The sequence below is a fragment of the Sciurus vulgaris genome (genome assembly GCF_902686455.1).
Source record: "Sciurus vulgaris genome assembly, chromosome: 6".
In the NCBI taxonomy this organism is placed as follows: Eukaryota; Metazoa; Chordata; class Mammalia; order Rodentia; family Sciuridae; genus Sciurus; species Sciurus vulgaris.
In genome coordinates, this window is record NC_136466.1 from 70487941 (window position 1) to 70632119 (window position 144179).

General features: G+C 38.0%; 8 protein-coding genes and 1 pseudogene across 12 annotated transcripts; all 9 read right to left on the bottom strand.

Moving 5' to 3' along the window:
- Nucleotides 1-2211: 2211 nt before the first annotated feature.
- Nucleotides 2212-42136, bottom strand: LOC306664313 (uncharacterized protein). The gene is made up of 3 exons (XM_079145146.1): nucleotides 37883-42136; nucleotides 16861-19434; nucleotides 2212-5611 (listed from the first exon to the last, which is right to left on the bottom strand). Exons 1-3 carry the CDS (start codon nucleotides 40269-40271, stop codon nucleotides 5595-5597), a joined length of 4980 nt encoding a protein of 1659 aa, XP_079001272.1. The 5' UTR covers nucleotides 40272-42136; the 3' UTR covers nucleotides 2212-5594.
- Nucleotides 19451-24555, bottom strand: LOC306663812 (protocadherin beta-18-like). The gene has a single exon (XM_079144387.1). The coding sequence runs from the start codon at nucleotides 24181-24183 to the stop codon at nucleotides 21832-21834; it is 2352 nt and encodes a 783-aa protein (XP_079000513.1). The 5' UTR covers nucleotides 24184-24555; the 3' UTR covers nucleotides 19451-21831.
- On the bottom strand, nucleotides 30697-33268 carry LOC306663816 (DNA primase small subunit-like; annotated as a pseudogene). Its single transcript has one exon. The product of its transcript is annotated as a DNA primase small subunit-like (transcript).
- A 2983-nt stretch (nucleotides 42137-45119) lies between the features above and the next one.
- Nucleotides 45120-48577, bottom strand: LOC306663804 (protocadherin beta-12). Its single transcript, XM_079144380.1, has one exon. The coding sequence runs from the start codon at nucleotides 47773-47775 to the stop codon at nucleotides 45379-45381; it is 2397 nt and encodes a 798-aa protein (XP_079000506.1). The 5' UTR covers nucleotides 47776-48577; the 3' UTR covers nucleotides 45120-45378.
- Nucleotides 48578-52381: 3804 nt separating this feature from the next.
- On the bottom strand, nucleotides 52382-64372 carry LOC306664314 (uncharacterized protein). The gene is made up of 3 exons (XM_079145147.1): nucleotides 57997-64372; nucleotides 55711-55769; nucleotides 52382-55596 (listed from the first exon to the last, which is right to left on the bottom strand). The coding sequence occupies exons 1-3, from the start codon at nucleotides 60385-60387 to the stop codon at nucleotides 53145-53147; spliced, it is 4902 nt and encodes a 1633-aa protein (XP_079001273.1). The 5' UTR covers nucleotides 60388-64372; the 3' UTR covers nucleotides 52382-53144.
- A 154-nt stretch (nucleotides 64373-64526) lies between these two features.
- Nucleotides 64527-71486, bottom strand: LOC306663825 (protocadherin beta-8-like). Of its 4 annotated transcripts, none has more exons than XM_079144398.1 (2): nucleotides 66860-71486; nucleotides 64527-65408 (listed from the first exon to the last, which is right to left on the bottom strand). In XM_079144398.1, the coding sequence occupies exons 1-2, from the start codon at nucleotides 69028-69030 to the stop codon at nucleotides 65150-65152; spliced, it is 2430 nt and encodes an 809-aa protein (XP_079000524.1). In that variant the 5' UTR covers nucleotides 69031-71486; the 3' UTR covers nucleotides 64527-65149. The 4 variants fall into 4 exon arrangements, with proteins under 4 accessions (XP_079000524.1, XP_079000523.1, XP_079000525.1 ...); XM_079144397.1 differs by having other exon boundaries at nucleotides 64527-65365; nucleotides 66853-71486; XM_079144399.1 differs by having other exon boundaries at nucleotides 64527-65340; nucleotides 66813-71486.
- A 153-nt stretch (nucleotides 71487-71639) lies between these two features.
- Nucleotides 71640-97778, bottom strand: LOC306664315 (uncharacterized protein). The gene is given in 7 exon segments (XM_079145148.1): nucleotides 71640-74582; nucleotides 91585-91886; nucleotides 92928-93203; nucleotides 93206-93361; nucleotides 93364-94144; nucleotides 94146-94171; nucleotides 94174-97778. Coding segments are annotated over 7 exon segments (5073 nt in total). The 5' UTR covers nucleotides 95312-97778; the 3' UTR covers nucleotides 71640-72188.
- Nucleotides 97779-97921: 143 nt separating this feature from the next.
- On the bottom strand, nucleotides 97922-101052 carry LOC306663806 (protocadherin beta-7-like). Its single transcript, XM_079144382.1, has one exon. It carries the CDS (start codon nucleotides 100859-100861, stop codon nucleotides 98471-98473), a length of 2391 nt encoding a protein of 796 aa, XP_079000508.1. The 5' UTR covers nucleotides 100862-101052; the 3' UTR covers nucleotides 97922-98470.
- A 13226-nt stretch (nucleotides 101053-114278) lies between these two features.
- LOC306664316 (uncharacterized protein) lies at nucleotides 114279-124044 on the bottom strand. The gene is given in 4 exon segments (XM_079145149.1): nucleotides 114279-117065; nucleotides 117067-117073; nucleotides 119356-119449; nucleotides 119453-124044. Coding segments are annotated over 4 exon segments (4830 nt in total). The 5' UTR covers nucleotides 121781-124044; the 3' UTR covers nucleotides 114279-114664.
- Between the last annotated feature and the right edge of the window lie 20135 nt (nucleotides 124045-144179).

The following is a 144179-nucleotide window of genomic DNA, read 5'->3' on the forward strand; positions in this document are numbered from 1 at the left end:
AGACAATGGATATCAATAGAATTCTTAGGAGTAACAGTAACACTGGGAAACCCTTTAATTTTAATCTTTTACAAATTTTGTGGTTGGTTGCTACCTTGAAACATCAATGATACAGTGGATTTAATATGTGGCACATGTAATTGAGTGGTAAAGGAGATGAACTATAGCAGATGTTACTGACCCTACCCATAGCCTTTGGCCTACCTCAAAGATCAATTTTATTTCTGCTATATTTATAGACTTTTGATAGTTTTATATTGCCAAACCTTGCTTCTCTCTCTCTCTCTTTGTAGACATTTTTGGTGCCACAAAGATTTGCTCAGTTTAAAAGTAGGGAATTTCAAAAGTTTAATAGGTCAAATACCCTTTGGGTAAATTCACAACTGATCAGTCATTGGGAAATTTTACACTCAGTGGTCATTCAGCCACAAAAGGGTGTAGTTGGATTGCTCTTATTTTGGTGAGGCCCCTGTGTTGCTTCCATAGTCTCTATCAAAAATCACTTGCTAAGTCATGAATCAAGGATGTTAGTCAAAGTCTTCCCAGAATTTACTATTTTTATTCAGGATAAGCAACTATAGCCTCCACACATATTTGAAACTAAAATTAGCTTGTTTTCCTATATTTCTATATTATTTAGTATATTATCAAGGAACATATATTATTATGTTATAATTTTGTTTTAAAATACTTTGAAAATTATATTTTGAAATAATTTATTTGGTAACCCTATACTTTTTATGATATTTACTTTAAAACAATTTATGAAAGGATCCATAGGTTGCCAAAAAGTGTAAGCCCTTATGACTTTTATATCTAAATAGTGGTTATCATCCCAAATGACATCTTGAGGGAAAATTAAGACATCTTTCTTTTCCAGGTAATTGTACTGCTTAAATATGTAATAATAGGTGGGCGAGACCCTATATATCTTAAGCCTAATTTAAAATACTTGGACCCAAAATGTAAAAGAATACAGTCAGCACACAATTTTCATCTGTATTCTACCTATACAAAACTTTGTTTTTCTTCACACATAAAGTCAAGTGGCAAACTAACAAAAATATTGTAGTTAATAGATCTTAAATAAAACACATTTTAACATTTAAAAACACAATAATGGGAACTTAGTTTCCCAGAGTATATCATAGTATGTTAAAATTAATAAGACAATGTTTAGATGACAGAAAAACAGATTTAAAAAGATAAAGAAAATTTTAAGGATATACACACACAAAAAATGACTTTTTAAATTTAGAGAAAAATTGGGGTAATTTAAATGGTACATCTTAATACATGCATTTATTCATTCTATTTGGGATATAAACTTGAATTCAACTGGTATTTATTTTCAAAATTAAAGATCAAGTGTTTTGAATGTTAACCTATGAAAAGATTCTAATAATATTGCTAGATTGTCCATTCTTTTTTTTTTTATACTGGGTATTGAATCTGGGGGTACTTCACTGAGCCACAGTCCCAGCCCTTTTTTATATTTTATTTAGAGGCAGGGTCTTCTCAAAATGCTTAGGGCCTCACTAAGTTTCTGAGGTTGGCTTCGAACTCATAGTCCTCTTGCCTCAGCCTCCTGAGTTGCTGAGATTACAGACATGTGCCACCATGCCTGGTGAGATTTTCCATTCTTATATGTTGTGAAATAATGAATGCTTTTACCTAGTAAGAACTGTCTTATGGGTGAGACTGCTTCTGGATGAATGAAATTCCTATATATGACTTTAGACAACAAATTGCTTATGTTTTACACTTATAATATGGTCTGGTACAGCTGACTTTTATCCTCCATTACCTAAACACTGATAAGAATTAATAGCAAGAATTAATTGCAGAATTAATGGTAAGAATTAATAGCAGATATTTGTCACACAAATGTGAACAGTGAACTAAAATTCTAAGAACTTTAAAATAAAGTTAAATTTAAGATTGCACTAGGGCTGGGGATATAGCTCTTTTGGTAGGGTGCTGGCCTCACATGCACAAGGCCCTGGGTTCAATCCCCAGCACCACAAAAAAAAGATTGCACTAAAGTATATATAAAGATAAATTTTAAATAATTTTAAAAGAAAAATTAAAATTTTGGTATAATGAACAATACCCTGTATGCCTCCTGGTTGACTTTTTATCATTTGTAAGATATACTCAGAAGATGTCACAAAAGAAGAATTATAATGTTAAATATTTGCTGCTGAGTCAGGAATGTATAATTAGTTTAAGTAGTTTTGACAAGGACTTAATTTTAATATATTTAAACCACTAATTAAATAATTAGGTTGATTTTTCATTAATATTTTCAATGAATAACGTTTATTACATTATAATTCAAAAGATGTATTTCCTTTTTAAGTATATACATTAATATCAGAACAATGTGAAAAATTAATATAAACACACAGCTTTAAAATATGTATTGACTACATTTGTTCAATAAATTTATTTAAAACTCATCACCTCATAAAATGAGTCTGATACGTATCATCTAGTGCCAGGATTTTGTTCTCTAACATCTTTATTTAATGGAAATAAACAAGGGAATTATGTAAGGATAGTTCAATGTATAAATGAATCAGCTAAATAAATATAGTACTTTTGTGATCTCTTGTTATTGCAAAACTGAGGATGCTTTCAGAATTATGGGTTGGATCAAAAAACCAAAGGAGCTAGTTAGAAGGATTTTCTGGTGGCCAAGTTATAAGAAATTTATCAGCAAAAATGGACCAAAGTGTATGCTTAAAGCAAGTCCATAAATGCCATGAGTATATAGTACAAAAAATTAGTATTTCCCCTTCAAATTATTATATTATATTATAATAATTTGATTTTTAGTTTACTTATTGATAGCTGTGCAAGACTTCACTGTCTTAACTATTGCAAATATTCAGTATGTCCCACAGATATATCTCTTCTTCATTTCTACATTCCAAATCTGAGGTCCCTTTTTGGTTCAACTCTAACCTATATACAATAAGGAGGATTCTTGAAAATACAGTTCTAAACTTCATATAACACAAGCCAGAGGAACAATTATTATCCCTAGCTTTCATTCTTATGACTGCAAGTTCTCTCTTTTCAATGTGAAATGCGTCCAACTTATAGCAGAATACAAAAGGATACTTGACTGTCAGATGAAACTTCCCCTGTTTATAACTATACATTTTAAAATCTATCAACTACCAATTGACTAAAACATTTAGTTGTATACTGCACTAGCTATGATAATACTGAAGACATATCTTTCAATGGCAAATATCGATAACCTGAAAAATTCCAAGTTCTCTTACCAAGGAAGAAGGGAAGAATAGATATCAGGTAGGAAAAACTCAGATTCCACCATAGTAAGCAAGGAAAAATTCCAACAAGTATCAAAGTCAATTATAATATGATCACATGAATTGACAATAATGGAAATTAATTAAAAACAATAACAAAACTAATTTCAAAAACATTTATTTGCAAGTTAAAATAGGCTTTAAGTTAGCCATAAGTCCAAGGGAACATCATAGGAACATTCAATCATTTATATGAGTGAACCATAATATATATCAAATGTTGTGTGATAGCTGAAAGGGTATTGGGAGCAATGGTCATTACCAAAGAGGTTAATAAAAAAGTTAAATTATGAGCTAGGGGTCCACTTGAAGAATGAGATACTGGCAAAACAATTCTATACTTTCATTTTAAATATTTCTCTTCCAAAATAAATTTCCTTATGCATAAATATGAAAGCCACCTAAAGGTTTTCCCACATTGGTTATATTTATTGGGTTTCATTCCATTGTGAGTTTTCACATGCCTTTGAAAGTATGAGTGAAAATTAAAGGATTTTCCACACTCTTTAGTCATACCTCCCAGTATGAGTTCTCACTTGCTGGCTAAGCAATGAGAAAGACTGGAAGTCTTATCTACAATTTTATATTTGTATGATTTCTCTTTAGTGTGTGTTTTCACATGCACTCTAAAGTGTTAGAAATTACACTGTATCACATTTCTTACATTTCTATGGCTTATCTATAATGTGAATTTTTGCATGCCTTTGAGAGAACAAGATACAAGTTGGGATTTTCCTATACTCCTTATAATAATAGGATTTCTCTCTAGTGAGAATTTTCATGTGTTACATGAGGAATGAGGAGCAACTGAAGAATGTATTAATCACAGTTCTCCAGAGAATCATATAGAAATAAATTAGAGAGAAAGATGGAGGGCGGAGGACAGAGACGAAGCAAGAAAAGGAATTGGCTCATATAATTATGGAGGCCATGAAGTTCCACAGTATGCATCTGCAAGCTGGAAAATCAGCTACCCTGGTGACAAAGCTCAGTCCAAGTCCAAAGACTTGAGAACGTGGGTTGCTGTTTGGGCAAGTCCTGGTTTCTAAAGGCTGAAGAAACTGGAGTTCTGACCTTCCAGGGTAGGAGAATATATTGACTTCTCAACTTCAGAAGACAGAGAAAATGCCTTTCCTGTGCCTTTTTCTTGTATCGGTTCCCCCAAGCAAATGGCTGGTGCCTGCTATTATTGGGTAAGTGTGGATCTCCCTTACTCAGTCCACTAATTCAAATATCAATCTCTTCCAGAAAAACCCTCACAGATACACTGAAAAAGAATGGTTATTAGCACCCTACACATATCCCTTAATCTAGTCAAATTGACATCCAAAATTTACCATTCCCATGTTTCCCTTCAAAGGGCAATGCACTGTAAATGTAAGAATGAATAAGGGATTCATCACATTGTTTTCAATCTTCAGGCCTTTCTCCAGTGTCAGTGCTCACATAGTTATTACAGGAGGAAGGGAAACTGTAGACTGCCTTACATTTCTTGTATGTATAGGATTCTTTATCAAGTTTTCTCACTTATATAGTAGTCTCAAGGAATAACTGAAGACTTTCCCACATTAGTTTTATTGTTGTCTTTTCTCCAATGGTAGTTCTAACATGTACATTAGGAAAGTGAAATATAAAGACTTTCTCTTGTTGTTTTATATTCATAGAATACAAATCCAATATGAGTTCTCACATATTGCCCTAAAGGATAAAGGGCAATGAAGGTTTTCCCACAATTTTTAGATTCATTGAGAATTTTCACAGGCATCAAAGAAAATGGAAGAATTCTTCACATTCTTTACATTTATAAGGCTTATCTTCACCATGAATTGCTAGTTGTACAGAAATGAATAAAGAAAAAATATAGTCGTTCTTACATTTTGCATACTCATAGTATTCTACCCCAATGTAAATTTCACATAAGACCTAAGATACAAGAGGCATTTGAAGTATTCCCTATATTCCTTACATTGATAGGATTTGTGCCCAGCATGTGATCTCATATGTGACTTAACCATCAATGAGTGCTTTCTCACATTCACTGAATTTATGTAATTCCTCTCCAGCATGAGTTCTCTAGTGCATATTTAGATTTGGAATTGGGCTGTGGTCCTTTCCCCACTAATTAATCTCATTATATTTCTCTCCATTTTGAAATACTTTTTACAGTGCAAATATTAAAATCTTTTTGAGAGATTTTCCAATTTGCTTACACAAAGAAGTTTTCTCCATATGAATTCTCAAATATCTCTTCTATGCCTTGTGCTGATCTGTGCCAAAGAAATAAAGATGAGCATTACAAAATTGGAACCACTTCAGATTTTAAGTGAAGTATCATAATGCTAATTTAAGGTAGAGCATGATAAGAAATGACTGTGTCTTGTTATGCTTAGAAGAAATATCCCTGAAAATGTCATAACTAAAAAGTCAAGGATATAAAATGAAATACCAAAACATACACAATGAAGCCAAAAGAAAACAGGAAATTAGGGGAAAAAATGAATGAAAACAGAGGATATGAATAAAAAATGAAGTAGATAGAACAAATAATTATATTACATATGAATCAAATAATCTTCTCAATTATTTTTTGGTAAGAGGGACTGAACCCAGGGACACTTAATCACTGAGCCACATCCCCAGTCCTTTTTCATATTTTCTTTAGAGACAGGGTCTCACTAAGCTGCTGAGGCTGGCTTTAACTCATAATCTTCCTGCCTCAGCCTTCTATGCTGGAATTACAGGCACATGTCATTGTGCCTAGCTGAGTTTTTTCACTTTGAAAGCAAAAATAACAACACTGGATAAGAAAGCAAAATCTAATTCTATGCTATTTACAAAAATATGTGCTTTAAGTATAAAGACAGGCTGAAAGTAAATGATGAAGAAACATATATCCTGGAAACCCTAAGCATAACAAGAATGGGATGACTATTAATATTAATATTAATATCAGACACAGAGTAACGAGGGACTAAAAGTAACATTTCATAATTGTGACTATCATTCACCCAGAAAATAAAGAAATCCTACTCAAATGTGCATCTAAAAAAATACATGAGGCACATGAAAGGAGAAATAGACAAATTTAAACACATATTTAAAAAAATTAACACTCTTCTAGTAATTATAGAATATGTAGTAAAAAAATAAAGAAAAATTATAGAACAATATTAAGCAACTTAATTTAATTGATATTTGTAAAACCCCATACCTAACAATTACAGAACACACATTTCTACACCTGGGAAGCACACCAAGAAAACTCATGTCCAATTTAAAAAAAAAAATGCAATACATTTCAAAGGATTTAAAACATACAGAGCTTGTTTTCAGACAAAAACAGAGTTATTTTGGGTACCAAAATAATATTCTTGCACATTTGTAAATTAAGTAATACACTTCTACTTGACCTTTGAGTCAAAGAAGAAAACCAATTGATAAGTAAACTCAAACTGAACAGTAATGAAAACACAACATAGCAAAATTCATGAAATGCAGCTTAAGTAATGTCTATAGAGAAACTGACACTTTTCATTTATATTTTTATATATTTTAATTTATATTAGAAAAGTAGGGGACTTAAAGTTATCAATCTAAGCTTCTGGAGAAGTTAGAAAAAGAAGAAAAAACTAACACAAAGAAGATAAGAGAAAGTAAAACATAATAGTAGAAATCAATGAAATGGAATATGAAGTTAATAGTCAAAGTAATAAAGTTAAGGGTTGGTTTTTTTTTTTTCAGTATTGGGGATTGAACCCAGGCCTTGTGCTTGTGAGGCAAGCCCTCTACCAACTGAGCTATATCCCTAGCCCCTGTTTTTTAAAAAATTAATAAAATTGGTACTCTCACATCAATAGTGATACAGACAAAAGAATGAAAATATATCACCAACATCTTTAATGAAAGAGGAGCATCACTATAGACCCTAAGTACATTGACAGGATAAGTCATAAGTAACTCCATGCCAAGAAATTCAACTTTAGAGATAGAATGAAAACATTTTCAAAAACATGTTACTAACTGACAGAGGAGAAAACAAAATTGGAATTGCATATCTAAGAAATTAAATTTGCCATTCGAGATCTTTCCAAACATTATAAAGTTTATTCATGGATGGCTTCAGTGGTAAATTCTATCAAATACATAAAGTAAAAATTAGTAAATGCTTGACACAAAATCTTTCATATCATAGGGGAAGAGTAAACAATTGTCATCTCATTTTATGAGACCTGTAGATTCCTGAAACTAAAGCTTGACAAGGGCATTAAAAGAAAAAAAATTGTAGACACACATCCCTCATGAAATAGGTAAACAAAATCAATGGATGAAATAGATGCAAAAATTCTCAAAGAATTTGTGCACAGAATCTATCTCATAGCTAAAATTTTTCACACTGCTACACATGTCATACAGAAGAAAAAGATGAACAATTCATCCGGTAAATCATGGTCATACAGGTGCAGTTCTATTCCAAGTCTGCAAGACTTTAGCTCAACAGCTCAGTTTCATACCCTTGTATTCTTCACCATTGCTCCTGTTATTCCATATTCAGAATATCAAAGGATCTGTTTCAGATTTTCCTACTTAAATTCCACCTATGACTGCCATCAGTACCTCAGAGATGACCCATTGAACTTGCATCTTGAAATCAATCAATAACCAGAACAAGTTTGAGACAAATGTCTAAGACAAAAATTTTTTTTACTATGCAGATATATTTTCTGACATAGATTTTCAGGAGTCTTTGAGTTTATCAAATAGTAGAGTATTTTCTTTCTTTTTTTACTTTTTAAAATTCATTCTAATTGGTTCAGACACAAATTTTAAGGGATCACTCAAAAACTTAGTAGCATAGATAAGTATCACTTAATGTAATAGTCTTTAAAAACCTGCTAATGCAAAATTCCATTAACAAAAAGAGTACATTTTTAAATAAAGACAGGAACCACACTGCACTTACACATATTGGCTTTACTGATGTCAACTTAATCCCAACCCTAATTGATCTTACTGTCAACTTTACTTTTTCCTGATCTCATTGAGGAAAATGTGACCGTTTCTGCTTTATAATTTCCTCTTCTGGGGTGCTCCTTCAAGGCCAAAAGGTTACCAAAATTGTAGATTCAATAATGTTGGGATTATTAAATTCACAAAGAAAAGTTCCTTTAGTTTGCAAAGGTGATCTCTTCTATATTTTTTGCCAATGCCAACTTTATTACATTTATTCAGGCATTAACAGAAACAAAAAGTTATGGAAAAACAATTTTACTCTGACCTGTATCTGTGCATACAGTGCCTCTTCACTTCCTACTAAGCCACTCTTGGACCGAGCCCCCTGCCACATATTTACCCACATACAGGCATGCACACAAACACACAACAAACAAATGCTTTGAGTGCAACTGTGGAGTTCTAATACTGTTTGAGGCATTACCATTCATGTATTATGATAAAGTTTAATTTTTAAAATTATTCTGATAACTGGAAAATGTTCAAGATATTTCAGATCAATGTAAGAAAGATAAAAGTAATACTGGTTTAGAGATGATTTGCATTCTATACTTTACAGTTAAAGTATTTGTGAAGTAAGAAAGGAGTAGTACAAACATGTTTGGAAACATGGGTCTATTTAATTAATTAATTTATTTTTATGTTTTGGTACCAGGACTGCCTAACCACCGAGCCCCAGCCCCAGCCCATTTTTTTTTTAAAGTTTTTTTCCCCTCCACCCCCCACCCTCATGTGAGGGTCTGGGGATTCGAACCACAGCCCTTGCATATGCTAGGCAAGCACTCTCCAATATGAGCTATTTCATCAGCTCCCCCAGCCCATTTTTAAAGATTTTTTATTTTGAGACAGCATCTCACAAAGTTGCTTAGGGTCTACTAAGTTCTGAGGCTGACTTTGAACTTGTAATCTTCCTTCCTCAGCCTCCCAAGCCACTGGGATTATAGGTATGCCCCACTATACCTGGCTGGATTTATTTTAACACATTTTAGTGTGTGAGAAGTTTAGGATTAATCCAACTATGTTGTTAGGAAAAAATTAAGAGAAAGACCAAATCTAAAAATACTAGTAGTAAACTTCTTTCTCTGACTTGGTATTCAAATTAATATTATCTTGAAATTGGCTTGTGACAGTCACCTAGAGGAGATGGTATTTGCTGTTCTTCAGCCCATTAACAGAAATAATGGAGACTATAAGTATGGGACCAAATTCTGAAAGTGCTAGAACTCACCAAACATTTTAAACACCCCTTAACCATAACACTTTTATTATATCATAACATTTTTATCATATAATATCTGACAAAAGTGATCACTGCAGTCAGAAACAGAAACAACAAATCCACTTAATTAGTTCATTTCTTCCTTTGGTAAATTACTAAGGGGGAACAGCTAGGTGTGTGAGGAGAAAATCCACTAAAAACACGCAAAAGCCAGGTGTATAAGGTAAAATGAATGTACCATGGGAGATTTGAAAGAGATATAGATGCTACAGGCCTTTCTGATCCCATTCTATAAGGAAGCCCCATCAATGACCAGCACTCCAGGTAGTCTGCTTTGCCTCTGCAGGAAGTTTACAGAAATTCAGCATCAATATTGAGTTACCATTGTTACCTAATACCAATTCATAGACAAATGCCTGTCAGTTCAAAGGATTTGAGCTAATCTGTTGTTATAATTGTGAAATAAAATTTCTTTAAATTTTGTGGACACAAAATAATAGAAGAATTACAAAAGAAAACTGATTCTCTTGCCTTCAAATGACTGGTATTGATGAATATTGACATCCACAGACATTTATTTGCCTATATTTATTCTGTGGAGGGCATCCATCTCCTACCCCAATTACAAGCATGTGAAACAAATGAGAACAGTCATATTACTAAACACACACACACACACACACCACTGATGACTCCCACTTCCTGGTCCAAATTTAGAGCTGATATAAGTTCACCAATATTTTTGAATTTTGGGCTAGAAAAGGCATGAGCAGTAATAGAAATAACTGAATTATAGGAGGGCATTTTTCCCCATGTGGAAGAAGCTGGCCTTCAGTAAAAGAAAATGAAACCAGCAGATAGAATAAAAGAGAAAAGAACAGACAGGAGAGAGCACACACTTTTTCAAGTCCTATTTCTAATTGTTTTTAAGGCTTTACTCTTTAAACAGTTTGATTGTCATATATATCTCAAATTGAACTATATATTCAAATATTATCTCAATAAGTTGTTCCCCCATCCCTGGAGCTAGTTTGAATTGGGTTTCCATTGATTGCAAACAAGAAAATTTAGACTTTAATACAGAGGTATTAAGTTTGAAAGAGATCTTTCTGGTTAGTACATTTTCTGCAACTATAAAATTCTAAAAGTTGTGTTTAAAGCAGAATGTGTAGAAGAACATACTGTTTTCAAACATGACTCTGGATGTTGAAAGCAGTAGAGACAATTTGGGGAGAAATATATGGGGACAAGCTAGTTAAGTTAAAAGTTCCTTCAAGAAGTTATGCTCAGGAACATCTTTAAACTCCCTTATTTGCGTCTGGAGGAGATAGAACAAGAAGAAAAAACTAAACACAAAGAAGATAGGAGAAAGTAAAACATAATAGTAGAAATCAATGAAATGGAAATCTGAAGTTAATAGGCAAAGTAATAAAGTTAAGGGTTGGTTTGTTTTTAAAAAATTAATAAAATTGGTACTCTCACATCAATAGTGATACAGACAGAAGAATAAAACATATCACCAACATCTTGAATGAAAGAGGAGCATCACTATAGACCCTAAGTACATTGACAGGATGTTATAGGTAACTCCATGCCAAGAAATTCAACATTAGAGATAGAATGAAAACATTTTCAAAAACATGTTACTAACTGACAGAGGAAAAAACAAAATTGGAATTGTAGCATATCTAAGAAATTAAATTTGCCATTCGAGATCTTCCCACACATTATAAAGTTTATTCATTTATTAGGTCAGGGTTTTAATTACTGTCAAATAAAAACTTTATAATCAGAAAGAGACAGAACTTGTCCAAAAATTTCATTTTTTAAATTTCATGTTGAAAACTTTTTTGGTACCAGGAGCTTAATTTAAAGGTGCCCTACCATTGAGCTGCATCCCCAACCCTTTTTTCATTTCTGAGTATTTGAGACAGAATTTCATTAAGTTACCCAGGCTGGCCTTGAACTTCCAATTCTCTGCCTCAGTCTTCTGAGTATTCAGGATTATAGGCATGTGCTTCATGTCAAATATAATGTCCAAACAATGTTGAAATATTTCCTGAACTATCCATTTGTGCATTTACAATCATTTAAATAATCATGGTTTTTGGTTTGGGATATGTCCCAGTGGTAGAGTAAGTGCCTGCAATGTGTGAAGCCCTAGATTCAATATTTCAGCACCACTATCAATCAATCAATCAATCAATCAATCAATCAATCAATCAATCAATATCTCTAGTTCTTGAACTGCTCATTCATGTTTTACAGCACATGACACAGAGGATGCCTATAGCCTGTGGTAAACCTTCTACAGTAAATTCCAGGCTGCTGATCCAGCAATGGAAAAAATAGTCTAATTATTTTTTGTTATGTTTCTTAGTTCAAAAGCTGAAGGGTATTGCCTAGATTCGATTTCTGAACGTGAATTATTTCAACTAGGACTTCAGCCAAGTAAAGTGATCTCTCCTCAATGTTATTTTGCTGTGTTTGGGGAAAAACATACAAGTTTCTCTCTAAATAGAGAGGGAATACTAATCCCTTTGAATTGAAGCTGGCAAGGTCCCCACTGGTATAACATTCACAAAAAACTTGTGCATCTCCTGTGTATGTCACAGGGATTCACTTTATTAGGTAAAAGACTCCTTCCACAGTTCTTTCCTAAATAGTTCCATCTATATTCCTGTCTAATTCCTCTCATATTTTTCCTTTCACATTTTACTAGAAGTAGCAAGAAGAAATCAGGCTGCACTATTAACATTTTGTTGGGAAATCTCAGCTAACTGTACAATTTCATTGTTTATGAGTTCTTCTTTCCACATAACTTCAGATCACAAGTCAGTTAACTTTCCTGCTAGTATATAAATATATTCACTTTTCTCTAGTCTACAGTAACATTTTCCTCATTTCTGAGCCCTCACTAGCAGTAATTTTTAACATCCATACATCTTCCTGAAATCTGCTTAAAATGTATTGCATATTATATGAAGCAATATGTGTTTTCCCACCATACTCCTACCCCTATCTGAATCCTCATTAGTAGAGTTATTAATACATTTCTAACAGTCCGCTCAAAGCAATCTAGGCTTTTTCTATCATGCGTCTAAAAATTCTTTCAGCCTTTGCTCATTGCCCAATTCAAAAGTCAATTTCATATTTTTAGGTATTTATTATAGCAACACCCCATTCCAGGTACTAAAATCTGTACCAATCAAGATTTGACCAGAGCTGGGCATGGTGGTGCATGCCTGTAATCCCAGTGGCCTGGAGGTTGAGGCAGAAGGATTGTGAGTTCAAACCAGTCTCACCAAATTAGCAAGGCACTCAGTAACTCAGTGAAACCCTGTCTGTAATAAAATATAAATAAAGGGCTGGGGATGTGCTCAGTGGTTGAGCATGCTTGGGTTCAATCCCCAGTACAAAAAAAAAAAAAAATTTGACCAGAGAAACAGAATAAGCAGAGCAGTATGTGTATGTGTATGTGTGTGTGTGTGTGTGTGTGTGTTTATGTGTGTGTGTATATATATATATATATATATATATATATATATATTCAGAGATATTTCATAAGTGAATTATGTGATAGTGGGAGCTGGCTAGACAAGTCTAAAGTCTGTATGGCAGTTAGTTAGGAATTGTAGGTTGAAATACTAAGAGAGAAGATGAATCTCCTTTGCTTGGGTGGAATTTCTGTACAACATGGAAGACTCAACTCTGCTTTTAACGTCTAACAACTGGTTGAATCATGTCCACCTAGGTTATCTCTGATATTCTTGCTATTTTAAATTTAATTGATGATCTACTTTAATTATATGTGCACATTAATTCTACTTGGCAATGTAACATAAAATATTCATAGATACCAGGAATTAGAAATATTCATAGGTACCAGGAATTAGGATATGGATAAGTTTGAGGGACATTTTTCCAAATATTTTCTCCAAATCATTCAACTCCTTCATCAATATAGCCTTCAAAAATTTTGTTTGGTTAACAATTTTCATTCTGCAATGTATTTTTTTACAAATTCCTCTTCAATCAAAAAAATGTAATCATCCAAAGGCAAGTAAATACTGGGATGTTGTAGCCTCAGAAACTCCTCTATGCCCAGAAATTTGAGTTCATCTGAGAATTTCCCTGCCTGTTTTAATCAGCTTTAAAAAAAATACAGTGATCAAAAGACCTCACAAGAACAACATGGAAGAGGGAATGTTAATTTGTGGCTCACAGTTTTAGAGGTTTCAGTCTGTAGATGGCCAACTTCATAGTTCTGGGCCCAAGGTGAGTCAGAACATCATAGCAAAAGGGTTTGTTTGACAAAAGTGGATCAGGACATGGCAACAAGGAAGCAGAGAGAGAGTTCTGCTCACCAGGGACAAAATATATACCTCAAAGGCATGCCCCTAGTGACCTATTTCCTCCAGTCATATCCGACCTGCCTACAGCTACCACCCAATGAATCCAGTGGATTAATTGACTGATTAGGTTACAACTCTCATAATCTAACCATTTCACCTCTGAACCTTCTTGCTTTGTTTCACATGTGAGCATTTGGGGAATATCCCAAACCTAAACCATAACATTCCACCCCTGGTCCCTAAAAGCTTGTGTCAATCTCACAATGAAAAATATATTTAGTACATTTGTAAGGTCCCCTTAGTCTTAATAGTTCCAGCATTACCTAAAAAGTCCAAGTCTCAGTCCCCTCTGAATCTCAAGGAAAACCCTCAGCATGAACCCCTGTAAAAATCAAAAGCAAGTTACATTTATCCAATGTATAATGGCACAGAGTAAATATTTCTATTCCACAAAGGAGAAATAAGGGCATAGAAAAAAGGGATGGGTCCAAAGCAAGACTGAAATCCAGCTGGGCAAATAAGTTCTGAAGTTCCACATCCAGCATCTGGGGCATATGGCATCAAGATGTTATGTCTGAAGGCTCTGTTCCTATGGCCTTGCTGATTGCAGCCCACACAGCCTCTCTCTTGGCTTGTCTCTGCTCAATTCTTGCAGCTTTCCTTAGCACATGTTCCACATTACTGGCATCCCTTAATCAAAGCCACTGCAGCTTTGACTTCCTTCTCACATTCTCATGCACTACTCTTTCAGAGGTAACAACAGGGACTCTGACCTGCTACACTTTGCCTGACCACCCAAATATTCCTTTGAAATACCAGTGGTATCCTGTATGACCCCCTCATTCCAGTATCCTGCAATCCTGCAGAATCAGCACCACATGGTTGATGCTAAGGTATGCCACCATGCTGAGCAGCAGCCAGATCATGGATGTAGCAGCCTCTTAAAGCATGAGTGACCAAGCATAGTGAAACAACTCCCTGGGTCTCCCCAATGCAAGCATGGTTCCACAATGGTTTCTTCTTAAAGGAATTTTTACTTATACGCCCTTGAACCTAAGATAGGTGTGGTTTTGCCAATTCCAGAGAAGCCCTCAGTCATCTTTCCTATCATCTCTTTGTAAAGTACTTAGGATATCGTTAGTGTGCTAATGTATTTAACAACCAAAACTTTCTTGACCTCAGTTTTACTTACACTTTTCTGGCCAAACTTCAAGTATTTCAAGTCTTAATGCTCTCCTTTCTGCTTTCTGCTCCTGATTATCACAGCAAATTTGTTTAAAAGTCACCAACAATATCCTTACCACCCCCTGAATATTGTGCTGTCCTGAAATTTCCTCCACCAGATTAACTAGGACATCACCTTTAAATTCAGTCTCACAGAAAGTCTCAAGACATGGACAAAATATAGACAACTTTGTTGTCATAATGTAACATGAATGGCCTCTATTCCAGTTGCAAATAGAGTCTTCCTCCTTTGAAACCTCGTAAATCTAGTATTTACTGTCCAGAAGTCCTATCAGCATTCTGGTCGTCTGAGATCCCACTAGAATCATCCATTAAGCTTTGCTTAAAACATTCTAAAGCTTCTCCAGCTTGCATCTCTAACCTTCTCAAAATTCCTCCCCTTACAAACCAGATTAAAAGACTTGTGACCACATGGTCAGGTTAGTCCCAGCAACAACCCCACTTCTCTGTACCAATTTCTGTTTTAGTCAGTCTTTTCATCACTGTGACCAAAAAACCTGACAAGAACAGTATAGAAGAAGAAAAGTTTCTTTTGTATTCACAGTTTGAGAGATCTCAGTTCATAGATGGCTGGCTGACTTCATAGCTCAAGATGAGAACACCATGGTAGAAGGGCATGATGGAGGAAAGTAGATCAGGACATGGCAACCAGGAAGAAGAAAGAGCTCTGCTCACCAGGGACAATATATACTACAAAGGCATGGACACAGTGACCTACCTTCTCCAGTCACACTCTACCTGCCTACAGTTACCACCCACCTAATCTATATCAGTAAATTTATCCACCATTTAAGATACAACTCTCAAAAACTAACCATTCCACCTCTGAACCTCCTTTCATTTTCTCATACATGTTCTTTTAGGGTACATCTCATATTTGAACCATAATACTGCCCTAGTAAGGAACAACTGCAAAAATATGCATCACTTGATCCTAGAGTCTGTTTGTCTTATAAGAACATGTTAAAATGGTCAATCTGTGTATAAATACGACTATTAAATAATTTTATCAGGATCACAACTTCAGTTAGAGATGTCTATAGGTCTTCTCTGCATTAATTTCTATAAGAAAGAATAGGTGATACAATTGTATTTTATGAGCTAATATGCATTTGAGAGGGAAAGCCTAATGATTGTAAGTGTGAAATTAAAGTAAGTAACTTGAAATGACACATATGGCTGCCTATTTGACAGGAAAAATACGAACAGGGAGCTTGGGAAGAAAATGGACATTAATGAACATGAATTGATTACATACCAAATAGAAAAAGCATAATTGAAAAGTTATAACTGTGTAAATAATAAAAACTAAAAGACTTCCAGATATAAAAATAAAGTATAATAAAAGGAATCATACTTTTAATGTAGTATAATATAGTGAGAAATATAACTTTAAAATTTGAGTTAAGATTATTAGAGCAGGGTAACACTCATATGATTCTTTGGGAATAAGTACTAAGAATTTAATCAGGAATACAAACTTTCCTGATATAAAATAATTACTTATCATAGAAAAATTGAAAAAATAATTATACAGCTAACAGGGCAACAGAACAAAGAATAAAAATGCTAAAGACTACTAGAAAAAAGAAAAATAAGTAGAATTAAACATCACTATGGAGTCAAACAGGAAAATGAAAAGCAAAAGAAACAAAATTAATGTAGCCAGTAGAGAAATTTCAAATACCTAAATTATTCTGGAGGGTTGGAATATCCTCTGATTTCCTTCCACAGTGTTGGCTCAGAATATTGGGTAAGATAGGCTTCAAAAATTTGAACTCATTACTCTCAGAGTCTCTTCTCAGACACACCTCATACTGGTAGCTCTGGGACAAGGTCCCAGTGCCACTGACATCCACCAGGTGGCCAGGAAAGTGGCCCTCAGGCATAGAGCACACACCCAGCGGTGCCGCCCTGCTCCTCCTGCACAGCCTCACCGCCACAAACACCAGCACGGAAAAGAGGAAGAGCGACGACACCGAGGCCAGGGCGATGACCAAGTAGACTGTCAGCGAGTCGGCCTGCCCGAGCTCGGGCGCCACTTCCGGCAGCGGCAGGTAGGGCTGCGAGAAGCCATCCACCAGCAGCACGTGCAGCGTGACGCTAGCAGACAGCGGCGGCTCGCCATTGTCCTTGACCAGCACCACCAGCCTGTGCCTGGCCGCGTCGCGCTCGCTCAGCAGCCTGGCGGTGCGCACCTCGCCATTGTGCGCCCACACGCCAAACAGCCCGGGCTCCGTGGCCTTGAGCAGCTGGAACGACAGCCAGGCGTTCTGGCCCGAGTCTCCGTCCACCGCCACCACCTTGGTGACCAGGTAGCCCGGCTCTGCCGCCCTGGGCACCAGCTCGGTGCAGGGCGCAGAGGCGTTCTGCAGCGGGTAGAGCACGAAGGGCGAGTTGTCGTTGTCGTCCAGCACCACGACGCGCACCAGCGCCTGGCTGCTCAGCGCGGGCGAGCCTCGGTCTGTGGCGCCCACGCGGAACTCGAACGCCTGCAGGGCCTCGAAGTCCAGCGCCCTCAGCGCGAACAGCTGGCCGTTGTCGGCGTTGATGGAGACCAGCGAGGCGAGGGGCAGGTGCGGGTCGTGGGGCGGCAGCAGCGAGTAGGTCAGCTGGGCGTTGCTGCCTGAGTCTCTGTCTGTGGCGCTGACGCCGCCTATGTGCAGGGCGGGCTGGTTGTTCTCGCGCACCGACAGCGTGTAGGACGTCTGCGAGAAGGCAGGGGCGTTGTCGTTGACGTCGGAGACGAGGATTAGTATGCTGTGCTCGGTTTTCAGCCTTGGTGTCCCCAAGTCGGTGACGGTAATAGTGATATTATACTGAGCTCTTGTCTCTCTATCCAGCACTCCTTCTGTTACCAGCCTGTAGAAATTCTCAACTGAAGGTTTCAGCTTGAATGGAACATCATCTTGGATGGAGCAAACCATCCTTCCATTTTCCCCAGAATCTCGGTCCCGAATCCTAAACAGAGCCACTTCTGTCTCAGGGGAATTTTCAGGAATAGGGCTAGCAAATGATGAAATAGTTAGTTCTGGGGAGTTATCATTAACATCCAACACTTTAATAGAAACAGAGCATTTTCCAGAAAGTCCCCCGCCATCAGATGCCTCTATATCTAGTTCGTATGACGATATTGTCTCAAAATCTAGCATTTTAATTAGTCTAACTTCTCCTGAAAGGCTGCTTAGCTCAAAAGTTTTTCCTATCTCCTCTGAATTATAAAAAAGCGAGTATGTTATCTGTCCATTTGCTCCAGCATCTAAATCCCTAGCAGAGACCTTGACAACTAGGGAACCTAAAGGGCTATTTTCTGGGACCTGCACCTCATAGAGTGTCTGCTCAAACTGAGGGGCATTGTCATTGACGTCCAGGACCATGACACGAATCTGAGTGGTGCCAGATCGTGGTGGAGAGCCGCCATCCAGCGCTGTCAGGGTTAATCTGAACTCACTCTGCTCCTCATGATCCAGCTCTTTGTCCAGCACCAGCTCCGGGTATTTCCGGCCATCTCCCGGGTTGGGAGTGGAAATATGGAAGTAAGAATTGGGGCCAATATTGTAGTTTTGAATGTTGTTGTTGCCCACGTCCAAGTCCTGAGCTTTTTTCAGAGGAAACACAGTACCAGGAGGGCTACTCTCTAGGATTTTCAGGATCATTTCTCTTTCAGGAAACTCAGGAGAATGATCATTTACATCTCCCACCAGGAGCTCAGCCCGAAATACTTCCATTGGTTTTTTCAGTAACACTTGGAAATGCATTATACAGGGCTCGGTGGGGCCGCATAGCTGCTCTCGGTCTAATTTTTCATTTAATATCAACTTCCCGGTCTGCAGATCAAGCTGCAAACGTGCTTCGTTATCCTCAGAGACCACCCGGGCTTTCCGCGCAGCTAACTCCCCAATTCCTAGTCCTAGATCTTTGGCTAGGTCAGCCACAAAAGAACCGCTCTCAGTTTCCTCCATCACAAAATAGCGTCGGGGTCCCCAGTCTGCCTGAGCCACTCCCAGTAAGAGAAAGAAAATCAGGACTTGCCTTTGTTTGCGAACCCTTCCGGCCTCCATCTTTACTTCTGCCCACACCTTTGCAGGAGCTGGGGGCCAGCAGTACCTTAGGGAGCAATGGGACTGAAATATTGGTCGATCTTTCAGTTGATAATCTGTCTGGAAAGGTAGGTAAGCAGCATTCTCTGGAGACTTACTGGTCTGGCTCTGCTTACAGGCTTTTCTTTTATGGCTGGAGATCTGAAGTAGAGTTCTTAGCATTTATTGGCTTTTCTTTGTTTTGAAGCTTTAGCCTGCAGCGCCACCATGCGTTATTTTTGCTTCAAAATGAATCGCTCCAGTGGTTCCATTCTTTATCTGACTTTAAAAAGTTTGGAAATTGGGGGAGAGTATGTAAAAACTAAATCATGCAGTTATATTTCATTCCTTCATTCAAAGAAGTGTTATTGATCTCTATGTTCCTGCTTCTGAAAGACACGTCAGTAAACAGCCCAGACGTGACCCCTGTAGTCTGGGTAGGAGTGCTCTGAGGAAAACTGAGATGTGAAAGGAGTAATAATGATCATTCATCTTGTAAAATTAATGACACATAGGCATGTGATATTTTAAAGTCTCAGCAATATCCTTTGTCCTCGATTTTCTTTCAAATTCTAGGTGACCCATGTACCAATATTATGGTTCTTATTGGTTGAATTACATCAAGAAAAAAATCCACAAGTTTATTCCAGTTTATGATACCCTCTTCATATAAAGTGAGTTAAAATTTTATGAAATATTTCAACAATAGGAAAATGCATATGAAGGGACTTCCTATATATCTTGCTCTGTTTTTTCTCCATAGCATTTATTATATGTCATAGCATAGATGTACATATTTATTTCTTTCCTGTGTCACCAATGAGTGCTAGAACTTTATTTTATTCACCTGCATTGCCCAAGTAATCCCTGGCTCATAGTAGATGCTCAACAAATATTTGTCCAATGGACCAGTGGATAAATCACAATTAATTTTAAAATTCTAACAGATGGATTCTTCCCCTACATAGACATTCCTCCTTTTGCTGGGATCCCAGTCTATTAGATAAGCTGAATTAAACAAGACAGAACGTTCCCAAGTATCTATTTTCTATGAACTTTTGAAGAGTAATTTGAAATAATTCAGAGTGATATAAAATGTCTTGTCATTGAATGGTAAAATATCTTGGCCCTTTCTAACCAAAAAGATACATTGTAAAAAGAAATAATATAACAATAAGGTTTTGAATATCCTACAAATAAGGTATACATCTCTTTTAAATATACATTTTACATCGTCAATGGCATTTCACACAAACACTATGATACACAAACATTATGGCACTAATGATATTCAAAAGCTCTTTCTTGTATAGCAGAATTTTCTAAGAATTTCTATTAAACACTTGGGAAGCACATTGGAAATTCCTTCAGTTCTTCTTAAATTACAGATTTTAACAGAACTTGTACATATCCCTTCCACACTACTAATAGTCTACAACTCTTTTGATTGCAGATGATATTATGGTAATATAAAACTTTATAATGAAAACCTCAAATTAACAGCAAGGTCTAATTTGCCAATATATACAAGAATATCTAAACATGCTTTTTAACAAGAAAAAAACCCTCACTTAGCTATCTTAGAGGAAAGTTATTTTTAATAATACCAGGACATAAAACTGATTAGGAGAGAATGAAACATCTGTAACAGGAAAATCTACACCTACACCAAAGTTACTTTTTTGATATCTCCTTCTTGTCTCTCAGAGTATTGACTTTTTGTACTTATTTCACATATTTAGCCAAACATAATATCACATGCAATGCTTAAGATAATCTAATAATTATATGCTGAGGGTTGATATATAAAGAGTAGGAAAGACTTTAAGTTTGAGAGAAATTATAGTCTTTCCCATTTAATCCTCCTATAAAATAAAACCATGAACTTTGGCAGATATTTCTCCATTTAAATATGCTCCACATGAAAGCATATTATCAGGTTAAACAAAATATATACTAATAATTCATTACATTATGCTTGCTTCAAAACATCAAAAGTTTAGAAAAAATGACTGGAAAACAATGAAATAGAGAATGAGGCTGGGGTCATATTCCAATCAATACTATTTGATGTTGAAATGTTGATAAATAAGCTGGGTACAGTGGCCCATGCCCAGCAACTCCAGAGGCTGAGGCAGGAGGATCACATGTTCCAGGCCAGCTGAAGCAATTTAGCAAGGTCATAAGCAACTTAGAAAAATCCTGTCACAAAATAAAAAAATAAAAAGGTGCTGGGGATGTCCCTCAGTGTTAAAGCACCTATGGGTTCAATCCCTAACACTAAAAAATAATGCTGATAGAACAGATATACTTGCAACTTTACAGTAATGAGTAAAGTTGAAGGTTCATTATCATCAAGTAAAAATGATAAGGGAAAAGGAAACAATGGGAATACACTAGAGAAAAATTTCTTATTTTCTTAACTAGAAAAATCAATGAAAAACACTAGAAAAATTTACATGAACCAAAAATATAATGGAGACGTGTTATATTTAGAAAGAACTTTAACCTTCATTCCAAATGATCTCAAAACCAACAGACTACTAATTATATCCCAAACCATTTACAAAGCTAGAATTTTACTCTGTGTCATTCACAGTCCTTTGGTGGTTGTGCTTAATAGACTGCAGGAACTTGAAGTCGCTAGTCCCTGAGCCTTCCTTTAGACACACTTCATACTGGTAGCTCTGGGACAGAGTGCCAGTGCCACTGATGTCCACCAGGTGTCCAGGAAAGTGGCCCTCAGGCACAGAGCACACACCCAGCGGCGCTGCCCTGCTCCTCCTGCACAGCCTCACCGCCACAAACACCAGCACGGAAAAGAGGAAGAGCGACGACACCGAGGCCAGGGCGATGACCAAGTAGACTGTCAGCGAGTCGGCCTGCGCGCGCTCGGGCGCCACTTCCGGCAGCGGCAGGTAGGGCTGCGAGAAGCCATCCACCAGCAGCACGTGCAGCGTGACGCTGGCAGACAGCGGCGGCTCGCCATTGTCCTTGACCAGCACCACCAGCCTGTGCCTGGCCGCGTCGCGCTCGCTCAGCAGCCTGGCGGTGCGCACCTCGCCATTGTGCGCCCACACGCCAAACAGCCCGGGCTCCGTGGCCTTGAGCAGCTGGAACGACAGCCAGGCGTTCTGGCCCGAGTCTCCGTCCACCGCCACCACCTTGGTGACCAGGTAGCCCAGCTCTGCCGCCCTGGGCACCAGCTCGGTGCAGGGCGCAGAGGCGTTCTGCAGCGGGTAGAGCACGAAGGGCGAGTTGTCGTTGTCGTCCAGCACCACGACGCGCACCAGCGCCTGGCTGCTCAGCGCGGGCGAGCCTCGGTCTGTGGCGCCCACGCGGAACTCGAACGCCTGCAGGGCCTCGAAGTCCAGCGCCCTCAGCGCGAACAGCTGGCCGTTGTCGGCGTTGATGGAGACCAGCGAGGCGAGGGGCAGGTGCGGGTCGTGGGGCGGCAGCAGCGAGTAGGTCAGCTGGGCGTTGCTGCCTGAGTCTCTGTCTGTGGCGCTGACGCCGCCTATGTGCAGGGCGGGCTGGTTGTTCTCGCGCACCGACAGCGTGTAGGACGTCTGCGAGAAGGCAGGGGCGTTGTCGTTGACGTCAGAGATCTCTACTGTTATATTGTGTGTGGTTTTCAATCTGGGTGTTCCTAAATCTGTGATAGTGATGGTGAGAGTATATTCAGTTCTTATCTCTCTGTCTAGTGGGTGCTCTGTTACCAGCATGTAGAAATTCTTGAAAGTAGGCTTCAATAGAAAGGGGAGGTTGTCTTGAATTGAGCAAATCATTCTCCCATTGTCCCCTGAGTCTTTGTCTCGGATGCTGAAAACAGCAACCACCATCTCTGGTGAAGAGTTTTCTGGTATGAGGCCAGTAAGAGATGTCATAACTATTTCTGGTGGGTTGTCATTCACATCTTCAACCTGAACTATAATGACTGATTTTCCAGAAAGACCCCCACCATCAGTGGCCTGAATATTTATTGTATATGACTGAATAATCTCAAAATCAAGAATTGTTTTCAAATGGATATTACCAGAAATTGGGTGGATTTCAAATGTTTTCCGCACATCTCTAGAGATGTGGGAAAATGAATAGGCTAGTTCTCCATTTATTCCTGCATCTAAATCTGTAGCAGACACTGTGATTATCAAGGAGTCAACAAGGCTGTTCTCTGGGACCTGCACCTCATAGACTGGCCTCTCAAACTCTGGGGAATTGTCATTGATATCAAGAACCACAACTTGAATCAGTGCAGTCCCAGACCTGGGTGGGGACCCACCATCTAAAGCTGTCAGAGTTAAAATAAGTTCAGGCTCCTTTTCCCGATCCAGAGATTGGTCAATTACCAGCTCTGGGTATCTTCTGCCATCATCACTGTCTTGTATGCTGAGGTGGAAGTAAGGATTGGGACTTATTGTATAGGTTTGAACACTATTTCTTCCTACATCTAAGTCCTGAGCACTATCCATTTGAAATGAAGTTCCTGGTGTAGTACCTTCAGAGATTTTTAGGAGTATGTTTTCATCTAGGAACATGGGAATGTGATCATTTATATCTTCGATCAAAAGCTCAGCCCGAAAAAATTGCAAAGGATTTTCAAATAATACCTGGAAATGCAATATACAGGGCTCAGTGATATCACAAAGCGCCTCCCGGTCCAGTTGTTCATTTAAAAGCAAGTTTCCAGTCTGCTGATCCAATCTCAAGTAAGGTTTATAGTCGTCAAAGATGACTCTGGCCCTCCGTGCAGCCAGGTCTTCCACACTGGAATCCATATCTTTTATCACATTGGCTATAAAGGAGCCAATCTCCATTTCCTCAGCCACAGAATATCTCCAGGTCTCAGAACACACCAAAGACCCTCCCAACAAAACAAAGAAAAGCAGCACTTGCCTTATCTGCTGAGCAATCCTCTTTTGCAGATCCATGGCTTCTTAGGTGAACTCCTTTCTGTGGAAACGTTTCAACTTGATCTCTAGCAGCTCTGGGAGTTGCTCCTATAATGTGGACTTTTGGCAATCCATAGATTTGCAATCCGGTCTGGAGGATGTTGATGCCCTGTTTTACTTAGGAAAGCCTTCTTTTTCTTGTTTGCTCTAGCAGGCTTAGTTCCACTGATTAAGGGAAACCCGAGCAATCTGCTTTTATGAAAATTTCTGCATCTTATCCTGCAGCGCCACCATGTGACTCTGCAGATTTTCAGGTTTTAGACAAAGGCAAATAAGTTCGAGACAAAATATTATTTATGTGTTTGCTAATTTAAATTATATTTTCCTGTATTCCTATTTTCCTTTCTGAGTTGTGTTTTTATGACTTATGATTCTCTTATCATTCAGTCATTAACACAATAAACCACAATCTGCTAGAACTGTGGTAGATATAAAATCATATTTAAAATGTAGTCCCTTCCTCAAATAAGTTATGATCTCTTTGTGAAGACAATAAAGATAGTTAAAAGGACTCTTGCATACAGTTGACTTAGAAAGTAAGAGGTTCCCAGGAAAATAGGGAATAGGAATTTAGAGGTTTTATCTAGTTATTAGCAAATACTCCAGGAAGACAGTAAGAATGATGTTATGCACTTGAAAATGAACCTGGCATATTCAAATAGGTGTTTCTGGTAAGTTGGCCATTTTAGGCCAAATACCATTTACTTAGGGATACTCCATTGGAAACTTACCTGGCAGGATAAAATAACAAATGCTCAACAGTAAATAAAGTAAGATAATCTATATCCAGATCATGACATTAAAAGTTGAAAAAAAAATGAGACTTTAGTTTAGTTGTGAAACATCATTTTGTAGACCCAGAATTCCCAGGGGAACAATTCTAAAAATTTTATTTATTTATTCATTAATTTGTTCAGCAGGTAATTATTGAGCATATACTTTGTGCTAGGCATGACTACAAGTGTTAGGAATGGAAAGATAACCAAAGTTCCTACCATGAAAGAGACAGACAGAAAAATGATCAATTATTTAAAATAGAGCATAATGCCTGCTACAATAGGGAAAGTTCATATTACTATAAGAGGATAGATGAGGATCCCTTAGCCAAAATTTAGAAGTTCTGAAAAGATAGAAGTATATTATAAATCGATACATAAAAATTGAGTAGGAGTAATACAAACAAAAATTGTGTATGCGATAAAAATTTCCAGGCAAACTGAAAACACAATTATGCAAATCCAAAATGGAAGAATGGAGATAAGATCTATATGACTAAGGCACACAGCAAGATGAAAAAATGGCAAGAAGTGAATTTAGAAAGATAGAGTTTGTAAGGCATGTCAAGGCATTTGGACTTTACACTACTGCAAATGCAAGATTATTAAAGGGTTCCAAACAGAAAAGTGACATAATCATAGTTTTATTTTTTTAAAAGATCATCTTGTTTCAGAGTTGAGAGTAAATTAGAAAAGAGTAAGATTGAAAGAACAGAGACTGATTAGAATTGGTGGCAGTAATACAAGTAAGAGGTGATTTTGGCCTCGACTAGAAATGTAGCACTGTGATTGTATTATAATGATGAAACAATATGAGATGTGGTGGTAGATTACATGTACAGAAAGTGGGATAGGAAGGAGTTAAAAATAAATGTACTTTGTTTTCAACTTAGGGAACCGAGTGGTTGTTAGGGAACTGAGTGTGTTGTGCTATTATCTGAAATAGTAAACAGAAAGAGGAGAAGGGGAATGGGCACTGAGGTGGACAAGATAATTTTAGTTTGAGGAAAGGAAATTTTTAATTTAAAATGTGTTGAGTTTGATGTGCCATAGAGAATCTATATAGTTATTTAAATGATTTTTCATTACATAAACGAAGTTGAGGAAGGAGATTTGAACTGCAGAGACAAATTTGGGATTTATTGGTGTAAATGATGATTGAGAAGGCCCTTCAAGAAGGTCAATTACAAATTTTGCTTTCATAAATTTATGCAGCTCAGACTGAGTATAGCTCTGGTAGAACACTTGCCTAGCATGCTTGAGAAGTACTGGGTTCAATCCTCAAAAAATAAAAAAAAGCAGCTCTTCAATCCAGAATTGTGGCAAGGGATGGGCAAAGAGGAAAATCGTAAGAAGTTTTATTTGAGACGTAAAATGTCTTTATATCACTTCTTTCTTATGGTCTTTTAAACATTTGTTCTTTTTAGATATACATGACAGTAGAACGTATTTTGACATATTATACATACTTGGAGTATAACTTATTCTAATTAGAATTCCAGTCTTATGGTTATATATGATATGGAGTTTCACAGCTCATGTATTCATATATGAGCATAGGAAAGTTATGTCCTATTCATTCTACTGTCTTTCCTATTCCCATCTTCTCATCCTTTCCTTTCATTCTCCTTTGTCTAATCCAATGAACTTCTGTTCCTCCCTCCCTGCTTATTGTGTGTTCATATCCACCTATCAGAGAGAACATTTGGCCTTTGGTTTTTTGGGATTGACTCATTTCACTTAGCATGATAGTCTCCAGTTCCATTCACTTATCAGCAAATGCCATAATTTCATTCTTCTTTATGGCTGAGTAATATTTCATTGTGTTTATATGCCACAATGTCTTTATTCATTCATCTGTTGAAGGGAGCCTAGGTTGATAATAGCTTAACTATTATGGATGGAGCTGCTATAAATATGGATGTGTCTGTACCACTATAGTATGCTGATTTTAAGTTCTTTGGGTATACACCAAGGAGTGGGATAACTGGGTCAAATGGTGGTTCCATTCTAAGTTTTCTGAGGAATCTCCATAGTGCTTTTCATAGTGTTTGCACCAATTTGCAGTCCCACCAGCATTGTTTGAGTGAATCTTTCCCCCCACGTCCTCACCAACATTTATTGATGCTTGTTTTCTTGATAATTGCATTCTGACTGGAGTGAGATGGAATCTCAGTCTAATTTGTATTTCTCTAATTGCTATGGTCTTAATTTAAAACTAAACTATATCAAGTTGATATGATTTTATTATTGATGACTTATATACAAAGTCTGTTTAGGCAGGAAAGTTTACTAATTTCAGCACATTTAAGATATATCTTTCTTTCTTTTAATTTCCGTTGCTACTGTTGGAGCATAGGCATCAATCTATCATTGGTTTGAGTGATAGATGTCCTTTACTATGGCTCTTTAAAGAAAGACTTATGAAATTTTATTATAATGCTTCTATGGATGGATAGCTCTTTGGTTTATCCTGTTAGGTTTATTTAAATGTTTTGGGTCTATATATTGATGTTTTCATCAGTTCTGGAAACTTCCCAGTCATTATTTCTTCAAATATTTGTTCTAATTCAATCTTTCTCATTTCTAACTTTGGAATATGGTTGAATGTATGTTAAACCTTTTTACTCTGTCCTACATTTCTCATCATTTTTCATTTTATTAACTTTCTGAGATGCATGTTGAATGGATTAAATTCTAACCTATTTTTCACATCACTATTTTTTTGCATCTAATTTTTTAATCAAATCTTTTATTCCATTTTAATTTTTTTAAAATTTAGGGTATCAACTTTATTGTTATAACATAAAATAAGTTGTTTATATAAACAGTTACAAAGCAATCGTTTAAAAGACTTTAAAACAAGTACAAACCCCAATTTCTTTAAGTCTTAGTTTCCCTAAGTAATTAAACCTAACAGACACAAGGAAATCTTGATAAGAGCAGATCAGTGTTTCAGACTTATCAGCAAATGCCATAATTTCATTCTTCTTTATGGCTGAGTAATATTTCATTGTATTTATATGCCACAATGTTTTTATTCATTCATCTGTTGAAGGGAGCCTAGGTTGATAATAGCTTAACTATTATGGATGGAGTACATCAGTACATTAAAATTTGATTAACTTTGAGTATGATAATTATAGCCAGTTTAATCACATACACAAACTTTTTGAGATTTACCTTCCATCAACCTTCTACAACTTACTTAAACATTATACAACTTTTTTACAACCTTAATTTTGTCCTTTCTTTCATCTTGGGCTTTAGTGCAAGAATATTGCTTTACCATATTTATCATACAAAATATTTTATGGTCCAGAAACATTTCTTTTACCTTCTAATTTTCCATACTAAAATATATTTCCATACCTATAACTTTCTTGTATCTTTTTTACAGTTTCAGACCCTTTCTTAAATTCCTATTCTGAAACAATTCTTATGAATGCTATTTATGCATTTAATTTAAACACACAAAAAAATTCATCCCATGAGAGGGTCAGACAATCTGGCAAACATATGAACTGTGCCTTTGTTACCAAAAGCAGACCCCAATGCCAATCCAGTAAAGAGGACATGGGAAAAAGCAAAAAGAAGTTTTATTGCTTTGCTAGCAAAGGAGAAACACAGGGGACTCCTGTCCCAGAGGCTGTCATTTTGCCCATCAATCAGAGCAGGGGACTTCTTAAGAGGTAATTCCACATGTTCTGTCCGGAATTGATTTTGCTTGTTAATTTCTGAGAACTTCTGGTGCCATCACTAAGACCTAAATTACTTTGTTTTTGTGCTGAAGGACAGATGACTCTGCCGAGGTTGGGAAAGAAAGATAATCCTGTTTCCTGAGATTAGGGAAGAGGAGAGATTAGGGAGGAGCAGGGAAAGAGGAAGAGAAAGAAACATGTCCTTTGAAAAAATGAGTGAGTCACAGTGACAGAGCAGCAAGAGCTATATTTGAAACATAAAGTGAACCATTGTTACACATTAATCTTTTTTCTCCCAGGTTACATTTGAGGGGTTGGAACACAGGATATTTTTGGATCTGGCTGTCTCCCTTAACATTATCACAATGCCAACAACTTTAAGTGGATATCCCACTGTCAATTGTACCCCAAGTGTCCTGTTGGTCTTTTTCTTACAATAAGCATATTGATATTCAATGGAAGGGTCCTTTCCATCCTTATCTTTAGGCTTCCTTGAAGATCCCTTTGCAGAGGAAGATGGTGATGGGTATTGTGACTTTTTCTTCAAAGTAGACCGTGATGGAGCAACCTGTACCATTCAGGGCTACAATGCTGGAGATCCCCAAAGCAAAAAAAGCTTAGGCAGCTCTCCATTTTAAATTTTGTATTAGTATTTTTCATTTCTATTTGGTTCTGTTCTAATCTTTCATGTTTTATAATTTCTTATTCCCTGCATATCTTGAAGTTTAACTTTCATTCAATTAAAATGGTCAGGTATTATAGACTATCTGATAATTACAATATCTGAAGTGCTTATAAGTTAGCATCTATGTTCTTTTTTTACCTCTGGCTCTCACTCATGGTGTCGTGTTTCTTGTTTTTGTAGTTGTCTTTAACCATGTTCAAGTTAAGGAGATTAGAAATTTGAAGCTTATGATGAATAAGACATCTTTTGCAGAAGATCTGTATTTGAGTATATTAGAACCTTGGAACACTACTTGTTGATGATCACAAATCAAGTTTAAGGCTAAAAATCAAGTTCAAGGCTGAAATTTCTCACAAGAGCTCATCCACTTCCAGCTATTAGGGATCCATGCTTATTAATGGGAGTGTCTTCTGTAAACTTCTCACTTTGTTAGGCTTTGATTTCCCTCCTCATATAAACCATGGGAATGGAGTTTCAAATTTTCCAGGATTCCAAATATTCCCAGGGAAAAAGTAAGTTTTGTGCTCATTTGTCTTTCTGGGGTTTCTTTTAACATTAACTTTCACCTGATAATATATGAGTGTCTTAATAGCTAATTATTTTCAGTGAAAACATTGACCTACATAAATTATTCCATCCTTATGGAATAAGGTAAAGTCTCAGGCATGTTGCTACAGTTCCAAGTTACAAGTAAACTTTTAGCTTTTATGAGCAATTGATCTTTTTGAAAGGCGAGAGAAATGATATATATTGTTAATCAACTTCAACTGATCAATACCAAATCAACTCTATAAGGATGCAATCAAGTTAAACAACCTCTTGGGAGAAACAACTTCTATTATTTATATTGATATTAGTTTCTTTTTTTGTATAAAGTCTTTAATATTTTAAAAAGTAAATATTAAATATCTTAAAAAGAGAGGAAGAAATACAAAGTATCTCAGTTGACACCACTATAAGTGTTTTATATAAACCAAAAGAAAAAAAAAAGATTTTATGACTACACTGGAAACAATGTTAAAGGAAATGTAAAGAAATTTTCCTGACATTATAAGAAGCACCACCCTGACAGCTTGCTTCTCAATATTTCTTAGAAGACAGAATATAAGCTAAGACTATTGTGTAGGATTCCTTGTAAAATTAAGCAAGAGAAATCTGATACTTTAGAAACCATCACATAAAACATGAAAGAAAACTTAAATGTTAAGTACCTAGATATGTAAAAAGTCCATGTGTTTTGACAATCACAACAGATGTTTAAAATTTTTTTGGTAGTTGTAGATGGGACAGCACGCCTTTATTGTATTTGTTTATTTTTATGTGGTGTTAAGGATCAAAGCCAGTGCCTTGCACATGCTAGGCAAGCACTCTGCCACTGAGAGCTACAGCCCTAACCCACAACAGGTTTTTTTTTTTAAATTAAAAACAAAAAAGTTTTTTTCAGTTGTAGATGGACACAATACCTTTATTTTATTTATTTATGTGATCCCGAGGATTAAACCCTGTGCCTCACATGTGCCAGACAAGAGCTCTACCACTGAGCCACAACCCCAGCCCCCCAAAACAGGTTTTATTTATTATTTGGTACTAAGGATTGAACCCAGGAGCACTTACCCACTGAGCCACAACCCCCAGCCCTTTTTATTATTTTTTATTTTGAAACAGGGTCTTGCTGAGTTACTTAGGGGCTTGCTAAGTTGCCGAGGCTGGCCTTGAACTTGCAATCCTCCTGCCTCAGCCTCCCAAGTCCTTATGATTAGAGGCTTACACCACCATGGCCAGCTACAACAGGGTTTTATATTGGTGAAGTTAATTGTTCATTCTAATTTTGTTCTTTATGGTAGACTAATTGAATTGCTCTCTAAGGGGAAAAGTAGGAACTACAATTCCAATAGTTGTAGAAAATACTCTACTTGGCCCTAATAATTTTCATCTAATAACTCCTATCTTTTTTTTTTTTTTCCTTGCCATGCTAGGGATTGAGCCCAGGGCCTTGTGCTTGTGAGGCCAGCACTCTACCAACTGAGCTATATCCGCAGCCCTAACTCCTATCTTGTGAATTGAAGTTTTGGTGTGTTTAAATGCCCAGTTTAAGATAATTTTTAAAAAGGCAATATCAATAAAAATATAAATGAACAAAATTAGGAAGTGACTGAATATATATTCTAGGTATAATTAACAAGTATCTATCACTTAAGGACAAACCTGTCATTTACCCCAAAATACAGAGATAATATCCAGTAAGATGAAATGAAAGTTCAACATATATTACTTCTCACCCCTCCATTTGGCAACTGGTAGAACTGACTGTGCCAGAAGCTTTGGAATTATCTTTGTATAATAACTACATTTTACAAAATTATCTGCATTTCACTTATTCATTGCTTTCAGGAACTTTGACAGAAGTCTTTTTGGTGTCCTCAGGAAATCTTATCAACATAAATTATTTCTCAAGAAAAGGAAATTCTGTAAGCGTTAAGACACATATATGGTTCTGCCATATTTATTAAATGACTCTCGAAGTATTTGATCCTTGCGTGCAGATAGATGATATCCACATTTGTTTGAGGGGAGATGTTTTCTTCAGAAAGCTTTTTGTAAATCACTCTTCTTGAGAAGGTCTCCTTTTTGGGATTTATCCAGGTTTTCAAGAAACTGTTCAAATACTTTCACGTAAGGTGCTAGACTGGTCTTCTTATAATCTTTGGTTCTATGTTTGACATCAGATTCAGCATCAGTCTCCTCTTTTTCCTTTTCACTAGTGAAAATGACATCCAGTTCATGGCAGATGGAGCTTATGGTTGGAACAGTAAATGGATCAAACTGATCCACTTTCTGTAAATCGATAGGCACAGAAATACGACCTGTTTTAGGATGAACACTAAAAGGGCTCTTCAGTAAGTGATTGATTCCTTTGCTAACGTTGATATCCAGTCGTGGAAAACAGTACTGGAGCATAATCTCCCACTTCAGCCAGGGTCCACATTTGTCATTTTTGATATTCTGACTTGTGCTGGCTATTTTCTTCAAATACTCCTATCTCTGAAGTGAACTGTGACACTTTTGGAAGTTTTTTTGAAGATCTTCATGAATCGCCTCAGGAACAAGGGCTAAAATCTTATCCCAGCTTTCTTTATTTTCAAGAATATCTTGATCAACCAAGGCATATTCTTCAAAGTATTTTTTAATTATGTTTATAGATTTCCTGACAAAATCATTTTTTTCATTTAGATGAACTTTCTTTTTAACATCTTGACCGCCCTTTACAAGACTTAATACTCAACTATCCCAGAACGTACTGCAGAGGATAGCTTTCTAACTGATTCATCACAGATCCAACAATGAACACCTCTCCTTCCAGAATATACCCAGAGTCGATGCTTAAATCCAAAGTCCTCCTTTAATGCTCGGTCAATAATGTGGATGGCCATTGTCATGAGGGTCCAGCACTTAGAACATATGTCTGCAGAACTACAGCATCTCCGCACATCATCATAGTCTGTCATGTCAATGTCGAACACCAGTTCTTTTTCCTAAGCCTGGAAAGCTCCCAGCTTCACTGTATTGTGTTGTTGGGTCTGTGGGAATACACCGCGCCTATGTCAATCTTGTATGGATTCATTTTCTGCATCTCCTTTTCCAGATCACTCTGGTTGTTGAAGGATTGGTAACGAATGTAAATGTCGTCTTTCAATGTGAATGAAAATTCTCGGTGTTGAAAGTAATTCTTAATCACTCCGCCATAGTTCAGCCAGCGATAGTACTGGGAGTAGGGAAAGAGCCTCCGGTAATAAAGCTTGAGCAGCTCGGGCAACTCTGCTGGATCAAACGACGCCATGTCACACAGAACTCGACCCAAGTAGGAACGCCGCGGGAATTGGCGGGAACCGCACGGCCGGAGGTTCCGCCATTGCGCAGGCACGTTGACTATTGATATTAGTTTCTACTTCTCTTTGTAACCCTGCTTCCCTCAAATACCTGTATCTTATCTCCTATGTCCCACATATATATTCCCCTATTATCCCTTATATATTCTTTCCTATATCCATTCTTTCTTCTCTTCTTCCAATATGTGCATTTCTATATTTGTAAATTTCTATAAATAGAATATATTGTATATAGTATGGATATATTCATATCCTTGTCCTACTAATCTCAGTCTCTTTTTTCTGTATTTTTAATTGGTGTATTATAAGTTACACATAAAAGTGGAATACATTGTGATATATACATACATGCACATGACATAGTTGGGTAAATTTCATTCCGCTCTTCTTCCCCTTTCCCATCCCTCCTCCCTCCTCATTGTTACCCTTCCTCTACTCCATTGTTCTCACTTATATTTTCATAAGAACCCCTCTTTTATTCCTATTTCTCTCTAGCTTCCACATATAAAAGAAAGCATTTGACCTTTGAGTTTTTGAGTCTGGCTTATTTCTCTCAGTATGATGTACTCAAGTTCTATCCATTTGCCAAAAAATGACATACTTTGATTCTTCTTTATGGCTTATTCAAACTCCATTGTATATATATACCACATATTGTTCATCCAACCATCTAATAAGGGACACCTAGTTTTAACTATTGTGAATTGTGCTCCTCTAAGTAGCAATATGCACATATTACTATAATATGCTGATTTTAGTTCTTTTGAATTAATACCGAGGAATGGGATACCTGGGTCAGATGGTGGGTCCATTCCTAGTAATTTGGAGAATCTCTGTACCCCTATATTTGTTTTCCAAACTGGTTGTATTAATTTGCAGTTCCACCAATAATGTATTTCTCCCCACCACTCTTTTTTTTTTTCTTTAAAAACATCTGGGATTTGTCCATGGTCTTCTCTGTATATTTAGGTCACTTCTTTTCATCACTCCATAATGATCCTTCACAAACACATTCCAAATTTTATTTATGGATTGATTTACTGATGGATACATATATGGATGGATTCCTATGCTTTGCTTCTAAAAGATGAACACACTCATACTTATCATATTGTAAAGCTGCAAAAGAGTTGTCTGTCCTAAAGTAAAATTGTGGGATCATAGGGAATGTACATACTAAATTTCACTAAACTTTAATAGGAAACTCTGTAAATAGTGTGTACATGTAATTTCTAATTAATCCACATTATATCATTAAATTTTCATCTTTACTGTAGATGTAAATGTGTGTCCCACATTAGTGCATGCTTCAACTTTCCCTCCCTTTCAAATTTTCTCTCCCATTTGTCCTTTTTAAAACATCCTATTGGCTCTCCTGGTTTTGGGTGCCTTGCTTATTTTCAAGAGTTATTTGAATAACCTAAGTATTAATCCTTTTCAGTTAAAATATTGCAAATATCTTTTCCCTGTCATCTGCTTGCTTGTGCTATTCTTTAGTTTTGAGGTAGTAATATTCATTAATTTGCATTTTTATTGTTTGTACTTTAAAGCTTTGTAAAAAATCTAAACCAATGATAAGGTTATGAAGATATTTTACTTCTATTCATTTTCCTATTCAAATATTTCAAATTCACCTCTTGGATATATATGGAATTTATTTTCATATGACAAGAGATAAAAATTTTGTTTCTTTATATAATGATTCAGTGTTCCCAATAATATTGGATAAGTAATCACTCTCTTTTCTCACACTTCCCTAGTGATTTTGACACCTCCCCTAGTATGACCAAGTTTTTTTTTTAAATATAGAAGTATCTTATTCTATCTAGTAATCTCTGAGTCTGTTCCTGAATCATTCAAATATATTTATTTGCTTTATATTTTTCATATATACTAATACCTATAAAGTAAGACATTCCCCTATTTCCTTTTTAAACATTATTTTGGCTCTTCATGCAAGAGGAAAGCACTTTGTTCATGTCAATATTAGGAACAATTTATAGATCCTTATTCATTTGTCATAGACTTTGTAAAAATTGCATTGAATTTATAAATGATTTTTTTTTGGAGAACAGATATCCTTATGTTGTTGTTCTTTCAAAGAACAGATATCCTTATGTTGTTCTTTCAGGGAACTAGTATCTTTGTCAATTTCTTCAGGCAATTATTTCATTTATTATTTTATTGATATCATTTTTTTTTTTGCAGCGCTGGGGATTGAACCCAGGGCCTTGTGCTTGCAAGGTAAGCACTCTACCAACTGAGCTACATCCCTAGGTTGATATCATTCATTTTTAAGTTAAACTCTGTCTTCTTTGTTAGGCTAATACCTGGAAATATTCTAGTTTCATCAGTATTTTAAAATTTATTTTAAATTGGATATTGGTGGGGGTAAAGATACACTCCTCTTACTTCTTTTTCCATTTCACTTTTTTCTAACTTCTTATTCTATTCTTTAAATTCTCCTTCTATCCCCAACCATTTTTATTTTTTATTTTGAGACAGGGTCTTAGGCCCTAAGTTGCTTAGGGCGGGCCTCAAAATTTAGGTTCTCCTGCCTCAGCCTTCTGAGTCACTGGGATTACAGGCCTGTGACATCACACTGGGCTCCTTCCATTCTTTTGAACTAGACAAGCACTTTGCCACTGAGCCATATCTCTAACCCCTCAATGCTTCTTCCTTTCATCTGTTTATTATTAGACTTGCAAATGGCTTTCTTGGGCATAGTTTTAACTCTTAGGACTCTGAGGGATAAGGAGGGTCTAACCATTCTTTCCAGATGTTATTGCTTAAATGTCAAATTAAATGAAATTCATACAACTAATATATATTGCTGCAAAAAAGAACCCTAAAAATCAATTAAAATTGCTTGAAGCAGAGGAAAAATATGATTCCTAAGGAAATTAGATTTTTTTTACCTATTTCACAATGGCAAGTGAAATTCCACTTTACTACATCATTTAATCTGTTACTTCATTTTATGAGCAGTTACAGAAATGTATATGCACACTAGCACTATATCCATGCTACATTCTAGTTCAACATTTCTACCTATAATCCTTCATTGAACTGCTGCTTATAAGTTTGAGACATTATAATTTATAAAATGATGAGGCATCTATAAATCATAATACAGACCTATTGTTTCTTATGGATATATGAGAAAGGTCACACAGCATTAATGATATTTATTCTTTTATTTTTTTCATGCTGGGAATTGAACCCAGGGCCTCTTTCTTGCTACATAAGCACTCTATCACTGAGTTATGCTCACTACCCTTGTATTTACTCTTAATAATGATTAGGAAAGAAAACCCAGGTAATTTTCTTTAACAGTTTAAATCTTCATTCTGGTTTCTTCAAAAGTTTTTGTCTTTTATAATCTTCTGATTAAGATTATTTTACTCAGGGTGAGACTACAAACTCTTATGTTTTAGTAATAAATGACAACACAAAATTAAGCTAGTGCATTAAACATGGTGCATTTAAAGAAAACGAGATAGCAGAGAAAGAAATAGCAGATAAAGAAAGCTCAGAATATTTTAAGATTTTCTTCCACAGATTAATCAACAACAAAAAGGAAAAAATTACTTAGAACATCATTAATATGCAATGTGGTCACTTTATCTAAAATTAATCTCCTATGGTACTAGGGATTGAACCCAGGGGCACTATAACATTGACCTACATCCCCAGTGCTTTTTGAGATAGGGTTTGCCTAAATTGCAGAAGCTGGCCTTGAACTTGGGATCCTCCTGCCTCAGCCTCTGGAGTGTCTGGGATTTTAGTTGTACAACACAAAGCCCAGCTTAAAATGGGTCCTTGACAAACAATATATTTTTAAAAGTTCTCTAGTACTGAATATGGAGAGAGAGCATATTTTTACCTTTTATCATGAAAATTTTAGAGACCAGTAGAATTAATTTAATATAATTTCCACTCATATTCACCATTCTTAAATATTTTTGCTTTATTAGTATCTTGATGGTGTGCAGAAACAATTTACATATATTGTGACATTGCCCTTTTGTCATGGGGTGGGACCTGGGATTCAAACCTGGGGCCTCAGGAACATATGCACTATACCACTTAGGTACATCCCCAGTCCCATGACATTTGCTCTCAATATTTTAGTTTACATTTCCAAATGATTAATATTTTCTTGCTTAATAATACCACCGTGACAACAAATAAAAGTAACTCCATTAAGATGCGTGGCGGCACACACCTTTAATTCCAGTGGCTCAGGAAGGCTGAGACAGGAGGCTTAGGAGTTCAAAGTGAGCCTTAGGAGCAAAAGTGAAGCTAAGCAACTCTCTAAATAAAATACAGAATAGGGCTAGGGTTGTGGCTCAGTGGTTGAGTGCCCCTGAGTTCAATCCCCAGTACCACCCACAAATCTACATATAAAATTTTTTACAAAGAGCAGATTATATTTTATTATCATTATAGCAACCAAAAAATTTTTAAAGCAACCATCAGAAGACCATGAGAACTAATACATGCAAATAGAGTACAACCTAAAATCCATTGCCAATTAGGAATTAAAGTATCTGCAGGAATAAAAGTATCTACAGTTTGCCAAGTAAAACAAAAGATTAAAAGTTTTAAAGAAATTGTTTCATCGACCGCTGAATCCAAAGCTATTCCCAAAGTTCTCGTCGTCTCCCATATTCCTACCAGTATCATGGGCTTCAGGATTGGGAATATATGGCTTCAGGAAATTGAATTCCTTTATCCCAGTACCTCCCGTCAGACACACCTCATACTGGTAGCTCTGGGACAGGGTGCCAGTGCCACTGACATCCACCAGGTGGCCAGGAAAGTGGCCCTCAGGCACAGAGCACACACCCAGCGGCGCCGCCCTGCGCCGCCTGCACAGCCTCACCGCCACAAACACCAGCACCGAAAAGAGGAAGAGAGACGACACCGAGGCCAGGGCGATGACCAAGTAGACTGTCAGCGAGTCGGCCTGCGCGCGCTCGGGCGCCACTTCCGGCAGCGGCAGGTAGGCCTGCGAGAAGCCATCCACCAGCAGCACGTGCAGCGTGACGCTGGCAGACAGCGGCGGCTCGCCATTGTCCTTGACCAGCACCACCAGCCTGTGCCTGGCCGCGTCGCGCTCGCTCAGCAGCCTGGCGGTGCGCACCTCGCCATTGTGCGCCCACACGCCAAACAGCCCGGGCTCCGTGGCCTTGAGCAGCTGGAACGACAGCCAGGCGTTCTGGCCCGAGTCTCCGTCCACCGCCACCACCTTGGTGACCAGGTAGCCCGGCTCTGCCGCCCTGGGCACCAGCTCGGTGCAGGGCGCAGAGGCGTTCTGCAGCGGGTAGAGCACGAAGGGCGAGTTGTCGTTGTCGTCCAGCACCACGACGCGCACCAGCGCCTGGCTGCTCAGCGCGGGCGAGCCTCGGTCTGTGGCGCCCACGCGGAACTCGAACGCCTGCAGGGCCTCGAAGTCCAGCGCCCTCAGCGCGAACAGCTGGCCGTTGTCGGCGTTGATGGAGACCAGCGAGGCGAGGGGCAGGTGCGGGTCGTGGGGCGGCAGCAGCGAGTAGGTCAGCTGGGCGTTGCTGCCTGAGTCTCTGTCTGTGGCGCTGACGCCGCCTATGTGCAGGGCGGGGCTGTTGTTCTCGCGCACCGACAGCGTGTAGGACGTCTGCGAGAAGGCAGGGGCGTTGTCGTTGACGTCGGAGACGAGAATTAGTATGCTGTGCTCGGTTTTCAGCCTTGGTGTGCCAAAATCAGTGACCGTGATGGTGATGTTGTACTGGGCTCTGCTCTCTCTGTCCAGTGCTTTTTCAGAAACTAGAGTGAAAAAGTTCTTGAAGGTGGGTTTCAAGATAAAAGGGATGTCATCTTGAATAGAGCAAAGGATCCTTCCATTGTCCCCAGAGTCTTGATCTCGGACACTAAAAAGAGCCACCAGGGTCTCTGATGAATTTTCTGGGATTGTCTTTGTAATCGATGAAATTGTCATTTCGGGTGGGTTGTCATTTATATCTAATACTTTAACTAGAAGAGTGCATTTTTCGGAGAGACCCCCACCATCTGTTGCTTGAATATTTATTGAGTAGGACTGTATTATTTCAAAATCCAGTTGTGATCTCAAGTTAACTTCCCCAGATATCGAGTTGATTTCAAAGGTTTTACGAACATCTTCTGATGCATGGAAAAATGTGTACCATATTTTCCCATAATTTTCTGTATCTAAATCTTTGGCAGAGACGGTGATAATCGAGGAACCAATGGGTGTATCCTCTTGGACTTGCACTTCATAGAGACTCTGGACAAACTCAGGGACATTATCATTGATGTCCAAAACTTTGATGAGAACCAAAGTTGTCCCAGACCTGGGTGGAGATCCACCATCCAGTGCTGTGAGTGTCAATCTAAGTTCAGGTTCCTCTTCATGGTCTAATGCTGTATCTAGGACAAGTTCTGGGTATATCTTTCCATCTTCATTTTCTTGAATTTTAATAGAGAAATGAGAATTGGTGCTTATTGTGTAATTTTGGAGACTGTTGTTTCCTACATCCAAATCCTGAGCATTCTCTATTAAGAATGTGGTTCCAATAGTAGCACTTTCTGATATTTTAATAAGTATTTTCTTGTCCAGAAATGTAGGGGAGTGATCATTTATATCTCTGACATTCAACTCAGCCCGAAAAAATTGTAAGGGGTTTTCTAATACAACCTGAAAATGCAGCACACAGGGATCAGTAGAACCACACAGCTCTTCTCTGTCCAGTTTCTCATTTAGGAGTAAATCTCCTGTCCTCAAATCAAGATGCAAATGTTTTTCATTATCATCAGACACTACCCGAGCCTCCCGTGAAGACATCTCCTCTACCACTAACCCTAGGTCCTTTGCCAAATTAGTCACAAAAGAGCCAATTTCTCTTTCCTCTGCCACAGAATAGCGTGTGGACTGAGTATCTGCCTGCGACAACCCCAGCAAAACAAAGAAAAGGAGGACTTGCCTTTTCCGTAGAGTGCATGCTCCTCTGATCACCATGATTCCTTCAGACAACCTTTTTTGTGTAGAATAATATTAAGTTCAGTCCTAATTTTGGAAACTGAAGCCCTGCTAATTTGATAGGATACCCCTGGAAAATATGTAGCCTTCCAGCAGTTCTGTAACTGAAGCTCCTTTAATACCTCCCTTCTGAGTGGGTTGGATGGTCTCTGTTCTGAATAATGTACTAGCTGTGTACCATTTTAATCTTATCCTGTAGCGCCACCATGTGTCTCTAGAATTTTTTTCATTAAGAAATTTTTCTCTTTGAAAAAGAAGTTTGTGGATACATCTGGAGTATTCAAAATTCAATCCCAGATGTCACATATTTTCCCTTCCAAATACTTCGTTAAGTATCTCTAATAAAAAGGCCTTTTAAAAATATTACTACAAAACCACTATCACAATAAAAATTTTAGCAGTAATTCTTGGATACAATTTATACTTTGACTCTGATTTCCCCTGTTCTCACCAAAATGTCTTTTATTTTCGGTTTGAATCATAATCCAAACAAGGTCCATACTCTGAATTACATTATCACTGTTTTGAATGCTTCACACAATGAATCTCATAAAATGTCCTGAGCTGAAGAAATAACATTTTATTCAGGTCACATCTTAAGGAGTTACATATATATACTCTGTGCAATTCTTGTCACTATTTGTCAGGTTCAGTCAATTATAGTTAACACAAAATTTATTACATGCCCAAGGCATGGGAATGTAAGATTCTGAATTTTTATGTTTAACAAATACATGTAAGAACATGGAACAAATAAGATAATTTTTGTCTTTATGGAGCTCAAAGGCTAAAAACTTGGCAGATCAGTAATTAAAATGTGTTACAATGATGCAGGTAATAATAATAATATAGAAATACCTAGAAGGGTTATGTACTTATGTACCTTGGAAACTGTATGGGATTATGGTTGGAAACATGGGTTCTGGAACCAAAGTGTCAACATTAGAATTCTGGTTGTGCCATTTACTGTATGCAAACATGGGTCAATTTTCTGTTTTCTTATATGTAAAACAGGGCACTAATAGTATTTATCTCCTACTATTATCATAGGGATATAAAGAGTTAACATTTAGAGATTGGTCAGTATGTGCTGATTAAGTGTCTATTAAAAACAATCTCTTGGGTTGGGTGCAACTCAGTGGTGAGACATGTGCTTTGCATGCACACTGCAGTCCAGGGTTGAACCCAAGTACCCAAAAATAAAATAAAATAGAACAATTAAAATCTAAGCCTGTACACAGACTTCCCCCTAGCATTATTCTCTAAATGATAGAGTATAATAACTATTTACACAGCATTTATATTGTATTAGTTATTATAAATAATCTAGCAATGATTTAAAGTGTACAAAGGGATGTGAGTAGGTTATATGTAAATACTGCTCTTTGTGGATTTTGATCTCCATAGAATCCTAAAACCAATCTCCCACAGATACCTGGATGACTGTATATGGAGAATTCTAGGATAACCAAGCAAAAATGCCATGTGTCAAGTGTAAAATTGTCAAGTAAGAAAATAAAGAGCTTCACTCAGAACTCTGAGAAATCTCTTCATTTAGAGGAGAGAAGAAAAGAAGTATCTTAAATGATGGGAAGGCCCAGGGTTCAAAAATATGAAAATAAAAGCAAGGAAACGAGGAAGAGTAGCAGTAACAAATACTTCAGAAAAATCAAGAGAAAGGCAAATTTTAAAATTGCCTGTTGGATTTAAGATGATGATCATTGTGGAAGACTGACAGATGTCTGCTAAAATCTGTACTTTGTTTCTTCTATAGTAATAGAATTGCACAGAGATACATGGCCAGTCAGATATATTATCTGTCCATGCTTCCCTTGTAGTTAGCTATGGGCAAGTGAACTAAGTTCCTCACAGATGGACTGTGAGCACAATTATTTTTCACTTCCAGGTTTGAATGTGTCTCTCCCCTCCAAGCTAGTTGGAACATAAATGTGGTGGTAGTGACCAGCTACAGCCATGCAGGTTATGACATTCCCAAAGGGAATGTTGGAACGGTTACTTGGAAATAAATTGGATTCCTAAAGGACTGTTAGGAGCAAAGCTGCCACATATATCTATAATCATGTGGATTGGAACTGTCACATGAAAGAGGCAGATAGTTTTACGAGCTTTTGCATTGTTACATATCTTTGTTTCAACAGTATACCAACTTATGTGGAAATCTGTGGTAGCATTTATAATAGCATTTTCAGTAAAGTGGTTGCAGTGAAAGGTAGATTGCACTTGGTTGAAAAGTTTGAGAGTTGAGGAATCCAAAATGAGGGTAGATAAAACTTTTAAGAAAATTTTGGGTGGAAGAAAAAGCTTGGTAACTAGAGAATTTAACTTAATTATTTAAGATCAGAAAATGAACATATTTAAAATAATGTGTAACATTGGTAGAGAGGGAGAAAATTAAGATACAGAAGAGATAGTCAATATGAGGCCCCTAGAGGGTGGTTAAAGATGAGCTCTGGAGAATACAGGAAGGGATTAGACTTAGGTGGGAGGGAACTCAGTAGGACAATGGTATTGGTAAAGATGCTGTCAAAGGGGCAAAGTTGGGACAGGAAGTGGAGATATTTCCATTTGATGGAGTTTATTTTCTCTTTAAGGTATTAGGCAAGCTCATCTGTAAAAGAGGGTACATGAGTGGTAGAGTGAAAAGTTTAAAGTAAGACAAGTAGGTTTTAAGAGAAAGCTGATTAGGAAAATTATAAAAGGATTTATTGGTCTCAAAAGCCCAAATAACTTTGGATATTATATAGTGGCAATGGTATGGATAAATTTTGTCTTATAGAGTGCAGCGGCCCAGGTGTAAGAGGGGATGAAGGAGATGATTATATTCATCTAGAGTAAAGTTTCATCAAATGATTTTTGTGAAGAAAAATTTAATAACAGAATGGAGGATATAGGCATGAGAATGAATAGAAATGGCAAATGAGGGAATTGACTGGATAGAAAGGGAATTTAAAACCAGAGGAGGGTGATAGGTTGTAGCAGCATGCTGGAATGGAAGTCCTGAAAAAGTCAAAGACAAGACATGATAAGAATGGTAAGATAAGAGGATTAAAAGCATAGAAGATTCTCTTTTCAGGAAGATATCTGAAATGATTATATCATGGAAAAAACACTTCTTCCTGGTACAAAGTAGAGCATGTAGTTATGGCACTAATGACTAAGTGTATGTGAAGACCTAGGGCCAAGAGGCTATATTTTAGATTAACTAAGAGACTCAGAAATGTAGAACAAGGAGACCATGTCTGTAAGCTATAATATTTTTCTTCTAGTAATTTGGCTAATTCCAAACCTGCAATTTGGCTTTTATTGGTAATAAGCAATCACTTGATTCATCCTTACTTGTTTTCTATTTCCCTTGCTTGCTTTCTCACACACACACAAACACACCCTCACAGATTCTTTTTCTTCTCTTTATTAATCTACATTTTGTTCATCTATATTTTCATTACTCCACATACAGTCTTCGGAATTCTGATGAAATTCATGAGAAACCTCTTCAAAACATGGAGGATTTCCCCCCCTTTTCTGTTATGTAGTAAGATCATTAAAGGCAAGAATGTTTAGTTGGTCCCTAAATTAACATAAGACAAAACCAAAACTTCCTCCTACAATGGTTTGAATTTTTTTAAAATTGAAACCCACCCAGCAGCTTAGGAGACTGAGGCAGGAGGATCACAAGTAAAGTCTAGCCTCAGCAATTTAGTGAGACTCTAAACAACTTAGTGAGAATCTATCTCAAAATAAAAAAAAAATAAAAAAGCTTGGGGTGTGGTTCAGTGGTTAAGTGCCCCTGGGTTCAATCCCTGGTACCAAAAATAAATAAATGAATAAAATTTAAGCAAAATGACATTTAAACCCAAAGATTATCTTTTGATAATTCTCTATGTCCCACATGTATCACACATGTATTGTTTTTTGCAGTGCTGGGAATAGAATTCAGGGCCCCACATATTCTAACCAAGCTCTCTACCACTGAGCTATATCCCTAGCCCTGTATCACACTTTTATATCTCCAAGAAAAGTAGTCATCAAGCTCTGGATTGCTACCCCTTAGTAGGCCAATTTAGTGCATCATGACCACACCAAAAGTTTAAAACAATGCAACAGCACAGGCATTTCAGGTTGCATTACAAAAAGATGAAGAATTGTTTATAAAACATTTATTTGTAATATGCCTGAATGTTGATGACACATGCAACCTCATTTTACTATTGGTAGGGAAGAAATTGAAACTTAGTGCTCAGTATATGTACACTAAACTTAAAGAGAACACAGGCAAAAAAAACCCCAACTATATACATTAGCACAGAAGCCCACTTTATAATCTACAAATTATTATTCAGTTACCTGAGTTCAATTGGGTTGCATTCTGGCTTTGGAACATTAGTAAGACATCTAGAAAATTATAGCTTCATATTTGAAGCTAATATGAGTGGCCACAATATTAATGAATCTTCACAATCACTTTCCAGGATGAATAAGGCTTCTTCCTTCTTTTCCTCTTCCTCCTACTTATTTGATTTTGTTTTTTTCTGTGCTGGAAATCAAACCCAGGGCTGTACCACTGAGGTATACCCCCATCTCCTCCTCTTCTGGCCTTTTTAAACTAGATTTTTAGACTAAAATGTTCTATCATATGAAATGATTTTACAGTATATTTTAAATAGTAATAAAGATTTAAAAATGTTAACTAAAAATGGAAATGGATTTAATTTAAAAGACATATTTGTGACTAGAGATCATTTTTAAACCAAAAGAAAAACTACAAAAACAGTCTAATTCTTTAACTACTTCCAAAGTGATCTGGAGTGAAGGACATGGGCCAAAAGTAATTTTGTCTTAGGTAAAGAGGTTTAAAAATTAAGATCTCCTGGGTTAGGGAATAAATCTAATAAATCTAATTATGACTACATAAACATTCACATAAACACAAAAAAAGCAAAGGTGGGAGAACACAATCAAATAAAAAAGAACATTACTACTACTTAAAGTACATGCAAAGTGGGGGAAATAAACATTAGGAAGTGCCAAAAAGTAAAATGCATATGATATATAAAATCAATTATAGTCACTGAATATTGAACCCAAAGCTACTGTGGAAAGGAGGAGCTTCCTCTGTTTCTTTCCCGGAACACTGGGGTGAAAGGCTGGGGATAATTGGCTTTAGAAATTTAAACTCATTTGTTCCATTACCTCCCCTGAGACACACTTCATACTGGTAGCTCTGGGACAGGGTGCCAGTGCCACTGACATCTACCAGGTGACTAGGAAAGTGGCCCTCAGGCACAGAGCACACACTCAGCGGCGCCGCCCTGCGCCGCCTGCACAGCCTCACCGCCACAAACACCAGCACGGAAAAGAGGAAGAGCGACGACACCGAGGCCAGGGCGATGACCAAGTAGACTGTCAGCGAGTCGGCCTGCGCGCGCTCGGGCGCCACTTCCGGCAGCGGCAGGTAGGGCTGCGAGAAGCCATCCACCAGCAGCACGTGCAGCGTGACGCTGGCAGACAGCGGCGGCTCGCCATTGTCCTTGACCAGCACCACCAGCCTGTGCCTGGCCGCGTCGCGCTCGCTCAGCAGCCTGGCGGTGCGCACCTCGCCATTGTGCGCCCACACGCCAAACAGCCCGGGCTCCGTGGCCTTGAGCAGCTGGAACGACAGCCAGGCGTTCTGGCCCGAGTCTCCGTCCACCGCCACCACCTTGGTGACCAGGTAGCCCGGCTCTGCCGCCCTGGGCACCAGCTCGGTGCAGGGCGCAGAGGCGTTCTGCAGCGGGTAGAGCACGAAGGGCGAGTTGTCGTTGTCGTCCAGCACCACGACGCGCACCAGCGCCTGGCTGCTCAGCGCGGGCGAGCCTCGGTCTGTGGCGCCCACGCGGAACTCGAACGCCTGCAGGGCCTCGAAGTCCAGCGCCCTCAGTGCGAACAGCTGGCCGTTGTCGGCGTTGATGGAGACCAGCGAGGCGAGGGGCAGGTGCGGGTCGTGGGGCGGCAGCAGCGAGTAGGTCAGCTGGGCGTTGCTGCCTGAGTCTCTGTCTGTGGCGCTGACGCCGCCTATGTGCAGGGCGGGGCTGTTGTTCTCGCGCACCGACAGCGTGTAGGACGTCTGCGAGAAGGCAGGGGCGTTGTCGTTGACGTCGGAGACGAGAATTAGTATGCTGTGCTCGGTTTTCAGCCTTGGTGTGCCAAAATCAGTGACCGTGATGGTGATGTTGTACTGGGCCCTGTTCTCTCTGTCTAGTGTTTCCTCCGTTTCTAGGGTATAGTAATTCTCAAATGAAGATTTCAGTACGAATGGGAGGTCTTCTGGGATAGAACAAATCATTCTTCCATTGTCTCCAGAGTCTCTATCTCGGATACTGAAAACCATGACTGCAGTCTCTGGCGAATTTTCTGGGATTGGACTGGTAATTGATGACACAGCAATTTCAGGAACATTGTCATTCACATCCATCACCTGAATTCTGACTGTAGACTTTCCAAAAAGCCCTCCCCCATCTGTGGCTTGAATGATTATTGAGTATGATTCAACTGTTTCAAAATCCAAAGATGCTGTTAAACTAATTTCTCCAGACTTTTGATTTATTTTAAATGTCTTTTGAATATCTTCTGAGGCATGGGAAAAGGTATATGCTATTTCCCCATTTATTCCTGAGTCTAAATCCCATGCTTTGACAGTAATTACCAGTGAGCCAAGGATGCTATTCTCTGGAATCTTAACTTCATAAAATGGCTGCTCAAACTCAGGGGAGTTGTCATTAGTGTCTACAACTACCACCCGAACTAAGGCAGTCCCAGATCTGGGTGGAGAACCACCATCCAGAGCAGTGAGGATAAAACTGAGTTCTGGCTGCTCTTCATAATCCAGCGCCTTGTCCAGAACCAACTCTGGGTATTTCTTATTGTCTGGGTTGACTCTTATTTTAATGTGGAAGTGAGAGTTGGGGTTTATTGTGTAGCTTTTTACAGCATTCATTCCTACATCTAAATCCTTTGCACTTTCTAGTAAGAACACAGCACCAACAGGACTATTTTCTGGGATTTCTAGGAGCATTTCTTTTTCCAAGAAGATTGGAGAGTGGTCATTTACATCCCTGACTTGAAGCTCAATCCGTAAAAACTCCAAAGGATTTTTCATTAATACCTGGAAATGCAGCACACAGGGCTCGGTGAAGCCACAGAGCTCCTCCCGGTCTAATGTTTGGCTTAAAAGCAAATTTCCAGTATTTACGTCCAGCTGTAAAGATTGTTTGTTTTCATTAGAGACAACCTGAGCTCCTCGGGTGGACAGGTCACTCAACTCTAGTCCTAGGTTTTTTGCCAAATTGCCTACAAAACTTCCACTCTGCATTTCCTCTGCCACTGTAAAGCTCCCAGGCTCAGAGTATGCCTGAGATATTCCCAACAAAACAAAGAGAAGCAGGACTTGCCGTGACTGCAGAGTACGGTCCCCTCCATTCTCCATAGCTCTTGCCCGGAAAGCTTCCTGCAGAATTGATTCAGCTCCACTTTGCTGTTCTGGGAAATGTGCTTCTGAATTTGTCCACTTTGGAAGAATAAGATTTTAACCCCGTTGATGGTTTCTAGGTCACCCCTTGATAGCTCGTTCTGTCTTCTCTGTTCTCTGTGTGCACTGATTAAGTGTCCACAATGTCATCCAGTGGAATATATGTTCCCCCCGTAGATATTATCCTGCAGCGCCACCATGCGTCACCACAGATTTTCACAGTTTGATGAAAGCTACCTAAATTAAATTCTCATGAATGTCCCATGGAAACAAATGTTTATTTGTTGTTTGAATACAAATATAGTCTTTCATAATTGTTTTATGTACTTTATAATTTCTAATGTTATTATTATTTGTTTTAAAATATTTATCAGGTATCCCACTGTCCACACAACCTAATGCACTCAGTATTTTGGAAAACAGAAATAGAAGATATGGTTCCTGATCCTCAGGAGTTTGTAATCTTTTTGAGAAGGTTATAAACCTGAAACTAGGAGGGTAATATAACTGACTGTTGAACTGAACAAAATTCCATCACTATTTGGTCTTCCTAAGTACTAAAGGAAAGAGACAGTATCCATCGGTAATTTAAGTGTTCTCAGGGAGTATGAAATTGGATTAACAATGAAATGGTACCTATTTATATAGTTGCTATAGTACAAGAGAATATTTCTGTAGATTATATTTTCTTAATAGAATGAATTGTGAAATGAAGTAAGATATTGGGATAAAACACATGATATAAACCCACAATTTAGATCCACATTTTCATATTTTACAGAATTTATTAACTATACAAATGAAAACATGGTAGTGTCATTTAAAGCAGACTCTTACTCCTGAAACTGACTTCCTTCAGGTTCCCAAGATTTATCCCCACAACAACCATGGATAACTAATTTCTTTTTCATCCCAGGCAGAGAAAGTGGGAGAGATTCATTCTTCCAAGCAAAACAAAAACTTAACCTTTACTCTGATTAGATCAAGTATTTCTTCTACTGAAGCAGTCATTGTTTCAAGAGGTATAGATAGCATTATAGATGAAACTTTTAGTTTTGGCATTTGAAGATCTATGTTTGAACTTACTTTGCTTAACCCTGTTGGGAACCACCTCTAAGTTTGAGGTAGTTTCAGTTCTAGTCAAAGTGCATGGTTGCTACTTAAGGAAGGTGATTATTTGGAATAGGTGCTAGAAGTTTATTAGTAGTATCAACTATTAGGAAGTCTCAAAATTATACTAAGAATTGATGAAGAAAAGTCCTAAACACATGGCATTTTAAAAACATATAATTCAAATTATATTCTATAAAATGTAAGCTCTATGCATGGTTGGAAAATAGATACAAAAGTTTGCAAAATGAAAAGTAGCTTGATTGACTATTCACAGTTATCTTCCTTCCTTTAAAAATATCTGCTAACATGAAAAAAATTTAAAAGTAAACCCAAAAAGGCTAAAAATACACAAGGGAACATTCATTTTTTATGACAGAAATTAGATAGAAGAGCAGATCAACTCAGATGTTCCAAGAAATGGCTAATGTTTCTGCATTGAAGATACAAAAAAATAGTGAGATTGTCCCACACAATCTCATTTTAGAGGAATCAGGTGCATAAGAAGACTACAGTTACTTAGCAACTATATAAAGTTATTAATTTAAAATGTGTGTATAGGAAAGTTGAATTCTCTGTTCCTCTTACCATCCTACAGAGGCAGGAAAGCATTTCAGGGCCAGAGACTGGACAGTTTATTCTATGGAGAAATTAAATAAGACTTTTTCTAGTCTTGGAGACAGAGGCAGAATTAAACACAAGTGTAAGGTGTGAAACTAAAACTAGGAAAAGTAAGAAAAACTTTTCCTTTTGGACGATGAGACTTCTAGTAGCTTCCTAGGCAATGCTCCGAGGTTATAGGATACAAGGTAACCCTGACTCCCACACAGTGGATATTCTAAATTTCTAACTCGAGAATATGAAAATCCCAAATACTTACACATACTGATACTTCTGGGTCTCCCAAGGTAACAACCCTATCCTTGCATGGTTAGAGTGATGCCTTTCCCTCAACAGGATTTATTCACTTACAAAGTGTTGATTGCCAGCATTTTAATATAGTGTCCTTATATACAAGAGGAGAGCTAAGTACCATAACACATTTGAGGAAATGCCTATAGCATGAAGTAGAAAGGCAAAAACACCACACATAGGCTCATACCTATAATTCTAGTGACTCAGAAGGCTGAGACAGGAGGATCACAAGGTCGAGGCCAGCCTCAGCAACTTAATGAGACCCTCAGAAACTTAGCAAGATCCTCTCTCAAATTTTTAAAAAGGGCTGAGGATGTAGCTCAGTGATAAAGTGCCCTGGGTTAAATTTCCAGTACCCCTCCAAAAAAACAAAGTTAAAAAAGAGAAATACTTAAAAAGAGAGAGAGATAAAAATGCCTTTGAAAATGTCTAATTAGCTGGCTAGGGATGTAGCTCAATGTAGAGCACCTATCTAGCATGCACAAAGTCCTGGGTTCCACCACCAGAACTTAAGGAAATATAATAAGAGATTGTCTGATTAATATCCCCAGAGAATTAAAATCTAATAAAACTCAGTTTTTAGAAATTAGAACATGCTTCATGCTGCCCATTGTTCTAAGTGCTTCCTACGTTTCCCTACTTAATTTTTTGTGGTGTTTTTCAGTTTTTTGTTCATTTGTTTTTTTCTGCAATAGTGGGGATTGAACCTAGAATTTCTAGCATGATAGGAAAGTGCTCTACCATAGAATTATATTCCCAGTCCTACACATTTAAACTTAATAGCAATGTTGCAAAGTATACATTCCTGCTGTAAGATAAAGAACAGATTCAGACTTAAGTGTCTTTATCAGCTCAAATTATTATGTTGCCTGATTCATTATTATTATTAAATGGATATATAATAACAATATTACATAATGCACTTTTTGAATAATGTATTTTAGGGGTTAGATTAATTATAGATGAGAGAAGAAATTGCATGAATAAATTTATAACAAAATAACTATGAAAAGCTGGGCACACACCTGTAATACCAGTGGCTCAGGAGGTTGAGGCAGGAAGATAGACTGTTCAAAGCCAGACTCAGCCAAAGGGAGGCACTAAACAACTCCTTGAGACCCCGTCTCTAAATAAAATACAAATTAGGGCTGGGGATGTGGCTCAGTTGTTTAGTGCCCCTGAGTTCAATCCCTGGTAACAAAAACAAACAAACAAAAAACTATGAAAACCCCTCAGAGAACTAGCAAGAGCTTTTAAAAATATTTGTCAGACAAAAAGAAAAACTTTAAAAAGATTGAACCATTACATTAAAATGTAGGGTCAGGAAAAAAAATGTAGGGTCAGAGACAAATAAGATAGGAAATATGAAAGGAAAACAAGTCGAGGGTTTTACTTAATCAGTCAAGGAAGTCTAATATTTTAATGAGATTCTAGTTAAAGTGATAATGTAGATAACTCAGGGGAGAAATCATAGTTAAATGTAACAAAAAGTTTCTCAGATCTGAAACTGAATGTGTAAACATTAACAGAGTACACCCTATAACCATATTAATAAATAAAGCCTGTACTAAATTATTTTCAGAATATAAGGGGAAAGTTTTCTAATACTATCAGAAAGAAAGAAAGAGCTCTTATAAAAAGAGAAATCAGAATGGAATTAGTCTTCTGAACAATTTTATGTAACCAATAGAGGGAACACTGCTTTTGAAATCTAAGGGAAAATTATTTTCAACCTAGAATTTTATACCCACTGAAACTATCAATCAACTGAAAAAAAGGATGACTTCACAATTCAAGGTCTTAAATAATTATTTAACCTCTTCTGCATCTATTTTAATGAAGGTATTAAGAGATGCATCTTAGCCAAAAGAGAGTAAATTAAGAATCTTATAACAGGGGACCAAAACAGGAAAATATTAAAGGGGTAAAAGACTTAGGATGATAGCTTATATATCAGATAGTATAAATGAAGCAGAAATATAGGTAAAATATCTCCAGGAAATAAACATAATTGATAGATATCTGATATATTTGAATATTTTAAGAAGACTAGCTATTCAAGTGAAGGATACTGTGGAAAATCAATTGCAGTTAATGGAAAATAATGGAAGTGCAAGTGTTCTAGGAAGATTTTCAAGAAAGGAAATACCACACTAACAATATGGACACTAACTACTAGTTTAACTTATAAAAATATGTGACAATTCTATTAGGAGAATAAGAGAAAGGGAATGTGCAGTATTGTATTTATTGTTGGGATGTAAGAAAGTTAAATCCTTCATTTATTCTAGCAAAAAATGATTAAAATATAAACAATATTAAGATAAGGCATTTTAAACCTACTATTTAGAAATATTGAAATCAGTTTTAGAAGAAGCCACTGTGTAGAAGTTGTCTGGAAATGGAAGAAATTACTTTTCTTTGTAACATTTCATTATCTTGTTTTTAAACTTGAAAATATTAATTTACAAAATTTTAAACTGAAAAGTTAATATCTTTCTGATATTTCACGAAATACACACAAATTTTCAAATGTTTTTAAGATTTGTATTTATTATCATTCAGGTTATTACATTTTATTTGAATTATTAGACATGATGTTTTATGTATCAGCAAAAGTGAACATAAGAAAATATTGACTGAGTTAGAATAGTATATGTAAAGGAAATAAAATAATAGACGATTGTGGCAGTCCCATATCAATCCCAAAAAGATGTTTCATTTTGCCATGAACACAGAAAATAATTATTTCTTTCCAAATGCTGTGATTTAGAAGTAGGCATGATTTTTAAGATAAATAAATACAACATTAGAATTAGGTTGGAAGTGCAGATATGACTTCTTACGTGAAAGAAAAACAGCAGATGGGTAGTTAGTATTATGAGGGGTGCAGGCCCTAAAATATACCAGGTGAGGGAATTGGGTGTAACTCAGAAATGCAGTGCTTAGGATTACAAAGTGCTAGGTTCAATAGCCAGCACCAAACAAACAGAAGAAAAACCAAAAGCTCAATGCTCTAGAGAGAGAAATGGCAATATAAATATGTGTGCAATTGTAAAGGATTAAAATCTTAAAGGTATTATTCACAAGTGGATATGAATTCAAATTACACTAGATGTTAATGCAAAAAGAGATTGAAAAACATTGTAAAAAGCTAGATGTATAGTACCTGAAAGTTGAAAATCAGTTGGTTATATTGCATTACAACTAGCAGAAAACTAAACTTATTAGGGTTTATAATATTTCAAAAGGACATCACAATATAAACAGAAGTGATGCTGAAAACTAAATTTATAGCTGTTTCAAAAGATAGGATTTTCTTCACTATCCCTCCCAGGACCATGGAAGTGGATATTCGGATAAATTGGTTTCAAGAACTTGAATTCGCTTGTCCCAGAAGAACCTCCCGTCAGACACACTTCATACTGGCAGCTCTGGGACAGGGTGCCAGTGCCACTGACATCCACCAGGTGGCCAGGAAAGTGGCCCTCAGGCACAGAGCACACACCCAGCGGCGCCGCCCTGCTCCTCCTGCACAGCCTCACCGCCACAAACACCAGCACGGAAAAGAGGAAGAGCGACGACACCGAGGCCAGGGCGATGACCAAGTAGACTGTCAGCGAGTCGGCCTGCCCGAGCTCAGGCACCACTTCCGGCAGCGGCAGGTAGGGCTGCGAGAAGCCATCCACCAGCAGCACGTGCAGCGTGACGCTGGCAGACAGCGGCGGCTCGCCATTGTCCTTGACCAGCACCACCAGCCTGTGCCTGGCCGCGTCGCGCTCGCTCAGCAGCCTGGCGGTGCGCACCTCACCATTGTGCGCCCACACGCCAAACAGCCCGGGCTCCGTGGCCTTGAGCAGCTGGAACGACAGCCAGGCGTTCTGGCCCGAGTCTCCGTCCACCGCCACCACCTTGGTGACCAGGTAGCCCGGCTCTGCCGCCCTGGGCACCAGCTCGGTGCAGGGCGCAGAGGCGTTCTGCAGCGGGTAGAGCACGAAGGGCGAGTTGTCGTTGTCGTCCAGCACCACGACGCGCACCAGCGCCTGGCTGCTCAGCGCGGGCGAGCCTCGGTCTGTGGCGCCCACGCGGAACTCGAACGCCTGCAGGGCCTCGAAGTCCAGCGCCCTCAGTGCGAACAGCTGGCCGTTGTCGGCGTTGATGGAGACCAGCGAGGCGAGGGGCAGGTGCGGGTCGTGGGGCGGCAGCAGCGAGTAGGTCAGCTGGGCGTTGCTGCCTGAGTCTCTGTCTGTGGCGCTGACGCCGCCTATGTGCAGGGCGGGGCTGTTGTTCTCGCGCACCGACAGCGTGTAGGACGTCTGCGAGAAGGCAGGGGCGTTGTCGTTGACGTCGGAGACCAGGACGGTTATGCTGTGCTCGGTTTTCAGCCTGGGAGTCCCCAAGTCTGTGACTGTGATGGTGATATTGTACTGAGCTCTGCTCTCTCTGTCTAGTGCTTCTTCTGTCATTAGGATGTAAAAATTTTCCACAGAGGGTGTCAGACGGAAAGGCAGATTATCCTGTATGTAACAAATGGTCTTTCCGTTTTCTCCAGAGTCTCTGTCTTTAACCCTAAAAACTGCCAGTACTGTTTCAGGAGAGTTCTCATCAACGTAGTTGGAAAGTGATGATATGATCAGTTCAGGGGGATTGTCATTGGTGTCTAATACCTGGACCCAAACCACACATCTTGCAGAAAGGCCCCCACCATCAATTGCCTGTATGTTTATTTTGTGAGACTTTACTAGTTCATAGTCAAGCAATGCTCTGAGAATGATTTCCCCTGAAAAAGGATTGATTTGAAAGATTGTTTTAATATCTTCAGCAGCATCAAAAAATGAATAGGATACTTCTGCATTGACCCCTGAGTCTACATCTTCTGCAGAGACTTTAACAATAAGAGACCCTATGGGGCTATTTTCTGGAGCCTGAGTCTCATAAATCGACTTGGAAAATTTCGGGGCATTGTCATTGACATCCAGGACAAGGATGCGTACAGTGGTGGTCCCAGACCTGGGTGGTGATCCACCATCTAGTGCTGTGAGTGTTAAACTGAGCTCCTGCTGCCTTTCCCAGTCAAGAGCTTTGTCCAACACTAGCTCTGGATATATTGTGCCTTCATCACTGTCACTAATTGTAATATGAAAAAAAGAGTTGGGTTCAATTGTGTAGTTTTGGATACCATTAAGTCCTCCATCTAAATCCTGTGCTCTTTCTAGTCTAAATGTTGCCCCTTCTGCCATATTTTCTTGTATTTTTAAGACCATTTCTTTGTCCGGAAACACTGGTGAGTGATCATTTATATCTCTGACTTTCAGCTCAGCCCGGTAAATCTGAAAGGGGTTATCCATTAAAATTTGGAAATACAGCATACAGGGCTCTGTGGGGCCACACAGCTTCTCCCGGTCCAGTTTCTCATTTGTGAGTACATCTCCAGTTTGTGAATCCAGAAGCAAGTGTTGTTTGTTATCATCAGAAACCAACCTAGTTCTCCTGATAGCCAGCTCCTCCACCCCTAGTCCCAGCTCCTTTGCCAGATTGACCACAAAGGATCCTCTTTCTGTTTCCTCTGTCACAGAATAATGTCGAAACCCATTAGCTAAGGACACTCCCCAAAACAGAAAGAGAAATAGGACTTGCCTTTGTCTTGGGAAGCACAACCTTCTGGTCTCCATAACCTCTCCTTTCATCAATACCATTAATAAGTAGAGCTCCCAGCATAAACAGCAGTTGCAAGCCTCAGAGCTACACTGCGTACTAGCAGGGAGCTAAGATTTCTTTTTTCCTTTCCCAGTCTTGGGAAGCTACAGCTTTTCTTCCCAGCTCATCTGTCCGGGATCTTCCTTTTTTGTTAGTGACCTCGGTAGAAACCTCAGTTCAAAATTTCCCGTCTCTTTAGCCTGCAGCGCCACCGCGTGGCTTCCAAAACACTAAAATTTTAACATTTTTTGGCGTATTATTTATAAGTTTTCATTTATTGACTTTTTTGAATTTTTATTTTCTATTGATTTATGAAATATGTTGATATTGAGATCCATTCACATTGTTTATTCTTCATTACTCCATGGGAAAGTTTTTAAAAAGTGGGAAACAAAAAGGTTTATGGCAGTAACTTTGTTCACTTCACTGATAGGTTTAGCACCTGTACTAGTTCTTTCAATTCTGACACAACTCCTATGCAACCAAATGGAAAAATTTGGGTGCCTTATGGAACCACCAAATTAACTATTTTATTTTTCTAGAACCATTGGGCATAGGAACACAAAAACTGGCAAAGAAACCTGTTTCACATATTCTTCAAAAACCCCTTTGAAATCTCATTACAGTGCCTAAACAGAGTCATCACTCTATAATCAGAACCAAGCATTTAGGCTTTCCCTCTTCTGTGTTCCCATAAAGACTCATGCACATAACTATAACTATGATTACCTTATTAATAGTATTGCTCTTGTTTTATGCCAGCCTGTCCCTTCTTCAATATGTCATCTACTTGAGGACAGGAAATACATCTTAGTTATCTCTGGTTGGTAAATAAGTCGCTGGGAAAATTGTCATTGACACCCAGGACAAGGATGCATACAGTGGTGGTCCTAGACTGAGGTGTAGATCCACCATCCAGTGCTGTGAATGTTAAACTGAGCTCCTGCTGTCTTTCCCAATCAAGAGCTTTATCCAATACTAGCTCTTTGGTTGGCAAATGATTCACTCACTAATTCTGGTAATAAAGCAAACATAGATCAACTGTAGCAAATAGGACCTAAAACAATATTTAGTGCCTTTCACCTTACCCCCTTACCGTTTGAAAATTGTTTTCTTTCATTTACTCACACATGTTTTGCAATTTCTCTTCTCCCTGCTTTGTATTTGTTGTTGTTCTATAAAATTTTAAATAACTTGCAGAATTAAATAATGGTCTGACCTTTATTTCAAGGTTCCTTTTAATTGAAATTCAATGAGACTTAATTTATGTGTATCAAATAAAGGGAGGCAAAGAACATAACTAACACCTGACATTATGGAAAGTAAAAATAACATTAGGCCATTTGCTCACAGAGAATTTTATTTGAAGGACTAATACCTAGAAAGATAATCTTCTAGATATTATGGTTTCCCATAACAAGCAAGTGATATAAATTAAGTCCAGTGAAAGGAATGTTGCACACAGAAAAGGCTACATAATGCCAAGAAACAAAAACAAACAACAAAACCCCACTACTCTGCTAAATATAAAAGCCACATTATATAAACTAATTTTTTTTTCAGCTGAATGGAACTAGATGGCTAGCCAATAAAACTTAACAGGAACCTCTGATTTTTTCATACACAATTAAAAGTAATAAATTATTAAATAATTTCCATGTGATTCTGTAGAATGCCTGAAGTTTGCCTTTGTCTTCAAACTTAAGCACATTCACAAACACTCAATATCTTACAATGACTTTTCTTATTTTCAGGTTAGGCTGATTCAATATCATACCACTTACAACAGAAATATCTTAAATGCAGATACATCAACAGGGAAAAAACTTAAAAAAGTAATATAGTTTAAGAAATCTGTAATAATGAAAGGATGACAGAGCAAAAGAATACCAATTTAGAAAGGAAAATAGAATATCAAATAGTATATATGCATATCCCATGCAGTAGAATGTTTTAATAATTGCAGAAGTCTAGAAAAAGGAGAACCAACATGAAATATGTGGAGATAATAAAGCCAATAAAAAATATGTAGGAAAAGTTTTAAATGACGTCAGCTTTAAAGACTGGCTCATTAAGAGTCTATGAGAAACAATTGAGTACACATAAAGGAAAAGCTATGTAGTTAACTAATAATGAATTAAACTGAAAATTAAATAGTTCTTAATTATTCATGGTAATGGCATAAACAATTGAAACCAACCAAACAGTATTAAAACATTTATGACAGCCTGACATGTTGGCATATACTTGTAATCTCAGCTACTTCAAAGGCTGAAGCAGGCTGATACAGGTTGAAGTTTCGGTACAACCAGAACAATTCAGACAGGATCCATCTCAAAAACTAAAGATCTGGGCTTGAAGGGCAGTGTAGAGTGCTTGTCTAGCTTTTGAAGCCCTGTTTCAAACACCAGCACAGGGAGCGGGTGGGTAAATGCCTTTATTAAATGGATTCTATTAATAATTAAATCCAAAAGTATTGTGACAGATAGAATTTTCTTCTATTTCTTTCCCATGGCACTCGGGTGGGAGGATTGGTATAATGGGTTTCAAGAACTTAAACTCGCTGGTCACAGAACTTTCCTTCAGAGACACCTCATGCTGGTAGCTCTGGGACAGGGTGCCAGTGCCACTGACATCTACCAGGTGGCCAGGAAAGTGGCCCTCAGGCACGGAGCACACACTCAGAGACGCCGCCCTGCTCCTCCTGCACAGCCTCACCGCCACGAACACCAGCACGGAAAAGAGGAAGAGCGACGACACCGAGGCCAGGGCGATGACCAAGTAGACTGTCAGCGAGTCGGCCTGCGGGCGCTCGGGCGCCACTTCCGGCAGCGGCAGGTAGGGCTGCGAGAAGCCATCCACCAGCAGCACGTGCAGCGTGACGCTGGCAGACAGCGGCGGCTCGCCATTGTCCTTGACCAGCACCACCAGCCTGTGCCTGGCCGCGTCGCGCTCGCTCAGCAGCCTGGCGGTGCGCACCTCGCCATTGTGCGCCCACACGCCAAACAGCCCGGGCTCCGTGGCCTTGAGCAGCTGGAACGACAGCCAGGCGTTCTGGCCCGAGTCTCCGTCCACCGCCACCACCTTGGTGACCAGGTAGCCCGGCTCTGCCGCCCTGGGCACCAGCTCGGTGCAGGGCGCAGAGGCGTTCTGCAGCGGGTAGAGCACGAAGGGCGAGTTGTCGTTGTCGTCCAGCACCACGACGCGCACCAGCGCCTGGCTGCTCAGCGGGGGCGAGCCTCGGTCTGTGGCGCCCACGCGGAACTCGAACGCCTGCAGGGCCTCGAAGTCCAGCGCCCTCAGCGCGAACAGCTGGCCGTTGTCGGCGTTGATGGAGACCAGCGAGGCGAGGGGCAGGTGCGGGTCGTGGGGCGGCAGCAGCGAGTAGGTCAGCTGGGCGTTGCTGCCTGAGTCTCTGTCTGTGGCGCTGACGCCGCCTATGTGCAGGGCGGGGCTGTTGTTCTCGCGCACCGACAGCGTGTAGGACGTCTGCGAGAAGGCAGGGGCGTTGTCGTTGACGTCTGATACCTGCACTGTTATGTTAAGCTGAGTTTTTAACATGGGTGTCCCCATATCTGTGACAGTAATGGTCATGTTGTATTCGGCTCTTTCTTCTCTGTCTAGTGCTCTCTTTGTTTCCAAGGTGTAAAAGTTCTTGCCTGAAGGTTTTAGAAGAAAGGGCAGGTCTTCCGGAATGGAGGAAATCGTCCTTCCGTTGTTCCCAGAGTCAGGATCTGAAACTCTGAAAACAGCAACTACCATCTCCGGGGAGTTCTCAGGAATGGGACTGTTGAGTGCAGACATGGCCACTTCAGGGTGGTTATCATTTACATCCAACACCTGCAGGAGAAGAGTGCATTCTCCTGAAAGACCTCCTCCGTCTGTAGCCTTGATGTCCACTTCATAAAACAGGACTCTTTCAAAATCTACTTGTTTTCTAAGTCTAATTTCTCCTGTCATAGGATTTAGCCCCAAAGTTTCGCTAATATCTTCTGAAGGCTGAAAGAGTGTATATGTTATTTTCCCATTGATCCCGCTGTCTAAATCGCTGGCGGAGACAGTGACTACCAGAGAGCTTACCGGGCTGTTCTCAGGAATTTGCACCTTGTAGATTGACTGCTGAAACTCAGGGGCATTATCGTTGGTGTCCATCACTTCAATAAGGACCTCTGCTGTTCCAGACAGCGGTGGAGAGCCGCCATCCAGAGCTGTCAGGGTTAATCTTAATTCAGGCTGTTCCTCCCGATCCAGCTCTTTTTCCAAAACCAGTTGAGGGTATTTCTTGCCATTGCTGCGCTCGTGGGTAACAACGCGGAAATGGGAGTTGGGGCTGATTTTATAGTTCTGAACATTATTGCTTCCTACGTCCAAGTCCTGAGCATTATTCAGAGGGAACACATTTCCTAGGGGACTGTTTTCCGGTATTTTAAGAAGTATTTCTTTTTCAGGGAACACAGGAGAATGATCATTTACGTCTTTCACCCTTAGTTCAGCCTCAAATATCTTTAAGGGTTTTTCTATTAACACTTGGAAATTTAGTATGCAAGGCTCAGTGGGCCCACATAGCTCCTCTCGATCTAATTTGTTATTTATGAGCAAATCCCCCGTTTGAACTTTGAGCTGCAAATGCTCTTTGTCTCCTTGGGAAATGATCCGGGCCCTGCGGGTGGACATCTCTGTCAACTGCAGCCCCAGGTCTTTCACTAGATTTGCCACTAAGGAACCCCTCTCCGTTTCTTCCACTACCAAATATGGTCCCAACTCAGCGCCTGCCCCAGACAAGCTCAGCAAAACAAAGAAAAGTAAGACTTGCCTTTGTCTCCGATTTTGCAGCCATTCAATCTCCATTGCTCTTTCCTGGAAATTTTGGTTCAGGAGATTCACGTGTACCCAGGGTCTTGGTAGAGCTGTCCTGCAGTCCAGAACGCCAGAATCAGGAGGCTAAATGGAGTGTCTAAAAATATCACACTCGTTTTTGCTCTGGCGGAGAAAGCTTTTCTTTTGCTTCCAGGCGGCAGGAAACTGGCTGGCAAACTGGAGTTGCAGAAGCAATTGTTGTTTTCAATCTTCTTGGCCTATAGCGCCACCATGCGTTCACTGAGTCTTACATTTTTTGGTGGAACTGGAGACCAAATTCTCAAAACTGTAGAAATAGGCTACGTGATATAAAACACTTGAGTTCTATTTTCAAGTGGCTTTTGTATGTACAGAAAGAACTCTGTGGTGTTTCACGGGAAGGAGTACAAAGAGCAAATTATCAGTGATATTACTGACAGTTGCTATTGTTAAAGATTAAATGTTATAATATAGATTTAAACTGAGAAGAACATACATGTACAAGCAAAATGTTTCCAAAGTGACAGCACATATGTTTCATGGTACTCATTGTAGAAATATAAATGAATGTAAAATGCAAAATTACAATCAGTGGGGTTCTAAAGAATATAGTTAATCCCCAGGGCTTCTTGCATGGTAAGCAAGACCTTTACCACAAAAACACATCCAAGACCCTAACTAATGCTTTATTAAAGAATAAATAACTTCTTCCCAACACCTAAGCTTCAGAACTGAATTTTTACAATTTTCAAGTTGATGGAAAATAATTTTCTAAATAGGCAAATCTCAAGGTTGGCCCTGCCACACTTTGGGATTCTTTAAAAAAAAATACCATAACATTTTCTGTCTTATTCTTTTAAAAACAGCTTTGAGATATAACTCACATACCAAAAATTCAAAAGCATCTGATTGACTTTTAATATATTTGTGTTGTTGTGCATTCATAATCAGTCAATTTTAGAGTATTTCCATCACTTTAAGAAGAAACCCTGTGTCCTTTAACTGTAATCCCACTATTGTCCCATTTTCCTAGTTTCAACCCCAAGCGTTTATTAATCTACTTTTTATAGTTTCCTATCTTAAACTTTCACATGAAGAAAATAAGATATACAGACTTCTGTGACTAATTCCTTTCACAGAATAATGCTTTCAAGATTTTATTCAAGTTTTAGCATGTAGCAGCACTTCTTTTTATGACTGAATAATACTCTGTTGTGTAGATAGATCACATTTTGATGATCTATTCATGCACCAAAGGACATTTGAGTTGTTTACACCTTTTGGCTATTCTGAACAAGGCTGTTATGAACATTCTTATACCAGTTTTGGGGTGAACCTATAATTTTGTTTTGCTAGTCATGAAATTTCTGGGTCATAGGATATGTCTATGTTTGATTTTTTCCCTAAATGAAACATTTTACATCCTCAGCAGTGTATCAGGATTCCAATATTCCTACATCTTCCCAGTGCTTGTTATTATCTGACTTTTTTATTGTAGCTACCCCAGTGGTTATGAAATGGTGTCTCACTGTAATTTTGTATTTCCCTAATGACTAATGATATTGAGCATCTTTTCATGTGTTTATCAGCCATTGATCATGTTCCTTGGAAAAATGTCTATTCAGATGTTTGCCTGTTTTGTAAGTTGAATTATTATATAATTCAATTATGTGTCCTTTATATATTCTAGATGTAAGACCCTTATCAAATTTGGATTCTTTTGTTCGTGTTTTCCATTTTATAATTTGAATTGAATTCCAGTAGAGATTCATGGATGGGATGGGGGTATACCCAGTGGTAGAGTTGTCTAGCATGCATGAGACCTGGATTTGAGTCCCAGAACCATAAAACAGTTCATGATCTTTATCAATTCAGTGCTCTTGTGCATGAGTTTAAGAACTTTGTTAATTACCTTGTCTTAAGTTCAAGCATCAAATCAATGAGGCCTAAACTTCTGCTCTAAAGACTTTCATATGCCCTCCTTTGACCACAGGTGGGTGGTACTGTTAAGATGGAGAATTTTCTTCCAAGTCATCAACCTGTGATAGAATAATGGCTACTCAAAGATGTCCCAAAATCTGTAAATGTGTTACCTTACATGGCAAAAAATTATTTGCAAATCTGTTTAAATTTAAGATCTTGTGATGGGATGATCATTCTGTATTATTTAGATAAGACAGGCTCTTCCCTGGCTACAGTCAGAGGGAGATGTAACCAGTAAAGAATGACCAGAGTAGCAATGTTTCTGGCTTTGAAGATGGATGAAACAGTCATGAGACAAGTAATATAGGTAGCGCCTAGAATCTGGAAAGACAAACGGGTTCTACTCTAGAGTCACTGAAATGCAAAACATCACTATTGATTTGGTATTTTAGCTCAGTAAGACTCATACAGATTTCTTGTATAAAAAACTGTAAGATTATACATTTTAATTGTTTTAAGAAACTAACTTTGTGATTTGTTCAAGCAACAATAGAAAACTAACACATTCACATAAATATGGATTCACATGCACATAGCAGTTGAATCAACAAAAAGTTATAATTTCTACAAGAATAGTACTATAACAAATGCTGAAAAATTGTTTCAGCTCTGGTGGGTCATTCTTTCCAAACAGTCATTTATGACACATGCATAGTTTTTTTTTTCAGCTTAATTTTAAAGAGGAATGTCAAAGACATTGTTAATCTTAACAGAAAATAACTGGAGCCCATCATAATTTTTCTACTGAATTTCCAGATCTCTGAATTATTTAGTGAAGAAAACTCCTCCACAATATTGCCTGTAGTTTTCTAAAATTAGGTTTTGATTACAACTAGTACTAGAATAGCAACTGCTTTCAAAATATGATTTACCAAAATGAATATATTTAATTTTAATAAGGGACTTATACAAATGTATGTAATAAAGCAATTTTCAACTTTCCAAACAAAACAAATATAAATACATTACAGTTGATAAAGAAAGACTGAAGAAAAAAGCATAAAAAAATTCAAGAAATGCAACCAGAGAGTAACTACTCTTTTTCAGTGCAACCATTTCTGCAATAACGAATGTGACATGCTAAGAACACCACTAATACTATCAGACTGATTCAGATCAATTGTGGTATATGACCCAGCTTACTTAGAACAGGAATTCTCCAAGAACCTTGGTTTTATTTATCTACAGAACTTGTATAGAAATAAATACAAACTATGGGCTAAAAGTTTTATTTTCACATAGGAATTTAATTCATGGAGTTTAGAACTAATAATTAAGTTTACTTCTTTGGAAAACAATGCACCCAGTTAATGCCTGCCAATAGAGCATACTGGTTAAGAACTGAGGAATTAAATTTAGGTAAACTTAGATTTATATTTCAAATTTACTCAGAATCATGAGTAAGTTACTTCATTTTCCTAAATCTCCAATTTCCTCATATGTAAAAATGGAAATAATATGCTGGCTCCCTTAGGATTTTGGAAAAGATTAAAAAGATAATGAATGTAAAACACTATACAATACTTTTAGATAAATTAGAAATCAAGAAACACAAATGTCAAAAAGATCAGTTATATCATACTGTTTACCTAAGATTTGTGCATTTTAACTGTGTATTACTGTTAAATAGATTCCACTAGAGGTAGCATAAAAACTGAAATAGTGGTGGGTTACATAAGATAGATGTTCCCTTATTACTTAAGTAAAAAATGTTTAGAAGGAGGATGACATGATGACTCAATGTCATCACACTGTCCCCATCCATTGTTTCTACCATCAGAATCCGACATGGCTATTTGTTTATGACCCATTCCATACACATTTAAAGCACCACAAAGCAGTGTTTTTGGAGAAGGAAAAAAATGCAACACCCTTCCAGATGAAGTATCTACCTCTAAAAGTTCTTCCCGGGGTTAGGGGGTGAAACTCAGTGGTAAAGTCTGCCTAGCAAGTGAAAGGACCAGAACCAAAAAATTATTGGGAGTTACCTGGAAGTTTTGTGCATACATCTTAGACTATAACATTGTAATGTGTCCAATTCCAACTGCCAAGAAGCATTTGAAAATATATTCTTTTGATCAAGCACCCTAATTCCCTAAACTTGGGGTCTGATACTAAAGAAGAAAAGATGAATGAACATTGGTCACTGTACTTTCTGTTTCAGATGGTTAATGTTTTTCAAAGCAGAAAAGCCAATTTCACTACCATGCTACTTCATCTCACAAGATAAATATGGCACAACATTTCCCTTCCTTTAACATCAATGAAAGTAAGTGAAAAGCAGTTTAAAATAATTATGTTAAAAACTTTTATGTGATAAAAGAAGTACAATTATATAGCATTTTAAGAAAAAATATCAAAGATTAGTACTATCTGGAGAAAATAAAGCATGACCCAAATATTCTCACTGTACAGTTACCTTCCTTCCTGATTAGACAGAGTATTAGTACATTACTTCTCTGTAGATAGAGCCATGCTTTAACAACTAAGAAAATATACAAGGAATTGCAATTGAGTATGTAGAATTAATTTTCCAGTCTTCCTCCCCATTCCTAAACTATTGCAGAACAAATATTTCTATGACCATTGACATCAGCAGTGTTTGAAAGGCAAGATTTAGTATCACTCATTTTATAAACATAGAGAAAAGATAAGAAACCAATATTTTAAACCAGTGAAAACCTAAATACTTCAGGCTAGTTTAGTGTGATTTAAAAATTCATAACACTCTGACATAAAAAGCATCACTTTGAATTTGCCACGAAATTAAAATGCCATATATTAAAAATGATTATTTTAACTGAATATTGAAGCCTAAGTCATTTCTATAGTTGCAGTTTTCTTCCATTTCTGACCCAAGGGAACGGACTTGGAAATTAGGTAAAACTGGCTTCAGAAACTTGAATTCACTGGTCCCTGAGCCTCCTGTCAAGCACACCTCATACTGGTAGCTCTGGGACAGGGTGCCAGTGCCACTGACATCTACCAGGTGTCCAGGAAAGTGGCCCTCAGGCACAGAGCACACACCCAGTGATGCCTCCCGGTGTCTCCTGCACAGCCTCACCGCCACGAACACCAGCACGGAAAAGAGGAAGAGCGACAACACCGAGGCCAGGGCGATGACCAAGTAGACTGTCAGCGAGTCGGCCTGCGCGCGCTCGGGCGCCACTTCCGGCAGCGGCAGGTAGGGCTGCGAGAAGCCATCCACCAGCAGCACGGTTCATACAATTGTAACTTTGGTCTCATTGAAAAATTAAATTTAAAAAACATTAAAGAATAAAACAAGATAATGAAACATTAAAAAGTCATTATATTGTTGATAAAGACTGTTCACATCTACAAAGAGCAAAATCTTTGATCAGCCAAAAAGAAATAAACAGTATAGCCAAAATACAGATGAAGTTTCCTAAATTTTGAAACTGCAGAAAGACCAAAAGAAATATACACAGTAAATTACACTTGGTTACCTATTTATGAAGCAAAAGGACAAGGAAATATATAATGCTCTCAAGAGTCCTGCATTCTTTGAAGGGCATAATTCAGGCTCTGAGATTATTCTTTGAATATGTTTTTATGAAAAAGTGATTTAACAGTTGTATTTAGTAAAGGGGAATGGCATATTACAGGTTAAATTCCCTTTAGTTTATCTTGAATGAGATTTATTTAAAAATGTTAAATCTTAGTATTTATGGAGAAATTAAAATGTTTTAGGTAAGTAAAAACCAACAAAATATCATTGTCTTGTATATGTGGTACTTACAACAGGAAAGGGCCACACTTTTATGTATAAATATTTTAATTAAGTGAAAAGTTGACATGGAATTTGAGAAAAATAAGTACACTAGGTTTTATGCTCATGGCTCCTCAGTGTGATTAACATGGTAGTGCTTATAGCCAACCATAAATTTAGATCAAGGCCAACACTCTAGTCTTAAAAGATGTTAAAGATGAGTGACAAAATTATGTGAAAATTCAATATTTCATACAAGCCTTTAAATGATTCATGAAATTCATTAAGTTCATTCAAATAAAAAGTCTTCATCTACTTACTTAATTTACAGATATGAGAAAACTGTTAAGATCACCTATGGACAAAATATATACTATATCTGACTAAAAATGCTAAGAATAATGCCAATGAAAAGAACAAATTTAGACCTATCAGAAATATGCATAGCTCTGGATTACTGGTGAAGAATATTTTAATAGCACTAGAAATACTAAAGAGAAATAAATTGCAATACGAAGTTTGCCAAAATTAGTGAGAACAAAATACAAAAGTTAGCTGAATATAAAGCTATTTCTGCAGTTGGATTTTTCCTTAATTTCTGTCCCAGTGTCCTGAACTAAGAGGTTGGGGAATATCGGTTTCAGAAACTTGAACTCACCAGACCCAGAGTTTCCAGCCAAACACACCTCATACTGGTAACTCTGGGACAGGGTCCCAGTGCCACTGACATCCACCAGGTGGCCAGGAAAATGGCCCTCAGGCACAGAGCACACACCCAGCGGCGCCGCCCTGCTCCTCCTGCACAGCCTCACCGCCACAAACACCAGCACGGAAAAGAGGAAGAGCGACGACACCGAGGCCAGGGCGATGACCAAGTAGACTGTCAGCGAGTCGGCCTGCGCGCGCTCGGGCGCCACTTCCGGCAGCGGCAGGTAGGGCTGCGAGAAGCCATCCACCAGCAGCACGTGCAGCGTGACGCTGGCAGACAGCGGCGGCTCGCCATTGTCCTTGACCAGCACCACCAGCCTGTGCCTGGCCGCGTCGCGCTCGCTCAGCAGCCTGGCGGTGCGCACCTCGCCATTGTGCGCCCACACGCCAAACAGCCCGGGCTCCGTGGCCTTGAGCAGCTGGAACGACAGCCAGGCGTTCTGGCCCGAGTCTCCGTCCACCGCCACCACCTTGGTGACCAGGTAGCCCGGCTCTGCCGCCCTGGGCACCAGCTCGGTGCAGGGCGCAGAGGCGTTCTGCAGCGGGTAGAGCACGAAGGGCGAGTTGTCGTTGTCGTCCAGCACCACGACGCGCACCAGCGCCTCGCTGCTCAGCGGGGGCGAGCCTCGGTCTGTGGCGCCCACGCGGAACTCGAACGCCTGCAGGGCCTCGAAGTCCAGCGCCCTCAGCGCGAACAGCTGGCCGTTGTCGGCGTTGATGGAGACCAGCGAGGCGAGGGGCAGGTGCGGGTCGTGGGGCGGCAGCAGCGAGTAGGTCAGCTGGGCGTTGCTGCCTGAGTCTCTGTCTGTGGCGCTGACGCCGCCTATGTGCAGGGCGGGCTGGTTGTTCTCACGCACCGACAGCGTGTAGGATGTCTGCGAGAAGATTGGCGAGTTATCATTGACATCTGATACCTGCACTGTTATGTTAAGTTGTGTTTTCAACATTGGTGTTCCTAAATCAGTGACAGTGATGGTGATGTTGTACTCAGCTGTTTTTTCTCTGTCCAGCGGTCTCTCTGTTAATAGGGTGTAAAAGTTTTCCACTGAAGATTTCAGGAAAAAGGGTAGATCCTCCCCAATGGAGCAAATTATTTTCCCATTTTCTCCTGAATCAAGATCCAGCACACTGAAAACTGCAACCACCGTCTCAGGAGAGTTCTCAGGGATGGGACTGGTAAGTGCAGACATGGTAATTTCTGGGGCATGGTCATTCACATCCGTGACTTGGGTCAGAACTGTGCATTTTCCAGTAAAACTTCCGGCATCTTTTGCCTCTACATTGATTTCATAGGACTGAACTCTTTCAAAATCAAGTTGTTCTTTCAGTCGAATTTCTCCTGTCAAGGGATTAATTGCAAAATTTTTGCTAATCTCATCTGAAGCCTGGAAAAATGAATAGGAGATCTCTCCGTTGGCTCCAAGGTCTACATCTGTAGCAGAGACTGTGACAATCAGGAAACCTATCGGACTGTCCTCAGGAATCTGCACCCTATAGATGAGCTGCTGAAATTCAGGGGCATTATCATTGATGTCTATGACTTCTACGTGGATCTGAGCTGTGCCAGACAGGGGTGGAGAACCGCCATCCTGTGCTGTAAGGGTTAACTTGATCTCAGGTTCCTCCTCTCGATCCAGCGCTTTCTCCAGCACCAGCTGGGGATATTTCCTGCCATCACTGCGTTTTTGGGTAAGGACCCGAAAATACGGGTTGGGACTGATTACATAGTTCTCAATATTATTTTGGCCTACATCCATGTCCTGAGCATTCTTCAGAGGAAATGTAGTCCCAGAAGGACTGCTCTCTGATACTTTTAGCAACATTTCTTTGTCCAGAAACACTGGGGAGTGGTCATTTATGTCTATTATTTGTAACTCAGCTTGAAAAAATTCTAAAGGATTCTCTAGCATCACCTGGAAACGCAGCACACAGGGCTCTGTGTGCCCGCACAATTCCTCCCGGTCCAGTTTTTCATTTAGTAACAAATCCCCGGTCTCCTGATTGAGCTGCAAATGTAGCTTATTCCCTTTGGAAACGACCCTAACCCCCCGCCTGGAGAGTTCCCTTTGTCCCAGACCCAAATCCTTTGCTAGATTCGTTAAAAAGTAGTTGCCCTCAGTTTCCTCCACTACAGAATAGCGCCTAGGCTCTCCAGCTATCTCCATAAATAAGCCCAATAGGAAAAAGAAAATGACTTGCGTTTGTCGGCAAATGCGTTTCCTGCTGGTCTCCATTGTTGTTTGGTACAACCCACTGCAACAGTGTTCTGAAGAACTGTAAAGTCCCCTGTATCTGATGCTGTGGTTATTCCACAAGACATTTGAGAAGTATTTCAGTCCTTTTTAGAGTCATTTTCAGAGGACCCAGTCCTCCTTTCTGTGGCATTCAAGCTTCAGTTGGATTTCCAGTCTCTGCTGGTGATTTTGCCTCATTGGAGCCTCAGCTATGGTTCCGGTTTGTACCTTCTTATCCTGCAGCACCACCAAGCGTCCTTATAGGTTCTTACAATTTGTGGAATGAAAATGGATGCAATATTCCTAACATTGCCTCTATGTACCAGTTACAACACCACCTCAATTATCACTGTACCTTATTGGGCAGACAATTACCTGAAGTGCACAGAAGAGAAATGACAGTAGCAGAGCTTTTCTATAATTCTAATTGAGTTTGGGGCAAAAGGGTACATATTGAAACAGTCTAATCAGAAAAAAATATACATATATTGGAATAACAGAAAAGTTTCAGAATTATACACTTTTTATTACTGTGAACGATGGAAACAACTACTACTTATGACCCTTCCTTAGGAAGCTTGGGCAAATTACTTTATCTTTCTTTGCCTTAGGTGAACATAATAATAGCAATTACCACACAGGGTTATTATGAATTTTCCACCTTATAGATGAGGAAACTTATGTAGAGAAAAATTAACTTCACAAATAAACAAAATATAGTGATTTGATGCCACTATCTAGCTGAATCTTCATGAATTTATTGCTGTGAATAGAAAACACCTCAAAATTCACATGGTAGATGAATGCATAAGCAGAACTATCTCAGAAAGAAGTTATGTCAAATGATGAAACAAGGAAACACTGGAAATTTTATCTAAATAGAGGCATAAATACAGGTACAATCTGTGACAGTAGTAGTAATTGTGCATCTTGGAAGAATGTCTTTTTTGATTACCTCTATGTCTTTTCTCACAAAATGAACTTCTAATAACTCTGTCATTAAAAAAAAAAAAAAAACACTCAAACCCCATAAAAGAATACCACGATAACCCTCCATGTACTCATCGCTAGTTTCAACACTTATCAATATGTTTCCATAATTCTTTACTCCATCAATCCAACATTTTTGCATTCAGGAAAAGTGAATTTTCATCCACACTTTGTTATGCATTTCTCACTGTTAAAGGCTTAAACCTAAACTATAGCTGGGCATGGTGGCACATGCCTGTAATCCCAGCCACTCAGGAGGCTAAGGCAGGAAGATCACAAGTTCAAAGTCAACCTCAGCAACTTAGTGAGGTCACAAGTAAGTCAGTGAGACCCTGTCTCTAAAAAAAATACTTAAAAAAAGAACAGGGGAAAAAAAGGGCTGGGGATGCGGCTCAGTGGTTAAGCATCCTGGGTTCAATTCTTAGTATCACTCCCCAAAAAACAACCTAAACTATAATGCCATTATCATACCTAAGAAATTGTTAATATTATTTAATATTCATGTATATTCAAATATTTAATATTCATATATATTCAAATTTACCTAGTATATTCAAAATCATTGTTGGTTTCAGTCAAGATCCAAGAAAGACATACATATTGTACTTGGCTGGCAAGTCTCTTAAGTTCTTTTATTGTTTAAATTCCCCTTTCTCATTTTCCATGCTATTTATTTGTTGGAGAAGTTATTGAAAACAATTTAAGATTTTATTCCTATATTTTATCTATAGGCTATATCACACTAGTCCTAGACAGTGATACTACTACTATTTTGGCACTAATGTAAAATATTTTGAGAGCACATTCATATCTATATCTATCTATCTATCTATCTATCTATCTATCTATCTATCTATCTATCTATCTATCTATCTATCTCCTGGAGATTAAATATAGAACCTCAAGCATGCTAGGTGCTCTATCCTGGATCTACATCTCCAGCTCTGGATTATTTTTAAATACAAAGCTTCTCCTTAACGCCCCAGAATTTCTAAAATTTATTGACAGTTTGTTTCTCTTTGATACATTTTAAACTATTCATTTTCTTAAATTTTTCTGATTGAGCACTGCATTATATTGAGTAGGGAATTCTAAAAAATAAACCTTTAAAATAAAATGGGAAAATGTATTATAATATAGCTATGAAATACTGCAGAAGAAACACTGCAATGTGAGGAAACCAATGAGTTAATGAAGCAATCAAAATTATGTAATATTCTTACTCAGGACCATTAATCTTTTCTGTTAAATGAAAATCATGTTCATGAGAAAGCACTAGTTGATCACTTTTTTTTTACTTGAGATTTGGTTAGATCAGATCTTTGATAGATAGTTGAATAACTGATCTATAAAAATGGATTGTTGTTAATAATAAAACTATAGACAATAGTAACATCATTATTTCTAAATATAGAAGACTGAACAGCAGTGTGACAGAAAAAAATCTCTTCTATTGTTAGAAACTTGCCAAGTGATATCTAATGTCAGAAAACAGCATAGCATTGGTGCAAGGTCAATTACCCATAGTCAGACAGAGCTATGTGAATATCCCCAGAATTGCAACCCCACAACAAACAAAAACAAAAATAAAACCCAACAATGATACCAACAACAAAAACTAGGAGATTCTCATCTCTGACATTTACTAGTCACTTACTTAACCTTACTGAGTCACTGTGAACATATACTTGCCCACTTATGAAATACCTATTCTCATAGGTTTCATGTGAGATTAAATGTGTTGAAATAGTGTATGATACATCTTAAAATCATTTTTAAAAACCTTTAAAAGATAATCTACAATCGTTACTCTCCAAACTTATAGTAGGTACATAAAATTCCCAATTAACTTGTACAGAATCCCAATTGACTCGGAAAAGTAGCAATAAAGAATGAAGACAATCGGCAGCAGTTTAAAAGGACTCTAACAAAATTTAACATTTAACATACTGTGCATTAAACATAACTGTTTGAGATAAAACATGACACATTCATATCATGCTTTGTGGATGGTTCTTGGGAATTAAGCTGTATCTTTTTCTGTATAAAGAAATTTATTCTTTGACTTTAAGAGTCTTGAAATAATGCAAAGTCACTTCTTTACAGGTATCCAGAATAAGTTTCTAACTAGAAATATATTCTTAGAAGGACTTATTTTTCATTCTTTATCAGAAGCCCAAATTGTTCTGAAAAGAGGGATTATCTTCCACTTCACTCCCTATCCTCTGGGACAGGATGTTGGGGAAAATTGGTTTTAGGAACTTGAATTCACTGTTGGTCCCTGGACCTCCCGTCAGGCACACCTCATACTGGTAACTCTGAGACAGGGACCCAGTGCCACTGACATCCACCAGGTGGCCAGGAAAGTGGCCCTCAGGCACAGAGCACACACCCAGCGGCGCCGCCCTGCTCCTCCTGCACAGCCTCACCGCCACAAACACCAGCACGGAAAAGAGGAAGAGCGACGACACCGAGGCCAGGGCGATGACCAAGTAGACTGTCAGCGAGTCGGCCTGCGCGCGCTCGGGCGCCACTTCCGGCAGCGGCAGGTAGGGCTGCGAGAAGCCATCCACCAGCAGCACGTGCAGCGTGACGCTGGCAGACAGCGGCGGCTCGCCATTGTCCTTGACCAGCACCACCAGCCTGTGCCTGGCCGCGTCGCGCTCGCTCAGCAGCCTGGCGGTGCGCACCTCGCCATTGTGCGCCCACACGCCAAACAGCCCGGGCTCCGTGGCCTTGAGCAGCTGGAACGACAGCCAGGCGTTCTGGCCCGAGTCTCCGTCCACCGCCACCACCTTGGTGACCAGGTAGCCCGGCTCTGCCGCCCTGGGCACCAGCTCGGTGCAGGGCGCAGAGGCGTTCTGCAGCGGGTAGAGCACGAAGGGCGAGTTGTCGTTGTCGTCCAGCACCACGACGCGCACCAGCGCCTCGCTGCTCAGCGGGGGCGAGCCTCGGTCTGTGGCGCCCACGCGGAACTCGAACGCCTGCAGGGCCTCGAAGTCCAGCGCCCTCAGCGCGAACAGCTGGCCGTTGTCGGCGTTGATGGAGACCAGCGAGGCGAGGGGCAGGTGCGGGTCGTGGGGCGGCAGCAGCGAGTAGGTCAGCTGGGCGTTGCTGCCTAAGTCTCTGTCTGTGGCGCTGACGCCGCCTATGTGCAGGGCGGGGCTGTTGTTCTCGCGCACCGACAGCGTGTAGGACGTCTGCGAGAAGGCAGGGGCGTTGTCGTTGACGTCGGAGACCAGGACGGTTATGCTGTGCTCGGTTTTCAGCCTGGGTATCCCCAAGTCGGTGACTGTGATGGTGATGTTGTATTCAGTATTCCACTCTCGATCCAAAGATTTTTCTGTTACTAAAGTGTAGAAATTTTCTACAGATGGCTTCAGGACGAAGGGGAGATCATCCTGGATGGAGCACACCATTTTTCCATTGTTCCCTGAATCTCTGTCTCTAATTCTAAAAACAGCAACCACTGTCTCTGGTGAGTTTTCCGCAATTGGGCTAGTCAGTGATGACATGAGAATTTCTGGTGGATTATCGTTTATATCTGTTACCTCAACAACCACTGTACAGTTTCCAGAAAGTCCTCCACCATCTTTGGCCTGAATAGTTAATGCATAAGTTTGAATCGCCTCATAGTTCAATCTGGCATTAAGATAAAGATTTCCAGATGTTGAATTGATTTGAAATGTTTTGAGAATTCTTTCAGTGGCATAAAAAAATGCATAGACTATTTCCCCGTAACTTCCTGTATCTAAATCTCTAGCTGAGACTGCGACGACCAGCGAGCCAACCGGGCTGTTCTCAGGTACCTGCACTTTGTAAAGTGACTGCACAAATTCAGGGGCGTTGTCATTTACATCTACCACCAGGATGCGTAATAGCGTGGTTCCGGATCTGCTAGGAGAGCCTCCATCCAAGGCCGTGAGGGTTAAATTGAGTTCGGGTATCTCCTCGCGATCCAGCACTTGATCCAGTACCAATTCAGGGAAGATATTCCCCTCCCCTCCAACATAGACATTAATATGGAAATAGGCATTAGGGCTGATGGTGTAATTACTCAGGGTGTTGGTTCCAACATCTAAATCCTGTGCACTTTCTAGGGGAAATGCTGCACCTGGATTTGTACTTTCTGATATTTTCAAGAGAATCTCTCTGTCTAGAAAGACTGGAGAATGATCATTGATGTCTCCGACTTGTAGTTCAGCACGGAAGATCTGCAAAGGTTTTTCCAATAACAACTGGAAAGGAAGTACACAGGGTTCTATGGGGCCGCACAGTTCTTCCCGGTCCAATTTCTCGTTTAGAATTAAATCACCAGTAAGTGAATTGAGCAGTAAAAATCGCATATTCTGATCTGAAACAATTCTAGACCGTCGGTCTGAGAATTCCCCCACCCCCACCCCCAAGTCTTTTGCTAGATTAGCCAGAAAAGTTCCTCTCTCAGTTTCCTCAGACACAAAATACCGAAGCGGTTCCACGCCAGCCCAAGACATTCCCAGAAATACACAAAGAAATAGGACTTGCCTTTTCTGTACAGCACGCTTCCCTCTGTCCTCCATTATTTGTCAATCTTTCAAAAACACAACCACTCGGCCTCAAGTAGATCTCAGAAATGGCAGCAACTAAATCCTTAGAAATGGTGGGATAAAAGCATTTCTTGTGGGGAGCGATTCCCACTTTCCCCCTTATGCCTATGACAGTGATTTCCTTTCCTCTTCCCTTCTGGCAAGACTTTTCTTTATGCGGGAATCTGTAACATCCTCTGAGGATTTTTTTTCACCCTCTCTTTAAGCCAGCAGCGCCACCTTGCGTTTGTGCTTGTTATTTTCATTCTCAAGAATAGACCAAAAAAAAAAAAAAAAAGATGGCGGATTGAAGGCATTCTGCAACAGGAGTGAATTTCCCCACGTCCTTGCCTTTTCATTTCATCTCTTTTTCTCAAATGGTCACAGTAATGCTAGTAATAGCTTGTTCTCGCTTTCCACCTGTGATATTCTGAATTTGTAGAAAAAAATGAATTTCTTGTTTTCTTAAATCTAGGGACACTAAGTTAAACTCTGGCTCCCTACCAAAATCTTTAAAAAATCTGAAGAAAACTTTCTTCCATTCCACAAATTGATAGTAAAGAATATGAACAAAAATGAAGCCTTAACCAAGAAGTCAAGAAATATTGGTTGAGGACATTTTATTTATTTGTAAGCCACTTAGCAATGATGAAGTCTACACCAAGCAGAAGAACTGACCCTTTTTCAGTTTATTGTGCATTATATAATACATTTTCAAGGTCTTCAATCTTCATCATGGTATTTTCTAGAACACTTTATGCTGAACAACCTTCAACCTTCACTTACTTAAGTTTTGTATACAATTTCAATGGCCAGGATCTCCAATAAATAAAATCTCCAAATAAAATTGTAGTAGCAAGTAAGTCAATCTTGCAGTTGTGCTTCTAGTATTGCTTATTTAACTACTAGTGGTTCATCTGAATTTGAGAAAATTACTTTTTAAAAATAAATCTTCTTTGTTCTTTCACAATTTAAAGTAATTTTTGTTATTTGTTTAAATTTTCTCTTATACTTAAGCTTTTAATTCTTGAGTCATTGATATAAATGAACTTTAACCATGATATCTTACTGTTTTGTTGCACAGATTTGAATGTGTTAACATGGTTAACCATGTCCCTCCCATATGGTTTTGTGTGTTTAAGTTCTATGGTTTTTGGTATTAAAGTATCATCCTAGCCTCATAGAATGGGTTAGGAAGCTTCCCATCTATATCCATGTGGCAGACTAGTTTTTATAAGCATATTATTTGTTTCTACATGCTTAATTACAGCTTGCCTTGTAAACTGGTTGGATTTGGTGACTTTGCTGATGGTAGATCCATAACTATCATTTGCATTTCACCCTTGGTTATAAATCTGTTCAGGTTTTGATTCCTTTTAAAGTAAATTGTATTTTATTTTAGAAACCATTTTTTACAGTTTTCAAATTTTTATTATATTACTTATCTTTAGTTGTATCTCTATTATTATTACAATGTTTAGTATTTTATCTCCTATTCTTGAGACTTGAAAGAGCTTTATTTTACTGATATTTAAAATGTATTTTATTTCAAAATAACATATGACCTTGTTCAAAATCAAATAGTACTGAGAGGCTTATAATAAAATACAGTGGTTCTCTGCCATTTCCCTTCTGGACATTTTCTGATTCCCACCCCCACTAAAGAGGCAGCCATTTTAAATTCTTTTAGCTAGTTCTTCTGCCACTAGTATCTATTTGATGTATCTTGATTGATTTTATACATTATCAATGGATTCCCTGATACATTAGATTAAAATTTTTAGCCCCCCCGTTTTTTTGGGTGCTAGGGATCAAACCCAGAGCCTTGTGCTTACAAGGCAAGCACTCTACCAACTGAGCTATCTCCCCATCCCCTAAATTTTAGCCCTTTCATACATTCTTTCACCCGTAATATTTTGGAAACTTTGCTCTGTGCTAATTATATGTTCTTTATTTAATTCTTGAAGTTAACAATTGCCTTTCTTTTTCATTTCTTATTATATTTTCAATAATTCCAGTTTTCTCTCAGTAAAATTTTCCAAATGGTGATTACCATCTTTCCTGAGAACATCAATTTTTATTTAAACTGAATGGCTCCTTACTACAACTACTGCAGTGCTATTTAATTTCAGGCCCTCTCTTGGAACTTCCCTTTGCTGTCTTTCTTGTAATACTGTCTACCTTTTATTCTGGTTTATATTTTCATCCTTTCCCATTTTATCTATGGTAATAATAGATCTTCCATATAGGGTCATCTGATGGAAAAGATGATACAATGTCAAGGGGCTCCCTGAGAATATCCTTCGAAATGGCTATGTTTTGAGTTACCCAACTCCAGACTTGACTACTATTGTGCTCATTATGCTTGAGACGCAGTTGTCATCCTGAGATTGTCCTTCAGTACCACTGGGAGATTGATTTCATTTGTCTTGTTTTGTATCTTTTATGTTTTGTCTTCCTCTCTCTTTACTTTCTCATTTTGATAGAAATTTTTCCGGAGAATGATATATAAGAATGAAATTTTGTGATTGTAAATATATCAAAACATCTTTATTATACTCTCCAACTTGATTGGAGTAGAACTGAGTTTTAGGTTGTAAGCAATTTCCTTCAGAATTTTCAATGTTTTTATATTGCTTTATAGTTGTACATAATATTGGGTTCATTTTGACATAATCATACAAGCATGAGATAGAATTTGCTCATCTTCAGTCCATAGTCCTCCCAGTTTCCTGCTCTCCTCCCTCCCCCATTCCCCTTCCTCTACTGTTCTTCCTTATATTTATTTATACTTCTCTTTTTTTAAAAATTAAGTTTTTTCTCAATGTTTATTTAAACCAATGTATTTTCTAAGAATCCTACCTCTAATCTTACTCTTATCCTTCAAATGTGACCTATATTTTTATCTCTTGTGTTTTGTCAGTATCCTAAGCATTTAAAATTAAACAGTAATGTGTGTTTTGGTTTGGGCTTATATTTCTTACAGGACAATTGATGAACCATTTTATCTAGAATATTGATTTCCTCCATCTGTTAAAACTATTCTTAAATTACTTCAATTGATAACTTCTTTCTCTTACCTCTGTCCTTTTGGAATTCTTGTAATTCAGAGGTCGAACCTCAGATATGGTTCTAATTTCCTTCATTTTTTCTTTTTTGTTTGCCCTATTTTGAAGTATTTCCTAGGATATTTTCTAAGCTTTATTTTCAAACTCTTCTACTGAGATTTTAATTTATTATATTCATGTTTTCCAAGAACTCTCCATGTACTTATTTCTTAGATGCAATAACATCATCTTTTATCTGATGATAATTTTTCCCCTATTGTTCTCTTTGGCAAACCTTTGTTTTCCCCAAGTTTACATTTTTTTCTTTGCTTTGTTTTGATTTTTATTATTTCCTTCTGGATACTTAAAGTGATTGTTCTTTTGCGTTTTTTTTTTTTTTTTGGTTGGGGGTCTTTTGTGTTTTCTTCTCTTTTTTTTGGAACTGGGTCAAACCCCATGGCAAGGCAACAGAGCTTTTGCCATGAGCTACCAATCCCAGCCCAAGTGATTGTTCTTAATTCAGTTCAGGAGACTAAAGAGTTATATATGGCACAGCTCCGAGCCAAGGTTGGTAGTGCTGGTCCATTTTTAAAATTTTTTTTTATTGTAAACAAATGGGATACATGTGTTTCTGTTTGTACATGGAAGTAACAGGCACACATTTGTGTAATCATACATTTAACCATGATGATATTTAATTATTCTGTTATTTTTTCCTTCCCCCCACCCCTCCACCCCTCTTTTTCCTCTATACAGTCCCTCCTTCCTCCATTCTTGTCCCCCCTCCCACTCCCCATTATATGTCATCATTCTGCCTTATCAGTGAGATCATTCTTCCTTTGGTTTTTTGAGATTGGCTTCATCTCATTTAGCATGATATTCTCCAATTTCATCTATTTGCTTGCAAATGCCATAATATTATTATTATTATAGCTGAGTAATATTCCTATTGTGTATATACACACCACAGTTTCTTTATCCAATCATCAATTGAAGGAACATCTAGGTTGGTTCCACAATCTGGCTATTGTGAAGTGAGCAGCTATGAATATTGATGTGGCTATATCTCTGTAGTATGGCTGATTTTAAGTCCTTTGGGTATAGGGCCGAGGAGTGGGATAGCTGGGTCAAATGGTGGGTCCATTCCAGATTTTCTAAGGAATCTCCACACTGCTTTCCAGAGTGGCTGAACTAATTTGCAGCCCCACTGTGGCTGGTCTATTTTGATCTTCATTCCAAGGCCAACTGGGAGCACTGATGACTGGGGAAACACTGATATTAGTGTGATTAGCTCTTTCCCCTATAGTTGACTTATAAGGAAAAGGTAAGGATTGAAAAGGTAAAGGATTGAGTGGGGGAAAGGGGAATGGAAATTTGCATCAGCAAAGGCTAGGTTCATTATCAAAACAACTCCACAAAATCTGAATGGGTCAATATACAGAACATTGATTTCTTTCTCATGCTATATATCCTGTACATTTCATCATGGGGCCCTCCTCACAGCAGTCAGTTAGGAATCCAGGTTTTGGCTTATTCATCATCACTGTGGTAGGAAAAAAGTAAACATGTTGCGCTATTCACTATACATGAAAATTTCAACTTAGAAGTGATTCACAGCACTTCTCCCATTTCATTAGTCAAAGCAAATTACTTGTTGTACATAATGCTAAAAAGAAATAGAATTGAAATTCTATCATGTGTCTGAAAGGAGAACTTAAGTATTTGTAATTGTTTCTAGTGACTATGATAGCTTTTTAACAATCATTCAATGTTAATATTAGATGGTTACTTACTTTTTACTACCCATATTACCACTGTCCTCATTTTTGCCAGTAGAACCTATTTATAATAGACCCTACCTTTTCACCCTTATCACAAATTAAACTCTAGACTTGTTAGGGGCCAGGGAGATAGGTTACTCAGTGACTGAAGTGGAGAAGTGTGATCCAACTGCTAGAGGTTTAAAACTGCTTCTCAGGTAGTTTTAACACAGTTCTCCTTATATGGCACCCTACAATTATTCAGAATATCTATCTGATGCCTCTAAAACGTCTGCAGTCTAAACAGGATTGGTTCTCACCTTACCCCATGGGAGGTTTGGTGGTTGGGTTTCAGGTCTACTAATTTATTCCACTTGCCTTCCTGCTTCGAAGATTTTTCTCTGTTGTTTCATACACCCATCGTTTTGTTGGCTGTTTTTAGTTATACATGACAGGAGAGGTATAACTTGATTTATTTTTACAAACATGGAATATACCTTATTCTAATAAGGATCCCAGTCTGGTGGTTGTACATGATGTAGAGATTCACTGTGGTATATTCATATATGTACATAGGAAAGTTATGTCAGAATCGTCCTGCTGAATTCTACCTATCTTTGTAAGTTTGTACTTGAGAAAAAATAGTTTATTTTTTTGTCCATGTATTTATAGAGGGAACCAATTAAAGGTGTATGTTCCATTCACAAATTAGATATAGAACCCAAATTATGCTGTAATTTTCAAAGAAATAGATTTTTGTTTAATTGATCAAACGTTCTCTAGTTTACTCTATGTAATTAATTCATGCTTTTATATTTTTAATGAACTTATTTAAATTATTTTCTTGATTCTTGAGTAATTGCTTTGCCTATTTTTTCTCAATATTGATTTCTGAGATATGCATTTAAGTCTCATATTTTTCTCTATCCTTTTTCTGTTACCTTAACTATCACATTATTTACAAATATTTTATTATATATATAGCATTTATTACTTTATGTAATTTCTAGTTATATGTTCCATATCATTTTTGGCCTGACAAAATTGGTTTTTTAAAGTTTAGTTATCTTTTTAATTGGTTCTTTTTAGTTATACATGACAGTAGAATTCATTTTCACATAATTATAAAAAGCATGGAAAGTATCTTGTTCTAATTCATTCCCTAGTAATATCTCTCCTTACACTTCCTTTCCCTCATCCCTACACCCTTGTCTCTACTGATCTTTCTGCCATAACAGTGGCTTTTAAAAAATACAGTTTTATTTATCACTCATATAAAAGGCTAGTAAGTAAAATGTACTCCACAACACCTAGGATCTAGTCTATCACTGACCTGATTATTCAGAACATGGCTTTTACTTCTTAGTACAAGCTAGCTGCCTAATATTGAGGCCATTACATTTCTCTTCATACCAACAAATAAAAGGAAGAAAGATGTGCCTTTATTTTAAAAAAAATACTTCTGTGATCCTGTTGGAAAATATAATCTATAGCAAAAAAATGTGGGAGGTCTCATTAACTTAACAAGGGATAAGATATATTTGGGTAAAGTTAGCAGTCTCTATCTATACTAACTCAGACCCGACTTATAGGCCTCACCCTCTGGGAGCAAGGGTTAGGCAAGTGGCTCTACCACTGACCTGTACCCCTGACCCAAGAGTATCTCGTTTCTGAAAATTAAGGTGTAGACAATTCAGATGACCCTCCAGTGGGAAAAAATGTTGGACACAACTTTTTAAAAAGTTTCAAAAATATTGAAGAACTAAAATCCTGTAGAAAATACACTAAAAAACCAGTAGAAAACTCAGTAAAACCTATAGCAAGAGGGGGTAAATAATATATAAGAACAACCAACTTCCCTTAGGAAAATTTAAATATTCATATTTGGCTTTAATCTGAAGCTATGTGTGATTAAAGAAATATAAATCAAGGCTTTGGGGCAACACAAATTGCCACATATTATAGGAAAGTCTTACCCATATAAAGGGATTCTACAAGGTTATATTATAATGTAAACAACAAGGTAAACATCAGTGGATAAAAAGCTGCCCCTCCCTCTGCTCAAAGGGATTTAGAAAACCTTCCTGGTATTAAGTAGAACAAAAAAGAATAGAAAAATATTTCGGCCTTTGGTTTTTTGGGATTGGCTTATTTCACTTAGCATGATATTCTCCAATTCCATCCATTTATTGCAAATGCCATATTCTTCTTCTTTATGGCTGAATAATAATCCATTGTGGTGTATATACCACAGTTTTTTATCCATTTATCTATTGAAGGGCCATCTAGGTTGGTTCCACAAATCTAACTATGGAACTGAGCTGCTATAAACATTGACATGACTGTGTTCCTGTAGTCTGTAAAAAATTAAAAGATAAATAAAAATAGAATAGAAATAAATATGCGTCATAGTTGTAGCTCTAGATTGATTCTCCTGTGTATTTTATTTTGATATGCATAGGTGGAATTGCAAGAAACTTCAAGTCATAAACTTGGTTTGTTGATGACATCTTGATTTGTGGTGGTCCCCCCTATTCATGTTTTCATAATCCCAACCTCAGCTGAAGTCAAATGAAGACCACATTCTGGGGATGGGACCTCTTAAGCTTTGTGGACACCACCCATAAATACATGTCTTAAGGGCAATTGACATCATGTGAGTCAATCATGCTAAAGTCTGAAATAACGGTCAGTCCCCAAACCAAAAGCTGAATGTTTCCACTGATATGTGCATGCTAACACATGATGAAGGGTGGGAAGGGAAAAAATAGAAGTTCATTGGATTAGACAAGGGAAATGAAGGGAAGGGAGGAGGGTTAGGGAATAGGAAAGCCAGTAGAATGGATCAGACATAACTTTCCTATGTTCATATATGGATACATAGTCAGTGAAACCTCCACAATCATGTACAGCCACAAAATTGGGATCCTAATCAGGATAGGTTATACTCCATACATGTCTGTCAAAATAGACTCTACTGTCATGTTTTAAAAGAACAAATTAAACAAAAAGAAAAGAGAAAAATCATGTATGTCATACAAAGAAAGACAACATGAATGAGAAGCTGCAGAAACAAAATACAACAGAAACAGGCCCACTCAAACTTCAGATATTGGAATTATCTGACCGAATTTTAAATAAATTAAATTCACCATAAATTAATTTTAAAAATGCCTGAAAAATATCTGCATGGATCAGATTGAAAGGGCACACTCAATTTCTGGTAAAAAAGATACATCTTACAATCAAGATGTAATCTAATAAAGATAATGAATTTCAAGAATAGAAAGCAAGTTGTCCAAAGGGGAAGAAAAACCGACTTCAAATTTCCTCTGAGAAACATTTAATACGACATACCGAGGAAAAGAAATTTTGGATCTGTAATTTTTACACCAGTCAGTGTATTGGTCAAATACAAAGATAACAATGCAGCAAAGAGGAAAAAATTCATAAACATTACATTAGTACTCATGTGAGGCTTTTGAAAGAAAATGAGGAAATTCAGCCACTTACAGATGAATGGAGAAACTATGGACAGAAGGACTAATATAATATTTTGATGTCAATGAATTTTTGAGGAAAAGAAAGTCAATGAAAAATTTTATAACCTAGCTAAATGGTGCGTGTTGGAATCTTAGATTTCCAAGAAATAAAGCAACTATACAACTTGTGGTGGGGCAGGTACCCAGGGGTTTTCTACCACTGACATACTACAGCCCTTTGTATTTTTAAATTTTGAGTCAATGTTCACTAAGTTGATCAGGCTGGCCTGGAACTATGTGATCCTCCTAAGTCACTGGGATTACATATGTGCACCCCATGCCAGCCTAAACTCTTAAAGAACTACAATGGGATGAATACAAGCAAATAAATAGATGAAAAAAACATAAATGAGTCCAATAAGGGGAAACTGGGGATAATAATAAACTAATAGTAAGGATTGCATTTCATTCCAGTTTGAGTATACCAGTTTCCCTTACAATTCTCTCCTTAAGCCTCATTAAAAATGATGGAAAAGGTTTTAAAATAAATGACTTTTAAAGACAAGAATTGGAGACCACCAAAATTATGGAAAATGCAACAAATATAAAAACTAATAACTAACACATTTCTTATTTTCGCTCTCAAACAAGAAGGGGAAAAATTAAGAAGAAAATCAAATCCAGCCAAAGTAATGATTCAAGTCAAGTGTCCAGGGGGAGGCTAGAAGAACACATTGCCTGAAAATCTACATAAGGATAACTTATATCTGAGAATTCCTTTACTAGTCCATGAAGCAAGGTACGTTCCCTTTCTCATACTGACAGAAAATGAGATGTGGAGTGTCTCTAAAGGTTAAATAGAAACAACCAAGACAAGACTGAGATCTTCACGAGAAGAAGGTTAAACATTTCTACATATTGATTGATACTGCATCCCCTAAACCAAGACACTCTCAAAGTGCTTGGTGTCAACTTTTTAATACCTTCCATCTCACCCATCCCCATCCTTACTGAATACTTCTCTGGAGAACAACTTGGTTCCAAAAGAAAAGACTTAAGAATATCGACCTTTAGTCCTCAAAGAAAATATTCCATTTCAATATCCTAAGGTGAGGACCACCACCCCACTTGTCCCTTGTAAACATTTGATGTCTAATTAACTTTTAATTGCTCTATGAAAACAATAAACACAGTCAAGCAGTGTAATAAAGTCTCTAACATGAAGGTAGAGACAAAAACAGAATGAAATGTAACTTAGAAGAAAGATAAAATGCTAGTATTAGAAGATATTTAAAAACATAAAATTATTTTCAGAGATAACAGAAAATTCCCACTCTCTGTAATAAAATAAAAGGCCAGAGATGAATTAAAGACCTAAAGGTATGGGCTAAAACCATAAAACCCTTAGAAGAAAAAGTGTAAACCTTCATGACCTTCCATAAGGCAATGATTTCTTAGATTATGACACCTAAAGTACAGGCAATATTGAAATGAAATAAAACCAAAGTAATGCCATTGTGTTCTAACGTGACTCCATTGTATGCTTGCTTGAAATGTTCTTTTCAGTCTCTTGACAGCTGTATCTGTTGATAATACAGTACGACCTTCCCATGTCCCTGACTATGGCCCTGATGTACAACAAAAATTACTAATCAGAACAATTCTCTCATGTAATCAAATATGTCTCAACAAGGTCTTTTTTTTTTTTTTATTTTATTTATTTTTATTTATTTATTTTTGAAGAGTTACACCAGCAATCTTTATTTATACATGTCTCACTATCAGTTAAAGACTATGCAACCATTATTCTTTTTTTTTCTTTTTTTCCTCTATTCCTTTTTTTAAAATTTATTTTTATTGTAAACAAATGGGATACATGTTTTTTCTGTTTGTACATGGAGTAAAGCATACCATTTGTGTAATCATACATTTACATAGGGTAATGATGATTAATTCATTCTGCTATTTTTTCCTCCCCCCCCCCCTTCCACCCCTCTTTTCCCTCTATACAGTCCCTCCTTCCTCCATTCTTGCCCCCCTCCCACCCCCCATTATGTGTCATCATCTGCTTATCAGTGAGATCATTTGCCCTTTGGAATTTTGAGATTGGCTTATCTCACTTAGCATGATATTCTCCAATTTCATCCATTTGCCTGCAAATGCCATAATTTTATTATTCTTTATAGCTGAGTAATATTCCATTGTATATATATATATATATACCATAGTTTCTTTATCCATTCATCACCTGAAGGACATCTAGGTTGGTTCCACAGTCTGGCTATTGTGAATTGAGCAGCTATGAACATTGATGTGGCTGTGTCTATGTAGTATATTGATTTTAAGTCCTTTGGGTATAGGCCAAGGAGTGGGATAGCTGGTCAAATGGTGGGTCCATTCCAAGTTTTCTAAGGAATCTCTGCACTGCTTTCCAGAGAGGCTGCACTAATTTGCATCCCCACCAGCAATGTATGAGTGTACCAACAAGGTCTTTTCTGACCTACATGTGCCTCAATTGTCCTTGTGGCTTTTGCCTTTATAAACTCTGTACTTCCAAAATTCAGGTGCTGGGAGTTCTTTGAAGCATGAACCTGCTCCCAGTCACTTGCCTGGCATGCTTATTAAAAGATCTCTTTTCCCTATCAATTTGTCTTAATAAACGTGGTGATCTATAATTCCTGTGCACTCCAAAACAGCAATAACAACATAAAGATAATTTGGGCTACATCTATTTTTTACAAAAGCTTTTGTGCTCCAAGGGACAATATTAGCAAAGTAAAATACAACTCAGAGAATGGAAAATATCTAAGAATAATATATCTGATAAGAATCCAGTTCATAATATTAAAGAATTACAATTCAACAATAAAAGATAAAAATTCAAATCAGCAAGGAATCTGAACATTTTCCCAAAGAAGATACTTAAATGACCAATATGCATATGAAAAAATGCACATCGTCATTAGTTATTTGGGAACTACAAATCAAACCACAATGACATTACTTTCTACTTTTTAGGACAGGAAGAGTCAGAAAGAAAAATAACAAGAGGATGTGTAGAAATTGGATCCCTCATATACTGTGGATAGAATATAAAATTCTTCAATTTAGAAAACAGTTTGATGATAACAAAAAGTTATGCATAGTCACTATATGACCCAGCAATTCTAATCTTCAGTATGTGCCCAAGAGAATTGAAAACATGTGTCCCCACAGAATATACATGAATGTTCATAGCAGTATTATTAATAATAACCAAGTAGTAGACTCAATCAAAATAAATGTCCATCAATGAAGAATGGAGAAAATGTGGTACATTCATACAATGGAATATTATTCAGTCTTCAGTCATGAAATGGAAAGAAGTACTAATACATACTGTTACATAGATGAACCTTGAAAACATTATGCTAAGCAAAGGAATATAGACACAAATAGCTACATATTGTGTGATTCCATTTATATGAAATGTCCAGATTGTAAATTCAAAGAGATAGAAAATTGATTACTGGTTCCTAGGGGTTAGAGGAAGAAGGTTATGAAAGTCTGCTAACGGGTACTAGGTTTTTGGGATGAGAAGTGAAAATGTTCTGAAATTAGTGGTAATATCTCTGCACCAGTTTGCATAAACTAAAATCCAATAAATTCTATTTTTAAAGGTTATTGTTATGGTATATTATAACTCAGCAAAGAATTTAAATCCAAAGGCTTCTGTCAAAATAAAAATTCATTGAACAAAAAGTAGCTCTTTGAAAGTAAACAAAGAAAAGTAAGACTTGCCTTTGTCTCCGATTTTGCAGCCATTCAATCTCCATTGCTCTTTCCTGGAAATTTTGGTTCAGGAGATTCACGTGTACCCAGGGTCTTGGTAGAGCTGTCCTGCAGTCCAGAACGCCAGAATCAGGAGGCTAAATGGAGTGTCTAAAAATATCACACTCGTTTTTGCTCTGGCGGAGAAAGCTTTTCTTTTGCTTCCAGGCGGCAGGAAACTGGCTGGCAAACTGGAGTTGCAGAAGCAATTGTTGTTTTCAATCTTCTTGGCCTATAGCGCCACCATGCGTTCACTGAGTCTTACATTTTTTGGTGGAACTGGAGACCAAATTCTCAAAACTGTAGAAATAGGCTACGTGATATAAAACACTTGAGTTCTATTTTCAAGTGGCTTTTGTATGTACAGAAAGAACTCTGTGGTGTTTCACGGGAAGGAGTACAAAGAGCAAATTATCAGTGATATTACTGACAGTTGCTATTGTTAAAGATTAAATGTTATAATATAGATTTAAACTGAGAAGAACATACATGTACAAGCAAAATGTTTCCAAAGTGACAGCACATATGTTTCATGGTACTCATTGTAGAAATATAAATGAATGTAAAATGCAAAATTACAATCAGTGGGGTTCTAAAGAATATAGTTAATCCCCAGGGCTTCTTGCATGGTAAGCAAGACCTTTACCACAAAAACACATCCAAGACCCTAACTAATGCTTTATTAAAGAATAAATAACTTCTTCCCAACACCTAAGCTTCAGAACTGAATTTTTACAATTTTCAAGTTGATGGAAAATAATTTTCTAAATAGGCAAATCTCAAGGTTGGCCCTGCCACACTTTGGGATTCTTTAAAAAAAAATACCATAACATTTTCTGTCTTATTCTTTTAAAAACAGCTTTGAGATATAACTCACATACCAAAAATTCAAAAGCATCTGATTGACTTTTAATATATTTGTGTTGTTGTGCATTCATAATCAGTCAATTTTAGAGTATTTCCATCACTTTAAGAAGAAACCCTGTGTCCTTTAACTGTAATCCCACTATTGTCCCATTTTCCTAGTTTCAACCCCAAGCGTTTATTAATCTACTTTTTATAGTTTCCTATCTTAAACTTTCACATGAAGAAAATAAGATATACAGACTTCTGTGACTAATTCCTTTCACAGAATAATGCTTTCAAGATTTTATTCAAGTTTTAGCATGTAGCAGCACTTCTTTTTATGACTGAATAATACTCTGTTGTGTAGATAGATCACATTTTGATGATCTATTCATGCACCAAAGGACATTTGAGTTGTTTACACCTTTTGGCTATTCTGAACAAGGCTGTTATGAACATTCTTATACCAGTTTTGGGGTGAACCTATAATTTTGTTTTGCTAGTCATGAAATTTCTGGGTCATAGGATATGTCTATGTTTGATTTTTTCCCTAAATGAAACATTTTACATCCTCAGCAGTGTATCAGGATTCCAATATTCCTACATCTTCCCAGTGCTTGTTATTATCTGACTTTTTTATTGTAGCTACCCCAGTGGTTATGAAATGGTGTCTCACTGTAATTTTGTATTTCCCTAATGACTAATGATAGAATCTTTTCATGTGTTTATCAGCCATTGATCATGTTCCTTGGAAAAATGTCTATTCAGATGTTTGCCTGTTTTGTAAGTTGAATTATTATATAATTCAATTATGTGTCCTTTATATATTCTAGATGTAAGACCCTTATCAAATTTGGATTCTTTTGTTCGTGTTTTCCATTTTATAATTTGAATTGAATTCCAGTAGAGATTCATGGATGGGATGGGGGTATACCCAGTGGTAGAGTTGTCTAGCATGCATGAGACCTGGATTTGAGTCCCAGAACCATAAAACAGTTCATGATCTTTATCAATTCAGTGCTCTTGTGCATGAGTTTAAGAACTTTGTTAATTACCTTGTCTTAAGTTCAAGCATCAAATCAATGAGGCCTAAACTTCTGCTCTAAAGACTTTCATATGCCCTCCTTTGACCACAGGTGGGTGGTACTGTTAAGATGGAGAATTTTCTTCCAAGTCATCAACCTGTGATAGAATAATGGCTACTCAAAGATGTCCCAAAATCTGTAAATGTGTTACCTTACATGGCAAAAAATTATTTGCAAATCTGTTTAAATTTAAGATCTTGTGATGGGATGATCATTCTGTATTATTTAGATAAGACAGGCTCTTCCCTGGCTACAGTCAGAGGGAGATGTAACCAGTAAAGAATGACCAGAGTAGCAATGTTTCTGGCTTTGAAGATGGATGAAACAGTCATGAGACAAGTAATATAGGTAGCGCCTAGAATCTGGAAAGACAAACGGGTTCTACTCTAGAGTCACTGAAATGCAAAACATCACTATTGATGTGGTATTTAGCTCAGTAAGACTCATACAGATTTCTTGTATAAAAAACTGTAAGATTATACATTTTAATTGTTTTAAGAAACTAACTTTGTGATTTGTTCAAGCAACAATAGAAACTAACACATTCACATAAATATGGATTCACATGCACATAGCAGTTGAATCAACAAAAAGTTATAATTTCTACAAGAATAGTACTATAACAAATGCTGAAAAATTGTTTCAGCTCTGGTGGGTCATTCTTTCCAAACAGTCATTTATGACACATGCATAGTTTTTTTTTTCAGCTTAATTTTAAAGAGGAATGTCAAAGACATTGTTAATCTTAACAGAAAATAACTGGAGCCCATCATAATTTTTCTACTGAATTTCCAGATCTCTGATTATTTAGTGAAGAAAACTCCTCCACACTATTGCCTGTAGTTTTCTAAAATTAGGTTTTGATTACAACTAGTACTAGAATAGCAACTGCTTTCAAAATATGATTTACCAAAATGAATATATTTAATTTTAATAAGGGACTATACAAATGTATGTAATAAAGCAATTTTCAACTTTCCAAACAAAACAAATATAAATACATTACAGTTGATAAAGAAAGACTGAAGAAAAAAGCATAAAAAATTCAAGAAATGCAACCAGAGAGTAACTACGCTTTTTCAGTGCAACCATTTTCTGCAATAACGAATGTGACCTGCTAAGAACACCACTAATACTATCAGACTGATTCAGATCAATTGTGGTATATGACCCAGCTTACTTAGAACAGGAATTCTCCAAGAACCTTGGTTTTATTTATCTACAGAACTTGTATAGAAATAAATACAAACTATGGGCTAAAGTTTTATTTTCACATAGGAATTTAATTCATGGAGTTTAGAACTAATAATTAAGTTTACTTCTTTGGAAAACACTGCACCCAGTTAATGCCTGCCAATAGAGCATACTGGTTAGAACTGAGGAATTAAATTTAGGTAAACTTAGATTTATATTTCAAATTTACTCAGAATCATGAGTAAGTTACTTCATTTTCCTAAATCTCCATTTCCTCATATGTAAAAATGGAAATAATATGCTGGCTCCCTTAGGATTTTGGAAAAGATTAAAAAGATAATGAATGTAAAACACTATACAATACTTTTAGATAAATTAGAAATCAAGAAACACAAATGTCAAAAAGATCAGTTATATCATACTGTTTACCTAAGATTTGTGCATTTTAACTGTGTATTACTGTTAAATAGATTCCACTAGAGGTAGCATAAAAACTGAAATAGTGGTGGGTTACATAAGATAGATGTTCCCTTATACTTAAGTAAAAAATGTTTAGAAGGAGGATGACATGATGACTCAATGTCATCACACTGTCCCCATCCATTGTTTCTACCATCAGAATCCGACATGGCTATTTGTTTATGACCCATTCCATACACATTTAAAGCACCACAAAGCAGTGTTTTTGGAGAAGGAAAAAATGCAACACCCTTCCAGATGAAGTATCTACCTCTAAAAGTTCTTCCCGGGGTTAGGGGGTGAAACTCAGTGGTAAAGTCTGCCTAGCAAGTGAAAGGACCAGAACCAAAAAATTATTGGGAGTTACCTGGAAGTTTTTGTGCATACATCTTAGACTATAACATTGTAATGTGTCCAATTCCAACTGCCAAGAAGCATTTGAAAATATATTCTTTTGATCAAGCACCCTAATTCCCTAAACTTGGGGTCTGATACTAAAGAAGAAAAGATGAATGAACATTGGTCACTGTACTTTCTGTTTTCAGATGGTTAATGTTTTTCAAAGCAGAAAAGCCAATTTCACTACCATGCTACTTCATCTCACAAGATAAATATGGCACAACATTTCCCTTCCTTTAACATCAATGAAAGTAAGTGAAAAGCAGTTTAAATAATTATGTTAAAAACTTTTATGTGATAAAAGAAGTACAATTATATAGCATTTTAAGAAAAATATCAAAGATTAGTACTATCTGGAGAAAATAAAGCATGACCCAAATATTCTCACTGTACAGTTACCTTCCTTCCTGATTAGACAGAGTATTAGTACATTACTTCTCTGTAGATAGAGCCATGCTTTAACAACTAAGAAAATATACAAGGAATTGCAATTGAGTATGTAGAATTAATTTTCCAGTCTTCCTCCCCATTCCTAAACTATTGCAGAACAAATATTTCTATGACCATTGACATCAGCAGTGTTTGAAAGGCAAGATTTAGTATCACTCATTTTATAAACATAGAGAAAAGATAAGAAACCAATATTTTAAACCAGTGAAAACCTAAATACTTCAGGCTAGTTTAGTGTGATTTAAAAATTCATAACACTCTGACATAAAAAGCATCACTTTGAATTTGCCACGAAATTAAAATGCCATATATTAAAAATGATTATTTTAACTGAATATTGAAGCCTAAGTCATTTCTATAGTTGCAGTTTTCTTCCATTTCTGACCCAAGGGAACGGACTTGGAAATTAGGTAAAACTGGCTTCAGAAACTTGAATCACTGGTCCCTGAGCCTCCTGTCAAGCACACCTCATACTGGTAGCTCTGGGACAGGGTGCCAGTGCCACTGACATCTACCAGGTGTCCAGGAAAGTGGCCCTCAGGCACAGAGCACACACCAGTGATGCCTCCCGGTGTCTCCTGCACAGCCTCACCGCCACGAACACCAGCACGGAAAAGAGGAAGAGCGACAACACCGAGGCCAGGGCGATGACCAAGTAGACTGTCAGCGAGTCGGCCTGCGCGCGCTCGGGCGCCACTTCCGGCAGCGGCAGGTAGGGCTGCGAGAAGCCATCCACCAGCAGCACGGTTCATACAATTGTAACTTTGGTCTCATTGAAAAATTAAATTTAAAAAACATTAAAGAATAAAACAAGATAATGAAACATTAAAAAGTCATTATATTGTTGATAAAGACTGTTCACATCTACAAAGAGCAAAATCTTTGATCAGCCAAAAAGAAATAAACAGTATAGCCAAAATACAGATGAAGTTTCCTAAATTTGAAACTGCAGAAAGACCAAAAGAAATATACACAGTAAATTACACTTGGTTACCTATTTATGAAGCAAAAGGACAAGGAAATATATAATGCTCTCAAGAGTCCTGCATTCTTTGAAGGGCATAATTCAGGCTCTGAGATTATTCTTTGAATATGTTTTTATGAAAAAGTGATTTAACAGTTGTATTTAGTAAAGGGGAATGGCATATTACAGGTTAAATTCCCTTTAGTTTATCTTGAATGAGATTTATTTAAAAATGTTAAATCTTAGTATTTATGGAGAAATTAAAATGTTTTAGGTAAGTAAAAACCAACAAATATCATTGTCTTGTATATGTGGTACTTACAACAGGAAAGGGCCACACTTTTATGTATAAATATTTTAATTAAGTGAAAAGTTGACATGGAATTTGAGAAAAATAAGTACACTAGGTTTTATGCTCATGCTCCTCAGTGTGATTAACATGGTAGTGCTTATAGCCAACCATAAATTTAGATCAAGGCCAACACTCTAGTCTTAAAAGATGTTAAAGATGAGTGACAAAATTATGTGAAAATTCAATATTTCATACAAGCCTTTAAATGATTCATGAAATTCATTAAGTTCATTCAAATAAAAAGTCTTCATCTACTTACTTAATTACAGATATGAGAAAACTGTTAAGATCACCTATGGACAAAAATATATACTATATCTGACTAAAATGCTAAGAATAATGCCAATGAAAAGAACAAATTTAGACCTATCAGAAATATGCATAGCTCTGGATTACTGGTGAAGAATATTTTAATAGCACTAGAAATACTAAAGAGAAATAAATTGCAATACGAAGTTTGCCAAAATTAGTGAGAACAAAATACAAAAGTTAGCTGAATATAAAGCTATTTCTGCAGTTGGATTTTTCCTTAATTTCTGTCCCAGTGTCCTGAACTAAGAGGTTGGGGAATATCGGTTTCAGAAACTTGAACTCACCAGACCCAGAGTTTCCAGCCAAACACACCTCATACTGGTAACTCTGGGACAGGGTCCCAGTGCCACTGACATCCACCAGGTGGCCAGGAAAATGGCCCTCAGGCACAGAGCACACACCCAGCGGCGCCGCCCTGCTCCTCCTGCACAGCCTCACCGCCACAAACACCAGCACGGAAAGAGGAAGAGCGACGACACCGAGGCCAGGGCGATGACCAAGTAGACTGTCAGCGAGTCGGCCTGCGCGCGCTCGGGCGCCACTTCCGGCAGCGGCAGGTAGGGCTGCGAGAAGCCATCCACCAGCAGCACGTGCAGCGTGACGCTGGCAGACAGCGCGGCTCGCCATTGTCCTTGACCAGCACCACCAGCCTGTGCCTGGCCGCGTCGCGCTCGCTCAGCAGCCTGGCGGTGCGCACCTCGCCATTGTGCGCCCACACGCCAAACAGCCCGGGCTCCGTGGCCTTGAGCAGCTGGAACGACAGCCAGGCGTTCTGGCCCGAGTCTCCGTCCACCGCCACCACCTTGGTGACCAGGTAGCCCGGCTCTGCCGCCCTGGGCACCAGCTCGGTGCAGGGCGCAGAGGCGTTCTGCAGCGGGTAGAGCACGAAGGGCGAGTTGTCGTTGTCGTCCAGCACCACGACGCGCACCAGCGCCTCGCTGCTCAGCGGGGGCGAGCCTCGGTCTGTGGCGCCCACGCGGAACTCGAACGCCTGCAGGGCCTCGAAGTCCAGCGCCCTCAGCGCGAACAGCTGGCCGTTGTCGGCGTTGATGGAGACCAGCGAGGCGAGGGGCAGGTGCGGGTCGTGGGGCGGCAGCAGCGAGTAGGTCAGCTGGGCGTTGCTGCCTGAGTCTCTGTCTGTGGCGCTGACGCCGCCTATGTGCAGGGCGGGCTGGTTGTTCTCACGCACCGACAGCGTGTAGGATGTCTGCGAGAAGATTGGCGAGTTATCATTGACATCTGATACCTGCACTGTTATGTTAAGTTGTGTTTTCAACATTGGTGTTCCTAAATCAGTGACAGTGATGGTGATGTTGTACTCAGCTGTTTTTTCTCTGTCCAGCGGTCTCTCTGTTAATAGGGTGTAAAAGTTTTCCACTGAAGATTTCAGGAAAAAAGGGTAGATCCTCCCCAATGGAGCAAATTATTTCCCATTTTCTCCTGAATCAAGATCCAGCACACTGAAAACTGCAACCACCGTCTCAGGAGAGTTCTCAGGGATGGGACTGGTAAGTGCAGACATGGTAATTTCTGGGGCATGGTCATTCACATCCGTGACTTGGGTCAGAACTGTGCATTTTCCAGTAAAACTTCCGGCATCTTTTGCCTCTACATTGATTTCATAGGACTGAACTCTTTCAAAATCAAGTTGTTCTTTCAGTCGAATTTCTCCTGTCAAGGGATTAATTGCAAAATTTTTGCTAATCTCATCTGAAGCCTGGAAAAATGAATAGGAGATCTCTCCGTTGGCTCCAAGGTCTACATCTGTAGCAGAGACTGTGACAATCAGGAAACCTATCGGACTGTCCTCAGGAATCTGCACCCTATAGATGAGCTGCTGAAATTCAGGGGCATTATCATTGATGTCTATGACTTCTACGTGGATCTGAGCTGTGCCAGACAGGGATGGAGAACCGCCATCCTGTGCTGTAAGGGTTAACTTGATCTCAGGTTCCTCCTCTCGATCCAGCGCTTTCTCCAGCACCAGCTGGGGATATTTCCTGCCATCACTGCGTTTTTGGGTAAGGACCCGAAAATACGGGTTGGGACTGATTACATAGTTCTCAATATTATTTTGGCCTACATCCATGTCCTGAGCATTCTTCAGAGGAAATGTAGTCCCAGAAGGACTGCTCTCTGATACTTTTAGCAACATTTCTTTGTCCAGAAACACCGGGGAGTGGTCATTTATGTCTATTATTTGTAACTCAGCTTGAAAAAATTCTAAAGGATTCTCTAGCATCACCTGGAAACGCAGCACACAGGGCTCTGTGTGCCCGCACAATTCCTCCCGGTCCAGTTTTTCATTTAGTAACAAATCCCCGGTCTCCTGATTGAGCTGCAAATGTAGCTTATTCCCTTTGGAAACGACCCTAACCCCCCGCCTGGAGAGTTCCCTTTGTCCCAGACCCAAATCCTTTGCTAGATTCGTTAAAAAGTAGTTGCCCTCAGTTTCCTCCACTACAGAATAGCGCCTAGGCTCTCCAGCTATCTCCATAAATAAGCCCAATAGGAAAAAGAAAATGACTTGCGTTTGTCGGCAAATGCGTTTCCTGCTGGTCTCCATTGTTGTTTGGTACAACCCACTGCAACAGTGTTCTGAAGAACTGTAAAGTCCCCTGTATCTGATGCTGTGGTTATTCCACAAGACATTTGAGAAGTATTTCAGTCCTTTTTAGAGTCATTTTCAGAGGACCCAGTCCTCCTTTCTGTGGCATTCAAGCTTCAGTTGGATTTCCAGTCTCTGCTGGTGATTTTGCCTCATTGGAGCCTCAGCTATGGTTCCGGTTTGTACCTTCTTATCCTGCAGCACCACCAAGCGTCCTTATAGGTTCTTACAATTTGTGGAATGAAAATGGATGCAATATTCCTAACATTGCCTCTATGTACCAGTTACAACACCACCTCAATTATCACTGTACCTTATTGGGCAGACAATTACCTGAAGTGCACAGAAGAGAAATGACAGTAGCAGAGCTTTTCTATAATTCTAATTGAGTTTGGGGCAAAAGGGTACATATTGAAACAGTCTAATCAGAAAAAAATATACATATATTGGAATAACAGAAAAGTTTCAGAATTATACACTTTTTATTACTGTGAACGATGGAAACAACTACTACTTATGACCCTTCCTTAGGAAGCTTGGGCAAATTACTTTATCTTTCTTTGCCTTAGGTGAACATAATAATAGCAATTACCACACAGGGTTATTATGAATTTTCCACCTTATAGATGAGGAAACTTATGTAGAGAAAAATTAACTTCACAAATAAACAAAATATAGTGATTTGATGCCACTATCTAGCTGAATCTTCATGAATTTATTGCTGTGAATAGAAAACACCTCAAAATTCACATGGTAGATGAATGCATAAGCAGAACTATCTCAGAAAGAAGTTATGTCAAATGATGAAACAAGGAAACACTGGAAATTTTATCTAAATAGAGGCATAAATACAGGTACAATCTGTGACAGTAGTAGTAATTGTGCATCTTGGAAGAATGTCTTTTTTGATTACCTCTATGTCTTTTCTCACAAAATGAACTTCTAATAACTCTGTCATTAAAAAAAAAAAAAAAAAACACTCAAACCCCATAAAAGAATACCACGATAACCCTCCATGTACTCATCGCTAGTTTCAACACTTATCAATATGTTTCCATAATTCTTTACTCCATCAATCCAACATTTTTGCATTCAGGAAAAGTGAATTTTCATCCACACTTTGTTATGCATTTCTCACTGTTAAAGGCTTAAACCTAAACTATAGCTGGGCATGGTGGCACATGCCTGTAATCCCAGCCACTCAGGAGGCTAAGGCAGGAAGATCACAAGTTCAAAGTCAACCTCAGCAACTTAGTGAGGTCACAAGTAAGTCAGTGAGACCCTGTCTCTAAAAAAAATACTTAAAAAAAGAACAGGGGAAAAAAAGGGCTGGGGATGCGGCTCAGTGGTTAAGCATCCTGGGTTCAATTCTTAGTATCACTCCCCAAAAAACAACCTAAACTATAATGCCATTATCATACCTAAGAAATTGTTAATATTATTTAATATTCATGTATATTCAAATATTTAATATTCATATATATTCAAATTTACCTAGTATATTCAAAATCATTGTTGGTTTCAGTCAAGATCCAAGAAAGACATACATATTGTACTTGGCTGGCAAGTCTCTTAAGTTCTTTTATTGTTTAAATTCCCCTTTCTCATTTTCCATGCTATTTATTTGTTGGAGAAGTTATTGAAAACAATTTAAGATTTTATTCCTATATTTTATCTATAGGCTATATCACACTAGTCCTAGACAGTGATACTACTACTATTTTGGCACTAATGTAAAATATTTTGAGAGCACATTCATATCTATATCTATCTATCTATCTATCTATCTATCTATCTATCTATCTATCTATCTATCTATCTATCTATCTCCTGGAGATTAAATATAGAACCTCAAGCATGCTAGGTGCTCTATCCTGGATCTACATCTCCAGCTCTGGATTATTTTTAAATACAAAGCTTCTCCTTAACGCCCCAGAATTTCTAAAATTTATTGACAGTTTGTTTCTCTTTGATACATTTTAAACTATTCATTTCTTAAATTTTTCTGATTGAGCACTGCATTATATTGAGTAGGGAATTCTAAAAAATAAACCTTTAAAATAAAATGGGAAAATGTATTATAATATAGCTATGAAATACTGCAGAAGAAACACTGCAATGTGAGGAAACCAATGAGTTAATGAAGCAATCAAAATTATGTAATATTCTTACTCAGGACCATTAATCTTTTCTGTTAAATGAAAATCATGTTCATGAGAAAGCACTAGTTGATCACTTTTTTTTACTTGAGATTTGGTTAGATCAGATCTTTGATAGATAGTTGAATAACTGATCTATAAAAATGGATTGTTGTTAATAATAAAACTATAGACAATAGTAACATCATTATTTCTAAATATAGAAGACTGAACAGCAGTGTGACAGAAAAAAAATCTCTTCTATTGTTAGAAACTTGCCAAGTGATATCTAATGTCAGAAAACAGCATAGCATTGGTGCAAGGTCAATTACCCATAGTCAGACAGAGCTATGTGAATATCCCCAGAATTGCAACCCCACAACAAACAAAAACAAAAATAAAACCCAACAATGATACCAACAACAAAAACTAGGAGATTCTCATCTCTGACATTTACTAGTCACTTACTTAACCTTACTGAGTCACTGTGAACATATACTTGCCCACTTATGAAATACCTATTCTCATAGGTTTCATGTGAGATTAAATGTGTTGAAATAGTGTATGATACATCTTAAAATCATTTTTAAAAACCTTTAAAAGATAATCTACAATCGTTACTCTCCAAACTTATAGTAGGTACATAAAATTCCCAATTAACTTGTACAGAATCCCAATTGACTCGGAAAAGTAGCAATAAAGAATGAAGACAATCGGCAGCAGTTTAAAAGGACTCTAACAAAATTTAACATTTAACATACTGTGCATTAAACATAACTGTTTGAGATAAAACATGACACATTCATATCATGCTTTGTGGATGGTTCTTGGGAATTAAGCTGTATCTTTTTCTGTATAAAGAAATTTATTCTTTGACTTTAAGAGTCTTGAAATAATGCAAAGTCACTTCTTTACAGGTATCCAGAATAAGTTTCTAACTAGAAATATATTCTTAGAAGGACTTATTTTTCATTCTTTATCAGAAGCCCAAATTGTTCTGAAAAGAGGGATTATCTTCCACTTCACTCCCTATCCTCTGGGACAGGATGTTGGGGAAAATTGGTTTTAGGAACTTGAATTCACTGTTGGTCCCTGGACCTCCCGTCAGGCACACCTCATACTGGTAACTCTGAGACAGGGACCCAGTGCCACTGACATCCACCAGGTGGCCAGGAAAGTGGCCCTCAGGCACAGAGCACACACCCAGCGGCGCCGCCCTGCTCCTCCTGCACAGCCTCACCGCCACAAACACCAGCACGGAAAAGAGGAAGAGCGACGACACCGAGGCCAGGGCGATGACCAAGTAGACTGTCAGCGAGTCGGCCTGCGCGCGCTCGGGCGCCACTTCCGGCAGCGGCAGGTAGGGCTGCGAGAAGCCATCCACCAGCAGCACGTGCAGCGTGACGCTGGCAGACAGCGGCGGCTCGCCATTGTCCTTGACCAGCACCACCAGCCTGTGCCTGGCCGCGTCGCGCTCGCTCAGCAGCCTGGCGGTGCGCACCTCGCCATTGTGCGCCCACACGCCAAACAGCCCGGGCTCCGTGGCCTTGAGCAGCTGGAACGACAGCCAGGCGTTCTGGCCCGAGTCTCCGTCCACCGCCACCACCTTGGTGACCAGGTAGCCCGGCTCTGCCGCCCTGGGCACCAGCTCGGTGCAGGGCGCAGAGGCGTTCTGCAGCGGGTAGAGCACGAAGGGCGAGTTGTCGTTGTCGTCCAGCACCACGACGCGCACCAGCGCCTCGCTGCTCAGCGGGGGCGAGCCTCGGTCTGTGGCGCCCACGCGGAACTCGAACGCCTGCAGGGCCTCGAAGTCCAGCGCCCTCAGCGCGAACAGCTGGCCGTTGTCGGCGTTGATGGAGACCAGCGAGGCGAGGGGCAGGTGCGGGTCGTGGGGCGGCAGCAGCGAGTAGGTCAGCTGGGCGTTGCTGCCTAAGTCTCTGTCTGTGGCGCTGACGCCGCCTATGTGCAGGGCGGGGCTGTTGTTCTCGCGCACCGACAGCGTGTAGGACGTCTGCGAGAAGGCAGGGGCGTTGTCGTTGACGTCGGAGACCAGGACGGTTATGCTGTGCTCGGTTTTCAGCCTGGGTATCCCCAAGTCGGTGACTGTGATGGTGATGTTGTATTCAGTATTCCACTCTCGATCCAAAGATTTTTCTGTTACTAAAGTGTAGAAATTTTCTACAGATGGCTTCAGGACGAAGGGGAGATCATCCTGGATGGAGCACACCATTTTTCCATTGTTCCCTGAATCTCTGTCTCTAATTCTAAAAACAGCAACCACTGTCTCTGGTGAGTTTTCCGCAATTGGGCTAGTCAGTGATGACATGAGAATTTCTGGTGGATTATCGTTTATATCTGTTACCTCAACAACCACTGTACAGTTTCCAGAAAGTCCTCCACCATCTTTGGCCTGAATAGTTAATGCATAAGTTTGAATCGCCTCATAGTTCAATCTGGCATTAAGATAAAGATTTCCAGATGTTGAATTGATTTGAAATGTTTTGAGAATTCTTTCAGTGGCATAAAAAAATGCATAGACTATTTCCCCGTAACTTCCTGTATCTAAATCTCTAGCTGAGACTGCGACGACCAGCGAGCCAACCGGGCTGTTCTCAGGTACCTGCACTTTGTAAAGTGACTGCACAAATTCAGGGGCGTTGTCATTTACATCTACCACCAGGATGCGTAATAGCGTGGTTCCGGATCTGCTAGGAGAGCCTCCATCCAAGGCCGTGAGGGTTAAATTGAGTTCGGGTATCTCCTCGCGATCCAGCACTTGATCCAGTACCAATTCAGGGAAGATATTCCCCTCCCCTCCAACATAGACATTAATATGGAAATAGGCATTAGGGCTGATGGTGTAATTACTCAGGGTGTTGGTTCCAACATCTAAATCCTGTGCACTTTCTAGGGGAAATGCTGCACCTGGATTTGTACTTTCTGATATTTTCAAGAGAATCTCTCTGTCTAGAAAGACTGGAGAATGATCATTGATGTCTCCGACTTGTAGTTCAGCACGGAAGATCTGCAAAGGTTTTTCCAATAACAACTGGAAAGGAAGTACACAGGGTTCTATGGGGCCGCACAGTTCTTCCCGGTCCAATTTCTCGTTTAGAATTAAATCACCAGTAAGTGAATTGAGCAGTAAAAATCGCATATTCTGATCTGAAACAATTCTAGACCGTCGGTCTGAGAATTCCCCCACCCCCACCCCCAAGTCAATTGCTAGATTAGCCAGAAAAGTTCCTCTCTCAGTTTCCTCAGACACAAAATACCGAAGCGGTTCCACGCCAGCCCAAGACATTCCCAGAAATACACAAAGAAATAGGACTTGCCTTTTCTGTACAGCACGCTTCCCTCTGTCCTCCATTATTTGTCAATCTTTCAAAAACACAACCACTCGGCCTCAAGTAGATCTCAGAAATGGCAGCAACTAAATCCTTAGAAATGGTGGGATAAAAGCATTTCTTGTGGGGAGCGATTCCCACTTTCCCCTTATGCCTATGACAGTGATTTCCTTTCCTCTTCCCTTCTGGCAAGACTTTTCTTTATGCGGGAATCTGTAACATCCTCTGAGGATTTTTTTTCACCCTCTCTTTTAAGCCAGCAGCGCCACCTTGCGTTTTGTGCTTGTTATTTTCATTCTCAAGAATAGACCAAAAAAAAAAAAAAAAGATGGCGGATTGAAGGCATTCTGCAACAGGAGTGAATTTCCCCACGTCCTTGCCTTTTCATTTCATCTCTTTTTCTCAAATGGTCACAGTAATGCTAGTAATAGCTTGTTCTCGCTTTCACCTGTGATATTCTGAATTTGTAGAAAAAATGAATTTCTTGTTTTCTTAAATCTAGGGACACTAAGTTAAACTCTGGCTCCCTACCAAAATCTTTAAAAAATCTGAAGAAAACTTTCTTCCATTCCACAAATTGATAGTAAAGAATATGAACAAAAATGAAGCCTTAACCAAGAAGTCAAGAAATATTGGTTGAGGACATTTTATTTATTTGTAAGCCACTTAGCAATGATGAAGTCTACACCAGCAGAAGAACTGACCCTTTTTCAGTTTATTGTGCATTATATAATACATTTTCAAGGTCTTCAATCTTCATCATGGTATTTTCTAGAACACTTTATGCTGAACAACCTTCAACCTTCACTTACTTAAGTTTTGTATACAATTTCAATGGCCAGGATCTCCAATAAATAAAATCTCCAAATAAAATTGTAGTAGCAAGTAAGTCAATCTTGCAGTTGTGCTTCTAGTATTGCTTATTTAACTACTAGTGGTTCATCTGAATTTGAGAAAATTACTTTTTAAAAATAAATCTTCTTTGTTCTTTCACAATTTAAAGTAATTTTTGTTATTTGTTTAAATTTTCTCTTTATACTTAAGCTTTTTAATTCTTGAGTCATTGATATAAATGAACTTTAACCATGATATCTTACTGTTTTGTTGCACAGATTTGATGTGTTAACATGGTTAACCATGTCCCTCCCATATGGTTTTGTGTGTTTAAGTTCTATGGTTTTTGGTATTAAAGTATCATCCTAGCCTCATAGAATGGGTTAGGAAGCTTCCCATCTATATCCATGTGGCAGACTAGTTTTTATAAGCATATTATTTGTTTCTACATGCTTAATTACAGCTTGCCTTGTAAACTGGTTGGATTTGGTGACTTTGCTGATGGTAGATCCATAACTATCATTTGCATTTCACCCTTGGTTATAAATCTGTTCAGGTTTTGATTCCTTTTAAAGTAAATTGTATTTTATTTTAGAAACCATTTTTTACAGTTTTCAAATTTTTATTATATTACTTATCTTTAGTTGTATCTCTATTATTATTACAATGTTTAGTATTTTATCTCCTATTCTTGAGACTTGAAAGAGCTTTATTTTACTGATATTTAAAATGTATTTTATTTCAAAATAACATATGACCTTGTTCAAAATCAAATAGTACTGAGAGGCTTATAATAAAATACAGTGGTTCTCTGCCATTTCCCTTCTGGACATTTTCTGATTCCCACCCCCACTAAAGAGGCAGCCATTTTAAATTCTTTTAGCTAGTTCTTCTGCCACTAGTATCTATTCTGATGTATCTTGATTGATTTTATACATTATCAATGGATTCCCTGATACATTAGATTAAATTTTAGCCCCCCCGTTTTTTTGGGTGCTAGGGATCAAACCCAGAGCCTTGTGCTTACAAGGCAAGCACTCTACCAACTGAGCTATCTCCCCATCCCCTAAATTTTAGCCCTTTCATACCTTCTTTCACCCGTAATATTTTGGAAACTTTGCTCTGTGCTAATTATATGTTCTTTATTTAATTCTTGAAGTTAACAATTGCCTTTCTTTTTCATTTCTTATTATATTTTCAATAATTCCAGTTTTCTCTCAGTAAAATTTTCCAAATGGTGATTACCATCTTTCCTGAGAACATCAATTTTTATTTAAACTGAATGGCTCCTTACTACAACTACTGCAGTGCTATTTAATTTCAGGCCCTCTCTTGGAACTTCCCTTTGCTGTCTTTCTTGTAATACTGTCTACCTTTTATTCTGGTTTATATTTTCATCCTTTCCCATTTTATCTATGGTAATAATAGATCTTCCATATAGGGTCATCTGATGGAAAAGATGATACAATGTCAAGGGGCTCCCTGAGAATATCCTTCGAAATGGCTATGTTTTGAGTTACCCAACTCCAGACTTGACTACTATTGTGCTCATTATGCTTGAGACGCAGTTGTCATCCTGAGATTGTCCTTCAGTACCACTGGGAGATTGATTTCATTTGTCTTGTTTTGTATCTTTTATGTTTTGTCTTCCTCTCTCTTTACTTTCTCATTTTGATAGAAATTTTTCTGGAGAATGATATATAAGAATGAAATTTTGTGATTGTAAATATATCAAAACATCTTTATTATACTCTCCAACTTGATTGGAGTAGAACTGAGTTTTAGGTTGTAAGCAATTTTCCTTCAGAATTTTCAATGTTTTTATATTGCTTTATAGTTGTACATAATATTGGGTTCATTTTGACATAATCATACAAGCATGAGATAGAATTTGCTCATCTTCAGTCCATAGTCCTCCCAGTTTCCCTGCTCTCCTCCCTCCCCCATTCCCCTTCCTCTACTGTTCTTCCTTATATTTATTTATACTTCTCTTTTTTTAAAAATTAAGTTTTTTCTCAATGTTTATTTAAACCAATGTATTTTCTAAGAATCCTACCTCTAATCTTACTCTTATCCTTCAAATGTGACCTATATTTTTATCTCTTGTGTTTTGTCAGTATCCTAAGCATTTTAAAATTAAACAGTAATGTGTGTTTTGGTTTGGGCTTATATTTCTTACAGGACAATTGATGAACCATTTTATCTAGAATATTGATTTCCTCCATCTGTTAAAACTATTCTTAAATTACTTCATTGATAACTTCTTTCTCTTCCTCTGTCCTTTTGGAATTCTTGTAATTCAGAGGTCGAACCTCAGATATGGTTCTAATTTCCTTCATTTTTTCTTTTTTGTTTGCCCTATTTTTGAAGTATTTCCTAGGATATTTTCTAAGCTTTATTTTCAAACTCTTCTACTGAGATTTTAATTTATTATATTCATGTTTTCCAAGAACTCTCCATGTACTTATTTCTTAGATGCAATAACATCATCTTTTATCTGATGATAATTTTTCCCCTATTGTTCTCTTTGCAAACTTTGTTTTCCCCAAGTTACATTTTTTTCTTTGCTTTGTTTTGATTTTTTATATTTCCTTCTGGATACTTAAAGTGATTGTTCTTTTGCGTTTTTTTTTTTTTTTTGGTTGGGGTCTTTTGTGTTTTCTTCTCTTTTTTGGAACTGGGGTTCAAACCCCCATGCAAGGCAAGAGCTTTGCCATTGAGCTACATCCCAGCCCCAAGTGATTGTTCTTAATTCAGTTCAGGAGACTAAAGAGTTATATAGCACAGCTCCGAGCAAGTTGGTAGTGCTGGTCCATTTTTAAAATTTTTTTTATTGTAAACAAATGGGATACATGTTGTTTCTGTTTGTACATGGAGTAACAGCACACCATTTGTGTAATCATACATTTACATGATGATATTTAATTCATTCTGTTATTTTTTCCTTCCCCCCACCCCTCCCACCCCTCTTTTTCCTCTATACAGTCCCTCCTTCCTCCATTCTTGTCCCCCTCCCACTCCCCATTATATGTCATCATCTGCTTATCAGTGAGATCATTCTTCCTTTGGTTTTTTGAGATTGGCTTATCTCATTTAGCATGATATTCTCCAATTTCATCTATTTGCTTGCAAATGCCATAATATTATTATTATTTATAGCTGAGTAATATTCCATTGTGTATATACACACCACAGTTTCTTTATCCAATCATCAATTGAAGGACATCTAGGTTGGTTCCACAATCTGGCTATTGTGAAGTGAGCAGCTATGAATATTGATGTGGCTATATCTCTGTAGTATGCTGATTTTAAGTCCTTTGGGTATAGGCCGAGGAGTGGGATAGCTGGGTCAAATGGTGGGTCCATTCCAGATTTTCTAAGGAATCTCCACACTGCTTTCCAGAGTGGCTGAACTAATTTGCAGCCCCACTGTGCTGGTCTATTTTGATCTTCATTCCAAGGCCAACTGGGAGCACTGATGACTGGGGAAACACTGATATTAGTGTGATTAGCTCTTTCCCCATAGTTGACTTATAAGGAAAAGGTAAGGATTGAAAAGGTAAAGGATTGAGTGGGGAAAGGGGAATGGAAATTTGCATCAGCAAAGGCTAGGTTCATTATCAAACAACTCCACAAATCTGAATGGGTCAATATACAGAACATTGATTTCTTTCTCATGCTATATATCCTGTACATTTCATCATGGGGCCCTCCTCACAGCAGTCAGTTAGGAATCCAGGTTTTGCTTTCATCATCACTGTGGTAGGAAAAAAGTAAACATGTTGCGCTATTCACTATACATGAAAATTTCAACTTAGAAGTGATTCACAGCACTTCTCCCATTTCATTAGTCAAAGCAAATTACTTGTTGTACATAATGCTAAAAAGAAATAGAATTGAAATTCTATCATGTGTCTGAAAGGAGAACTTAAGTATTTGTAATTGTTTCTAGTGACTATGATAGCTTTTTAACAATCATTCAATGTTTAATATTTAGATGGTTACTTACTTTTTACTACCCATATTACCACTGTCCTCATTTTTGCCAGTAGAACCTATTTTATAATAGACCCTACCTTTTCACCCTTATCACAAATTAAACTCTAGACTTGTTAGGGCCAGGGAGATAGGTTACTCAGTGACTGAAGTGGAGAAGTGTGATCCAACTGCTAGAGGTTTAACTGCTTCTCAGGTAGTTTTAACACAGTTCTCCTTATATGGCACCCTACAATTATTCAGAATATCTATCTGATGCCTCTAAAACGTCTGCAGTCTAAACAGGATTGGTTCTCACCTTACCCCATGGGAGGTTTGGTGGTTGGGTTTTCAGGTCTACTAATTTATCCACTTGCTTTCCTGCTTCGAAGATTTTTCTCTGTTGTTTCATACACCCATCGTTTTGTTGCTGTTTTTAGTTATACATGACAGGAGAGTATAACTTGATTTATTTTTACAAACATGGAATATACCTTATTCTAATAAGGATCCCAGTCTGGTGGTTGTACATGATGTAGAGATTCACTGTGGTATATTCATATATGTACATAGGAAAGTTATGTCAGAATCGTCCTGCTGAATTCTACCTATCTTTGTAAGTTTGTACTTAAAAAATAGTTTATTTTTTTGTCCATGTATTTATAGAGGGAACCAATTAAAGGTGTATGTCCAGTTCACAAATTATATATAGAACCCAAATTATGCTTGAATTTTTCAAAGAAATAGATTTTTGTTTAATTGATCAAACGTTCTCTAGTTTACTCTATTTAATTAATTCATGCTTTTATATTTTTAATGAACTTATTTTAAATTATTTTCTTGATTCTTGAGTAATTTGCTTTGCCTATTTTTTCTCAATATTGATTTCTGAGATATGCATTTAAGTCTCATATTTTTCTCTATCCTTTTTCTGTTACCTTAACTATCACATTATTTACAAAATATTTATTATTATATATATAGCATTTATTACTTTATGTAATTTCTAGTTATATGTTCCATATCATTTTGGCCTGACAAAATTGGTTTTTTAAAGTTTAGTTATCTTTTTAATTGGTTCTTTTTAGTTATACATGACAGTAGAATTCATTTTCACATAATTATAAAAGCATGGAAAGTATCTTGTTCTAATTCATTCCCTAGTACTTCTCCTTACACTTCCTTCCCTCATCCCTACACCCTTGTCTCTACTGATCTTTCTGCCATAACAGTGGCTTTTAAAAATACAGTTTTATTTATCACTCATATAAAAGGCTAGTAAGTAAAATGTACTCCACAACACCTAGGATCTAGTCTATCACTGACCTGATGTATTCAGAACATGGCTTTTACTTCTTAGTACAAGCTAGCTGCCTAATATTGAGCCATTACATTTCTCTTCATACCAACAAATAAAAGGAAGAAAGATGTGCCTTTATTTAAAAAAAATACTTCTGTGATCCTGTTGGAAAATATAATCTATAGCAAAAAAATGTGGGAGGTCTCATTAACTTAACAAGGGAATAAGATATATTTGGGTAAAGTTAGCAGTCTCTATTATACTAACTCAGACCCGACTTATAGCCTCACCCTCTGGGAGCAAGGGTTAGGCAAGTGCTCTACCACTGACCTGTACCCCTGACCCAAGAGTATCTCGTTTCTGAAAATTAAGGTGTAGACAATTCAGATGACCCTCCAGTGGGAAAAAATGTTGGACACAACTTTTTAAAAAGTTTCAAAAATATTGAAGAACTAAAATCCTGGTAGAAAATACACTAAAAAACCAGTAGAAAACTCAGTAAAACCTATAGCAGAGGGGTAAATAATATATAAGAACAACCAACTTCCCTTAGGAAAATTTTAAATATTCATATTTGGCTTTAATCTGAAGCTATGTGTGATTAAAGAAATATAAATCAAGGCTTTGGGGCAACACAAATTGCCATATATTATAGGAAAGTCTTACCCATATAAAGGGATTCTACAAGGTTATATTATAATGTAAACAACAAGGTAAACATCAGTGGATAAAAAGCTGCCCTCCCTCTGCTCAAAGGGATTTAGAAACCTTCCTGGTATTAAGTAGAACAAAAAAGAATAGAAAAATATTCGGCCTTTGGTTTTTTGGGATTGGCTTATTTCACTTAGCATGATATTCTCCAATTCCATCCATTTATTTGCAAATGCCATATTCTTCTTCTTTATGGCTGAATAATAATCCATTGTGTGTATATACCACAGTTTCTTTATCCATTTATCTATTGAAGGGCATCTAGGTTGGTTCCACAATCTAACTATTGGGAACTGAGCTGCTATAAACATTGACATGACTGTGTTCCTGTAGTCTGTAAAAAATTAAAAGATAAATAAAAAAGAATAGGAAATAAAATATGCGTCATAGTTGTAGCTCTAGATTGATTCTCCTGTGTATTTTATTTTGAATATGCATAGGTGGAATTGCAAGAAACTTCAAGTCATAAACTTGGTTTGTGATGAATCTTGATTTGTGGTGGTCCCCTATTCATGTTTTCAATATCCCAGCTGAAGCAAATGAAGACCCATTTTGAGGGATGGACCATCTTAAGCTTTGTGGACACCCCATAAATACATTTTAAGGGCAATTGATCATGTGAGTCAATCATGCTAAGTGAAATAAGTCAGTCCCCCAAAACCAAAAGCTGAATGTTCTCACTGATATGTGCATGCTAACACATGATGAAGGGTGGGAAGGGAAAAATAGAAGTTCATTGGATTAGACAAAGGGAAATGAAGGGAAGGGAGGAGGGTTGGGAATAGGAAAGCCAGTAGAATGGATCAGACATAACTTTCCTATGTTCATATATGGATACATAGTCAGTGAAACTCCACATCATGTACAGCCACAAAATTGGGATCCTAATCAGGATAGGTTATACTCCATACATGTCTGTCAAAATAGACTCTACTGTCATGTTTTAAAAGAACAAATTAAACAAAAAGAAAAGAGAAAAATCATGTATGTCATACAAAGAAAGACAACATGAATGAGAAGCTGCAGAAACAAAATACAACAGAAACAGGCCCACTCAAACTTCAGATATTGGAATTATCTGACCGAATTTTAAATAAATTAAATTCACCATAAATTAATTTTAAAAATGCCTGAAAATATCTGCATGGATCAGATTGAAAGGGCACACTCAATTTCTGGTAAAAAAGATACATCTTACAATCAAGATGTAATCTAATAAAGATAATGAATTTCAAGAATAGAAAGCAAGTTGTCCAAAGGGGAAGAAAACAGACTTCAAATTTCCTCTGAGAAACATTTAATACAGACATACCGAGGAAAAGAAATTTTGGATCTGTAATTTTACACCAGTCAGTGTATTGGTCAAATACAAAGATAACAATGCAGCAAAGAGGAAAAAATTCATAAAACATTACATTAGTACTCATGTGAGGCTTTTGGAAAGAAAATGAGGAAATTCAGCCAACTTACAGATGAATGGAGAAACTATGACAGAAGGACTAATATAATATTTGATGTCAATGAATTTTTGAGGAAAAGAAAGTCAATGAAAAATTTTATACCTAGCTAAATTGTGCTGTTTAGGAATCTTAGATTTCAAGAAATAAAGCAACTATAAACTTGTGGTGGGGCAGGTACCCAGGGGTTTTCTACCACTGAACTACTACAGCCCTTTGTATTTTTTAAATTTTGAGTCAATGTTTCACTAAGTTGATCAGGCTGGCCTGGAACTTGTGATCCTCCTAAGTCACTGGGATTACATATGTGCACCCCCATGCCAGCCTAAACTCTTAAAGAACTACATGGGATGAAATACAGCAAATAAATAGATGAAAAAACATAAATGAGTCCAATAAGGGGAAACTGGGATAATAATAAACTAATAGTAAGGATTGCATTTCATTCCAGTTTGAGTATACCAGTTTCCCTTACAATTCTCTCCTTAAGCCTCATTAAAATGATGGAAAAGGTTTTAAAATAAATGAACTTTTAAAGACAAGAATTGGAGACCACCAAAATTATGGAAAATGCAACAAATATAAACAACTAATAACTAACACATTTCATTATTTTCGCTCTCAAACAAGAAGGGGAAAAATTAAGAAGAAAATCAAATCCAGCCAAAGTAATGATTCAAGTCAAGTGTCCAGGGGGAGGCTAGAAGAACACATTGCCTGAAAATCTACATAAGGATAACTTATATCTGAGAATTCCTTTACTAGTCCATGAAGCAAGGTACGTTCCCTTTTCTCATACTGACAGAAAATGAGATGTGGAGTGTCTCTAAAGGTTAAATAGAAACAACCAAGACAAGACTGAGATCTTCACGAGAAGAAGGTTAAACATTTCTACATATTGATTGATACTGCATCCCCTAAACCAAGACACTCTCAAAGTGCTTGGTGTCAACTTTTTAATACCTTCCATCTCACCCATCCCCATCCTTACTGAATACTTCTCTGGAGAACAACTTGGTTCCAAAAGAAAAGACTTAAGAATATCGACCTTTAGTCCTCAAAGAAAATATTCCATTTCAATATCCTAAGGTGAGGACCACCACCCCACTTGTCCCTTGTAAACATTTGATGTCTAATTAACTTTTAATTGCTCTATGAAAACAATAAAACACAGTCAAGCAGTGTAATAAAGTCTCTAACATGAAGGTAGAGACAAAAAACAGAATGAAATGTAACTTAGAAGAAAGATAAAATGCTAGTATTAGAAGAAATATTTAAAAACATAAAATAAATATTTTCAGAGATAACAGAAAATTCCCACTCTCTGTAATAAAATAAAAGGCCAGAGATGAATTAAAGACCTAAAGGTATGGGCTAAAACCATAAAACCCTTAGAAGAAAAAGTGTAAACCTTCATGACCTTCCATAAGGCAATGATTTCTTAGATTATGACACCTAAAGTACAGGCAATAATTGAAATGAAATAAAACCAAAGTAATGCCATTGTGTTCTAACGTGACTCCATTGTATGCTTGCTTGAAATGTTCTTTTCAGTCTCTTGACAGCTGTATCTGTTGATAATACAGTACGACCTTCCCATGTCCCTGACTATGGCCCTGATGTACAACAAAAATTACTAATCAGAACAATTCTCTCATGTAATCAAAATATGTCTCAACAAGGTCTTTTTTTTTCTTTTATTTATTTATTTATTTATTTATTTATTTTTTGAAGAGTTACACCAGCAATCTTTATTTATACATGTCTCACTATCAGGTTAAAGACTATGCAACCATTATTCTTTTTTTTCTTTTTTTCCTCTATTCCTTTTTTTAAAATTTATTTTTATTGTAAACAAATGGGATACATGTTTTTTCTGTTTGTACATGGAGTAAAGCATACCATTTGTGTAATCATACATTTACATAGGGTAATGATGATTAATTCATTCTGCTATTTTTTCCTCCCCCCCACCCCTTCCACCCCTCTTTTCCCTCTATACAGTCCCTCCTTCCTCCATTCTTGCCCCCCTCCCACCCCCCATTATGTGTCATCATCTGCTTATCAGTGAGATCATTTGCCCTTTGGAATTTTGAGATTGGCTTATCTCACTTAGCATGATATTCTCCAATTTCATCCATTTGCCTGCAAATGCCATAATTTTATTATTCTTTATAGCTGAGTAATATTCCATTGTATATATATATATATACCATAGTTTCTTTATCCATTCATCACCTGAAGGACATCTAGGTTGGTTCCACAGTCTGGCTATTGTGAATTGAGCAGCTATGAACATTGATGTGGCTGTGTCTATGTAGTATATTGATTTTAAGTCCTTTGGGTATAGGCCAAGGAGTGGGATAGCTGGGTCAAATGGTGGGTCCATTCCAAGTTTTCTAAGGAATCTCTGCACTGCTTTCCAGAGAGGCTGCACTAATTTGCATCCCCACCAGCAATGTATGAGTGTACCAACAAGGTCTTTTCTGACCTACATGTGCCTCAATTGTCCTTGTGGCTTTTGCCTTTATAAACTCTGTACTTCCAAAATTCAGGTGCTGGGAGTTCTTTGAAGCATGAACCTGCTCCCAGTCACTTGCCTGGCATGCTTATTAAAAGATCTCTTTTCCCTATCAATTTGTCTTAATAAACGTGGTGATCTATAATTCCTGTGCACTCCAAAACAGCAATAACAACATAAAGATAATTTGGGCTACATCTATTTTTTACAAAAGCTTTTGTGCTCCAAGGGACAATATTAGCAAAGTAAAATAACAACTCAGAGAATGGGAAAATATCTAAGAATAATATATCTGATAAGAATCCAGTTCATAATATTAAAGAATTACAATTCAACAATAAAAGATAAAAATTCAAATCAGCAAGGAATCTGAACATTTTCCCAAAGAAGATACTTAAATGACCAATATGCATATGAAAAAATGCACATCGTCATTAGTTATTTGGGAACTACAAATCAAACCACAATGACATTACTTTCTACTTTTTAGGACAGGAAGAGTCAGAAAGAAAAATAACAAGAGGATGTGTAGAAATTGGATCCCTCATATACTGTGGATAGAATATAAAATTCTTCAATTTAGAAAACAGTTTGATGATAACAAAAAAGTTATGCATAGTCACTATATGACCCAGCAATTCTAATCTTCAGTATGTGCCCAAGAGAATTGAAAACATGTGTCCCCACAGAAACATATACATGAATGTTCATAGCAGTATTATTAATAATAACCAAGAGTAGACTCAAATCAAAATAAATGTCCATCAATTGAAGAATGGAGAAAATGTGGTACATTCATACAATGGAATATTATTCAGTCTTCAGTCATGAAATGGAAAGAAGTACTAATACATACTGTTACATAGATGAACCTTGAAAACATTATGCTAAGCAAAGGAATATAGACACAAATAGCTACATATTGTGTGATTCCATTTATATGAAATGTCCAGATTGTAAATTCAAAGAGATAGAAAATTGATTACTGGTTCCTAGGGGTTAGAGGAAGAAGGTTATGAAAGTCTGCTAACGGGTACTAGGTTTTTGGGATGAGAAGTGAAAATGTTCTGAAATTAGTGGTAATATCTCTGCACCAGTTTGCATAAACTAAAATCCAATAAATTCTATTTTTAAAGGTTATTGTTATGGTATATGAATTATAACTCAGCAAAGAATTTAAATCCAAAGGCTTCTGTCAAAATAAAAATTCATTGAACAAAAAGTAGCTCTTTGAAAGTAAAACTGGGGCTGGGGCTGTGACTCAGTGGCAGAGTGCTTGCCTAGCATATGCAGGGCACAGGGTTTGATTCTCAGCACTGCATACAAATAAATAAACATCCATTGCCAACTAAAAAATATTAAAAAAATAAAGTAAAACTGACCAAAAGTTTAAAATTCAGTTAGACGCATGCAAAAATGAGTGAGAATATCTTCTAGAATGAAGGAAAATAAATACAAAAGATAATAAGAATGAATGTAAGAAAAAATGAATATTAAACAACTTACTATTTAATCAACAGATCAAGGATGAAATCAAGATGGAAACTTAAAAGTTTTTTCAAACCAATGAAAATGGAGATACTACCTACCAAAACCTATGGGATACTGCAATAGCCATATTTAGGGAAGTTTACAGAAATAATACCTACATGGCAAAAGTAGGTCAATCTCAGATAAACAACCTGTTGTATTTTAAGGAACTAGAAAAACAATCAAACCCAATCCAATATTAGTATAAGCAAAGAAATAATAAAGATCAAAGTGCAATTAAACTGGGTGGAGTGATGCACACATTTAATCTCAGCTACTTAGGAGGCTGAGGCAGGAGGATATAAATTTGAGGCCAGCCTTGGCATCTTAGACCCTGTCTCAAAATGTTAAAAAAGGACTGGGTTTGTAGCTCAGCAGTAGAGCAAACCTGGGTTCTATCCCTAGTATTACAAAAAAATAAAATAAAATAAACTAAAATAAAATAAATAAAAATCCAAGGAAAAAATAGATACTAAAAATCAATACCAAATATCAATGAAATGAAAGAGCTGGTTCTTCAAAAAAATAAAGCTGACAAACCTTTACCTAGATTAATAAAAATAGATGGCTCACGTAAAATCAGAGATAAAAAGGAACCATTACAACTGATACCACAGAATACAAAGGTTCATTAGAGAGTATTATGATTAGTTATGTGCCAACAAATTTGATCATTTAAAAGAAATGGAAAAATTCCTGGACACCTAAACCTTACCCAGATTGAATCATGAAAAATAATGAAAATTCAAACAGACCCATAACAACTAATAAGACTGAATCAGTAATAAACATTCTCCCATCAAAGAAAAGCCCAGAACCAGACATCTTCACTGCTGAATTCCACCAAACATTAAAATAAACCAATATCAAACTTTTTAAAATGATCACAAAAAATGGAAGAGAAAGGAATTCTTCCCAACATATTCTATGAGACCAGCATTACTCTGATACCAAAACTGGAAAAGAACACAGGAAAAATAGGAAAATAGAAGGCAATATGCTTAATGAACATAGATGGAAAAATCCCTATCAAAATACTGGCAAACTGAATCCAACAGCACATTTAAAATATTAGTCACTGACTCGGGGTATGGCTTATAAAGTCACTTAAATCTATTGCATAAATGAAAATTATTTTGAAAACAGACTATTTACAAAAATGCATGCTGATAATCAGAAAGTTTGAAAAAAGAGTATCTTAATCATAAAAATATCGACAAACAAGCTAAAACAATGAACCTGAAAAATCTGACTTGCAAACACGTGACCAAAAGAAAAAAACCACCACCTTTATTTCTCTGCTATTGTGTCCATATTGATTATGTGAGATATTTCAAAAATGGAAACAATGTAAAAATATTTCTATAGGTTGGAATTCTTGTAAATATGACAATAATTACTACCACATGGTTGTATCTTCTTTATATGAATGAAAGGGTAAAAAGTTTTCAAGAGTAGTGAATGTAATGATTTACCTCATGTTGTCAAAGTCACATTCCTAATTGGACCCAAAATGATTCCTAATGTTGCGGTTATCTTCCGTATTCTTATCAGCACCTTCACCCAATAAGTTGGGGGGCATTGGTTTAAGAATTTGGAACTCGCTAGTCTTAGCGCTTCCCGCCAGGTAAACTTCGTACCGATAATTCTGAGAGAGGGTCCCAGTGCCACTGACATCCACCAGGTGACTAGGAAAGTGACCCTCAGGCACAGAGCACACACCCAGCGGCGCCGCCCTGCTCCTCCTGCACAGCCTCACCGCCACAAACACCAGCACGGAAAAGAGGAAGAGCGACGACACCGAGGCCAGGGCGATGACCAAGTAGACTGTCAGCGAGTCGGCCTGCGCGCGCTCGGGCGCCACTTCCGGCAGCGGCAGGTAGGGCTGCGAGAAGCCATCCACCAGCAGCACGTGCAGCGTGACGCTGGCAGACAGCGGCGGCTCGCCATTGTCCTTGACCAGCACCACCAGCCTGTGCCTGGCCGCGTCGCGCTCGCTCAGCAGCCTGGCGGTGCGCACCTCGCCATTGTGCGCCCACACGCCAAACAGCCCGGGCTCCGTGGCCTTGAGCAGCTGGAATGACAGCCAGGCGTTCTGGCCCGAGTCTCCGTCCACCGCCACCACCTTGGTGACCAGGTAGCCCGGCTCTGCCGCCCTGGGCACCAGCTCGGTGCAGGGCGCAGATGCGTTCTGCAGCGGGTAGAGCACGAAGGGCGAGTTGTCGTTGTCGTCCAGCACCACGACGCGCACCAGCGCCTGGCTGCTCAGCGCGGGCGAGCCTCGGTCTGTGGCGCCCACGCGGAACTCGAACGCCTGCAGGGCCTCGAAGTCCAGCGCCCTCAGCGCGAACAGCTGGCCGTTGTCGGCGTTGATGGAGACCAGCGAGGCGAGGGGCAGGTGCGGGTCGTGGGGCGGCAGCAGCGAGTAGGTCAGCTGGGCGTTGCTGCCTGAGTCTCTGTCTGTGGCGCTGACGCTGCCTATGTGCAGGGCGGGGCTGTTGTTCTCGCGCACCGACAGCGTGTAGGACGTCTGCGAGAAGGCAGGGGCGTTGTCGTTGACGTCGGAGACCAGGACGGTTATGCTGTGCTCGGTTTTCAGCCTTGGTGTCCCCAAGTCGGTGACCGTGATGGTGATGTTGTACTCAGATCGGGTTTCTCTGTCTAGGGCTCCTTCTGTGACCAAAGTGTAGAAATTTTCTACTGAGGGTTTCAGAAGAAAGGGGAGATGGTCTTGAATGGAACACATCATTTTTCCATTGTCTTTGGAGTCTGGATCTGAAATTCCGAAAATAGCGACTACAGTTTCTGGGGAGTTTTCTGGGATATCACTGATCAGTAATGACATAGTCAGCTCAGGTGCATTGTCATTTACATCCATCACTTTTATGACTACAGTGCATTTTCCTGAAAGACCCCCGCCATCTGAGGCCTCAATTTCCAGGTGGTAAGTATCAATTTCTTCAAAATCTAACAGTTTTTTCAATCTGATTTCTCCTGAGGCTTTATTTATTTCGAAGGCCTGAATGACTTGATTTGGGGATTGGAAAAATGTGTAGGAGAGCTGCCCATAGATCCCAGCATCTAAATCTCTAGCGGTGACAGTGATTACAAGGGACCCTACAGGGCTGTTCTCTGGGACCTGCACCTGGTAGAGTCCTTGAGTAAATTCTGGAGTGTTGTCGTTGATGTCCAGAACGAGGATGAGAACCTGGCAAGTCCCAGTTCTGGGCGGTGACCCGCCATCCAGAGCTGTAAGGGTTAACCTGAACTCGGATCGCTCCTCTCGGTCCAGGGCTTTTTCCAGCACCAGCTCAGGATATTTCCTGCCGTCGCTGTGATTGCGAGTGAGAAGGTGGAAATGGGAGTTGCTGCTAATTAGGTAGTTCTGAACTGTGTTGCTACCCACATCCAAATCTTGAGCTATTTCCAAAGGAAACAGAGTTCCCGGATGGCTGCTTTCCGAGATTTTAAGAAGGATTTCCTTTCCCAAGAATTCTGGGGCATGGTCATTTACATCTTGGAGCTGTAGTTCACCTTGAATAAACTGCACCGGGTTTTTCAGTAACACCTGGAAATGCAGTACACATGGGTCTGTGTTCCCACACAACTCCTCTCGGTCCAATTTTTCTTTTAGGAGCAAATTACCACTCTTTTGTTCAAGCTGCAAGTGCTGTTTGTTCCCTTTGGAAAGAATCCCGGCGCCCCTCTTGGCCAGCTCCCCTGTGCCCAGCCCTAGATCATTTTCTAGGTTGGACACAAAAGAACCGCTGTCTCTTTCTTCTAGAATGGAATACTTAACGGTTACACTGCCCACCTCCCACAGTAGAAATAAGAAAGTAAGGATGGTCACTTGCCTTTTCTGCGTTGCTCTGGGGAGCGGAGACTCCATTGTTCTTCCGAGTCCAAAAGATGCAGTATATTATTCACAATAATTGATTTAAATCCAACCCAACTATCTAGGTTTAATAATATTGAGTTAATTCTTTAAAAAAAAAAACACTGGTTGATATGGGGGAGCTGCTTCTTTGAAGTATTCTATCCCCAGTAATGTTACAAGTTTCTTTTTTAAAATGCTGAAAACTGTTCAGTTTTTAAGGAGTCACTGACTCTGCAGTTTTACACTCTCTTAGCCTGCAGCGCCACCAAGCGTTCAGCTTTACAAGTTCACATAATTTTTTAAATTCCGAAGTACAGTGCAAGAGCTACCATTTATTATAGGTCATAGTGTTTATACACTCCCCTTTCCTCAACCCACTTTGCAGTCTTATTCAGGTAGCTAACAGTTATGAAAACAAAAGTAATATCTAGTCCTTATTAATGTACAAATCCAGTAGACAAACTCTGTTGCAGTAAATTCATTTAACAAATATTTACCTGTGCAGGCAATCTTTAAACTTCTGAGGATCAACAGTAAATGAAACAATGTTTTCTCTCTTGGGGAGTTTATTTCTATTACATTTGTTCATTTCATTAGACAAAATTATTTTTTAAAAATCTGATTTCTATTCCTAAATTGCAAAGTAACTATAACTCATGAAACAATTAAAATGTGTTTTCTTCTCAGTCCTATGTTTACATAGCTTCTGGGGTTTTTTCCTTCATAAATCTACTGAATGTAGTACCCAGTACCCAATCCTGAAAGAGGAAATACCCACTTGTTTTATTTGAAATCAGCATAAGCTCAGACTTCAGACAATGTCTTTTCTACAAACTTGAAGAAGACAATAAGGAAAAAAAATTTTTAAATGTATACTTTCTGGGGAAATGGTTTGACCTTCTGCACTGGACAGGGATCTATAACAATGTACATTCTCTGGACTATGGAGGCCTGGGAATTGAAAAACAACAAAATACACTCTACTGCTACGTATATCTAAGAAAAGCAAATAAAAATCACAAAATAAAATAAAGCAAGAATAAACTTTAAAAAATAAAGTTAAAAAAGTAAAACAACAAAGCTCCAACTAATGCCATGTTTTATGAGTGACAATAGTGAAAGAGTCAAATCTTCTCAAAGAAAAATAATTCTATTTGAAAGAGGACAGGGTAAATACCTGAAAATTTCAAATAGTAAATGTTCCCAACACTCATTAAACCAATTGGCAATCATCCATAAAAATTTGACTTATTTGGATACAAAATACAATGAGTTTTACTTTCATTTTAATTAAGTATAAAAATAAAAGGTTCACTTGTCACTTTAATATGACCTGCCTGCCTTTCATAGCAAATAGAAATGAAAATTTTCATAAAATATCAAAAACCAATAGAAATAAGAGAAAATGTTAGGTTAACCTGTGAATATAAATGTGTTTGTGGCTAATAGAGATAAAAGATGTTTACACAGCACTAGAAAAGAAAGTTTGATGTTCCCTAATAATCAACTGCTAATACAGTACTTAGGTCTTGACTAGTATAAAATACAAAAGCTTGAAAAACAGAGAAGTTTAAACATATAATTTGTATTTTACAAAGCTGTACCTTTGAACTTTGAAATTGGTAATCAAGAGGAGATAAGTAATATTTAAAACTTCACTCATTGGCAAGGATATTTTAATCTAAAAAGGATGTGAGCATTCCTTTAATCAATTCTTAAGCCATTCATTACTGGAATTTTAATAACATTAAGCAAATGTTTATTAAACATTTATAATTAGTTTGGTGTTATGAAAAAAGACCATCATATGAGGTTTCCAAATTGTAATTTTATGTGTTGACAGTTCAGCAAAGTCTATACCCAAAGAAAGCATTATTATGGTGTACTGATATGCATTTAACTATGAGTGGCTGCCTTCACATTTATCTATCTTAACATTTAGAGTTACACACTGGTGGAGTTATCTCAAAATGAGACTTATTCTGAGAGATTAAATAATATCAAATACAATTTTAAAAGTAGAGACATTACTGTAACCAATTCTTAGAAATACAATTGAAAAGATTTTGGAATATAGTTTTTTGAAAGGATAATTTCAAATGTTTTCATTATTAAAACTTACTTTTTATTTCAATTGTCAAAAGTAGGTGAGAGTAATAAAAAAGATGAAGCACATAAATAAAATATGGTATATCTCCAGTATCTCACTTTTTCCCCAGAATTTCAGCATAAAGAATAGTTATAAAGTAAGTAAGAAAGGGAAAATCAACAACATGCACCGATAACATTAAATTAAAGAACATGATGCAAACATAAAAAGTAGGGTTTAGTACAATAATCCAATATTTCACAGACTAAGAAGCTATCCCAAAGGGTGGGACTTCCCTCGATTTCCCTCCCAGTTCCCTAAAGAGGGAAGTTGGGGATAATAGGCTTCAGGAATTTGAACTCACCAGACCCAGAGTCTCCTGCTAGACACACCTCATACTGGTAACTCTGGGACAGGGTGCCAGTGTCACTGACATCCACCAGGTGGCCAGGAAAGTGGCCCTCAGGCACAGAGCACACACCCAGCGGCGCCGCCCTGCTCCTCCTGCACAGCCTCACCGCCACAAACACCAGCACGGAAAAGAGGAAGAGCGACGACACCGAGGCCAGGGCGATGACCAAGTAGACTGTCAGCGAGTCGGCCTGCGCGCGCTCGGGCGCCACTTCCGGCAGCGGCAGGTAGGGCTGCGAGAAGCCATCCACCAGCAGCACGTGCAGCGTGACGCTGGCAGACAGCGGCGGCTCGCCATTGTCCTTGACCAGCACCACCAGCCTGTGCCTGGCCGCGTCGCGCTCGCTCAGCAGCCTGGCGGTGCGCACCTCGCCATTGTGCGCCCACACGCCAAACAGCCCGGGCTCCGTGGCCTTGAGCAGCTGGAATGACAGCCAGGCGTTCTGGCCCGAGTCTCCGTCCACCGCCACCACCTTGGTGACCAGGTAGCCCGGCTCTGCCGCCCTGGGCACCAGCTCGGTGCAGGGCGCAGAGGCGTTCTGCAGCGGGTAGAGCACGAAGGGCGAGTTGTCGTTGTCGTCCAGCACCACGACGCGCACCAGCGCCTGGCTGCTCAGCGCGGGCGAGCCTCGGTCTGTGGCGCCCACGCGGAACTCGAACGCCTGCAGGGCCTCGAAGTCCAGCGCCCTCAGCGCGAACAGCTGGCCGTTGTCGGCGTTGATGGAGACCAGCGAGGCGAGGGGCAGGTGCGGGTCCTGGGGCGGCAGCAGCGAGTAGGTCAGCTGGGCGTTGCTGCCTGAGTCTCTGTCTGTGGCGCTGACGCTGCCTATGTGCAGGGCGGGGCTGTTGTTCTCGCGCACCGACAGCGTGTAGGACGTCTGCGAGAAGGCAGGGGCGTTGTCGTTGACGTCGGAGACCAGGACGGTTATGCTGTGCTCGGTTTTCAGCCTCGGTGTCCCCAAGTCAGTGACCATGATGGTGATGTTGTACTCAGATTGGGTTTCTCTGTCCAGAGCTCCATCTGTTACCAGAGCATAGAAATTCTCCACTGAAGGTCTTAGAAGAAAGGGGAGATTGTCATCTATGGAACAAATAACTTCTTGGTTACGTCCAGAATCTGCATCTGAAACACTAAAAACTGCCACTATTATTCCTGGCAAGTTTTCAGCTACAGGGCTGTTAAGTGAGGACATAGTCAATTCAGGAGCATTGTCATTCACGTCCAGGACCTGAACGATTAAAGAACATTTTCCTGTTAGGCCCCCACCATCTGTGGCCTCAATGTCCACATGATAAGACTGAAATTCCTCAAAATCCAATGTCTTTCTCAGTCGAATCTCTCCGTTTATTGAGTTTATTTCAAAGGCTTCGTTAATCTCATCGTCTTGAAATAAGGTGTAAGATACCTCCCCAAATGATCCTGCATCTAAATCTGTAGCTGAGACGGTAATAACCAGTGAGCCAGTGGGGTGGTTCTCAAAGATGTGTGCCTCATAGAGCTCTTGGGCAAACTCAGGGATATTGTCATTGATGTCCAAAACCAGGATTTGAATCTCTGAAGTTCCTGATCGCTGCGGAGACCCGCCATCCAGGGCGGTAAGAGTTAGTCTGAATTGGGACTGCTCCTCTCGATCCAAAGCTTTGTCCAGCACTAGCTCTGGGAACTTTCTGCCATCGCTTCTATTGCTGGTAAGGACGTGGAAGTGAGGGTTGGAGCTGATGGTGTAGTTTTGAAGGCCATTGCTGCCAACGTCTAAATCCTGCGCCATTTTCAAAGGAAATATCTTTCCTGGCATAGTAATTTCTGATATTTTCAGAAGCATTTTTCTGGCTGCAAACTCTGGGGCATGGTCATTTATATCTCTGACTCGCAAGGTAGCCTGAAAAAACTGCAAGGGATTTTCCAGTAACACCTGAAAAGGTAGCACACATGGCTCAGTGGAGCCACACAGCTCCTCCCGGTCCAGTTTTTCATTTACCAGCAAATCATGGGTCTGTGAGTCAAGCTGCAAATGTTGCCTGCTTCCTTTGAAAACAACCTGGGCGCTCCGATCAGCCAATTCTCCCTCCCTAAGTCCCAGGTCCTTTGTCAAGTTAGCCACAAACGTGCCACTTTCTGTCTCCTCCATTATGGAATAGAGAAGCGATTCTGAACCCACCTCCCACAAAAGCATAAGTATAATGAAGGTAGCCACTTGCCTTTTCTTGGGCTGTACTTTTGTTTTCACCATCTCCATTGCTGTGTCTTGATTCGGATTCCAGAGGGGAAAGTCCTTTTCAGCTCCCAATTTCAGATCCACCGTAGACCCTTTGAAGTGCCTTTGTTATATACAGATTTTTTAATTCCTTCTTGCAGCTTATCTGGCTACTACTCCCTTACTAATCACATCTATCTTAGCTCTAGGTGTAAATGTGTTCTGTATTTTCACTGTTTCTCAGTGAAATGGGATTCCACCAAATCTGCAGAGCTTTAATTCATTCTCTTAGCCTGCACCGCCACCATGCGGTCAAGCTATTCATTTTATGAGGTGTTTTCAAGTTAACACTGCTTCTGAAATCTGAGCTTAGGTTGAATCAGTCTTTCTCAAATGTGTGAAGCACATGCATGAGGAATTGTTTGGGAGGCTTGATTGTATGCATGTTTTAAGATTTTTGTTTTTAAACCCAGTTCCTTGGCTGCCTTCAGATATTCCAATCAATTGTTTGGTTCTAAGAGGAATCTACACTTCGGTCTTTCTCCTTAAGTGATTCTCATGCACATTAATGTGTAAGAATTACTCTCTTAGGCTACAAAGTCCTATAGTCAACTTTAATTCTTTAGAAGTACAATTTATCTTTGATAAGCAATGTAAATTTGCGAGTACAAGAGGCTTTTAAAAAATTTTTAAAAATTTTGGCAGTGCTGGGGATTGAGCCTAGGCTTTTCTACATGCTAGACAAGGGCTTTATCACTGAATCAATGCCCAGTACATGAGATACACTATTTAGTTGTCCCAATAAATTCATCAACAAACTATCCAAAATGTAGAAGGTGGTTAGCAACACTAATGGTAAAATAACAAATTTTCTAAATTATATGACTCAAATGGCATGAACAACAGACTTGTAATGTGGTGATGTGTGCACAGTAAAGAAAACAATTAGGCTGTTAGGAGGAAAGTTGAAACCAAGAGTTACTTATGACAGAAGAATCAAGGCAAGTTAAATGATTCAGGAAAGGAAGTAGGAACAATCAGTTCTACTTGTCTTGAGCTTCTTAGAAGATTGTGAATTTTATTCCAACATTTTCTCAAATTCTTCTCATATTGGTTGCAAAGATCCAAGAAATATCCTTGTCCAAAGAATATGTTGCAATATAAAAAAAAGACATTCAAGAACTACCTTCACCATATTTTCTTATCCAGAGCCTATAAATATAGGTCAAATAAGTTGATGTGAAAAGGTGAGTGAAACCATGGAATTCAATGATAGAACATTGTGACTGTACTCATTTTTATCCCACCAGTTTCTGCTCAGATAAATTGAAAAGTTTCTCCCTCCCCTTTCCTCTCATCTCCTCTCTTCTCTCTCTGCTACTGGGGATTGAACCCAGGAGTGCTTAACCTCTGCACCACCTCCCTAGATTGGTCTCACTAAGTTACTTAGTATCTCACTAAGTGGCTTGGATTGTCCTTGAACTTTCAATCCTCCTGCCTCAATCACCCTAGCTGCTGGGATTATAGACATGCACCACCACAACAGGCAACATTTCTCCAAATGTCCTGAAAACATGGATAAAGTGCGAATATAAGAACATGAAATATGCCAAGCATAATTTATTTCTGGTGGATTTCATATTTATTTAGAGTGAGATCTACTGAGTTCAAGAAAAATTTACTTCACAGAAGAGCCAAGATGATTCAAGACTAAAAATGAAGATATTTTTTCAAAATAATTCAACAAATTGGTAAAACAAATAAAGAAAAATAAAATAGTCTAAAAAAGCTAAGGTCGTTTTATGGATAAATCAGATATATGAAGCCAGAAGGACAGAGAATATCAATGTGACTAGGTTTCACTCAATAAATTTTACTGAGAATGAACTAAGTCTTGAGAATATGAAAAATAAAAAGGAACTGATGAGATAAAACCAACAATCATAATGATATTAAATGGATTTAGCTTATTCTCTGAAGCAAGGCAATTTATGGCTCACTTTTAAATGCATCCTCCTGAGTAGGAATTGAGTTCAGATTCAAGCATCCGTGTTTTTCAAAGTCCTTTACTCACTCTGATTGCAGCACATCATTTATCCTCAAATATAGTTTGTTGAATTATTTCTCATTTAAAAGCAACTTTCATCAATAGTACAGTATGTGTCAAATTCAATTTATATCAGTGAAATATCTTGAGGACATTTCTAGCTTATGGCAGAGAGATAGAAGAAACTATATGAACATTTTCCAAAAAGATATCAGTTGGGTATGTCAAGAAATTGCCTTCTTATAGAATGTGAATTCATTACATTAGAAGCAGGAGAATGCCTCTCTGATTTTGTCTCTTTTGCCTTCTTTTGATTTGCTCAAGTAACTTTGAATTGACTTTACTTTCGTAAACATGTTCTCACAAAGAATTATTTAAAATATTTTTATTATGGAAAATGTCCAACATATACAAAGTAAACACAACATCAGTTTTACAACATTGTCTTGTCTCATCTGTAACTTTCTCTTCAGTCTCTATCTCCACCAAATATTTACTTTTTGTATTGTCCTTTTCTGGAGGATGTTTACATAAATTGAAAGGCACAAAACTTAACTGTATCATTTTAACAAATGAATTGATCCATGTAATCCACACCTCTTTCAAGATAGAGAACATTTTTGTCTTTCATTGGGAATCATTTTATTCATATTCTCCAACTTCATTTTAATATCTGAATGGAAGATCTCAATCTTTGCTTTAAATGACATGGAATGGTTGACCATGTAAAAACATCACATTGCCCTGTGCTCTTTATGCTCATGTGTGCTGAACTGAAATTATAGATGTTCTAAAGATTAATTTAGCTGGATTATTACCAGTGTCCTGACATAGTTCTTTTATAAAACCTTGCAAAGTACACTACACTTCATTTCATTTGGTTAACTTATATTATTGCATAGCTTATCAAGTTGATTTCCATTTTGTGTTTTAAATATTTTTTCCTAAATTCCATTATATCTTTAAAAAATTCTTCAAGTTTGTCTAATATCCTGCTACTTTACTGAGTTCACTTATGGGTTCTAAAAGTTTTCTGGTGGAATTTCCCGGTTCCTCTAAATATATAATCATGTCATCAGCAAATAGGAATAGTTTGAGTTCTTCTTTTCCTATCCGTATCCCTTTAATTTCTTTGGTCTGTCTAATTGCTCTGGCTAGAGTTTCAAGGACAATGGTGAATAGAAGTGGTGAAAGAGGGCATCCCTGACTTGTTCCATTTTTTAGGGGGAATGCTTTCAGTTTTTCACCATTTAGAATGATATTGGCTGTGGGCTTAGCATAGATGGCCTTTACAATTTTAAGGAATATTCCCACTATCCCTATTTTTTCTAGAGTTTTGAGCATGAAGGGATGCTGTATTTTATCAAATGCTTTTTCTGCATCTATCAAAATAAACATGTGATTCTTGACTTTAAGTCTATTGATTTGATGGATTACATTTATTGATTTCTGAATGTTGAACCAACCTTGCATCTCTGGGATAAAACCTGATTGATCCTGGTGCACTATCTTTTTAATATATTTCTGTGTGCAATTTGCTAAGATTTTGTTGAGAATTTTTTCATCAATGTTCATTAAAGATATTGGTCTGAAATTTTCTTTCCTCGATGTATCTCTGTCTGGTTTAGGTATCAGGGTGATATTGGCTTCATAAAATGAGTTTGGGAGGGTTACCTCCTCTTCTATTTCATGAAATACTTTGAGAAGTATTGGAATGAGCTCTTTAAGGGTTTTATAGAACTCAGCTGAGAACCCATCTGGTCCCGGACTCTTCTTTGTTGGTAGGCTTTTGATGACTTCTTCTATTTCATTACTTGAAATTGAACTACTGAAATTGTGTGTGTCCTCCTGGTTCAGTTGGGGTAATTCGTATGTCTTCAGAAACCTATTGATGTCTTTGAGATTTTTTTTTGCTTTTAACTTATTTTTATTGTAAACAAATGGGATACATGTTGTTTCTGTTTGTACATGAAATAAAGGCATGCCATTCGTGTAATCATATATCTACACAGGGTAATGGTGTTTGATTCATTCTGTTATTTTTCCTTCCCACCCACCCCTCCCACCCCTCTTTTCGCTCTATAATGTCCCTCCTTCCTCCATTCTTGCCCCCCTACCATCCCCCATTATGTGTCATCATCCGCTTATCAACAAGATCATTCATCCTTTGGTTTTTTGAGATTGGCTTATCTCACTTAGCATGATATTCTCCAATTTCATCCATTTGCCTACATATGCCATAATTTTATTATTATTTATAGCTGAGTAATATTCCATTATATATATATATATATATATATATATATATATATATGTCACAATTTCCTTATCCATTCATCAACTGAAGGACATCTAGGTTTGTTCCAAAGTCTGGCTATGGTGAATTGAGCAGCTATGAACATTGATGTGGCTGTATCTCTGTAGTATACTGATTTTAAGTCCTTTTGGTATAGGCCAAGGAGTGGGAGAGCTGGGTCAAATGGTGGTTCCATTCCAAACTTTCTAAGGAATCTCTGCACTGCTTTCCAGAGAGGCTGCACTAATTTGCATCCCCACCAGCAATGTATGAGTGTACCTTTTTCCCCACATCCTCTCCAACACCTATTGTTGCTTGTATTTTTGATAATCACCATACTAATTGGGGTGAAATGGTATCTTAGGGTAGTTTTGATTTGCATTTCTCTTATTACTAGAGATGGTGAACATTTTTTCATATATCTGTTGATTGCTTGTAGATCTTCTGGGAAGTGTCTGTTCATTTCCTTAGCCCATTTGTTGATTGGATTATTTGTATTCTTGGTGTAGAGTTTTTTGAGTTCTTTATATATTCTGGAAATTAGTGCTTTATCTGAAGTATGAGTGGCAAAGATTTTCTCCCACTCCGTAGGTTCTCTCTTCACATTGCTGATACTTTCCTTTGCCGAGAGAAAGCTTTTTAGTTTGAATCTATCCCAGTTATTGATTCTTGCTTTTATTTCTTGTGCTATGGGAGTCCTGTTAAGGAAGTCTGATCCTAAGCCAACATGTTGAAGATTTGGACCTACTTTTTTTTCTATAAGATGAAGGGTCTCTGGTCTGATTCCAAGGTCCTTGATCCATTTTGAGTTGAGTTTTGTGCAGGGTGAGAGATAGGGGTTTAGTTTCATTCTGCTGTATATGGATTTCCAGTTTTCCCAGCACCATTCGTTGAAGAGGCTATCTTTTCTCCATTGCATATTTTTGGCACCTTTGTTTAGTATGAGAAAATTATATTTATTTGGGTTTGTTTCCATGTCCTCTATTCTGTTCCATTGATCTACCTGTCTATTTTGGTATCAATACCATGCTGTTTTTGTTACTATTGCTTTGTTTATAGTTAAAGTTCTGGTATTGTGATACCCCGTTTCACTCTCCCTGCTAAGGCTTACTTTAGCTATTCTGGGTATCTTATTCTTCCAGATGAATTTCATGATTGCTTGCTCTATTTCTGTAAGGTACATCATTGGGATTTTAATTGGAATTGCATTGAATCTGTATAGCACTTTTGGTAGTATGGCCATTTTGACAATATTGATTCTGCCAATCCAAGAAGATGGGAGATCTTACCATCTTCTAAGGCCTTCCTCAATTTCTTTCTTCAATGTTTTGTAGTTTTCATTGTAGAGATCTTTTACCTCTTTGGTTAGATTGATTCACAGGCATTTTATTTTTGTTGAGGCTATTGCAAATGGAGTTGTTTTCCTCATTTCCCTTTCAGATGTTTCATCGCTTGTATATAAAAATGCTTTACATTTATGTATGTTGATTTTATAGCCTGCTATTTTGCTGAATTCATTGATGAGGTCTAGAAGTTTTCTGGAGGAGTTTTTTGGATACTCTAAATATAGAATCATCTCATCAGCAAATAGTGACAGCTTAAGTTCCTTCTTTCCTATTTGTATCCCTTTAATTTCTTTAGTCTGCCTAATTGCTCTGGCTAGTATTTCAAGAACGATGTTGAATAGAAGTGGTGAAAGAGGACATCCCTGTCTTGTTCCTGTTTTTAAAGGGAATGGTTTCAGTTTTTCTCCATTAATAATGATGTTGGCCATGGGCTTAGCATAAATAGCCTTTACAATGTTCAGGTATGTTCCTGCTATCCCTATTTTTTCTAGTGTTTTGAGCCTGAAGGGGTGTTGTATTTTGTCGAACACTTTTTCTGCATCAATTGAAATAACCATATGATTCTTATCCTTAAGTCTATTGATATAATGTATTACATTTATTGATTTACAGATGTTAAACCATCCTTGCATTCCAGGGATGAACCCCACTTGATTGTGGTGTACAATTTTCTTAATATGTTCTTGGATACGGTTTGCCAATATTTTGTTAAGGTACTCTGCATCTATATTCATCAAAGATATTGGTCTAAAATTTTCTTTCCTTGATGTGTCTTTTCCTGGTTTGGATATGAGGGTGATACTAGCTTCATAGAATGACTTTGGTAGGGTACCCTCCTTTTCTATTTCCTGGAATACATTGAGAGGTATTGGAATGAGTTCTTCCTTGAAGGTCTTGTAGAACTCGGCTGAGAATCCATCTGGTCCTGGGCTTTTCTTGGATGGTAGGTTTTTAATGGCTTCTTCTATTTCATTGCTTGATATTGATCTGTTTAAATCGTGTATGTCCTCCTGGTTCAGCATGGGAGGAGCATATGTCTCTAGAAATTTGTCAATGTCTTTGGTAGATTCTATTTTGTTGGAATACAGATTTTCAAAGTACCTCTTCATTATGTTCTGTATCTTAATGGTGTCTGTCGTGACATTTCCTTTTTCATCACAAATTTTAGTAATTTGAGTTTTCTCTCTCCTCTTTGTTAGTGTGGCTAAGAGTTTGTCTATTTTGTTTACTTTTTAAAAGATCCAACTTTTTGTTTTGTCAATTTTTTGAATAGTTTCTTTTGTTTCAATTTCATTGATTTCAGCTCTGATTTTAATTATTTCCTGTCTTCTACTACTTTTGGTATTGTTCTGTTCTTCGTTTTCTAGGGCTTTGAGCTGTAATGTTAGGTCATTTAGTTGTTGACTTTTCATTCTTTTCTTAAATATGCTCCATGAAATGAATTTTCCTCTTAGTACTGCTTTCATAGTGTTCCAGAGATTTTGATATGTTGTATCATCGTTCTCATTGACCTCTAAGAATTTTTTTAAATCTCCTCCCTGATGTTTTCTGTTATCCATGTTTCATTCAATAGCATATTATTTAGTCTCCAGGTGTTGGAGTAATTTCTGTTTTTATTTTGTCATTGTTTTCTACTCTCAGTCCATTATGATCTGATAGAACACAGGTAGTATCTCTATTTTTTTGCATTTCCTAAGGGCTACTTTGTTGCATAACATATGGTCTATTTTCGGGAAGGTTCCACGTGCTGCTGAGAAGAAAGTGAATCTGCTCGTTGATGGATGGAATATTCTATATATGTCGCTTAAGTCTAGGTTATTGATTGTGTTATTGAGTTCTATGGTTTCTTTGTTTGATTTTTGTTTGGAAGATCTATCCAGTGGTGGCAGCGGTGTGTTAAAGTCATCCAGAATTATTGTGTTATGGTCTATGTGATTCCTGAAATTTGAGAAGGATTTTTTTGATGTACAGGGATGCATCATTGTTTGGGGCATAAATATTAACTATCATTATGTCTTCCTGATTTATGATTCCCTTAAGCAGTATGAAATGTCCTTCTTTATCCCTTCTGACTAACTTTGGCTTGAAGTCCACTTTATCTGATATAAGGATGGAAACCCCCGCTTTTTTACTGAGTCCATGAGCATGGTAGGTTTTTTCCCATCCTTTCACCTTTAGTCTGTGGATGTCTTTTTCTATGAGATGAGTCTCTTGCAGGCAGCATATTGTTGGGTCTTTCTTTTTAATCCATTCTGCCAATCTATGTCTTTTGATTGATGAGTTTAGGCCATTAACATTCAGGGTTATTATTGACATATGATTTGTGTTCCCAGTCATTTGGGCTTATTTTTTGTTTTTTACCTTTGCTTGGTTTCACCTTTGAGTGGGTTTTTCTCCAAGGTATTTCCTCCCTTTGCTGACCTCCATTGTTGTTTTTCATTTCCTCCTCATGGAATATTTTGTTGAGAACATTCTGTAGTGCACACTTTCTATTTGTAAATTTTTTAAACTTTTGTTTATCATGGAAGGATTTTATTTCATCTTCAAATCTGAAGGTTAGTTTTTCTGGGTATAGGATTCTTCGTTGGCACCATGTTCTTTCAGAGCTTGAAATATGTTTTTCCAGGCTACTTCTAGCTTTTAGAGTCTGGGTTGAGAAGTCTGCTGCTATCTGTATTGGTCTCCCCCTATATGTAATCTCATGTTTTTCTCTCATGGCCTTCAAAATCCTATCTTTATTTTGAATGTTAGGCATTTTCATTATAATGTGCCTTGGTGTGGATCTGTTGTGATTCTGTGCATTTGGTGTTCTGTAAGCCTCTTGTATTTGATTTTCCATTTCATTCTTCAGGTTTGGGGAATTTTCTGATATTATTTCATTAAATAGGTTGTTCATTCCTTTGGTTTGTATCTCTGTGCCTTCCTCCATCCCAATAATTCTTAAATTTGGTCTTTTCATGATGTCCCATAGTTCTTGGAGATTCTGTTCATGATTTCTTACAATCTTCTCTGTTTGGGAAACTTTATTTTCAAGATTAAATATTTTGTCTTCATTGTCTGAGGTTCTGTCTTCCATGTGGTCTAGTCTTTTCGTGGTGCTTTCCATTTAGTTTTTTTATTTGGTTTGTTGTTTCCTTCATTTCAAGGATTTCCGTTTTTTTTTTTTTTTTTTGAGAATCTCCATCTCTTTGTTGAAATGATCTTTTATTTCATGCAGTTGCTCTTTCAACTGCTTATTGGTATTATCATTCATTGCCTGCATTTGCTCTCTTAACTCATCTTTGCTTCGCAAATCTTCTGAATCATGTATAATCTGAAGTCCTTTTCTGACATTTCTTCTAACATACTGTCATTGGATTCTATTCATATAGAATCTAGATTTGTTTGGATCATTTTCTTCCCTTGTTTTTTCATGTTGTTCATGTATCTTCCCCTCTAGCAGTGCAGCTCTGGGGTATTGCAGATTCCCCCCTATAGGCTTATAGTGGCCCTATAGGTTTCCAAAACCTTTTCTTTAAGGGGAGATCAATATTAGCAGTGCCCAGTTCAGACACTACAAAATCCTAGACCAATAGTGTCATAATAAACAATGAGTTCAAATAATATCTTCAGTATAACAAACAGATTTTCAGTAAGGTCTGCAGTTTCTAATGGAGAACAAAGAGGATGCAGAGGGATGTAGGATGTAGCTGTTAATGGGATAAGAATAGAATATACAGAAGTTCTAGATAATAGAAAGGGTGAGATTATAATCAAAAGAAATTGGATGTTAGCATGCAAAAAGGAAGAAAGAGACTCTGCGGGAACAGGTATACAAAAGGGAAAAGAGTGCAAGAAAATAAAGAAATAAAAACTTAAAATTGTCCAATAAGGAGAAAAAAGAAAATCTACACTATAAAAGTCATAAGTATTCAAATCTCCCAGTCTTCAGTAGCCTGATGCATGAGAGCTACCTGACAATGAGCTTTAGGTCTCCAACAGGCATCGCAGGATGGGATTTGCCTCACCTAAAGGTTGGAGGTATGGCTTCCAAGATTTTCCAAGATGGCCACTCTGGCTTCCAAATGTGTTGGCTAATGTGGAACTGCAGCTTGGGGTGTGGACGTGGTCAGTTGGAGGTCCTGGAGGTGGGGTGCAGTTGGTCAGGCAGGGGTCCTGGAGGTCGGGTGAGTTTGGTGTGGTTGGGGGCTCCTGGAGGCCAGGTGTGATCAGTCAGTCTGGGGTTCCAGTGATAGGGCACAGTCAGTTGGTCTGGGGGTCCTGGCAGCAGGGAGCAGTCAGTCGATGTGAGGGCCATGGTTGCAGGGAGTGATCAGTTGGGCTGAGGGATCCTGGAGATGGGGCTCAGTTAGTCCAGTGAGGGGTCATATGGGGCCTGGCTGTTGTCTCAAAATGGCGGCATCCACGTGTAATCAAACCTGCAGGTACTGTCACAGTGAACTTCCAGGCAACAGCAGGCAGCTGGTGCTCCACTGGCAGTCGGTGATCAGTTTGCTGTCTTGGACGATTGGGAGGTGAACCTCGTGTGGTGGGTGATGGACAGGTGTAAGGCAGGCGATGGACAGGCAAGAGGCAGGCAAATGGTGGATGATAAGCACCTGACAGTGAGCAATCTGCACTCAAAAAAGGCATTGATATGCTGGCAGACTGCAGGTGGTCACAGTAGACAAATAGGGTAAACAGCAGGGGATTGATAAGCAGGATTAACTGCCTCACCAAGAAACAGATATCCTTTGCTTGAAACTGGAGTTATGGAGCGACAATGAATGCAGCCTCCCTCTAGTCCACCATCTTGGATCCATTGTCTTTGAGATTTTCTATTTTGTTGAAGTATAGATTTTCAAAACAGCTTCTAATTATGTTTTGTATTTCAATCGTGTCTGTTGTGATATTTCCTTGTTCATTCAAATTTTAGTTATTTGGGTTTTCTCTCTCCTTCTCTTTGTTAGTGTGGCTAAGGGTTTATCAATTTTGTTTATTTTTTCAAAGAAACAACTATTTATTTTGTCAATTTTTTCTATTGTTTCTTTTGTTTCAATTTTGTTGATTTCAGCTCTGATTTTAACTATTTCTACTTTAGGTGTTGTTCTGTTCTTCTTTTTCTAGGGCTTTGAGCTGTAGTGTTAGGTTGTTTATTTGTTGATTTTTTTTTCTTCTTTTGTTAAATGCACTCCATGAAATAAATTTTTCTCTACATACTGCTTTCATAGTGTCCCAGAGATTTTGATATGATATTTCTTTGTTCTCATTACCTCTAAGAATTTTTTAATTTCCTTCCTGATGTCTTCTCTCATCCATTCAGCAAACAATAGCATATTATTTAATCTCCAGGTGGTGAAGTAGTTTCTGTTTTTTACTCTGTCATTTATTTCTAATTTCAATCCATTATGATCTGATAGAATACAAGGTAGTATCTCTATCTTCTTGTACTTGCTAATATTAGCCTAGTGGCATAAAATATGGTCTATTTTAGAGAAGGATCCATGTGCTGCTGAGAAGAAAGTGTATTCACTCTTTGTTGGATGGTATATTCTATATGTGTCCATTAAGTCTAAATTACTGATTGTTTTATTGAGATTTATGGTTTCTTTGTTCAATTTTTGTTTGGAGGATCTGTCCAGTGGTGAGAGAGGTGTGTTAAAATCACCTAGTTTTATTGTGTTGTGGTCTATTTGATTTCTGGCATTGAGAAGGATTTGTTTGACGTATATGGATGAGCCACTGTTTGGGGCATAGATATGATTGTTATGTCTTGCAGATTTATGCTTCCCTTAAGCAGTATGAAATGTCCTTCTTTATCCCTTCTGACTAACTTTGGCTTGAAGTCCACATTATTTTTGATATGAGAATAGATACTCTGGCTTTTTTGCTGTGTCCATGTGCATGGTGTGTTTTTTTCCCATCCTGTCACCTTTAGTCTGTGGGTATCTCTTTCTTTGAGATGAGTCTCTTGCAGGCAGCAAATTGTTGGATCTTTCTTTTTAATCCAATCTGCCAGTCTATGTCTTTTGATTGATGAGTTCAGGCCATTAACATTCAGGGTTATTATTGAGATACGATTTGTATTCCTGGTCATTTGGCTCATTTTTTTTTTTTTTTTTACACGACTTGGTTTCTGCTTTATTTGGCTGTTCCTTTTGGGTAGTTCCTCCCTTTGCTGATTTACATCATTGTTTTTCATCTCTTCCTCATGGAATATTTTGCTGAAAATGTTCTGTAATGCCAGCTTTCTTTTTGTAAATTCTTTTAGCTTTTGTTTATCATGGATTTTATTTTGTCGTCAAATCTGAAGATAAGTTTTACTGGGTACAAGATTCTTGGTTGGCATCACTTTTCTTTCAGGGCTTGGTAAATGTTGTTCCAGGCCCTTCTAGCTTTTAGGGTCTGGATTGAAAAATCTGCTGATATACATATTGGTTTCCCCCTGAATGTAATTTGATTCTTTTCTCTCACAGCCTTTAAAATTTTGTCTTTATTTTGTATATTAAGTATTTTCATTATAACGTGCCTTGGTGTGGGTCTGTTGTAATTTTGTGTATTTGGAGTCCTATAAGCCTCTTGTACTTGATTTTCCATTTCATTCTTCAGGTTTGGGAAATTTTCTGATATTGTTTCATTGAATAGATTGTTCATTCCTTTGGTTTGTTTCTCTGTGCCTTCCTCAATCCCAATAATTCTTAAATTTGGCCTTTTCATGATATCCCATAATTCTTGTAGATTCTGTTCATGATTTCTTACCATCTTCTCTGTTTGGTCAACTTTGTTTTCAAGATTAAATATTTTGTCTTCAATGTCTGAGGTTCTGTCTTCCAGGTGTTCTATCCTACTGGTTATGTTTTCTATGGAGTTTTTAATTTGGTTTGTTGTTTCCTTCATTTCAAGCATTTCTGTTTTTTTTTTTCAGTATCTCTAACTCTTTTTTGAAATGATCTTCTGCTTCCTGTATTTGCTCTTTTAACTGTTGATTAGTGCGTTCATTCAATGCCCGCATTTTCTCTTTCATCTCCTCATTTGCTTCCCTGATTGTTTTAATTATGTACATTCTGAACTCCCTTTCTGACATTTCTTCTGCCATGCTGTCATTGGATTTTATTGCTATACCATCTAGGTTTGTTTGGGACATTTTCTTCCCTTGTTTTCTCATATTGCTCAGGTATCCACCCCTCTAGTAGTGAAACTGTGAGATATTGGAAATTTCCTCTGTTGACTAATATTGTCTCTGTAGATTTCCAATAACTCACCTCTTAGCCTTCAGTAGCCTGAAGTCTTGGAGGAACTTGATAATGCGGTGCTTCACTAGGAAGCTGCCCCTCTAGGGTTGGTGGCTTTCAGATAGGGTATATTCCCTGTCAGTGGGCAGAGGTGCCTCCTCTTGTTGACTGATGGTCAGCCTAAGGGGGACTAGGCTGCAGACTGAGGCATGTCTGATCTGGGCCTGTGTCTCTGGTTCTACTGCCCTGGTGGGAAAGCCTTGCCCAGCAGGGAAACTCACCCAATGGGGAAGTTTTGCTGGGCAGCTCTCCTCTGAGATGTTCCCTTTGGTCCAGAACTACCACCTGTACTGGGAAGCCCTCATCTGCAATGTTCCCAGGGGTCCTGACCTACCACCTGGATTGGGGAGCCTGGCCCTGTGAGGGACTCCCTCGCTGAGCAGCCCTCCTCTGCTACGTTCCCTGGGATCCGGAGCTACCACTTGGGCCTCAGACCTTCACTCTGCATTGAAGTCTCTCACTGTATGGCCCTCCTCTGCAATGCTCCCGGTTGACTGGGTTCTCGGCTCCAGCAGGGGAGTCTTCACTTCCATGATGTTCCCTGTGTTTTGGGACTACTGTCCCATCTGGTGAGCCCTACCAGTGGGAGAGACTGGTGACTCTGAGTTGGTCCCAAGTCTCTCAGTACCTCCTCTTGATTACTGGGTCTTGTCAAAGGTCTTATAGCCTCCTGTAGGTGTCTCAGGAAGGGAGCTGCCCTTCCAATGATGATGGCCACGCCCTCAGGAATAATTCAAAATGCCTGCACCAGCCTATAAAGAAGCCTCTGGCTAGCTCCATGATGCAGGCGGGCTGGCTGGTCTGCCAGCTTGCTCTGTGATGGCAACAGACCTTGGCGTCAGTTAGTGATGGCATCTGTCTTTGGCCTGGTGGTTGGGCGGGTTGGCTGCCCGCCACCTAGATCTGCAAGGCAAGCGGGTTGGGTGCCTGCCTGCTACCTCCACGATGCAGGTGGCCTGACTCACCCGCCAGCTTGCTCCGTGACCAACCAGTGATGTTGCCATCCTTGGTTTTTACTGAATTTTTAAGAACTAGTTCTTAGTTTCTATATTTTCTTTATTATATTTGCTTTTAATTTTCTTGGCTTCTATCATCTTCATCATTTTCTTCCTTTGGCATGCTTTAGTTTTATTTTCTCATCTTCTTTCTAGATTCTGAAGATGGAAGTCGTAACTGGCAAAGTGTTAGGTAATTGATTTGAGACTTTGACTTTCTATCTTTTTAAATGTATTCACTTAATGTGCTGCAAATTTTCCTCTCCCAAATATTGATATGTTGTATTGTTATTTTTCATTCCATTCCATTTTTGTTGTTGTTGTACTGGGGATTAAATACAGGGGCACCCTACTACTGAGCCATATCTCCAGCCGTCCTATTTGGAGATGGGTCTCACTAAATCACAGAGACTGGCCTTAAACTTGAAATCCTCCTGCCTCAGCCTCCTGAGTTGCTGGGATTATAGGCATGTATCACCTTGCTTGGCTAATGCACGTGTATTGTTATTTATTTTATCTTTTAAAATTACTACAGTCATTTTATTTTGTTTTTAATTGGTTCTTTTTAGTTATACATGACAATAGAATTCATTTTGATATACCTGTACAATGATGACATATATCTTTTTCTAATTAGGACCCCATTCTTTAAATTTCACTTGAGACATCGTCTGCAATTCTTAGATTATCTATAAGTATCTTGTTAAATTTCCAAGTGTTTGAAGATTTTCCTTTTATTTGATTTTTAATTGGATTCCATTATGGTTGGAGAACCCACTCTGTCTAATTTAAATTGGTTGAGGTTGTTTTATGGCCCAGGATATGGTCTATATTGTATATGTTCTGTGTTTGAAAACAATGTGTATTTTGTTGTTAGGTGGGTTGTTCTGTGAATAGAGTTGAGATGTCATTAGTTTATGGCATTGTTGAATTCTTCTGTAGCTCTGCTGATTTTCTCTTCAGTCTATCTATCTGTTGTTGAGAGGAGCTTTGAAGCCTCCAACTTGAACTGAAGATTCACCTATTTCTCTTTCAGCTCTATCAGTCTTTTTGCACTTTTTGCACGTTTTGCAGCTCTGTTGCTTGGTATGTACACATTTAGGATTGCTATGTTTCTTCCTTTCACATATAATATTCCACTCCATCTCTGTTGTTACTTTATTTGACATTAATATAGCCACTCTTGATTTACTTTTATTAATGTTGAGAAAATTTTTTTTCCACTTTTAACTTTCAATCTGCATGGGAGTTTTTTTTTTTTTTTTTGTAGACAATATATAATCGAGTTGTGATTTCTTAAACCCACTCTCCCAATGTCTTTGTCTCCCAATGTCTTTGTTATAATTGGTGTGTTTAAACCATTTACATTTAATGTACTTGTTGATAAGTTGGAGCTTAAATGTGGTTTTTTTTGTTGTTGTTGTTTTGTTTGTTCTTTCTCTTTTTCCTTTTGTTTCTTCTTGCTTGTTTGGTGGTGTTTTTTGTGGTGCTGGAGACTGAACCCAGGAACTTACACATGATAAGTGAAAGCTCTGCCACTGAACTACTGTTCTTTTCCCTAACTTTCTGTGAATTATTAGAACATTTCTTCACAATTCCATCTTGACATATCTACTTTGTTTTTCAGTGTATCCCTTTCTATAGATTCTTTTGGTGCTTGCTCAAGATATTATTTGTAAATAACTCATAATATGCTAGTGTCTTCATTTTACCAGTTCAGGTAGTGTAAAGAACTTACCTCCCTTAATCTTCTTCCATTGATAACATAATTGTCTTAGGTATTTCCTCTACATACATTTAGAAACACACCAGAGAGTTATAATTTTGGACTTGACCATCAAAGATAATTTAGAAAACTCAAGAGTTGAAGGAAAACCTCTCTCTCTCTCTCTCTCTCTCTCTCTATATATATATATATATATATATATATATATTGGTTTCCTCTGTTCTTACTTCTTTCCAATGTTCTTAAGGTTCCTTTGAAAAAAAACTGTTGCCTTTGTGTTTAAAGAATTCCTTTAGCCACTCTTTTTGGCAACAGATTCTTTCATGGAGGTCATTGTTATTGGATATAGAATTCTGCCTTGACAGTTCCTTTCTTTTAGCACTTGAGAAACATTGTGCTGCTTCCTGTGCTTCATGGTTTCCAATGATAAATATGTCATTCATCCAAATCATTACTGTTGCTATTAGTAAGGTGTCATTTCTCTTTTTAAACGATTTCCCAGCATTTACTTGACTATAAAATGTTTGGTATCATTTCTCTAGGTTTATTCTCTTTGTAATTTGTTTGTAATTTGTTTTTACATTATCTGAGTTTATGTAATTTTTCCAAATATGGGATGTTTTCAGCCATTATGTCTTTACTTTTCTTGTCTTGTCTTTCTTTTTTTTGGTACTGGTTTCAAACTTGGGGTCTTCCACATACTAGGTAACTGATCTAATACTGCACTTCAACCCCAGCCCCTGTTATTTATTTTTAGCTTCATGCTCTTACTCATTTCCTCTTGAGAATCCAGTGACAAAAATGGTAGATCTTATGTTACTGTTCCACAAGCTCCTGAGGCTCTGCTCATTTTTATGCAGTCTATTTTCTCTCTGTTGTTCAAGTTAGATCTTTTCTTTTGTCCCATCTTCTAGTTAACTGATTCATTCTTTGTCTCCTCCATTCTGCTCTTGAGCCTATCCATTGATTTTTTTGTATCAATTATTGCTGAAATTTTCATTGGCATTTATGTGTATTTTCTATTTCTTTACACATACTTTATATCTTTTTACTGAAACTCTATTTTTCATTTTTCATAATTGCTTGCTGAATTATGTTCATAATTGCTTGCCAAAGCACTTTATGAAGTCTACTTTAAAATCTTCTCCAGATAATTCTAACATCTCTGTCATCTTGGTGTTGGGGGATCTATTAATTGACTACTACATTCACTTTGATATCTTCCTGGTTCTTGGCATGACCTAGATAGTCCCTTCTTTAATGTGGATATGCCCAAAAGGATCTGTAGTTCAAGTGCATAAGGAATATGTTCAAAAACGTTTATATCACAATTGTTCATGGAAACAAAATTCAAAGCACCAGAAAGTCAATCAACAGATAAATGAACTTAAAGATAAACATGTATTTATATAAGGGGATACTACAGAGCAGTATAACTGAATAAACAGCATGATCATGAATGAATTCAATACCACGATTACTGAAGAAAAGCAAACCTACAGATGATCCATACCACATGAATCCATTCATATAAATTGCAAGCACAGATAACTGAACAGTCTGTTATTTAAGAACTTATGGATATCTGTTACAATTATGTAGAATAAATAATTGAAAAATTCAGCATATGTTTTCCAAAGGAATGAAAGATGCTATGATGGAGGCAAACAGGGACTTTTATGGTCTTGATCAGAATCTGATCACCAGATACATGGGTCATCATTTTTCTATATTTATTTTAAATTGTATATATAAATCTTATAGACTTAAAAAATTTTAAATAGATTTCAAAGTAGAACAAAAGGTAAAAAACAAGAAAGCAATTTCTCTGGAGTCTGTCTGCCTAGACTTGAATTCTCATTGTACTATTAACAGGTTAGGTGACTGTTGAAATCCTAACTCTATATGTGATAGTATTGGGAAGGAGGGTACCTTTGATAGATAATAAGGTCATGAGTATAGAGCACATAGGAATGGAATTAGTACCCTTATAAAAGAGGCCCTAAAGAGTGCTTTCACACCTGTTTTGGCATGCAAGGATACAATATGAAGTAACCTATTAAAGAGGGCCCTCACCAGAATATGACCATGCTGGCATCCTGAGCACAGACTTTCAGATTCCAGAACTGTGAGGAATAATTTGTGCTTATTTATAAGCCACTCCACCTATTGTACTTTATTATAGCAACCCAAATTGATGAAGACAGTGGCCTTGGCCAAATTGTTTTACTTCTGTATGTCCCAGTTTGTTCATTTTAAAATGGGATAGCAATCGTACCATTATTTTAAGGGCTAAATGGTAAATGTTTGAATAATTAATAAATAGCCAAATACATATTAAGTATGTAATGATTCATTGTATATAATACATAATAATGTAAAATAATTATCATATCATCCCAAGACCTTCCCTCAAAAATATTAAGGCTCATTTATTTCTGAAGGAATCATCTGGAGAACAATAAAACAGTTAGTGGAGATTTTGGAATCCCAGATTAGAACCTTTTGCATTTGGTCATTTCAAAGGTCACTTCCTGAAAATAGCTCCCTGCCCATTCATGACAGCTCACCATAATGTCACATCTGACATTATAAACATGACCCTGCACTGCCTCTCATAGAACACCCTGTCAGAATTTCTACTCAGGACAGAGGCCTGGGCAGAGACCACCCTGTAATAGAAAGGCAGAGAATGTATAAAAAACAGCGACTGCTCAAATAATCCCTCTTACCTGTTTATATGTAAAAAATAACTGGAGAGATTATTTGAGCAGCTGCTGTCCTTTATACAGATGGTCAGGGCTCACCAGACATATGGAAATCAGAAACATTTAATGGGAGAGAAAGGGAGAAGAGATAAAAGAAAAACGGACACTGTAGGAAACATAATTCCAGAAACAAAATGAATCTTGAAAATTCCCAAGTCATACTCTGGAAAAGCCACTATCAAATAACAAAGAAGTTCTTATGAATTTAAATAATACACTAAAATTAATAATTCATTGAAAATAGTCCAAAATAGAGAGATGTTAGAATGCAGAGTGAAAGATAAAGATTTAAATGAAACAAATATAAGACACATAAAGAAACAATTAAGAATATTCAATATCTGACAAGATCAATTCTCAGAAAGTAACAACAGGATAAAGTTAGGGATAAAATTGGTAAGGGAATAATGGTAGAGGTGAAATAATCCCAGAGATGAAAATATGTGAATTGTTAGAATATATAAGTACATCAAGCATCCAGAAAAATGAATATAAAATATCATGACATTATGATATTTAAGTCTTATAAGAGAAAAATTCTAAAATCTGTGAGGGAAGGGGAAGACACATATGGATACATAAATAGGCAGTATACACATACATATATGTAATTATATATTTTAAATTTTATGTAGAGGAGAGGGTAAAAAGTATTAAGAATAAGACTGGATAACATTTTAAAATGTGGATTAATAATACGCATAAGAGTATACCTTTTCTCCACATCCTTGTCAACATTTATTGTTGCTTGTATTCTTGATAATTGCCATTCTGATGAGTGAGATGAAATCCTACAGTAGTTTTGATTGCATTTCTCTAATTGGTAAAGATGTTGAAAAATTTTCTCATATGCTTGCTGATCGATTGAATATCTTCTTCTGTGAAGTGTCTATTTAGTTCCTTAGCCCATTTATCAGTTGGGTTATTTGTTTTTTTGGTGTTAAGTTTTTTGAATTATTTGTATATCCTAGAGATTAATGCTTTATCTGAGACACATGTGGTAAAGATTTTCTCCCAATCTGTAGGCTCTTTCTCCACATTTTTTTTCTGAGAGGAAACTTTTTATCTTGAATCCATTCCATTTATTGATTCTTGATATTACTTCTTGCACTTTAGGGGTCTTGTTAGGGAAGTCAGATCCTAGGCTGATATGGTGAATATTTGGGTCCACTTTTTCTTCTATTAGGTGCAGGGTTTCTGTTCTAGTGCCTTGCTGGTGGGAATGAAAATCGGTGCAACCATTATGGAAAGCGATATGGAGTTTCCTCAGAAAACTTGGAATGGAACCACCATTTGACCCAGCTATCCCACTCCTCAGTTTATACCCAAAGGACTTAAAATCAGCATATTACAGTGTTGTAGCCACTTAATCAATGTTTACAGCAGCTCAATTCACAATAGCTAAACTATATAGCCAATCTAGGTGCCCTTCAAGAGATGAATGGATAAAGAAAATGGAATTTTTTTTAATTTTTTAGATGTTGATGGACCTTTATTTTATTCATTTATTTGTATGTGGTGCTGAGAATTGAACCCAGTGCCTCACACATGCTAGGTAAGTGCTATACTACTGAGCCACAACCTCAGTCCTATACAATGGAATATTACTCAGCTTTAATGAAGAATGAAATTTTGGCATTTGCTGGTAAATGGATGGAGATTATCATGCTAAGTGAAAAAAGCCAATCCCAAAAAACCAAGGGCCAAATGTTTTCTCTGATATGCAGATGCTAATTCATAATAAGAGTCGGGGTGCTAGGGAAGAATAGAGTTACTTAGGTATAGGAGAGTAAAGGGAGGGGAGGGGGTATAAAGGCAAGAAGGATGTTAGAATGAAATAGACATTGTTACCTTATTGTATATGTATGACTGCATGACTAATATGATTCTACATATCCAATCAGAAAAATGAGAAATTTACTCCATTTATGTATACTGTATCAAAGTGCATAAATGCATTCTACAGTCATGTATAAATAATTAGGACAAATTTTTAAAATTAGTAAAAAAAGATAAGAAAAGCCCAAAGAAAAATAATAGATAAATGATTTAAAATTTCACAGCAAGAATTTTTATCTTGCCTAATCATCAATCAAGTATGAAGGAAAACCAAATACATTTTCAGGCATGTAAAGACAGTAAATTTTTTTTTTCCTGTAATACTCTTTTAGGATGCCATTTGAGGATGGACAATACCAAAGGGAGGGAATGAAAAAGGAAAGAAGGGAATGAGGGTTCCATCACACAATAAAACTAACTAGGACAGAATGAAGGTTAGATGGCAATTCTGTAGACTCAGAGACCTTTTAATTCTAATGGAATCAAAAAGATAGAGGTCTCCATGGGGATGGGGATCAGAGAAGACGCCAGAGGTAGGAGAGGTATCAGTCCAACCGAGGGGTACCCGCAGCCCTATCAGCGCAGTGGCTGGAGCCAAAGCCTGAGGGGGCGGGCTTGGAGGCCGCTGGACCACTCTGTTCATCTTCCCGCTGGGTGGTGCCACGTTGCTCCTCTCCACCAGCTGCCATGAGCAAGCGCCTCCGTCCCAGAAAAGAAGGAATGGCAGTGAAGAAGACAACCATCTTCCCCCGCCCCCCCGGACCAAAAGGAGTAGAGGGAACCTTGTCTTTCAGGATTCCTGGGACACAGTCTTGGAGCAGTGACAGTAGTGGAAGCAGCAGCAGCAGCAGGAGCAGCATCAACGGCCACCAACAAGGACCAGCAGGCAGAGAGCAGCTTAAGTGAGGTCATCTCTGGATATAGCCCCAACACCCCTCAGCCCATCTGCACTGTGCCAAGGCCCTTCCACATCAGCCAGATCCTGAGGGAGGTCCACTTTCACAGCCTCTGACATGTGCATGGGCAGTTTCTTGCATTCTGTGAAAGGACAGCACTGTGCAGATTTGATATTTCAACTTAGTGTTTGTTTTAAAAAATTGAACACAAAAAGTGCCTATTGACTTTTAAATTTTTTTTACATTTTTAATTGTAGGTGGACACAATACCCTTATTTTATTTATTTATGTGGTACTGAGGGTCAAACCCGGTGCCTCACACACACAAGTCTAGCTTTCTACTATTGAACTACAACTCCAGCCCTGTATGTTGGCTTTTCAGTCTATATTTGAAATAAGTCAACAGGCAATTGTCTACTTGTGGTTTTGCTGCACTGCTGCAATTTCAGAGGGGCTTTAAAGCAATTTTTTAAAGGATTCTTTTGAGGGAGATATCATATCCATGTCAAGGCAGTGGATATGAGGAAATCTTATCTGAGTGTTGCATTCATAGTGCATCCAATTCAGACTGATCTCCAAATCTCTCAATTAGAAGTTAACTTATGTAAAGGCTTTTATATTTTTGTTCAATTTTATTTAATTCAGTAAACTAGTTGAGTATCTGGTTTCCATGGAAACAAGAAGAGGCTCCAGGTAGGAAATATAGGAAGTTGCATTCATGATTGATATTTTAATAAAATGCAAAGACAGGGTAAAGTCAACTCATTGAGTTTAAAAGGTTTGATCTTGATTTTAGGAACACTGTTTTCAATGGCACAGAAAGCACAACTGTAGATCCAAGAAGAAGGAATAATAGTCCTTACTCCAAGTACTATGGATGTATAATGAACAATATTTTGAGAGAGAATCAGCCACTAATAACCAGGAACTGTCCTGACACTGTCAGGTAAGTCAAGATCTCCTACTGAACATGAGCAATCTCACCCAACACCAACATTAGAAAAGACCTTTGTGATCCTGATTGAGCAAGATCAAAATAAAATTACTTCATGGTTGAGCAGGGACCAGAACAAGAATATTGTTCAAATCAAAACAAAGACCAAAATCCTCCACTGCCTCAGAAATATGAGTGAAAGCTGCTTTTTCACCAATTATACTTTAATTTCACTTTGTTCTCCTCGAATCCTCAATAAAATTCACTAAGATACCTAATTGTAGAATCATACCCATTTTTTAAAAGCATCCAATCCAGATCTA

What these genes read in the sequence shown, in the direction of transcription:
- LOC306663812 (XM_079144387.1), bottom strand. Translation starts at nt 24,183, where the DNA reads ATGGATCTGCAAAAGAGGATTGCTCAGCAGATAAGGCAAGTGCTGCTT.
- LOC306664313 (XM_079145146.1), bottom strand. Translation starts at nt 40,271, where the DNA reads ATGGTGATCAGAGGAGCATGCACTCTACGGAAAAGGCAAGTCCTCCTT. An exon ending in GAATAGCTTTGGATTCAGCG is followed by an intron (nt 19,435 to 37,882) that starts GTCGATGAAACA and finishes AAAGCCAATAAA; the next exon opens with TGCTAAGAACTCTACTTCAG.
- LOC306663804 (XM_079144380.1), bottom strand. Translation starts at nt 47,775, where the DNA reads ATGGAGAATGGAGGGGACCGTACTCTGCAGTCACGGCAAGTCCTGCTT.
- LOC306664314 (XM_079145147.1), bottom strand. Translation starts at nt 60,387, where the DNA reads ATGGAGATTGAATGGCTGCAAAATCGGAGACAAAGGCAAGTCTTACTT. An exon ending in ATACTTTTGGATTTAATTAT is followed by an intron (nt 55,770 to 57,996) that starts TAATAGAATCCA and finishes TTAAAATTTTAG; the next exon opens with TGTTTTGGAAGCCACGCGGT. An exon ending in ACGGGAAATTTTGAACTGAG is followed by an intron (nt 55,597 to 55,710) that starts GTTTCTACCGAG and finishes GCTCCCTGCTAG; the next exon opens with TACGCAGTGTAGCTCTGAGG.
- LOC306663825 (XM_079144398.1), bottom strand. Translation starts at nt 69,030, where the DNA reads ATGGAGACCAGCAGGAAACGCATTTGCCGACAAACGCAAGTCATTTTC. An exon ending in AGGGCGGCGCCGCTGGGTGT is followed by an intron (nt 65,409 to 66,859) that starts GTGCTCTGTGCC and finishes GAGGCTGTGCAG; the next exon opens with GAGACACCGGGAGGCATCAC.
- LOC306663806 (XM_079144382.1), bottom strand. Translation starts at nt 100,861, where the DNA reads ATGGAGGACAGAGGGAAGCGTGCTGTACAGAAAAGGCAAGTCCTATTT.